Source organism: Pholcus phalangioides, unplaced genomic scaffold (genome assembly GCF_987345545.1).
Source record: "Pholcus phalangioides strain wild (caught in Gottingen) unplaced genomic scaffold, Ppha-v1.0 ptg000011l_1, whole genome shotgun sequence".
Lineage (NCBI taxonomy): Eukaryota > Metazoa > Arthropoda > Arachnida > Araneae > Pholcidae > Pholcus > Pholcus phalangioides.
Genome location: NW_028301604.1, coordinates 55515177 through 55659355, shown reverse-complemented (window position 1 = coordinate 55659355; position 144179 = coordinate 55515177). Strand labels below are relative to the sequence as shown.

General features: G+C 34.3%; 2 long non-coding RNA genes across 2 annotated transcripts; one reads left to right on the top strand and one right to left on the bottom strand.

Moving 5' to 3' along the window:
- The first annotated feature begins 32160 nt into the window (after positions 1 to 32160).
- Positions 32161 to 61897, top strand: LOC149080594 (uncharacterized). The gene is made up of 3 exons (XR_016193606.1): positions 32161 to 32327; positions 37147 to 37205; positions 61410 to 61897. It is a non-coding gene; the product is annotated as an uncharacterized LOC149080594 (long non-coding RNA).
- LOC149080593 (uncharacterized) lies at positions 58897 to 115910 on the bottom strand. Its single transcript, XR_016193605.1, has 4 exons — positions 115843 to 115910; positions 79318 to 79453; positions 66736 to 66854; positions 58897 to 60229 (listed from the first exon to the last, which is right to left on the bottom strand). It is a non-coding gene; the product is annotated as an uncharacterized LOC149080593 (long non-coding RNA).
- Between the last annotated feature and the right edge of the window lie 28269 nt (positions 115911 to 144179).

Genomic DNA, 144179 nt, shown 5'->3' with positions numbered 1-144179 from the left:
TGTGATTCTGTTATGTTTTTGTGTTTTCTATCTCCCCTAGACGTTTGTACGTTGAGTTTTGAATCACCCTGTATATGTGCGTGTACACTACAATCGTGTAAATCCGGTAAGAAAGAATGAGAACTTAAAAAAAAAAAAGGATCGACAAATTCTCAGTGGGGAAATGGAGTATTAGGCTTTGTTGAGATTTCACGTTTTGTTGAAAATCCCTACTTGCTCCCGGTTTGGCGTATGCAATTAAATCTCGTTCTACGCTTTCTGAGATTAGGTGAACCCCATAATAGGGTCTTGAGGATCAGTGCCACGGAATCCACTGCAAATTGAAGTCAACGGCATCGATTCTTTCCCCTTGGTTTGCCCTCTCACTCAACCTAGGAGGAAAGAAAACCGGCACATATATGGCTTGTTTGTCAACTCCCTTCAATGCTATCTTGGTCTTCTTTTATGTCTGCAATGCGAACGGGATGAGATCAGGATGAAGGGGATTTCTAAAACCTAGGTTTCGAAGGTATTCTCCTCTATCTTCCGCTTCGGAAACCTCGGTTACAATATGGAATAGACGATTTCTAAGCCATTGGGAGAAGCCACAACTTGGCTTGGTTCTGAATTTGTTTCTTCTATCGTCTGCTATTTATAAATTGTCACTATTTGAAACTTTTTTAGCAAATCATATATATTATGAAAATATTTTCGTGAGATTTTTTTCCCTCTATCATTTAACGTGTTATGTGATATACATATATATTTTATAAAATTGAAATTTGAATATTCCGCATCTTATGAAGTTAATGAAATGTTTAGTTTAATTTTATTTTTGTTATTATTTAATTTGACTCCTCAATACTTGTGTTTGTTAGTTTAGAATTATCTAAAAGTAAAATACTGTGATGCTTCGGCTAACGAAGATAATCTGTTCTTGAATTACATTCGTTAGCCGAAACGCGATTTCTCATAGGTTTCTATGGGAAATCGTTTAATTTGTTCAAGAAATTACAAGAAATTTTAATGCAACTTTCCTAAAATAGTAAGAGGCACTATAAAAAAATAGAAATTGACCGAAGGCTCAGATAAACAACTTCACAATTGGATGAAGGAGGATTTTAAGGAAGATGAAAAACTTAAGATCGTTTTATTTTACACCAATGTTCCCAACCCAGTCGGTTTTGTAGGTGTTCTCTTATATGATGTGGTCAGCTCATTTGTCTCATACATGTAGATGAAAAAATATAAGCTCCTAGAATGTCTGGGCTGTTTAGTTTGATATTAAAAGTCTTACTGTATGCACTGAAACCCTTCAAGTTTGAAAGTCTGAGGATTTTTTAAAACTGCATTTGCTCTAAGCTTAATCATTCATTTCATATGAAATTGCTCAAAATCTCTTTCTGAAAGACAGATAGTTGTTCAAGACAAACAGAGGATCACTGAGATATTCGAATTTAAAAAATGGAGGAAAGTCGAGGAAAAAAGCGTTAAATATGTGGAAAAAAACGGGTTTTCGCATTTAAAACGGTTTTTCCCCCCAAATTTTTGAATTACTCTGCATGCTATAATAAAAAATGGGGATAATCATCTAACTAAAACATTCACGAAGTTGATGTGAGATAGAGAAACGAAAAATATGCCTTTCATGGTTGGATAGCCACCTTTCGTTTCTTATGCACTGAATTTAGAATGAATGTTGTGTGAAATCGATTCCTTCTCTCACCAATTGTGTTACTCCGTTCAGTTCCCCCACTTCTTCCATCTTCTGGCACAACTTTTAGCCAGGAGACTGTTGCCGTCGCTTTGAAGAGATAACTGAACTGCTCATTCAAATCAGAAAGTTGTCCTGCCGCCAACAACTAATTGATTTTTCGCTAACCTAGGTAATCCTTTCCTGATAAGATTCACATAGGAGAAATTTCTTTGTTAAAAGAAACCGTAGGTGGGTTCGGATCCGAAGAAAAAAAAGTGAAGTTAAAAAAAGGCCAATCATTCTTTAATTAAGCTCTTTTCTTCAAGTTTTTCTTTCATAAAGTTGCTTCAGGTAGGAGTAACATTTTCATTCACAGATCCGTAGCCAATTATTCCGTTTGCCTGCGCAATTTCCAGACCACCCATCCGTTCTGACGACTTGTATACGCTCCAGAGATGAAGAGAACCGAGAAAGCGAGCTTGTGCTTGTTACTAGTTCCGTTTTAGGAAGAAAAGTCTGAATTTCATGTGTGCATTTAGGGGGTTGAGGAGAAAGATAAAGTCTTAGTTAACAAAAGAAGCTAATTACTGTAAACCCTGGAAATGTGTTTATTCGCATTTTAAAAACACTGCTATTGTTTATATAGTAAAATAAAGGGAAAACCATTCTCTTTGGTTGTGTGGTAGACGAAATCCTCTCCTTTTATTCTGCACCAGTAATTCGATTTCTTCATTCACCTTGAGCACGAAAACAGTAGGTAGGGTTCACTTGTTCAATTGTAATGACTAGAGCCCAGATTATATACATTAAAAAGTGCCGAAATGTGCTCTTAAAAATGTCGAAATATGCCCTTAAAAATGTCAAAATATGCATAAACATCCCAAAATATGAATAATAAACCCAAAATATGAATAATAAACCCAAAATGTGCATAATAAACCCAAAATGTGCATAATAAACCCAAAATGTGCATAATAAACCCAAAATATGCATAATAAACCCAAAATATACACTAAAAAATCCCGTAAAGTTAAAAATTTCGAAATATATTCCAAAAATGAGAAAATATATGCTTTAAAAATATTACATGCAAAAAAAAAGCAGGTATGTTTTTAAAAAGCATATTTTCTATTTCTCAGCGCTTATTCATTTTAAAAAAATGTCTCCACATATGTATATAGGCTACTTATACATTAACTATATGCCCGGTTGATATTTTGAAAATATATTATTAAAACATCTCGAGTAATTAACTAAATTCCACCTGCGGGGGAAAAAAGCGATGTTGAGAAAATATTATAAGGAATATTTGAAAAATTATAAAAAAAAAGTGATTAAAGCTTCAAAAATATGTACTTATTCTGAAAATCCTTTGATTTTATGCATTAATGCTAATAAAGGCCAAAGTATGCAAATGCATTTGCAAATAATCCTTGCTCTAGTAATGACTCTTTGTCGTTTGGATGTGCAGTCCATATTCGAAGTATACAATATATGGTGTGTTTTAGAAAAATATGTCACAACCAAATATTCCTTTCCATCTTATTTTGCTATATATAGTGAAACCTCTATATAAAGACACTCTATGGACCGAAAAAAAGAGTGTCGTTGTGGTGAGGTTATCGTTATATGGAGAGGTAGATATATCATTATATATCATCAATCATCACTAAATGCTGCTATTGGCATCCTTTCTGAATTAACGTTGTTAGTACGATTATAAAATGCATTCATAATTTTTTATTCGCATCAAAAAAGTTTTACTCATCAGTTGATTAATAAAATTAAGATAATTGCTCCAGGCTGTAAAGTGGTTTAATGCACAGCACTTTTATGTACTACATACAAAGTAGCTTCATGGCAGTTTCATAAACACTTTCCGAGGGTAGATGGAGAAAAAATACTAATGCTATTAAACACCATCGAAAGAACATAAACTGGTTAAGAATTTAAAAATACGTTCAAGGTGATTTTGTGAGAAATATATATAAAAAAAAATATCGTTGTAGCGGTTTCAAAATCTTTAAATACTGTCGTTAAAGAGCGATTTATCGAAGTAAAGGATAGCGTAGTATATATCGAGAAGAGTTTAACATTAGACTACAGGCAATTCCAAACAAGATTTGAAAAATATTATATTGTAGAGGGATTTATCGTTATATCAAGTACAGTTGTAGCGACGTTTCACTTATTTATCATGAAATTTTTACTTACTGTCGTAATTCGTAATTTGGAATTTATGATTTGCACTTATATATTGTATACATTTTATTTAATTGTTGTCATTATAAAATTATTTAACTTTCAGTTTAAAGAGTTTTTGTCATTAATTATAACAATCCTATCATTGAATTTTAAGCTGCTATCAAACGATAACAAGTGAAATATTGAAAATTGATTTTTGGTTTAAAAAATACACGAATGAGCTCTGGGGTATTTAATGTTATTTCTATATGAAGAATTTTTTTTGTGAGATGACGTGCTTTTGAACGGAAAATTTCACAGACTGACTGAGAAATACAAAGGTCTGCAGTATGTAGGCAACCGAAGCATGCTCGATGATATTGGTAAAACTCGGATTCACACACAGTGGGCTTCCGATCCGATGGGAATGCAAAGTCTCTTTAGAGTCTAATTAAATCCAAAACTAGCGGTGACATTTCAACGGCGAGGACCTGCTTAAGCGAACTATTCAATGAAGGCTCTAGAACACAGCGAGACATCACTAAATTCACTCTCTTCGAGCATGTCGAACATCATCTGGCAAACGATGCATCCTCTGACTATACAAGCATTGCTGCGAAATGTTCGCAATGAAATGCTTTGTTTGCGCTTTAATTGATAATAAGTGATGAGAGCAGGGTATATGCAATCGGCTCATGAGTACGTTAGTACGTGAAAATGAAAAGCTGGACCGGAATGCTATTTCAAATACTGAAGGACGGGAATAAACAAAACTATGTATAAAACACGCAAATTGTTGATCCTCAAGGAATTAATATTTGATTAAATTATTATTTATATTACTTAGTATTGTATACAGGATGTCCTGTAAGTGCTAGCACGACCTTTATCTCATCAACCGTCAGTCGTGAATTATGATTGCAATTTAAAAATGCTCAAAAGGCGTTCAAAAATTACCCTGTATCAGTTTTGAGATTGAAAATACAGCGTGTAACAAAATAAAAAAATCTAAATTTTTATACGATCCGCCTGTGCTCTAAATTTCAATTAAACAACAGCATTAAATTCGGAAAAACCGTTTTACCAACATTTAACGCTGCTCTTTCCCAAATTTCCTCCGTTTTTTGAATTCAAAAATATCTCTGTGAATATTACACTTAAAAACATGGAATTTTTTTGTTGGCATCAGGAAAGACAGGAAAACAACAACTTTCTAATTAAAAGTTAGAGCACGGGGGGACCGTATAAAAATTTAGAATTTTTTATTTTGTTACTCACTGTATTTTCACTTTCAAAACTGGCACAGGGTACATTTTTGAAACAAAAACAATTCAAATGAACAATTGTTTATCATCGAGTTTTGCTTTTCAAATTAAGAAATCAAACTATTCAATTTAAGCTTTAAAATTATATACATCAGCTATAAATGTAATAGTGGTCGATAACACGAACAAATTATTACCTTTGTTTCATAATAAACTCCCTTATAATAATAAAAAACTTATCATAAAAATAAAAATCACTGAAAGTAAATAAGTGTTCCGCTATTCATATCACTCTAGGAACAATATTATGTAAGAAAGGTTTTTAACAGCTGGGGGATGCGAAGATATATTTAGAAAAGAGAGAAAATTCATCTGCCCTGCAGGGAATCGAACCCACGTCCTTTCACTTTCCGGGTGAGTGCCCTAGATTACAAAGGCAACAAACATCTCGATCTCTTTCCTTGGAGCTCGTGCGCACTGAACAGAATCGTACATGGACGGTCGGACCTAATTCAGACCAAAGTGAGAGGACGTGGGTTCTATTCCCCGCAAGGCAGATGAATTTTCTCTCTTTCCAAAATATATCTTCACATAAGCCAGCTGTTAAAAACCTTTGTATGGATAGTGGAGAATGACATCATCCTCGGGCAATATTATGTTTTTACGTTGTGAATTATCAGAACTATGAGAGAACCGAGTGAATATCACATATGCATGTTTCAAAGAAGAGTCCATACTCGATTTTTCTATCGTTTTATGTAGTAGCGGTCGGATCTGTCTATTCTATTGTAAAAAAAGGCATGCTCATTTAAAACAATTGAAGCAGAATAGTGAAATGAAGAAATTAGGGAAACAAGACAGAAAAGACTGTTTCACAAAATTGTGAAACATAGAATTTCAAAAAATCGACACCAAGACAAAAGTAGTGTCGCTTGTTTTAGAGAAGCCCTATATTCTGGACTTAATTCTATGAAGACATTTTGAGTATAGCAGAATCTGGGATCTTTTATTCGAGGTGTAATTGCCATATCACCTTAAACGAAAGTTTAATCTTATATGCTTCTATTAACCGAAATATGATTATTATCTATCATCCAAAATCATCCGACGGGACATAAACATTCACTTTGTATTAGGTGAAAATTTATAGCAAGCGAGTTCGTGCAAAAAAAAAGGTTCGACCACACTTTGTGTTTCCAAAATGTCTGCAATTAGTTTTTCCAGTCCGAAGAGATTAAGAGTATTTCTTCGTTGCTATAATCCTATAATCATATAATCGTATAGCAGATCTTGAAGATGAGAGATATTATTCACGAATGATGCTTTCCGTATCTACGAGAGAAATTGACTGCAAACGAAATAAGGTATAGCTTCTGTTTCTATTTTTGGTCATTTGAGGTAAAAGCGGAAGGTTTGTTTAACGGTTATAAAGGATTCCTGTATTTATATGTTAAATCGTTTGTTGTTCTTCGTCGGATTCCTTCGTCCTTTGAGGGATGACAAGTCGTTTCGAAGGCTTTGTGAAATCGATGTCCGGATCATTGGAACAAAGCCTCGTAATAGGAAGTATGTGTGTGCAACACGATATCAAAGGAATAGTCAGCAGAATCAGCGTGCCGGCTCGAAACGAGGTTCAGTATTTGTACTGTACTAAAACTGAGTTATGGTTATATTTCTTTAGAGATATTTCCAAACAAAATAAATGGTGCAGAAATGAAAACTTATACGTTACTACCAAACAGAGAAAGCGCGATATGAAAGATATTCTATTTAGATTCAGATTTCCAACTATGAATATATAGTATAATAGTAATAATATAAATTTTTAAAGTAATAAAATTCAGAGCATGCGCACATGCATTTATGGATGTACTGTATTAATAATTTATCTTATTATTTATGAGTTGCAACATTTTTACTAAGCAATTTTGCAGGCATAAATATATGCGTTCTTCAACGTCAATACAGTTTCAAGCTTTTGTTTATCTTCGGTCTTAGTTTACTTTGTACAACTTTTTCACGACAAAAAAAAAAAAATAAACATATTTTTTTTTATTTTTCAGTAAGGAAAACATCAGTCGTGGTATTTGTGAAATTTTCTGCGACAATTTTGTTTGTTCAATGGTTTTCTTTTTCTTTGAGAAGTTTATTCAACCATGATGAAATGTTACATGGGAAGACAAATTCGTCAAGAGATCACCGTGAATATGTACTGATGAATATGAAACACGATAAAATGAACGTTTATTTTTATAGTTTCAATCAGTTTGATTCAATATTTTCGTGTTCAGAGACACGCAAAAGATTTCTTTTTAAATGTTTCTTTTTGCTAACTATTATCGCGCAATCTGGCCTGCAGAACTTCAGGAAGTAAATAAAATTATTTCCGGTGCTTACGGTTTTCTATCACAATTTGAATTTAATTTAAAAGTTTCTGGCTCTGAATATTTTTTTCTCAGTGGTGGAACAATAAAAATTCACCTCTATTAGAGGTTATAATTCATATAAACGTGGTTAATTTAATTTGTCCAACATGATGCGAGATACATTCGAGTTAACCGTTGGGTGATTGGATCTGGTATTCAGTTTAGTTTTCGAAGAAAATACAAATTCATAGGCATGTATGAACATCATACGTTTCCAAACATAACTGTTTTTTTAATGGCTGTTTTTATTTAAAGTTTTTTTTTTAAATCGATAAAAATTATTATTAACCTACGATTTCATGACTGTGCATTTTTACGATCATTAATCTACGGACCGTTTATCACGGTTTTTAATTCTACTTTGGGAACGATAAAGAAATCCCCCTTTCCACTAAAGACCTAGTATAAAGGAATTAAATTTAATGCCCCAACAGTCTTCTCTGTATTATAGTCTAAAGTGACTGAGGAATGATTAGCAAAATGACTTCTCGTGTTCTTTCTATTCAAAAATTTCTGTTTAGCAATGATTCGCACGTCTGCAAGAGATTTCCCATCAGTAATTTCCCCTCATCTTCTCACCGTGTGATATCAGGAAAGATGGCCAAGATTTTTCTTGTTGTTCAGTTGAATCAGTTATCCTTTTCAGATAAAAGATAGTCACCGCTTCACTTTCGAGCCCTAACAAATTAAATGCGGGCTAAGAACAGCAATTCAGAAAATTTTAATTTCTTTTTGATTACGGGTCGTAGGAAGTAATACGAAGCACTTAATCAGGAAAACGGCTTGTTGAGAGGCGTTAATAAGACAGAACAAAGGCGTATTGAACAATCATGGCAGAAAGGGGTTTCGACTGCCCTATGTATGCATTGAACACAGCTCTAAACTGCAATTAAAGTATTATGCAGCTTCAACAAAAGAAGAAACCCATCGCCATTATTTTAATGGTCTTGTAAAACTCATATAAGAACATCACTTAAGGAAACAAATAGGTTTTCGCTCAGGAACCAAAAAGTTAAATAATCTTCTAGAATAAATAAATGATAAATTTTGGTCCTCGGTCACTACAAATAATAAACGTTTGATGAAAAGAATTTGATTAAGAAGTGGATTTAGAAGAATATAAATTGCTCAAAACGCTGAAAGTGCTTTTATTGAAAGATTTGTATTGCTATAGAAACAAGCTCCATCATCATATTCTTATTAATTCTGATATAAGGAAATTAAAATAATGTATGTTAATGTGTTTTAGAAAAAGCTATAAAATTAGGTCCAGAAAACTCCGCATTCGAAGCAGCTAGATTATATTGCGAAAGACTAGAGCTTAAAGGCATGTCACAATCAGCTTTAACATAAAATGACTTTTAAAAATGAATAACAATTAATTTGCTATATGAAAAAAACAATTAATTCGAATGAAAAAAAAAATGTTTTTTTATCAGCCACTTGAGAATTTTTTTGCTATAAAATTTGCGCATATAACATTAGAGAGATTTTTCGAACTGCACATAAATTTAATTTCTAATTTTTTCATGGTATTCCTTTGTTTTGGACGTCACAAAGCCCTTTCTTTACAATACTTCTCGTCACATCTTTTTTATATAGTCAAATATAGCCTTATATTATTCTAATGATTTCATTATAACGATTCGTATCTATTAATGCTGCATCTGGGTTCACTAGTTCCTTTTGAATACGTGCAAATAATGGAAAAAAATATTTTAAGTGGTTTTATGTACTTCAATCTACTTATGTGTGTGCAAAAAAACTTTTCATTTACATTCATTTTTCAAAGATTCTCACTAAATTTTGTTGGCGTTTATAATTAGCCATTAAAAGTTATTTCTCACATTTTTGGTTCTCCATCTGAAAAGAAACAGCTCAGCATTAATAATGCAAATGGTCCTATTTTCATGTTTTTTTCTTGCCATTTTTCGCCCGAAAATTACAAAAGCTATTTAACTCGGCAATAAGAATTCCACTTTGGAAAATTGGTGCGCAGGGACCTTCAGAGTGAGAAGGAAGAAGTCTGGTGCTTTCCTTCTCATTTAGAATACAGATATTTTCTACAGTAAGACAAGTCCGATGATCAACCGATTTGTTTCCCTTCAACAAAAGTTTCATCGAACAGCAATTATAACTTGGGAACCGTATCGTCATAAGCAAAGGCATTAACTGAAGAACGCGCACCTTGATCCAAGTGAATATGTAAAATTAAGTAGTGGAAATGATTGCAACTTGTTCCGAGGTTAATGACCAAATCCTTTGGGGAATATGTATTTCACTAAATTTCTCCTGGATAGGAAATCGTGTGTTAGAAAAGATTCAAAACAGAAAGTTTCTGAAAAGACAACTTTAATTAAATAATTCACCTGACTATGATTATAGTTAGATAGAATGATCAAAATAAATATCACATTCTATTTCTAGTCAAGGCTTTTCCTTGATGCCTGGCGTTCTAGTGGAAGCGGCCCACCCATAAGTTCAACAGGCCTAAATTTGAATCGAAGCTGGGGTATGAGGGTCATGAGGCAGATGTTTTTATCCAGTGAGTTTTTGAAATCGACTTCAAATTGCAGATCACCGGCAGAAAAATGTAACTGTGCTGTATCAATCACAAGCAATGACATAAGTCTAAAGACTTACTAGGAAAGAAATGTTTTCCTAAACGGATATATATAGCTCTCGAAATCAAATACCCATTAAACCGAAATTTAAAAAAATCGCTGAATTAAATTATGGCTTTTCAATGTTCCCATTGAAGAAGCGTAAATAACGAGAAAACTTTTTTGAAATAGTGTTTTATATCTGCAAAAAGAGAGAGGAAGTTTTTCTCATCCAAATAGAGTTTGTACAAAAATACAGTAAAATTCTCTGGAACCATAAGACATGTATAGGAACTCAAGTATGTTTTTTCAATCGTAACTAATTTTTTATCGCAATATTTTTCTGTCACACGATAACTATTATTGTTTTTTTTTCAAGTACGTATGAGCTGAGCTGTGGATTATTGTAGAGCTACGACAGGTCTTTTTTTTTTTCGTATACGATAAGTGTGGACGAATTTTTCTTTATTACTTCTTTCGAAAAAGGGTTGTCAGTTGTTGGGATTAGTTGACGTTTTCTCAGAAGTAATCAAGACCCCAATAAACAAAGAAGAGGGAACTCGAAGTTTTTCCATCGATATAAGTTGGTGAAACGTCTAAATGTGATGCACGAGATGAGATAGAATCCGAAGCTGCACCGGTGAAATTTTGTGGAACTAAATAACCATAAAACGGGGGGGGGGGGTCAACAATTATTTACGGTATTGCGATTCTTTCTTAGTGTGGTGAAATTTAATCAAAACAGAGAGTTTGCATTACCCTTTCCGAATATTTTTTTTCAAGTAATAAATAAAGTTAGACAAGTTTGTCAACTCATTACTTATCGAAAGTGATTTTAAGTACTACCGTTTATTACGACAAACAATTTCTCATGATGTTGAGGAGTATATGTAAAAGTAAAATGCTTGCAAATAAGAAAAATTAAAGATTTAGTGGTTTGGAGAGACATAGATGGCTTTTTCTCAGCCCCAGATATCAGGGAAACAGATATTTTCTGGATATTACGCTGAGGTGAACTCAGAAAGAAAAGTCACCTTGTCGGGACTCGAACCTAGGCCCTTTTGCATATCGAGCAAGCTTGCATATCGAGCAACCTTCTACCATGATACCTTCTACACCACTGCGCTGTGGCGGACTGGGGGCCATTTCCTGAAGTTGAGAGAGGCTACTACTTCAGCGCCTGACGCCACAGCACGTGAAATAAGAAAGGCGGGGTAGTGTCTCCAGTGGTGTTGATGGTAGCATGCTTACTCGGTATGCAAGAGGGAATGAGTCCCGATGGAGACATGATGACTTTTTTTTCCGAGTTCACCTCAGTATAATATCCAGAAAATATGTTTCCTTGATTTAATGGTTTATTCGAAACGTTTATAAAAACAATTGGTTTTTACCTTTTATTTCGGTTTTCTATTACTAAATCAGAATCAAATAGTTAACCTTTATGGGCTCAGAAGAACCCAACTATTTCGGTTTTCAGTGAATTATCACACGATAAAATATATAAGCTGGTTCTTTTTTAATGATTCATACCCTAATATCATACCCTTCATATGCTAATCGATTTTAAAAACGGTATGCAACTACAATTATCTTATTTTAAATAAAAGGAATGGTGCAAACTCGGGAGTAAAGCTTGTTATTGTATAACAAAACTGAAGTCTTTTATTATGTTCATTAAATTTTTAATATTTTGAAAGTTGCAAGAACGTATACTAATTAGAATGACACGTTTTAATAATACAGTATCGTGATTTGTAGACCATTCATTGTTGGAAGTTACAGGATGGAATTAATTCGACCAAATCTTTAGTATCCAATTATGATATTCTTATCAACTCACTACGGGTATACGAAAATAATCATATACCTGAAGTGCCGGTAGCTTTATAACAAATTCACAATTAGAGAAAGAAACCAATTATACCTACGATCGATACCAGAAAAGTGCCTTTCTTCAAGTTTTTCTTCGTGTAATTATACAAAATTTTTTTGAGCAAATCATCCAAAGTTTCATTTTCTTGGGAATTGATGTATCGGTTAAAGTAGAACGTAAATGCAAATGAAGTCAAATAATTGCTCTTTTGTTCTCTTTTCAAAGCTGCTGTGCAATTTAACACAAGATTTAGAAATTTCGTGAGGGAGTAAGTGAATAAAAATGGTTCTGAAAATTTAACGGAAGAAAAAGAAAATTAAACGAGGAGGTGACGTTTTGTTCATTGGAAGATGCTGGCCGAACGGTCTAGCGTTTTTCTTTTTTTTTAGTTTCTTGTCTCTAGAGAATGTCTTTTTCGAAGAGATCATCTCCGAAACGTCCTAATTATTAACTTTATACTCTCTTTTAGGCATTTGAAGTAGCGGTTCTTTTATTTGTGTTGCAGGCACCCTTTGTGTCAATAAGATGGAGGCCATAGACCCCATTTTCTGAATATTATTCAGTGTATTGTAGAAAGGCAATGAATGACTTCTTTTCATCCAAACTCCCGAATTGCTAAATATTATGAAGAAGCGATATAGAAAAAAAATTCCATAATGTGTCGAATGAGATATTTATCGAGATATTGAAGTTGTAAATTTATGATGTTTTGGTGACTTATTGTTTTGTTGGCAAGTTCATTTGCTTGAAAATATCTATTTTTCAAGACTGTGTACAAATGAATCCGATGATATAATTCAATCATTGCTTTTATTTTATTGTAGTAGAGATAGGGGAAAGTGGGAGCTAATGGGACAAGGCCTAATAGCATTTGAAAATAAAAATTTTCAAATAATTTTTCAAATATTTTTTTCACACCCGAATCACAACAACTAAGCTGCTGTCATTAGTCACAAAAAGTAAACCATTCCTGATTATTAGGGAAAAAAAGAAAGACGAAAATATATCAGTTTTTTTCAAACTAAAAAGTAAGTTTGATTTTTTTTGTTTGAATGATTTTGAAATATTAAATTTAAACTAGTGAAGATACTGCTAATTTGTATAATTTAAATATTGCACTTTTCGTAAATTTCAGTTAAATTTTCTTGCGATAAACATGTGTTTTCTGGATTACAAAAATATTACTTTTAGCCATTGTGGTCTAATGGAACAAGTATAGAAATTAGTGCAAAGTGTTTTTTCTGAAAAAAGAATTTAAATATTTGGTTTATGTAAAGCTGTGATGTAAAGCTACACCATGGCTTGAAAAAAATTGAAACTAAGAAACTTCTATTTCAATATAATGTACTTCATATTTAGGCAAAAACTCCTGAAAAATTATGTTAAAACGATATGTGTGAATGAATGGTCCATAATGAGACAAAACAGTTCATGTATAAAATTGATCATAGCCGCAAAAGCAACTGAAGTTATTTTTTTTGAATAATTTTATCATATTAAACAAATGTATATAAATAGATGTCTTTTTCTCAGCTCAAGATATCAAGGATACAAATACACACCATTTTACGATTATTTAAAATTGCATTGCTATCGTTTGTTTTTCCTGAATTATAATTTAACGCAGTGCTTCAACATACAAATACTTATTCATATCCCCCAAAACTACCTTACGTTTGCCCGGAAATAAGAAATAGTTTCAGAAAATAACAAGTTTTACAGATCATCAAGATGAAGAAATAAAAAACTAATGTTTATACACACAAGACATATATAAAAAATACACTTGACCATACAAGCTACATAAATATAATTGCATAATTACATTCATAAAATTTATGAATATTTATTTCTATATTCAGTCAATATATGTATATATATATACACACACACACACACACACACACACACACACACACACACACACATATATGATATGTTGGCTCATCTTTAGCAATAATAATGGCAGTCATACTTTGATCTGAGAATTCAATCAGGGTGGTGTTATCGCCATTCACAAATACAGAGGTGTCTGTCGCCAAGCGTGGTGGTGAGTTTTGAGTTCGAAGTGAGCGTTTTATTTGATACCATGAGTTCAATTCGAATCATACGATTTGGGAAGCCAATCGAATATTGTACTGTGAGCTCACTGAAAAGGTGTCATAACTTGGGAAAAGGATATAATGCTGGGATTACACTATGAAAGTTAAATGAAAGTTTTTTTTATAAAACTTGAAAAATGCAACCAATAAGCACATCGAGCGAATGAAACAGGCACGCTTATTGTTTGCATTTTCAAGTTTTGTTAAAAACTTTTGTAGTGTAATCCCGGCTTTAGTAAATGATCAACTAAGATGTGTGTGTTGATATACCTTGGGCTATTTACTTCGGAGATATGGGGATTTCAAGCACCACATGTCCACCATCGAATTTACTTATGTCGCTGCTATGATGGAATTTTGATTCATCAATTCCGATATACACATGGGTGATTCCATAATTCCCGTTGTCGCATTTCATTGGCGAACCGTTGATCCTAGAGGCAGACTTTCAATCACAAAAAATATCCCAATAACGTGTAGAACTAAGATAAGTCATTCATATTGCAAGGTATTTATAGTTATTAAATTAAAAAAAGTTAACATTTTATAGGACACCTCGTACTCAAAAACATAATTACAAAGTTGTTGCCCTGTCTCTCCTGAGGCCAACAAAAATCTCACGTTTTTAAGTGCAATATTCGCTGAGATATTTGAATTCAAAAATCGGAGGAAAGTTTGGAAGGAACAGTATAAATAAAAGAAAGAAGCGTTACACTTTTTGCTATCCTTTCCCAACTATTCTCTGATTTTTTGAAATCGAATATCTCAATGAATATTGCATTTAAAAATGTGGAACTTTTTTTGGTTGCCTCAGGCGAGACAAGGCAACAACTTTCTAATCAGGTTTTTGAGGACACGGTGCCAGTATAAAAAGATTTTTTTATTTTAATAACTATACAACCCCTTGCAACATGGGAATGACGCATATATATATATATGTTACTTGAATAATTTTTCTAATTGGACGTATGCCTCTGGGATCAATGGTTCGCCAGAAAGGGAATTATAGAATCACCCCCTTGTATATTCTAGCTATTGCCCATGTCAGCTTGAAGTTGTTATTACAATGGAAGTATCTATTTTGATTTTTATATTTATACCAAGGTATGTAATAATTTGTTTTTCGAGTGTATTTTCAAAAACAAATATTAATAAAAAAAACGGTTTAAGGCACATTTAGTTATCATGAAAACAACACGTCTCGATAAAGGAAATTAGGGAAAACACTGCAAAAACTTTATGTGTATATATAGTCCATTTTTTTCCTTCTCATGATGAACTGAAAATTATTCGGCCAAAAACGTATGTAAAATATTCAGGCATTACAAGATGCTTCCGTAGTGTTTATTAGGAACATTGGTGAAAATAATTTGGTTCGTGAGTACGTGGTCGAACCATGGGGGACCATCAGTAGAAAACGTACGCTGGTAACCTTTACCTGGACTCCATAGCAGTTGGGATCTGTTGACGTAAAGATTTTTATTGTTGACATTGGCCAGACCACCCTCCGTTAATGCAGTACTGTCATCGAGACACAATGTATGATTATCAATAACAGGGTAAACATATCGTAAAATAGGAAAAGTATACTAGGAAACATAAATGACAGGTGTTGGAATCCAAGTATATCCAATGAAAATGGGTTCTGATTCAATGATTCGGATGAGTGACATATTGCAGTTCAGTGCTGCTGAAAGTTGTGATTGAGAGATGTCCGGACGATTTTCGTTCAGTTCATGATCATTACTGTCCGACGCAGGGACATGTACCACAAGCAACACGTTGAATGTTGAACCTTGAAAAAAGATAAGTTGAAAATTTTGATTTTAATTTTACAATATTTTTTCTAATGTAATCAAAATCTACCTATAATCAATAGGAATGACTCAAGTTTACGGTTTCTCAGCGTATTTTTATCTACAAGGAATGCGTCAAAAGTCCGTTAAAATTTTAAAAACTAATTGAGAAGGAACAAATGATGATAAAAAAATTACCGTCATAGTCTCCCAAACTTTTTTGTTCCATCGCCCCCTTCTTCAGAAATATATTTATCTCATCGCCCCCCAAACTCAAGTAAACCCATAGGATCCTATGTTAAATCAGTACGCTCTATCGTCCCCTTCAGACCATTCCATCAGCATACCCACCAGGGGGGGATATTGCCCATTTTGGGAAACACTAGTTTACACGAAGATCGAGAGATGACACAAAATAAAGTGTTCCGGACTCTGCCACGGAACTAGGCTGGAAGAGATCTCGGCAACGGGACAAGTCCAGTGGCAAAGTTCTGGCGTTCATTCATGCTTAATGAAATCGTTAGTAGAATTCGCTATGTGTCATTCTTTTCGTCTCAAACTTGAGGAACTTTGAAGAAATCGCCTTCTCCAACAATGATTTCAAAGATATTCAGAGCTGTTTTTTCTCAAGTTTCCTCCGTTTTTTGAATTCGAATATCTCAGTGAATATTATACTTGGAAACATGGAATTTTTGTCGGCATCAGTAGAAACAGGGCAACACCTTTCTGAGTTTTGGGACACATGGGGCTGTATAAAAAGTTATTTTTTTATTTTATTAAATATACCCCGAATTGCGAATGAATTGAGGGATCCGCGGAATATTTGAGTACTAAACATTATTTAGAAACTTATTTGAACTTATTAGAAACATTATTTGAATCTAGGATCAACGGTTCGCCAGTGAAATGCCATATCCCTGTTTGCTGTTGCACCGTGTATATAAAATTGATTTTCTGTGTGTCTGTGTGTGTATGTTCTCCGTAGAAATCTACAATTTTCAACCGATCTCCGCCGAATTTTGCATATATACCAAACGAAATCTGACGTGTAAACGATAGACTACATTAAAATTTCGTTAGATCTGGCCAAATGCCCAAAATGGGCCAAAAAAATGTCGAGAAAAAAAGGTTCGTGAGCTTTAACAATGACTTTTGGAATGCTTACTTTGGTTACCGTGATTCCTAAACAATTTGTTTCAGACATGTTTACTACTTTACAATGTTTCGTCACTTCTTCGAAGCTCCTAGTATATAGAGAAAACCAGGGCAGCAGCAGATATTATAGCTAGTTTCTGTATATTATGTGATCTTTCTTTATATAGGGAGACCAAATTAATTGTCCCAATTCTTTTAGCTCACTGTCTCCATATTGTTGCAACGATTCGTGTGAGTGATGAAACATGACGGTATCTCATCGTTTAAGCATTAGGAACACATGTCAACTTTCAGGGGGGCCATCTTTCGAAAAAAAAAATCTCTTCTCTATTTTTATTTTTCAATTCCAAATGGCATAAACCATAAAATGATTCCTTCTCATTTGATCTCTTTCTTTTCTAGTTCACGGTGGAAAATTTGGTGGTGACTAGAGCAAAAAAAAAAACTGTCTCCACTCTGAAATGTCTGGTAGCCACGTGGCAAGTGGTGACCGTTAATTTTCACCTTTACGGGCAAACGGTAATTTTTTACCCCCCTTCGTTCATTTTAATTAGTTTTTGAAGTTTAACGAGCTTTTTACGCACCCTATATTTTGATAACAAAAACACATAAATAAACATACTCGTTTTGTCTTAACCAATACAAAAAATACGAGTGTCCTTTATCGTGTCCTTATTGACACACAGGGCTTGAGTTATGAAGAGAGACTTCATTTTTTGAATATGTTTACATTGGATGAACGCAGGTGTCGAGGAGATATGATCGAAGTGTTCAAAATTTTCAATGGGATGGATAGGATGCACCATGAACTTTTAGTACACCGCCAATCGACTGCTTTTACAAGGGGACACCAGTATCGATTGGTGAGGGACAATGCAAGGTTATGGTGTCGCAGGGAATTTTTCTCTAATAGGGTTGTTAATAAATGGAATAGTTTACCCCCGGAGGTAGTAAATTGTAACACAATTGACACGTTTAAAAAGAAATACGATAAACATGTTGGGGTAAATCGAGAAGCTCTATCCATACTTAGAATAAGACAACCATAAGTATTCTTTATGGGCATTGTATAATATTTTATCATGTGTATATATTGCTTTTAATTTTTGTTAATTGCATTTTTAATTTGGTTGCTGTATTTTTGAAATATATGACATCCATATTTTTATGGGCATCTTTTTCTCAGCCACCTCGTTGGGCATTTTGCCTGTTGTGGCGTTGTATTTGTATTTGTATAATCCTTTTTTACACATGAACATCATGCGCGGTTTCTGTATATCGGAAATTAGTTGTGTAATTAAGTATGGTAAGTAATGCAAATTACAATAGGGGCCATGAAACTGAAATTCAATTTTACACTAAACAATTAATGATGAATAATAGTCATAGTATAATTTAATAAAACAGAAAAATCGTATTTAGGAAATATATTTCTGACTAATGGGACCTTGGGAATAAGAAAAACAAAAAAAACTCGCTTCTTTTATTTTCAAGTTTTAAGCTATCTTTCTTTGTGTTCTAATACTCTGGGGATCAAATCTTTTGTACTGCATCTCGAACTAAATTTCAACTTCTGAAAATGACTGAGGAAATATACTGTCATTATGCAAAATATTTGCAAAGCAATGACAATTCTTCGACTGAAAATTTCATCAGCAATATGTCTATTTTGACTAATTAAATTTATTAGCTACACGCGATTTCACAACAGAGTTCCCGCAAATTGAATATATTTTCCCAGAACACGAATTAGATAACAAATATTCATTCTAATTCCCGTTCTACAGAATGGATATTTCTGTATAAAAATAAATCGCGTTCTAAAATTAATCATTAAAAGTAAGAATCTGCAGAATGTGAAAGGTACCATTTTGATTTTAAAATTTCAGTTTTTCCACCATCCATTTTCTAATAGTCAGAGAAGTAACATCAATAATCCAAAAATTGGTCAGAATGTGTTTAGGGCAAAATGCATTGATAATTAGTACGAATAATTTTACATACAAATATAATTCCTTGTCAGTGGTTAAAATTGTATCACTGATTTCGGTTTAAAACAGTATTAACCATTTACCTGGCATAGCAGAAATCACCCTCCAAATCTGCAAAAACGCCGTATCATTTTTTGTATGAAGTATATTGTGTTGCTTTCGATCTTCAGTAGGTGCAAATTAAGGGGATAGGAAAATGTATTCTACTGAGGAATCAGCTTTACAAACTATTTGGATTTGTCCTTGATAAAATAAAAAAAAATTCAGAATGCGAAATATGTCGTCAATGCCGGTAGAAGGGTTGAAGTTATCGCATCCAAAAAACTGCGATATTTTCAAACGTAAACGAGAGTAGCATCCAGGTTAAAAATGCTAATTCTACTACACTGGTAAAATATAATACAATCTCAGATAATTTAAATAGTCGAGATGATAGACGCCTCTGGGGTGGAAACTCGCGAAAAGAATAGTTTATTTAAGTCAATGGTTTCCAAACTTTTTTAGTTCATGGCACCCTGCGTGCATCAGTTTTTAAACGGCTATCCAAATCAAAACATAGGCTTACGGTTGCAGATTATTAATAGAATATGTTTTCGCGGTATCCTCAACAACCAATCAAGGCGATTCATTGCACCACAGCACCACAATCTCTGAATTGAGGAGCCTCTCTCCCTCTTCGGGAACCTCTGACTTAAGTGAATAACGTAAATAAATACCCCGTGCATTCAATCGATGCCCCATCTTAATATTTTTTAATGAAAACGCATGGTGACTTATCATCCAACTTAAAGAAGCAAATTCACAATACGGAACAATGACCATTCAAAAAATTCAAACTTGAGACATACCTTGTTCTTCTATTTCTCAGAGACTGTTTCCTGGAGATTCTCGTTCGATACTGCAATAACTTTTTCTCTCCCACTTTTCGAAATGCCAGCTCGTCGGCTCTATATGGTTGCATTGTTTCCCCCAAGGGAAGAAAACTCTTTGAAAAAAAAAAAGCAAGTGTGTATACTTTGTCTGTCTACACGTTCTGGATCGAAAACGTTGCGGATCTCTCTTTTATCGTACGGAATCTTACAGTATCACATGACGGAAGAAACGATTCCTTCGACAAGCAAATGCAGATGGCTTCATAAATCCCGATGGTATTTTGACATCACCACAGGATTTTATGCTGTTCTAGAAGGCGTTGAATCGTGATTCATTGATATAAAACGGATGAATGTGATGGTTGAGGAACAAGTGTACACAAACAAATATTTCGTCCAATGTGAACTTGAAAGCGGGAAGTTGTAACTTTTGTGTGGTTGTAATGACTATTTATGAGGTTTCCAAGTGCGTTACAGTTTTTCTACGATTCATTTCTTTTCAACAACGTTATAAAAATCCCCAAGTGTCAAATATGCAAGGTGATTCAGAAAAGATGGGAAAAACTTTAAGAGATGATAGTACACACCAATACAAACAATTTTCATCAAACAATGCATGGTCTAACATGAAACGCAAACGCGCCTGTGCGTATCGAAACGGCGGCTCCGCAAACGTTAAAACGGCATTTCTGTTGAAATTTATCGGGAGAAAAAGAACACCATGCATGCAAATGTAACCTGGGGAAGAAGAAGAAATCGTATGCAAATCTGCGTCACAGTGAATAAAAGGCGCGGACGCCTGCCCTGTGAATTTATTCCAGTGTGCAACCATTATAACAGTTGTAACGCAAAGGTACACCAAAAAACGGCGACTCGACCGCAGGAAAAAATTGCTACCGCAGGGAGTCCCCCCATCGAGGGGTTAGCGCACCAACCTCTCGATGAGTATAAAAAACAAGCCTGCCGTACGGAATCGGCAATAAATTGTAGTTCCCAGTCTAATTAGCCCTCGTGTGCAGAAAATGACCGTGGTGCGGGAAAAATGATCAATGATAAACTAAAATTCGTTTATAATGAGAAGTCTGCTATATCAATTTTCCTTTAACGGACTTCTACTGTAGTAAGTTTAGCGCACTAGATCTAAGAATAAGTGTACTTCTCTCTCTAATCCGTTAATCAGTTTATTTAGGAAACCACAACTACAACAAATTGACTTAAAAAATTAAGGAAACCAATGAGTGAAATTGCTTGATCGTGTGAAAACAAATCACATAAATTCCTGCCCGGGGCTCGCAATCTGACTATAGTTGGTTCATATTTTTCAATTACAAAATTGAAGCATTAAATGTTGCTCTCCCCTCAAAAAATTGAATAAAAAATAATTCCTCTTTATAATTGAACCTAATAAGCTCAAGGAATTTGAGGCTCTTTTTAAAATAACGAAACAGAAAAAAATCTTTAATTAAGCATCCCGCGTCGTAAGATTAACTTTGTATTAACTTCCGCGCTTTAATTTCTGAGGTTTTTTCGTCATTTTTTTTTACAACCGAAGATGTTGCAAAAACCGTAGTATTCACGGAGTTTAAAATAAATAAATTGAGAACCTAATTACTTTTTCCTGGCCTAATGAAGTTTTTTTTTGCCTCAAACAAGCTTTAGAAATGCAGAAAAAGAATAAAAGAAAAAGTATAAGGAGATCCGTTGAAGTTGAATCAAAAATTGCTCGTTTGTGTTTAAGAAATTACGGAAACAAAATGAAATCAACATTGAAAAATGTTGATCGATATCGCGAACACTTCGACAAAGTTCTGAGCTACTTTTGCACAAAACTCTGAAGGCGTTTGTAATTTAGAATATAATAGCTATGGGTGTAATCACTCTTCTCTCTCTATTACAACTTTTTTTGAATATTTTAGTAGACAGCCATTTTCACGGTAGCATTGCGTATCAACAGATGGCAGCAGGTGTGACATAAATTTTTTTTGGGAGGGGGAGGAGTGTTCATACACTGTGCATACAGGCATATGTGGAGATAGACTTGGAAGTCTGGGGGCACGATGATGATGATGATGCCAATTCATATATACATTAGATCAGTTTACTCCACCTTTGACACGGGGGGGGGGAGTGTCGGGGAAGTCGACAAACGTCGGAAAACTACTTTTTTTGGGAGTGACGACCGATGATTTCCATGTTTACTTAGGGCACCATGATTCCCATGATTCACACTTGGACAGGCAGGGCTCGGGTTGTGTGAATGTAATCTTTTTTTATTTTTTACATTATACCTTACCTACAAAGGGGGGAGTGTCTTTTTAGCATGTCTAAATATACTATAGTGCCACCGTATCCGCGTTTCGGAAAATGATGTGCTTGAGACAGATCGAAGCATGTGTACATGTTGATCATGCTGCATTGTTTATTGCTCACATGCCTGTATTGCGTATTGCAGTACATCGCGTTTTTTGAGGTATTTGTTTTACATTACGTTTTCGTGGGTATTGCGCTGTATTAGTGATAATGCATATTGCATTGTGCGGCATTGGACATTCCGTTTCGTTGCATGTTGCGCTGTATTGCGTATTGTGGTGCATTGTATATTATTGTGTATAACGTATTGTGCTATCTTGAGTATTATGATGCATTGCATATTATTGTGCATAACGTATTGTCCTATCTTGGGTATTATGATGCATTGCTTATTGTGCTGTATTGTTTATTGCGGTGCTTTGATGATTGTGGTGCATTTTGCTGTATTGCTGATTGTGGTGCATTTTGCTGTATTGCCGATCGTGGTGCATTCGGGATTGTTGTGCATCATGTATTGTGTTCTCTTGCATATTGTGGCGCATTGAGAATTGTGCTGTATTGCTTATTGTGGTGTTTGCTTTTTGCGATGCATTGCGTATTGCTTATTATGGTAGATAGCGTATTGTGCTGTGTTGTTTATCGCGATGCATCGTGTATCGCGCTGTATTGCTTGTTGTGATACACTGCATATTGTGGTGCATTGGGTATTGTGCAAAATTGCTTATTGTGGTGCAGTGCTTATTACATATTGTTGTGCTATATTGCTTATTGTGGTGCAGGGCTTATTACATATTGTTGTGCTATATTGCTTATTGTGATGCAGTGCTTATTACATATTGTTGTGCATCACGTATAATGGTGCTTTGCTTATTGTGCGATGCATCGCGTATTGTACTACATTGCGTATTGCGGTATATCACGTATTGTGCTGTATTACGAATTGTGGCGCATTACGTATTGTGGTGCATTGTGCATTATTGTGCATAACGTATTGTGCTCTCTAATGTAATTTGGTGAATTGCGTATTGTGCTGTATTGCATATTGTGGTGCAATTGGGTATTGTGCTGTATTGCATATTGTGGTGCAGTTGTGTATTGCGCTGTATTGCTTATTGTGGTGCACTGGAGATTGCGGTACATTGTGTATTGCGCTGTATTGCCTATTGTAATGCACTGTAGATTGCGGTACATTGTGTATTGCCTATTGTAATGCACTGTAGATTGCGGTACATTGTGTATTGCGCTGTATTGCCTATTGTAATGCACTGTAGATTGCGGTACATTGTGTATTGCGCTGTATTGCCTATTGTAATGCACTGTAGATTGCGGTACATTGTGTATTGCGCTTTATTGCTTATAGTGGTAGGTACACTGCATATCGAAATTGAAGTGGGAAACTAGCAATTGAGTGACTATTTTGCAGGCATCCGTAGTGCCTGAGGAACGTTTTTTGCGAAATCTTTTACTTGACGATATAAAGAAGATATGACGAGTAGTTAGGTTCACTAGAGGAAGTGGGTGGGTGGTTGACAGCCAAATGCGTCGGGTGGGGGGGGGGGAGATAAGCCCCCTCTACTTCATGCCATAAAAATGTACTAATGCAACTCTTGGAACTTCGTTAATTGCCTTATTTAAAATAACTGCTTGTGTGATTCATGTTTTAACAGTCGCTTTTCCTATTTTTTCATTATTATTACTACTGCCTCTCCATAAAAGCTGCAGTAGTTTATGAATGTATATAAATTCAGCAAATTTAATGGCTTTTGTTAGAATGATGTGAATACCTCATTATTACGGGGAATAGAAGAATTGAAACTTTTATACTGCCCCCGATCAAAAAACTGTCAATAAGTAAAATTTGCTCTTCTCTTTGCACCTTGAGAAATATATGTAACAATTCCAATGAAATTCGTTAAGCGTAAATTCGCTAAGATATCTATGATTAAAATTGTTGATTTTTTTCACTTTCGAAGTTTTGAAATATTGTGAAACAATTTTAAAAGTAAAATAAGACAAATGATCATGAAGAAGAAGGGAATGCAGCTTTGGCATACTTATGGTATCTCGTTACCATGGAAATTGTTCTCCTGAATACAGTAAAAGAATGCACAGTATTTTAGTTGTGAATTGTTATTAAAGTGAAACAAACATGATGAAATTAATTTCATAAATTTTATTATTAATTTTTATCTAGTAAATAGTTTCTGTGCACTTCTTCTTTGAGGAGTTTTTACTGAAGAATGTTTTCTTACATGGATTTCAGCATTTCTTTCATTTTTAAGAAATTGCTCATTTATAAAAATCTTTCGCATTGTAGACGCTTCAGTGATTTACTCCTTTAACAGCATTGTGTCTGAATGCACGATGAATCAAATAGACGGTGTCGGAAGAGAAAACACGAAGTGCTTTACAACCAGGAAAATAGGATTTGAAATTGCTTCAAACGCAAACTACAGTTTCGTCTAGTTAGTTGGCGCCACTGATGGTCCCTCATTAAAGCAATCGGTTCCGAACTGGACGTTGTTTACTCTAACCAAACTCATCGAACTTCCACATTCACTTTGTCTAGTTTGCATCCATCGAGGCTTCCAACGTGAAATACTAATCGGAATTCCAAATGCAATGAAACGCTCTAACGAAGTGCCAAGTCTATTTTGTGAATACTTTTGTGTGAAACACATACACTCGACTGTACAAATGCTATCAAGACATTTACGAGTGCCAGGTATATATCTCAGAATTGAAGTATTACTTATTTTTGAAGATTTCACGATTTGTTATCTAAACTGAGGTTCCAATTAAAGTGTTAGAACACAGTCAACACACTCGTTACTGTATCCTGAGACGTTAAAGTTTTACAAACTTATCAGAATACTCTTCTTGGCTATAATTGGTATATTGTCATAATTGGTAACATGGCTAAAGCAACAGATCGTGTTTTGGAAAAGCAAATATTGTTATTCACTGAAGTATTAAATTTTTTCTATCTTCTTTTTAGATAGCCTATTGTCGGCCTTGTATGCAGACTGAAAAGAAAGTTTTGAATTAAAAATACATGCGTTGAAAAAGTTACGATTGGATATGAGCACCAAATTTCATAAAAGAAGCAACTTGCGGATAACCCATCATTTTTATTAAATGGCGATGATCAGTTCTGGAAGAGAGAGAGTGAGAGCGAAAGAATAATATATATACCTTTTAATAAAAATATTAGTTCCAATGTATGTTCAATGAAGAAAAAGAGATTAGTCATGGTTACATTTGAAGTCACAATGTTTGAATTTTAAATCGTTGGTTAAATAGAATTTAGGACTAAAATATTCCGTAATATTTACTTCGCTCTTATTTAACTTCTTTGCCGAGTGAACAAACAGTATCATGCACTTTTACCATTCGCGAAAGTACTATGCAATGCAATTAAAATTGTTTCATACACTATAACAGTTGACCGCAACCTTTATATGTGTATGGAAGCATGTGTAACTTTTTGTGAAGGGCGTGAGCTCAAATGTTTAAATTTTTGAGTCAAAAACGATTAATTTTTTACTCGTTTCCAGGCGTTGAAGAACAGTCTGGTGGATGTCGGGTTGGGGACAAATAATGCATGGAATTTATAAAACAAACAGAACAAAATGCCCAATATTTACCGAAACAATTCAAAAACAGTTTTTGTTCCAGTGAGAAAAGCAGAAAAAAAAACTGTTGCATATGAACCGTATAATTGAAAGTTCTTAGCACGTCTTAATATTCTTTGTATTTGTTTTTCCACTATTTATATATATATATACATATTAATCTTAAACAATAATCTGGTAATCGGCTGATTAGCTTCCGACTCATAAGGAAAAAATAGTGAAAAAATATTATTAGAAAAGTGATACAAATACGAGGTGCGTATGTATGGCCAAAACATCCCACGGCCATTTGTCTACCTTCTTAGATGCATTTAACACTTCTTATTATTCACTGGTGAAAAAAAATATTATTTCTGTGAATCTTTTTTCTACGTACCTCCAAGCAATTGATGGTGGAAAAAAAATTAAAGAAGAAAAAAAATCGAACATACTGAAACATATTTTTTTACCACCCTATTACGCTTCAGGTACGCGAGATACTAATTACAAATATTAATTATTTTCTCTCACAAATCCAAAAAGATGAGAGAAATTTGTGTCTCCTATCTGAGGAAGCTTTAGTGTAACATTTTTTTTCCTCTAATTTGGTTTTGTTTTCTTTTGTACCTTAGAAAAATTTGTACTTCGTTCACGTCGCCATCATTTTTTCATTTTCTCACAAAAGTCGAGCACTTCTTGCGAACGACTACGTATTATTTAATCTCCTCTCCCCCACTTTCTTGAATTCTTCTGAGAATTACTTTTTCTTACGAGAAGAAATTGTAATTCCTTTGCACGCGTCGTTACACTTCGCTAAATGTTTCTTTATCTTTTTTATATTATTATTATTATTCCGTCTTACGATTTTTTTAAACTTTTTTCCCAATTTTTTTTTTTAGGTTTATCGGAAAATCTTTGCCGCTGCTGCTGTTGAAGTGACGATGAGCAGCTATTTTTGAAATTCTACACGACTCCCATCATTATTTGCTTGGTTTTGTTTCATTTCATTTTTTTTCGAACCTGGTATTTTCTACTTATTTATGTGCAACTTATAACAACTCTACTCAAAGCCCGCTCGTTAACTGTAGCTGCTACCACACATTTAATGCTAAGATGTAGTTTCCTCGCATGTTATCCGAAATCGAGTTGGTATAAATATTATATACGATAATCACATTGGATAAAGCACCAATTCGAGAGAAAAAAATACGAGCTGATGCATTCAATGACGTTGATAAAAAATATTTGATTTAAATCCGTTCTCCGATAAATGCAATCTATCGAAAGGCTACCTCCATTTAATACAGACTTTTTCTCGTCTTAAATTTTTACTATAATTAATGTTAATTTTCCTTTTAATAGAGGGCAATGTGTTCCGCTTCTCTTTCTTAAGAAGCGAATTTTTTATCAGAGGAAAATCATTCCATTTTCTTTTTGACTTGACCTCACTACTATGTAGTAAGTAGGAAGAGTTTATTTTTGCTAACGGCTAGAATTGCCTTTTGGAAGTTTTTAAATTATTTTTACGGAAGAGACTTTCTGGATACTAATCAACTTTAGAAAGAAAATGTTGTTGTTTCCACCGGGAATCAAACTCTGGTCTGCATTCCAGGCCAGTGCACTAACCAATATACCACAAAGAGACAACTATTTATTTTCTTATTATAGCACGCACAGTAAAGTGATGCGCTGAGTAGAAGCACAGTAGTCCTGAACTTGGCGATAGGCGTCCAGGTGGACACAGAGAGAAAGATATGTTATTTTTTCAGCAACCAGTATTACAGCACTACAAAGAGACTTTCTGGATATTAATGCCGAGATGAACTCGGAAAAGAAAAACTTTGTTGTCTCTGCCGTGAAATTGAAATAGAATTTTTATCGGAAAAATTTATGATGGAAAATTATAATAAAAAAATATAAAGCGACAAACACCTGTGTAATAAAATCCCGTTTATTTTCCATCTACTGCATTTGTTATGTAGTATATCTCTATACTACATAATTTTCTACTCTTATCATTTTCTACAATAGCTTATTAGTCTTATAGGAAATTTCCAATTAACGAACGAAATAGATCGAGTTATAGCTGAAATATAGTTGAAACACTCTTTGGTGAGATATGGAGGATCATACACTAAATTATTTCCAAGACAAATTATTTTGATAATTTAATATATTCATAATATACGTATTTCCCCCAACAACACCTTATGTTATGTAATTGAACGAAATCTCAAGTAAATCACATTGGTTATTTTATGTACCGTAATTCCCCATAATGGAGCCGCGGCTTATATAGCTTTGAAACTAATTTTTTAGCTTTTGCGGCTAATTCAAAGCCACGGCTATCCAATAACTTCTAATCAATTCTTATGGCATTTTTTGCCTATTTTTTTAATCCAGTTAAAAAATTTTTATTCTTCAGAATAAAATCTAATCTCTTGTAATACTATTATTTTAATTGTAATAGACAGTTTGAATGGTAAGTTTAACGCACATTTAATTTTATTTCGATATTAGTATTTTTTTAAATTCCGGAAATAAAAATTACTTTCGGCTTATACGAAGCTGCGGTACGGAAAAAACGTATCGCTTCTAAAAAAGGTTTTTTGTTGGTCACATTCCCGTTGGTGCGGTTTATTTACTGGAAATTACGGTAAACTTTCTCATGACTTTCCGAAGTTTGGGTGAAATAATGTATTTATTTAATGACAAGAAATATATGCCTATAATTAATAATATTGAATGCTTGATAACGCGGCCAGTTCTGGCTGTAGAACTATGGTGTATTTTTATCAACACACATGCAAGTGCATGCAGATTTTTACTATTAAATATGACTAGGAAACCATATAAAAATATTAAAAAAATTGCAAGAAACAACTCTCAAATGCTGGTATGGCTTCCTAGATGATGGTGACAACATTTGGAATACTTTTTGTTACTCTTGGGAAGTTTCGTCTGTGACCAACGGCTAAGTAAACAGCTATCGGACAACGATAAGAGCAGACGCCCTGTATAAATTGGCTATTTTATTATTTTTTTAACCCTCCCATTGGGAAGCATCCAGAGGAGAAAAAAATTGAGGGTAGAGAGTTAGAATTAAAAAATTAAAGACAAAAATTAAAGAGACATCATGACTGGTCCGATAAACCACAACTGTTGATTTTGTGCTGTGGCTTTATCGAAAAACGAGTGTGGAGGAGGTTTAAAGAAGAATTCCTTTTTAAATTACGAGACGTACATTTTCAGAAAACATTCTGCCAAAGATATTCTCTTCTCAGCAGATATATACCATGAGCGAAGATACGGGGAAGGGGGGGGGGCCAGCTTCAAAGGTGAAGTTGACTGATGTAATGCATATATGCATATATCAATTGACATCATCATCATCGTGCCCCCTCAGACTTCCAAGTCTATCTCCGCCGATGATATATACTAAATGTTTTGCTAAGATTCAAACGGCAACATTAATTAAGAAAGAATTAAAACAAAATATCTTCATAAATGCACGTCTTTATTTCTATTTTTCAGCATAAATTCAGTAAAAAATAAGACATTTCCAGGTGTCAGGGCTGCCAAGATAGACAAAAACAGAACTCTGAAATGTGCTGTCTATGCGCCCTCAGGAATAAGGGGGGCATAAGGAACCACCCACACATGGACATAAAATTAACATATCAACATTAACATGAGATTAAGATTAACATGGTTATAGTATATCTACGCACCCACATTTTTGTTAGACGGAAAAGATAAAAAATTAATTAGATAGATCCTAAAGGATTGAGAATAAGCAGATATTTACAACTGAAAGTGATATTTTAGTACAAAGCTATTTTTTGGACAAAACTCCAATAAAATTTCAATTTAATTTATGAGAGTATAAGAGATTAGGATGGCATGCAAATGCCGGAAAAATATTGATTCATCAAATGGATGCAAAACGATTGAGGTACCAGATGGTACATATATATATACACATATATACTGTATGTATACATGCATCATATCAAAATTAGTTACGCTTATAAATTTTTGAATTTTGGCAAAGAACGCAGTTTTCTAAATATTTTTCACAGCAAATAAACGGTTATCATTCGACATTTAAACGACTGAAACATCATAAAACGACTGAGGATCGGTGATTCTCTCATAGGAGATTCTTTTGCGATCGATGTACCACGGGCGTGGGGGGGGGGGATTTTCAGCTACTGGTCCCGCGGACCACAACAATTTTTTTTCTCGGTGGTCTGATCGTTTAATCAGTGGTCTCAGACCAGCAAACCACCAATGATTCCGAACGCTGGAGGAGTTATATCAAGCAGATCAGGTACCCTGAATGCGGTTATACCACAGAAAAAAATTATTTTCAGTATTTAAAAAATGTAGGATGTTGCACATCACGAAACAGGGAACACACTGCATTTATATAATTTGCATATATTTAGTTTAAAATGTCATTTATTGTTTGCTAGCTTCACGAATGCACAGCAACACGCCTCCTCCTCTGTACATGGTATTCCTACTAAAATGTAAGGGTTAAAAAAATCCTTATTGCTTGGCTTGTCAAGAAATAGGAAACGTAATTTTTATCCAATCTTAATCTTCTGCTCACAACTAAAAATAAAATGGTTAGGAGTTGCTTAGAAGCATGAACGCCGAAACGAGCTCAAAATATACAATGCCTTTATTTTAAAAATACGGGGTGATTATAAAAAACTATATCCCGACATATGGGCCCCGACATATGAAACTGAATGAAATTTTGGCATAAGGTATTTTGAGGTATGTGCTCAAGAATGATATGGAAAACAACAGTGTCACTCTAACAGTTACGGTTACAGTGAGAAAATTTCGAAAATATCAAATGGCAACACCAAGTTTTTTGTATTGGAATGCGATCTCCATACTGAAAAACACTAAATAGCGTTGGAATGGAACCTGTAGCACGAAAATCCCCGGAGCTAGGCAAGGAAAAAGTAAAAAGGACTTTGCCGTGCACCAGAGCATTAATGTTCGTTTCATTCGTCACACCGTTTCTTCGGCTGAGATCCCAGCCTGATTAGTCCTCCACAAGGTCATGTGGAAAATTTGTGAAACACAATAAAATGCTTTATTTTATGCTGCTTCTCTGTCCCTATTGGTTGTCCTCACTTTCAGCCTATCTACCGCCGGTGATTTTCATGCTACAGTTGCCGTTCGAACGCTATTTAGGGTTTTTCACAATGGAGATCACATTCCAATACAAAAAACTTAGTGTTGCCATTTGATATTTTCGAAATTTTCTCACTGTAACCGTAACTGTTAGAGTGACACTGTTGTTTTCCATATCATTCTTGAGCGCATACATCAAAATACCTTATGCCAAAATTTCATTCAGTTTCTGTGAATGGTATGCTAGTTAGGGGCCCATATGTCGGGATAGTTTTTTTATAATCACCCTGTATAAGAAACTCGTGTTGCTCTCAAGCAACATGGTCGAATATAGGATTAAAGCAAGTCAAAAGAAAACAAAGTCAAAAAGTAGTTTTGCTTTTTTGGTAGAATAAAGCAAAATAAAAACATCTTGGAATATTTGGATTGTCACAACGATCACCGAGCGATCGTAAAAAGGCCCATCATCACCGTTCTCAAAGGTTAAATTTCTTTTAGCACACGATTTTCTGAGCGGATAGCTATTTTTCTATAAAACTCGGTTTTCCAAGTTCCAAAATATCCAAACGCAAAAGATATGGTAACATGTCTCATGGGGATCTCACCAAATGGAGTCAGCTGACGGTTTATGTGGATGCCATCGGTTTCCGTATCCGGACATAAATCCATAGCCATCGTGGTGGTTTATTAATATTACCGCATGAAACAGGTTACACGCAATTTAACACATATATCACTAACATTGACGGGAAGGAAGCTTGCAGCAACTATTAAAGAGAAGATCCTAACCTTTTTTTTTTGTCTGTAGAAATGGAATGCCGCCGCCCCCCTTTACGTTATTGCCTATTTATTAACTTGGTCCTCTTTCTATACTTATATTTTTTAATACCATGGCCATTAGCTTCCTTAATTTGTTTCAACCTGAAGTGTATTGCTTTTATTTTTAGTCGTCTCAATCCCCCTTCCTCCTCCTTTCTTTCTATGGATCGTCGTGGGTCGTTGCAATTAATAATAAGCTCTTTTGCGAAGTAAGAGAGACTGGGGAAAGAAGCAATGGTACCACCGTGTGTGTGTCTTTAATAACGAACAGCGAGCGAATGAACGCTCTCATGGAAATCTTGGGCCAAGAACCGAGGGTGGATAGCAATAAATTTGAACACACGCGGGTTGAATACAAGTGGGCGAGTTATTCGTAGCGAGATTGAAACCTCGGCATATACAGTAATTCGGAGTACGTTACGTCTTTTTTCCAACCTCGCCCAACTTCATCTACTTTTGAGCAAGCAGAAAGATGGAAACACTAGGTATGTTATACATACGTTTTTTTTTGTTCTTATTTGGAATCATTTTACGGCTAGGTAGTAGTATCATTCAAATGAAATGGCCGAGGGCGTCCCTTCCTATATAGATATATATACATTGATGATGTAAAGCCTTTTTGGCTTTTTTTCGTGACCTGCATGTGCTGCTTAATGAACATCAACGTGAAAGAATTATGGCCAGCAAAAAAACACAACGTGTGTAAGTTCTTGACTGTTGTTTCGTGTCTTTTTCTACACGTTCGACCAAGATATGTATGATAAAGCTATAATAAAAATGAATGAAATAGGGAGATAACAGAGAACAATATGAAATTTCGGTATTTATGGTCACCCACGAAAAAATTGTTTTTGATTCATCTATTTTTTTTCCTATTCAAAAAATAATATTAAAAACTAATAAACATTGATTATCAATTCATTTTTATTTATTTTTATGTACATCACACTATCCAGCCTCATAAATTATATATATATCGAGTAAAAATGAGGTATACGACGTTGGTAAAACCGAAGGCCACTTGGACAAACAGATGAGTAAGGCTGTACAGTAAGTTAAAATTAAAATATACCCGTGAAACAACAAAAAAAGTAGGAAAAAATGAGGTCTATTGATTTTTTTATGCAACACTATTAACTTAAAGGGTCGAATTTATTTATTTTTTAATTATTAAACGTTCTTTCAACAGATATGTGTGATATATACTCGGGAAAATTTGTAGAGTTGGCTACTAAAATATATTTATGTCTGAACATATGTATACTTGAAGCCTGAGATATTGTACTGTTAAAGCCTAGCAGAGACAGACAGATAGGCGATTTTTTTCCCAGCCAACATATCAAGGAAACAGATATTTTCTGGATATAATGCCGAGGTGAACTCGGAAAGAAAAGTCATCTGGTCTCCGCCGGGACTCGAACCCAGGCTCTCTTTTAAACCAAACTAGTGTATGCTACCATCTAGACCACTGGAGACACGATCCTGCCTTCCTTATTTCACGCACTGAGGTGCTGAAGTAGAGGCATTAGTAGCCTCTCTCTTAACTCCGGCAAATAATCCCCAGGTAGGACGATAGAAAGATCTCTGGGACGGGTAGAGAAAACAATTTCTCTACATCACACTTGTTGGGCCGTTTGCTGAAGTTAAGACAGGCTACTAGTCTCCATATTAGCGCCTCATACCACAGTGCGTAAAATAAGGTTGGCAGGGTCGTATCTCCAGTTGTGTAGATGGTAGCATGCTTGCCCGGTTGCAAGAGGGCCTGGGTTCGTGTCTCGGCAGAGACCAGGTTACTTTTTTTCTGAGTTCACCTCGGTATAACATCCAGAAAATATCTGTCTCCGTGAAAGACTAGCATATTTACCATTAGGATGCCAGGAAGTCCGTTTTTGAATTATTCGAGATTATGAGACGACACAAGACCACGGTTAATACAGTATACGACGATTTAAGTGCACCATGACCATTTCATGGATTGTAATTACATTGCATAATCTGACCGGAGGAGTTTGTGTGTACGGCTTGAGAAAGACAATATTATCAGAAACTGGACGCAAACAATACTGAACCGAAAATCAATGAACTAACCATTCAGCTACCATACGATGGTTTCAATACAGAATAATAACAAGAACAAGCAGCCATTAAAGCTAGAGTAGGAAGAGTGTACCAAAAAAATGTTAGAATACATTACATATACAAATAGGTTTGCAAGTATAAAGATCTGTGATGGAATACTAACTGTTATTCTCATATGTGTACATTATATACATAAGTTATGTATTTTTCTTTTTTACCGTACGTTGCATATGAAAATATACTCGCATATACGAATAACAAAAATGTGAATAAATGTTATAGGAAAAGCACGCAATACGGGAATTCTTGCGTTCTCATTATATTGTAGTTTTATATATCTCGAAAAACACGTTTCTTTGGCAATACGTTTCTACAGCAAAAGTGACTCTTAAAAAAATCGCAACGTCTGTAAATAACAACTATCTTATCCGTGCATTGCTTTTAGTTCTCAGATAGAATACAGATTCGCGAATGCGCTTGCTTGCTCCGAATTTGTCGGATATTTCACAGAGATAAATACATTTTATTCCATCAAGTAAACATTTTTCGATACAATGTACCCTTTCGAAGATTGAAGTTGAAAGTTTGGAATAAGAGCAAGCTTCCAGCCATCTCCTCTCTGAATGCATTTCTCGCTTCTCCTTCTTCTTCCAACCGCCATCAAATGTAAACCTTATATAGTGATCATGAAATCCGTTTTCCCGGTGCCATTAAAAACATTTCAAAACATCGTCCATACCTAAAAAAACACAAGACGAGAAGTAGTTGAGTATTTCTAATGGAAGGAAATGACAGCTATAAATGCAGTAGAGCATAAAATATACTATAAATTCGGTAGTATCGCAAAAGTGTGTGCGTAAAGAAAAAAAAGTGCTACTGTACCTCCCGAGAAGATGGTTCATACACACTCTTCTTTCGTTCTGTGTGCGTGTTTTTTTCCTGAAGATTGTTCCATAGTATTTTGTCGAAGCGAAATCATGATACCTCGGTGATCGCATTCTAACCTGGCGATAGAGACCCTAGGCTCAGTCGATCCATTACTGAACTTACAGCAAACAGGCAGTGAAGCCATAAAAGAAAAGATAGAAAATTTATCGGCCCTCCCTCCTTTTCTGTACCTTTGTCAGCCGTAAAATCGGCAGGAAAAAGGAATGCTCGTAGCAGGATAAAAAAGGGTGGCCCATCGACGGTGTTTTTTGAGAGCCCGGATACCCGCAGGGGATTTTTAAAACGAACAAAATCACATTTTCCGATTTTCTTTCTCGTTTCTGTGTCCCTTTGCCTTTTTTTTTTCTAGTCGACTCGTATTCGAGAACACTTTGCAGGTTTTTACCAGAACCGATAAGATTGCGATTTTCCGCGTAGCAAAGGAAACTGCACAAGAACACATAGCAGGCAATCGCCACAAATTATTTATGGCCACTCATTCAACTTTGAAAGAGAAGAACTCTATTTTTTTTTTTTTTTCAAGTTTCATCTTATTTCTTTGTAGTATAAGCATATATTTTCTTGTTTTTTCCTATATAAGTGGATTTTCAGATAAAGAGAAATATCTACGTTACGCGTGATTTGAAATAGAAGTAGACGAATATGCAATTTCAATACAAACGAAAAAAGTATGACATAATTTAAATACAAATACAAAGGCCACAATAAGCAAAATGTCCATCGAGGTGGCTGAAAAAAGATGCATAAGAAATATGGTTGTCAAATATAGCTAAAATACAGAAACCCAAAATAAGAACAATTATCACGAGAAAATAAATACACACTAAAAATAAAATTAATACAAACTAATGATTATAATAAAATGAAATGCATTGCCCCATAAAAAATTATGGTTGTACGCTAAGTATGGATAGTTTCTCGATTCATCCCATTATAAATATCGTATTTATTTTTAAACGTGTCAATCGTGGTAGAATTCACGACTCCCAGAAATGTTTTCTTTCAAGATTTAACATTATAGTATATATATGGATTCTGTATTCATTCTCCATTTCTGTTTATCGTATTTATTTACGCACACATAAAATATGCAAAAGAACAAATATTGCCTTAGAACTCGTACGTTAATCATAGAGTTGTAGGCAAAAGTACGTTAATTACTGCTATTAACTGTTAACTGTACTGTTATTAATTATTATTAAATGCAAAAAATAATTTTTTATCAACTTTTTATGAGCTCTACCACCATATATTGTATTCTTATTTGAATAAAATAATGCTCTATATTTTCTTTCAATGAAGTTTTTCGATAAAAATAAGGTTCAACTGAAGAATTAATTTTAATCATTATATAGAGACGCAAATAAAAAAGCAAATAGAAAAAAAATGCACGTGATAGAGTGATATGGCGTAGATGTATAAAGATATTTGACTTAGTTTTGCTTATAAAATTTAGATCACCGGTTTATGCAAAAATGTTACGCTATGTACGTGATGATACGAAATTATGAGCACATGTTAGCACCATATCGAGTAATAAACAAAAACTTAAAGTTTAAAAATGTAAAAAAATTAAATACAGGAAAAATGTTTTTCGTTTTCCCCCCTTTGTCTGAACATTGTTGTTAGGAAAATTCAGACTGAACAGAATAAGTTTCGAGACGATTATAAAAATATTTATATAGTGTACTACCCACACACATTTATAGAAACATAAAGTCTTCATTCTCTTCATTATGTTCATATTATAAAATGACTGCTGTATGGATATCAAGACGAAGATTAAGAACTGAAAGTGTAAGGCATTCCTGAAGTATCAGAAGCATATCCTAAAGTCATCTAACAAAACAAACTTCTATGTATGCAGTTATTTCGAAACTAAGTGAAAGTTGTGTAAAATAGTCTATAAAATGAACCAAATAAAGATCTCAGATGCAGTAACTTCCTTACTTGACCTTAAGCTTATTGACCCTCCACTCAGTCCATGTATCACACTTAAAATAGTATATAGAATAATCATGTGTGGTGCGACAAAATGAACAAATAGAACACAAGGGAGTAAATTAGGTTTAGAAATTATAATAAAAAACTATTTTTATTCAATTTATAAATTTCAAAGGATTTGTGGTATTAATCGCATTATTTTCTCAAATACACGAGAGTTAGATTTTCTTGTCATGGAAAATGTGCATCGAATTTTATTTTCGAAGGCTTTTGTTGTTGAACTCGATGTTCCCAACGGCACAATTTTGCTCATCCCTTTCCTTACATTTGCAGATGTGTCAGCACTTAATTGGTTTTTACTTCTACACATTTTCCTACAGTTCTGTGGTTTTGTAAGTATCCTTTATACATATACTTCTATTGGATGTTTTTGTTGTCTGTCCTTGCAGCCAGTTAATTCGAACATTTATTTCGCTTTATGTTAGCTAGAAAATTATTTTTACAGAGGTTTTTATTTTTACCTAATTACCTAGTTAAAATGAATATAACACGTAAATAATTCAATGCTGACTTGGTCGTCCCTGGTAGAAGAATAGCGGTGGTGTTTATTCAAAATATTGTACGAGTATTCTCAAATATTAATGAAAAAATGTATGTATTTTTGACTCTTATTGACTCAGCATAAAAGAATGTCAACGTGTAAGCAAAAATAGGAAGAAACATAGCAGCAAGTAGAAATGTTTTTTTTCTGGCAGTATTGACCTGCAAATATCTTGAAAGGAAAAGAAACCATGAAAAAAAAAAAAGCGCGAGACCAAGCTGAACAGACGCAAAAATTCCTCACAAGTCGCGGATGAAGAAAGAAAATTCAGAGAAGTTTCAAGCTTTCACTACATTTGGTTTCACAGCCTGTCTGTCCATCTTTTGGGGGCACAATACTATAAATTTTGGCAAATTGCTTCCTTCCCAAAAGAGGCAAAGTAAGGTTATAAGGGCGAAGAAGGAGGTGGTTTGAAACTGATTTATGAATTTGCGCGTCGGAAATTTTCACCGAGGGGGGAAATGACCCTGAATAGAAGTTCGGGTCGGAACTCGGCCATTCCCTAAATTTTCTGTTGAAAATTCTTTCGGTCGCCGTGTTTTAAATATGTCTGCAGACATTTATTCTGTTTATGGTGAAGAAGTTTACTGCAGCTTCTAAAGTGGCAAATGTATCGAGACAATTTATTAGTTCTTGCAGAATCTAAAAAAAGAAGAAAACTGTTGCGTGTGAATGCATCGCTATTTCTTTCTTCTTTGATTCGATTATTTTACGGCGCTTTGAATATTTTTCATAAAAGTTGATATGTTATTCCGAAAATATAAAATTCTGTTATATATGGTTTGTTTGGGAAAGCAAATGACTCTATTTCATGCAGCGGCTGTTTGATATAGCTTCTAAATCCCACTCAGGTGACTTACGAACGCTCATTTTCTTCTTGATTTTGTTATTTTTTGCGATGGAAACAAATATGCTTTGTGTCCTAATCTATCGTTATACGATATTTCATCAGTTTACTTGAGAAACATTAGACTTATCACTCTTAAACGACGCAGTAAATCTTTCACACACCCTCCATATTTTTTAAATAATTAGCTGAAATGAAAAATTTTCCTCCGTAAAAGTTTTCTTTCCTTCAGCGAATCAAAAGGAAACATTCGACTGATGAAACGGTGTTTCGCTAAATTAGTTCCCTCATACATACAAGAACACATATTTTGTTATGAATCATTAGTATAGTAGTTATTCAGGCGGATTGCGTCAAATAGTTCCACAATCCGAATGTAATTTTTCACGTTTTTTTAAATAGAAATATAGTATTTCGCAGCACAATTGATTGCGCTAGCGTTAAAAATGTTTCGAGTGTTAATAGACTTTATTATCTGAAATAATTTTTAACTATTATTGTAGAAGGTCAACGTTATCGAACAATGTGACTGAAAATTACCTACACTCACCTGAATGCGTGTGAAATACAATAGATATCGGACCATGCATTCAAAATATACATCGATAAATTGCGCCCAAGTCTACTCTTTGTTTTTTCTATTTCTCTTCGTTTGTGTTGTTGTTTTGTATTGAGGATTCCCAAAAAGTTTTCCCTTGTCTTCCTTTTTCACCATCATTTTTTTGGGCTTAGCTGTCTGCTTTTTATTCTCTCTTATGTCTCTTATCGATTTATCATGCTTCGTTTTCATTGTTATTTTCTTTTGTTTCGATTCATTTCCTTCTTTCTCCTCTATCTAAAAGCTTTTCCTTTCTCTTGTTGTTTTCACTTTCATGTTGCTTTAATACTTATTTTGGTGCTTATATAGGCAAGTTTGAAACTACAGTTTTGCCTCAGTTTCTTTTACAGTGACTTTAGGATCACCTTGATTATATACTTCAAATTTCCCAAATGAAGTTTTAATTCATTCAATTTGCTCTACGTTTGTTTTTTTTTATTCATTTATTTTGTCATAACATATTGGATTTTATATTTTGTCCACTTTTTTTTCAAGTTTGTAATGTAAAATCTCAACTATCACAGAAATACAGACATTCAGCCTTATATCGAAAAGCCTTATAAGAGAAAAATGTTGCAAATAAGCACTGCGGAGAAAACAGTTGCTAACCCTCTACCTAACAAATTATATCCATTCCTGTAGAAGATAATAGATCCCAGAGGTCATGGTGACGTCAGTAGCCTTCAAGTTTTCAATCTATTTGAGGACGGCAGGGATCAGATGTTCCTGAATCAAACAAGAGGTAACTGGAGAGGGAACGCAAGAAAAAGACGGGCCATCACTGGGCCAATCAAACAACCATTATAGCCTTAAGAGTGTCGCATTCCCTCTCAAGAGATTGGGTCGTTTATTCCACTTTCTGGTTTCGTTCGCTATTTCCTACATCCAACCATCCACAATCTGTTGATCCTAAGAATGGTTGGATTTTTAAAAAGATACAGAAGATGCCTCCCGATCTTGTTTGACTGTAAGATGGAAGAGGAAGGAATATTCCCGTTTCTTTTTCAAAGCAAATCCATTAGGTTTAAATTCCTCAGCGTGACGCATTGAAACCAGAGGCTTTTCAGAATTTTTTTTTCTATTTCACCACCACTCTTTGATCTTAAAAAGTCTTCTCAAACTTTTTAGTTTGATTCTTTTTCTAGATGCTATTTCAGAAATACTTGGCATCACACGCACATAAAGAAGTTTTCCAATATTTTTATGGCTTTTCCCCCATTCATAGATAGATACATGGAGAGACACCACACTGAGGCATCTATTCATACGTTTATTTCATTTCTCAATACACAAATATACAACCGTAAACTCACATTATTATAATTTTTTCGATTCTAAGAACTACATGCGTCTGAAGGGGAGACCAAGTCATTGGTTTGTAATGAAAATTGAAATAGAGGACATTGACATAGATCTTATGCCACTTTCTATCTCAAGATCAGATAGTGAATCAAGTATTCGGTCATTATAGTGGGGTCAGAAATGAATTACTTTCATGTATAATTTTTGTCTTCTGCAAACTTTCATCAGAATGTTTCTACCCATTTTCGAAATCCGCTTTGAATGAAGAAGACCTCTCATTTTACAAATTTTAATCAGAGCTCATTCCCATCCGCCCAATGCCATAAATATGTCATTAGGAAATTTATTTCCATCTCGTGTCACGTATGCAAGACTTTGGCGTACATTCACCACATACAGTCAAATATAAACTGAAACTAGATTTATTTTATAACGTCTTTCTCTCCGAATCACATTCTTCATATCTTATTATAGCGCGACCTACTATCACTGCAATCATATTAAGTATCCCTAACATCGATCTATTCAAAGATTTTCATAATTAGAATCTTACAAAAACCAGAACCACTACCAATATTCATAATATCTTTAAAATACCGCTGTGATAGTCAAGTTCTGACACATTAAGGTTTTGAAATAAATAATATAGTAAATATTATATTAAATAAGTATAACTTGCGTGTATAAGTAAGCTCGGAACTTAAACTGTATAGGTGATAACTTACGTACCTACGATGGATTTTTTATACATAAATATCATCCGTGATAATATTATGAATTAGACATTTTTACTGGTATCACTTTATCTATTTAATTTTCTCACGATGGTCTAATACTTGTCGTATCAATACGACAACTAATTTTGTGCAAGAGGCTTGAAATTGTGACCATTTTGACTCAGCTTTTATGATCAGAGTCATTTTGAATGGATTTTTGTGAAATCAAGAAAGGAAAAAAATCGTAAAACCGCAATCGATTCATGGGTGGTGAAAACAATCTTGCACTCAAAAAAATTATATGAAAGGCACTAATATTTTTCTGATATAAAATTAAAAGAATTAATACGTATTTATCTAAAGTCATCAGTCATTTTTTAGCATAAAACTAGAACGATCATCATCACCAAATGATCACTAATCCGTCTACAGTATTTAGGACAAATTAATTATTGGATAGTAGTATAATTTTATAAATTTACTTACTTAAAATACTAAGTATAATATTATAAATTCTTTATGAATGATCAACAAGTGAAAATTAAATAGTTCGTTTTGATTGAGTTTTTTTAAACGAGATACTATATAGCTTATTATGAAATCTGAGTTTGAGATGCGAGTGACGAGAAAACTGCTTGTATTTTTCTCATATGATTCAAATCATTCTGCTCGATAAAATCGTGTACCTAAGGCATGATTCGCCCTTCTGAATGAGTGTGTGTGATAGCTCAATCTATTACTTTTACTTTTTCCTAAGGAGTGGGTTCGTTGCAAAATAAGGAGGACTTTCCTGGAGATCTGTTACTTTTCTGACGTTATCGAGTCTTCTGCAGCGTATAATAAAGCTAGCAGACCTTAGTGACACAGTGAAATCTTTGTGCAAGAGAAATGAGTACGGTCTTATTGGATCTTTGTTCTATCTCCTGTTCTGAAATGTTGCACTTGTACTTTGGATGACTGTCCTTAATTTCGTACAAAGCTAACCGGGAAAATAAATGACCTTTCTGATATATCCTGCTGTACTTTAGTCTCTCGGCTTCTCGTATTCTTCTTATATATCTTCTATTTCACGCAACCAGCGCGAAGTTTGGTGTTTCGTCAGCTAAGAAGTAAATCACAGAATAATACTTGAACCAGAGTTTGATAAAAAAAAAAGAAGGAAGAATGAGTTATATCAATGGATTATAGCGTATAATATATTCATGTGTTCTCGCTGTTTTTATTCGGCTATGTATACCAATTGTGGAGTTCGAGAAAAATGGAACAAAACATAAGTTTTTATTTTCACGATGAGCATGATCCACAATACTGTAATTTTGACATGGTTTCATTTATGTGATATTTATTATATCGCGAGTGAGAAAAATAAAACCTCGCGTCTTTTTAAATCATGAAACATTTAATTTCACTAATATTGAGAATTTTTTTAATACCGTATTTACAATTACAGTAGACTCTCGGTAATCTAGTTCGGTCAGTCGAGAAATCCAGCGTTTGTGAGCGAGTTTTCTTCGTCTTCCCATAGAGGAGGAAATTGTGTCATTGCACACACACGTCTATGTACAGAAGTTTATATATAAATATATATTTTTTTTTTCAAACCGAGCACAACTCAGGTCTATCGCCATAGACAATTTACTACCTAGTGAGTTGTGTCGGAATTGTAAGTTTGTGTACCTAACAGTCTAAGTGCGTATCTAGTGTTGTGTATGATTTTTCAGTGCTACCATCTATATCTCAGAAGTGAAGTGAGTGATTCGTAGTGACTGAATATTTGTACTGTTTTTAGGCCTGTTGCTCTCTGTGGCAAGACTTAACGCTAAGCTCACATTTGCGCCTCGAAGTTGGGAACCACAGAAAACCAATTTCAGCCGACCGCCACTGTGGTGAGGCTGGAACCCGGGTCCCCGCGATGCGAGTCCGTCACTATGACCACTCGACCACCACAGCGGCAGAAGTTTATATTATTTGAATGGACTTTTTAAACTGACTTTCAGCCATCCGGTGATTTAAAAAATATTATGTAGGCCCTACTACAGACGAGGTGTATATAGATGTAGTTTCACTTCCATTAAAAATCAATAAAAAGAATTGAATTTTTTTTTATGAGCAAATAGATTCGAACCTTTACAAATAAACCCGACTTTCTTTTAAATTATCTGGGAAAAGAATCGTTTGTGTTTCCAAATATGCTCCTGATTTTTTCACGATTCACCAAGGACATCATTTCAAGTCTGTGACTGGGGGAAGAACGAGAAATGGCATTTTTACAGCAACTTAAAAGAGTATGTATGTGGGTGAAGCATTGCAGCTATGGAAATAAAAGTTATTTCGAAGTTGTAGAACATAATGCGTGACACTCACCAAAGATCGAGCATGACACAAGCAGCTGTTCTGAGTAGCTGTTGCCTTCGGCGGTTTTCTACATGTTCGTTCATCTCTAGCACTAACCTAACCGAAAGATCGACGTCGAAATGTTTGAACGGTGAAGTTTTTCGGGCTAGTATAAGCTTTTTTCATTCATAAAGTAAATAGCATTTTTGAAAATGTAATGTCTTTCTCGTCTTTCTCCTCTCCAGGAAATGAAAAAAAAAAGTGCAAATTCCAACAATGACACGAATTTTTCTTCAATTCGAAAAAAAAGGAATCTCCGTCTTCTTTTTTTCATGGCCCATTTCCTACACAAATGAGCAATTTCCACGAACATCTTTGTAATACGAGGTTTTATATTTTTATATTCATACCATCTTAACCGCACATACACATCGTAAAGAACTAGTATTTCATATTTATTAAATGCTAATGTAGATCAACGAAGGCATTGGCACAAAGCCAACTAGCATCCCACTGAATGATAACGAATTCAACTTTGAATGAATTGTATTTTTGTTACAAATACTGTTTTAGGTACAAAATACTAGACCAGCGTTTCTCAACCTTTCTGAATCCAGGGGACCAGTAAAATACACCAGTAGACAATTTCACGGAACTCTAACTTACAGCATGGTCATGGTGTAAGTTAGAGTTAACGCACTAACCTTACCATGCGTTCCGTATTTTACGGGACATTTCTGTGCTTTTGCCGGTCCGATTTCATGCAAATGTCCCGTTTTTTCTCAGCGAAGCTTATTCGAATTTATAATCCTCACTTAAAAAGTTAGTTTAAAATCATGAATGAAGATAACTTTCATAACATAAGTTATACTATGATAGCTATGACTAAAAATATAAATACTCACCTTTTTTTCGTGAACTACGTTTTAATTCACTGCGAGTCCCAGTAGTCCTTCACTTTTCCACTGATTCATAATTTTCAAGCGATTTCAACAACAATTGGTGATTTTGTCGACCTATGGTAACGTTTTTGGTGATAATTAGCATTGTCCAGTCTTTTGTCGTACTTCAGACCACAGTTTCCCGAAATGAAAGTGGTCCCCATAATGATGAATGTTTTTTTTCATGAAATACATTTTAGTTTACTGTGATTTGCTGCAGTCCTTTATCTCCCGACTCTTCAGCAATTTTAGCAAATTTTTCATAAATTGCATTTTTTGGTTGTAATTTAACTTCATATTTAATATTGCGATTTCGAATATTTTCTTCGATATGCTTACCGTAAGTATGAAGGTCTAATTTTTGTTTGAACCCATAAGGATATTACTTAATATCAACAAAACATTTTTCATTTAGTTAGAATTAAAATTTAATTCATTCCCATTTAGTTAGAATCAAGTCTGCCTGTGTACCACCTGTACCATCGTCACGGACCATTGGTTGAAAAACGCTATACTAGACGATACTAAAGTCTTTTTGAGATGAAATAAAACAAATCATTCACGATGTAAATTCGTAAACTACAGGGCGTTTCAAAAAAAATCACCCGATTTGGAATGCGTATATTACGAAAAATATTGAACATAGACACTTAAGATTAATTTTATATTACATGGCTAATTAATCATAAAGCTTTTTTACAAACCAAATTAAAGGTGCTTAATATGTCCACCTTGGGATGCACGGTATATGTCTGTATACGGTAGTCAAATTCGTCCCAAACTTTTGCGAGCACGTTTGCATTCACTGCTTCCACGGCTGCTGTTATGCGTATCTTCAGTTCGGTTAATGTAGCTGGAAGGGGAGGCACATAAACGTAGTCTTTTATGAAACCCCACAAGAAGAAATCGCACACTGTGAGTTCCGGCGATCTTGGAGGCCAGTGATGTTTAATTGAATCGTCAGGTCCCGTACTGCTGATCCATCGTTTAGGAATGCGATTGTTCAAAAATTCTCGAACGTCCAAGCTCCAGTGTGGTTGTGCCTCGTCCTGCTGGAAAATGAAGTCAGACGAATCGGTTTCTAATTGTGGGAAAGCCAATATTGACAAGCACTGAAGTGGCGGTCGAAGGAATAGCGTTAGCGCTACCTGTCAGAAACTGCGTGAAACTCGAGATTTCCCTCTTTGTACCTATACATTATTCGATCAAAACGGATTAAAAGCTGAATAGTTATGATTTTTTAAAATGAGATTATTCTTTTTGAAACACCCTGTATTATTTCATTATGATGTATAACAGACATACATATCAAAGCATTAAAATTTCACTTATTATTGAGTAACATTTCCAAGATCTAAAAGAAATGGAAGAAGGAAAACTAACTAAAACTCACACTCACTTACTCACTAACTCGTGAAATAGTTTCAGAAATAATAAAATTCTTCATGAATGTTTACATAATCTCAATCTGAGATAATAATAATAATCACTCCACCGTAATCATAAAATGTCATTTTATGGATGATTGGAGTTCCATAACTTCGTTTTATTTATAATATTCTCGTTTTTTTTTCAAAATATTGATTCCAACGCCAAGTTCTAACATTCTCCGTATTGAGATTGTGAGTCAAAATAGTTTGGGTCTAATTGAATGTAATCATTATATATCAATCCAAACTCATTAAAGTATTCAAAATTTGCAATTGTGTGTAAACAAAACTTGTAAATTTGCGTTTAAGCTTCTGTGTAAGTATCAAACAAACAAGACAAATCGAAAATTACATTTTAACTTTAACATTTTAAGGAAGAATGCTTATATATAAATATTTTGTACTATATATCGTAGCATCAAGAATAATTGTCAACTCAGGAGGAGAATTCGGAAACGTCACTCGTATACGTTTGAAAGTTTGTCTTGGGTCATTTAAGAGACAGAAAATTTGTTTTAGTGAACAAGATACCTTTTCGAATTAAGAATGCTGCATTTGACTAACTTGGTTGCGACAATTGAATTATGGAAAGTAGTTTGTGGTAGTCTTGGTACTGCAGAGTTTCCAGGGATCTTCCCAATTAAGCAAATGATTGGCTATGTCTTAAATCCTGGGATTCAGGTTAGAATAATCGAGTAAGACGTGCAGCAGAAGCATACCAACATAATGCCACCACGCGTTCGAAGTAATATAATTAAAAATAAGGCAATGTGTTTTCGTGAAAACTTTTCACCGTTACCACGTATTTTGAGGGGGCTGATCCCACAGGAATAGATAATTTGACGTTTGTTAACTGCAGAAAAAAAATCATCAGCTAACGTAGAAAATTCTTAAATTTTTTTCCGGAAATTAGATAAACGAAAAGATAAATTTGTTTCGTAGTCACTCGAGTGATTTATTGGTAAATGTAAGATGCTCCACCTGTAGACATTATGTTTAGTAATGTAATATAGTCTAGAGAGGGCAAATCTTTATAAGACAAATTTGAATATCTAAATGAAACTTTTTGCTGTTGAGAATTGAACAATTCTATAGAAACCCGTTTTTCTACATCTAAATACTGTACATAATATAATTTTTTTATGTCTGTTGCGATTTCAATTATTGTATTCTAAAGTATGAAACACTGAACCTTCTTGGCAAATATTTACAAACATGAACACGTGGGAAGGGTTTTGTAAATATTGTAGCTCGATGTGAAGGAAGTTCGTTACACAAGTGCGTGTTTTAAACCTATCATTTGCCCTTGATAATCGTGTTAGCTGGGACAAAAAGAATAGAATGTATCCTAAGTTTAATAGCCCTGTGAAAACTTTGTTTGAATATTAATATTTTGGCTGTACTGAATAATATAGCAAATATTTTTTGCTATCATCCATTTTGTAACGAACAAGCTGTTCAGCTGGAGCAGTAATATTGGTGTCCTCTTTATAATGACGAATAAGTGGTCAAATGAAGGTAAAGGGTGGAGTGTCAAAACACCATCCGGCTATTTACCTGGACATCTTTGATTCTTGAGCTGGTTGCTATTAATACCAGTTTGTCATCTATTTTACCCTTTCCAAACAATGCTCTAATACTTCAACACTATCCCTTTCGTGGGTCGTGGGATCTATACTTCACGCACCAATCTTCTCTTATTAAATACCTACTCTTTCGGGAAGCTCATTTCCTACTATAATAGATTTTTCTAGCAATTGTATGACTGGGATCACTTGTTGCCACCTCAAAATTGTGCATTTTTAGGGGAAAGAATATTTCCCACCACAAAAAAATTATTGAGGACAAATATATACAATAAAATGAAAATTGTTTTTTTTTATGATATATAATATATATTGTCTAAATTATAATAAATCATAACAAAAATTGATAAATTCCAAAGAGCAATGAAAGACCCATGAAAGAGTTAATCGAATTCGTATAATTGTTCATTTGCTCATCTAATGGGACAAATTATTTATTTAAAAAGGAATGGTCAAAGGCCAGTGTAATTAGGTTTCCGAAAAAAAAACATACGATTTTCATCGAGATTTAATTGCTTTGTCATACCACGAAATATGTAACACGACAAAGCAGCTGGTTTTATTTATTTATTTAAAAAAAAGACTAGAAAAACGAGGGTATCGGGAACGAAGAGCATTTGCACCCACACAGAGCAACGCACCCACTGAACAAAAATAGCAGGATTAATTATTTCCCTCCTAAATAGACAGGTTTTCTGTTTAAGTTCTTTGCCGCTCCAAGTAGCGAGTTGAAGACATTATAGTACAACATACAAGCGCAAGTTAGGGCACTTACTTACTTTTTTGAACATCTGGCAGTTCCGAAAGAAAATTTGGAAGTAAAAATTGAAAATGAAACGAACTAGATGAATAAAAGAAAAGCATACAAAAGGAAAAAAATAATCACTATAAAAAAAAGGGTTTTTTTTGCCTACGTAGTGGTGAGTTCAGGGAGAGGGTTGTGTGACTAAAGAAGTGTTTGTGTGGGCTCGGATGTCACAAGAAGGTACTCCTAATAGAACAGATCTACACATGTCCTGGGCGTTACTCGTTCATCTTGATTAAAGCTCAGATGGTTGTCGGAATTCCGCGTAACTGGAGGTTTGTTTTCCATGGCAGAGAGAAGCGTGGTGATGATGGTGATGCCTTATCCTCCAGATTCCGGCCCCTTCGTTTGCCAGCTTGCTCTACGAGAATTCGTTTTCCCCACCGGTGTAAAACGCAAAATTAGCCATAAAGATAAAAGTGTCCCAGTAGAATACTGATAAGCAAAAGAATCCTTTTCACTCGTTAAGTTCCGTACTCGTTAAGCTAAAAAGGATTCCCGAGTAAATCATTTCGACTCAAATGAGTTGCGAGCCATCGGCTTACAAAGATATTATGGGCTTTTGCTAGATTGCAAATTACTGAATTTGTTTCTTTTTAAAACTTTCTAGTTTTTTCTAAATAGACTTTTATTTTTGCCGATGACACTCTTCCTACTCGCTTCTTGGAGCTCGTATTCCTTTGAAAGTGACAACTCCTGCAAAAAAGACAACCGCCTTCAGTTAAGTACGAATGAATCAGTGGGTGCCATTTTAAGCGAGCTCTCTAAAAACCTTCCCCGCTATAAAACTCTTCGTACAATAATAAAATTTCGACTTGATGAACAACTCTTTAATAAACTGCAAAGCATTTCTAAGAAGGTGGAGCGAGAGGTTTAAGAAATTTCACTCGGGGACTCATTTGTTTTAATTAAAATTGTATTACCACGATTAATAGCTTAATTCAGGTGGATGCGTCTTCTGGGAATATGTGGCTTGGATGGGACTTCAGACATATAAAGTTTTTGTATCTATATACTGTTTCGAAACTTTTTTGTAGCAATCACAGATTTTTCGGTTTTTTGAAAAAAAAGTAGTCTGAAACATATTTTTTGCTAATGAGTTGGAGGTGGAGTTTGTGCTATTGCCCCGTTGTTAATTAATCAACCTCACAGGACCAAGTATATTCTTCTTTTTCTTTTCTACTACGGATTAAAGTAGGGTTTCGAACTTTTTTATGGTTTTAAGTTCGATGGGTTAGTCAGAATCAGTCTTTAAGATGCGAGATTTCAGTTGTGAATTAACCCTTTATACGTACTGAGAAATCTGAAAGTCTGAAGTGAAAAAAGGAGGTGAGACAATTGCTCTAACGCTAGTATCACGCTTTAGAAAAAATAAAATTAATGCTGTATGCGTCCTTTGACACATTATGGAACAATCTATTTATCTACCACTCAATGTATTACTTTTTTGTTCTTAATATAATTTGTATATAATATTTCTTTTATAATATAAAACATATTAGCTTCAAATCACACACAACACGTTGATTGAGCATTCAGCTCTGGTCTGGAGAGTCAAGTCATCGTCTCGCGCAGTCTTTGCACTTGGCGAGTGTTGGCCACAGTCTTTGGTGAGCCGCTGCATTAATAAATAATTAATAATATTGACTAATTTTATATTAAATTTATGGTAAAGAAGATATAGACGCATCACAAGTAATATGTCCCCTGGAGGCGATCCTTAGGGGCCATTCAAGTATTACTGAAGTACGTAGATTTTCGTCCATTTTTGACTCCCTTCCTCCCTGCCAGCAAAATTTCGTCGGCTCTGCCCCGTTCCCACCTCCTAACGCATATTACGTTCAGAGACGTACGCGGGAAGGGGGGAACCCCCCTATGTTCCCCAGTTTGATGGAAAAAATATTTTTAAAAACTTAAAATATATATAACCAAAGAAAATACCTTTATACGTTATTACAAGCAATTTCTGTTAATTTCAATGATATTTGACGGCTAAGAACTCAAAACTTCTCTTTAAGAAGGCCATTGTTACCCACCATCTAAGCCTTTCGTACCCCCTCCAAAGGTCGATCCTGCTTAAGCCTCTGATTGGATTGCCCTTCGAGAATATACATAGGGAGCCTGACCACCACCGTCTGACACTGCTGTAGTGAACTTTGCTATGTGTGCATGGGGATTATTTTCCAGATGATTATAGACTGAGCACACTATATTTTTTAATTAAATTAAACATTAATTAAAGGAGTGGCATAGATTGCTGTTGCTAGTTGGTGCGAAGTATCGAGCATTGAGCTCTCGTCTTCTTCACGGTTTCTCTTAATTCCAGAGATGTTGATCAGTCAATAGCAAGATGGTTGCTTAAAAACAAACATTTGAATAATTTGAAGTAATTCCGTTCTATTTAGCTATCGATGCGATTAATGAAATTATTGCGGATGTGTCTGGTCGTGGCTAGCCAATGATTACTAGTTCCTTTTTTCCGAGTGTAAAGTGGGCCCACACCACGTGTGATTAAGTATTTCAGGGGAAATAGTGAATAAAATGCACCAAACGTTTGTTTCTTTTTTAATATTCCACCTACGCACAAACCAATCGCGGTCACAGCTTTAACTCATACAAGAAAATTGTTTTCAGGAGTGGTAGTTTCTTTGCTTGCCCCGTAAATCATCACAGCTTGTCTTCTCGTTCACATCATACAGGAGTATACACGGTACAGAGGTGGGAAAGAGAGGGTGGCGATCCTCCATCTACGAAAAATTGTAGCGGTAGGGCAGAAGTAGGCAATTCGCCCCGATCACCATGCAAACCCTCGGTGAATCACAATCCCCCGTTCGAAGAGCATGAATTCGCTTTTGTACGGGAGTCCAGCAAATCACTAAGGACAATGCATGTGACACGCTGAGTGGGCAAAAACTTTTTAGCCAACCCACCCCCCTCTGTAAGTGAGACAGAACGTGGGGGGTCTGTTGAGGTCTACCAGAGAGGGAAGTCTATAGAGGACTTATGAATAGGGGGGGGAGGGGAATGTTAGTTCAGGTTTCCAAAAACTAGGGGAAGGTTTTTTTTTCGTTTTTGGCATTCCTAGTGAGGATGCCATTAAATATATTTCATATTTTTATAAAGGGTGATTGATTACACACGCATCATTAAAATCCCTACCCCTTTGTCATTAAAAGTCAGCAAATCCAAACTGTCCCCCCCCCCCCATCGATGCTGACGTAATACTTGAATAGCCCCTGACATTGTGGACCAATTTTTAAAAAAAAATTTCTCTTGTCTGCTATTGTGTCTTTTTAGGAATTTCGTTTCATTTATATGTACGCGGTAATATGTTACGCGGTAAATGTGATAAATTGGTTATTATGCATACTTACCAATCGTATTGGTAAGTTTGTTAAATTTATCACTTTTACCGGCGAATATGTATAATACCCGAGCGTCGTTAGTAAATTTGATCAATATTGAAAAAATTATCACTTTTACTGGAGATTATGCATAATAACCAAGAGTCGTTGGTAAATTTGATACATACTTCAAATTAATCGCCTTTATCGGTGATTATGCATAATATAGTGCAATTGGGGAATTTGATAAATATGAAAAAAAATCCAAATGAGTGTAGTATGTGTGATGGATATAGTCGGACCCCGATAACAAATTTTACGATCGTACACCGATGTAATGATAAAAAATTTTGCTATCGTACCCCGATGTAGCGATGAAAAGTTTTACGATCGTACCCCGATATAATGATACAATACATGTATGAGTTATCATGTATAGTATATCGTATAGTACGATTTATCATGTTTACCAACGACGCGAATTGGGTATTGTGCATAACCACAGGAAAAATTGATAATTTTTTAGTACTTATTAAATTTACGAACGACGCTTGGGTACTATGCATAATCTCCGGTAAAAATGATAAATTTAGGAAAATTTATCAAACTTAATAAAATACTCGACGATTATGAATAATAACAGTTTATTATGTATAATAACCGTATTTACAGCCTTTACCGTTACATATATAAACGGGGGCTGAACTAGTATGTCAAGATACCACTGTATATGCAAACCAATCCTGTAGAAACCCTTGGTAATTTTTTATTAGCTCGAAGGAGCGAATCGAACACGACACATGATCAAATATTTTGATACTCGATCAAACGTTAATAATCATTCAAAATTATAAATCTTGATTTTTTTCCTCTTTTATTGTCGTTTCTATCTATAATTTTGACTCATTTTTTGTATCATTTTATATACTTCTTATTTAGAAAGTTTTGCAAAACTTGTCACAAAAAATTAACATTTGTAATTATCCAAACGGATGATCGCAAAATAGGACATCGCACCAAAAAGTCGTTTGATCATTTTTCGCATCCATATATTGGTGATAGGTCGAACTAAATGTGGGAAAGAAACATATGACGTCATACATCTCATCATATACTTGTCAGTAAAACAACTCCAAATAATTCGACTTATAGTCCAAGACAAATATTATCGATCCCAATTGGATCTCGGCCATTAGTACAGCCAGCTGTTGGATTTTCCCGAGGAAAAATAAACGTAAAAGAGGGATAAACTTTCGGGTGTGTTCATACAGAAAATCACTGTGATCAACTCAGAACTCTCGCTCCTACCACCGTCACCTTATATTCCGGTCGGAAAAATGGGCATCGCACTTATATATGTCTTTTTCTTGCTCTCTCTACTGAAATGACTTCAAACGCTCCGCTTGGTACGAATGCAGCAGCTGTTCTATTCTTGTTCAACATCAGTTCTTTAGAGCTTGTGTTCGGGGAATGACATTAAATCAGGCTTGATTTTTGCTGCCTTCCAGACGTAACGTAAAAGGACAATGTCTACATCAATGTACACAACACCACTATGAACAACGTCTCGTCATTATTGCCTCCCTTCTGGCTAGTGCCTTTTTCTTGGAAAAGTTGCTGTTTGCAAAAAGACCTATGTACAGTATAGATCAAAAAAGTTATGTAATTTTGTTCGGAATATGATTTAGAAAGACACGGATATATTTCGTCCTTTCAATTATGCTACATGGAAAAGCGATTTTAGGCCTACATAAAAATTGTGAATTATAGCTAATCGGCTACTAGAAGGAGGATATAATCGTACGTTTTGTTCGTGATTCCGAAGCGACGCCGATTTGGGTGGAAGAAATTCAAGATTGAAATTCGTATAAAATATTCAACAAATTCAACGTCAATTATGAATCTTGAGGGATAGTTCGGTAATGATCAAATAACACGGAATGAAGTGTAGGTACGCACACCAATATACGTACTTGATTTCGAAAGAAAGTAAAAACTCATCAAAAAATGGATATACAGTTTAATAAAAATATTTTAAGAAAGGATGTTTATTATAATAAATTTTAATTTTTATATATAAATAAAATATATGATGAGTCTATTGTTCTATACGTAATATACGCAATCAACCAATTTTTTGAAAGCAAATAAAAAGTTATTCCTAATTAAAGAAAAAGTGGACGGCTTTTATATAAAAGGAACCAAGCGCCATTAATTTTTTTAAAACTGAGAAAAAGCTATTTGAAGTTATCTTCGTTTCAGTTATCTCTTCAGTTGGTAGTTGGTTCAAGTGCATACAGACGGAATCACAGCCTATAGGTCACTTAATTCTATTTAGATAAAAAATCCCATCTCTTTCAATAGTTCAGATGACGGTATATCTCAAAAATGTTAAAAATGACGCTTGGTTCCTTTTATATAAAAATCGTACAATTTTACGTTATTTTACGTTTTACGTTAAAAGTGATCATTTTATCATTATTACGATGACTATTTTCAATTATTCGATAACTATATACATAATATATTTAGTTGATCGTGGTTATGAGGATTCTGTATATCAAAAGCTTAATGTATACAGATACAGCGTGGCCATAAATATGAATTTACACCATCGAATTTCACAAACTTTTCATACACACACGTTCACCCTTATAATCCATATGCTTTTATTTACTTGTGAGCATTGTAAAGCACAATTTTGGTTTTTCGCCACTGCACAGTCTAAACATACCTCTTAAACATTTTTGATAATATAAATCTTTCATGCCTTTCGTCTGTCTTCATGTCAAGTATAGAATTGATGCAATTGTAACCGATGACATATGTGTTTAGAGGCCGCTTGCAGAAAGTAAATATATATTCCAGGAAACATAATATATCTTGGTGCGAGTCTGATCTGAATCATCGGGTTACTTGTCCATTTTAGCCTATCTCCCCAATCCACGTTTTTTTTTCCATAGACTTCAACCATCAGGGATTTCGATTTGGAATTCAAATGCTCAAAGGCAATCGGCTCACCGAACTATCTTCAAATGACTCGAGGAAAATGTAAATTCAGTACTACCAACCCACCCTCCATACGCACAACGAATAAGTATTAATGTATTCGAGGCGATTTCTGGATAGATGGGGGTTGCTTTTGGCTTAATGGCCAACCTCCTTTCCCGTCTACGAGGAAGACTCCTAAGCTCTCGTATAATTATTGACACCGCGATTTTATTCATTATTTTCGATTTGGGTTCCAAAAACGGCTTCTCACGGATCGCTGTTTGATGGGCGCAATCGCGCAATCGCCTTCTCTTTCGTACGCGAGGAAGTCGAATTCTCACACATTTCCATCTTTCCGACTTTATTTCTCCGCATTGTAAGAAAAGCCTTCTCTTGCATTTGGTAACTCCTGATTCTACCACCGAACCTACCCTCTATTTCGGTAGATTTTTGAAATGGAAAGTGGGTTTGTGATGTGTAACTGTCCTTTGGCTCAAATGTCCCATTTTTCAGGAGATTTGCGAAATCGAAGAACTTCGAATCCAGAAGGGAAAGGTTCTGTGACAAATGTGTTTGTAGGAAAACTCGCCCTGCTAAAACTTCATCACTCTGCACGACGAGTGAAATTTCCATTCTCATTTCGCTATCTTATCTCGCGAATACGAGAATTCACAAATACGGGAAGTCGTATATATATATATATATATATGAGAACTGCTGGGCAGTTTAATGGAAAATGACACTGCTGTTTTCTTTGAGACGGCTGCTCACAATTACAAAGGCAGGTGGTGATTTGTCATCGACGACACAAATTAGAAAATGAGCTTTGGTATTCAATATCTAAATCAAGGATGAAATAGAGAAAACTTGGTTCTGTTTCTACCAGATGTTTGTTATAGCTCTTTTGGCTCATTTTTTATCATCACACTTACACTTGCGATTTATTTTTGTTTATCATTCCCAGCACGTAAGTGAAAACGGCGTTGCATTTAGTTTTACACATAAAGATGATAATAAATATGGTCTAAATTGATTTAAAACGAATGATAAAGAACTATAATGAGAGGGAAACCATTTAAGCGATATTAAAAAAATAAATCACGCACACACGGAAAATTCGAAAAAAAAATTGTGTCCGGTCTTTGGAATAACTTGTTGATCACCCATATTCATATTTATTGTTAAAAATATCAAAATATTTTTTACGTTGATAACTTATGTAAAAGTTTGCTTCGCGTTTTTTGCAAAAAAAAAAAAAATTGTGTTTACATTGAGCTCTGAAAATTTCCATCAAGCTCTTACTGAGATTTATATTTTATTGATTTATTTTATTTTCATTCACGTGCCAAATCATAAGATGAGCGCAATGGTGGAAGTTTTTATATGCTTTCAGTTGATTTTATGTTAACGTTGTTCGTACAGTTTATCCATGGCGTAGGAGTGCTTTTCACACGGGCGCCTTGCATGTCATAAGCACATTTACTGCCACGTAAAGAAAGAAGCTTCCAATCCAGCGCTTGCCTTCTAGTAAGTTAGGTTTTTTTTGCACCTTGGTTACTACTATGTCTTCCTTGGAAACAGTCTTCTCATCGCCGAGTGAGATCTCAATGTATTTTACTTTCGTTTTCTTTATTTAAACCATCCCTCGGTCACTGTCTCAGTAACATACTCTACTGCCACTCGTGTAAAAGTTGTTTTTTCTCTCTAGGAGAATCTACGATGACAAAGTGCTTTCCTGCACTCAGATATCGTGCTTGGTTCTCGTAAAATGCTGGTAGTCTCTTACGAATAACTTCGAATGACATATTCATGAGGTAACACAATCTGAAGAGAATGTGAAAGAGACACGACATGTGTGTGTGTATGTGTATTATTATTATGTGTGTGTGGGTGTGTGTGAGTATACATGTAATTACTATCCTTGTCTCGAAGAAGAAAAAATATTTTAATTAAGATACTTAATTGTCACGGCGAAAATTTATGTTATCATTAAAAATGGAATGGAAATTTTCTTCTATGAATTTTTTTTTTCATTATACAATTTTCACAGTCCCACATGATTGTCTCATCCTCCCGCGATTTCACTTCAAATCTCGTTTTGAAAATCGATGGGATAACTGATGAAGTATCTTCTCATCTTCTATATCAAATGCAAAAACTTTCTTTACAAAATGACAAAGATCTAGTTTGATCTAGTCACAGTTCATATAGACTAAAAAAATTCGCGAGTTACTTAAGAAAGTACAACTCTTTACTTAGTCAAACAAGGCACGTTTGTGTAGATAATGTCTCAGATCTACTCAGAGTATATATTTAGAAAGAAGCAAATCTGAAGATTAAACACGGTAAAATAGAAAAAGACATGTATTTTGTTAGTTTTTTCTTAGAATACTTGGTAAGAGGTACCTCGCCTGTTGTTTGTATGTGAATTCTTCTAACCTCGAGCATTCAATTTGAGAGAGCCCGAGCCAGATCATTTTTAAAACTCAATTGAAAAAAATAAGTAATCAGTTCCATTAAAAATTCTCTCAAAAGTGTAATTCTCCGTTTATTTCATTAATTCAACGGGGTTTTGTCTCCGGTTTAATTCTATAAATATAAGCTGGAAAAAAACATTTCGGCTTATGTATCATTTGCACGAAATGTTGAATCATTTTCATAAAAGTTCTTTTAAAATACGAAGTATCAAATTTTACGATATTCAAGAAAAATAGTACACTCACCTCTTGGCTAAAAAAAATGCAATATTTTACCTTTAGCACTTTGAATGGGTTTAAAGATAATTAGTCATTCTCAAATGTATAAAAATCTCGATCATTTAATTGAAACTGTGAGACAAAGTATTTTTTTATAATTACTTTCAGCAATCTTTGTAACTGCTGGAGATAGGAAACATCTAATGAATACAAAAAATGTTGACATTAATACACTCATGTCCATAAATTAAGGATAATGTCAGCTCCGGCAAATAAAGGTTCAGAAACAAAACAAACGTTACTTATTCATAAAGCCGATTTATTAAACAAAAGATAAAGAACAAAAACGATGGTGTATGTACGATATCATTCATAAAAACTACGATTTTTGCTCCCTGGAGCAATTGTAAAAAATATATCCTTTACAAAAACTTACTATTACATGGTTGATATGATGGTTAATACATTGTATGTCTCCCATGCGATGGAATACAGTCCGTACAACGCCTAGGCATGCTGAGTATCAAATTATCGATCTGATCTTGGGGAAGATCACTCAGCAAGCAATGCTCTCCGAAGTTCCGGTACACATGTAGGAGGTGGTTGACGGGCTACAACTCGTCGGCCAAGCATGTCCCACACATGCTCTATCGGATTCAAGTCAGGTGAGAATGCTGGCCATTCCATACGGGTTATATCTTCACATTCAAGGCATTCGTTTACGATGTTTGCTCGGTGAGGACGGGTGTTGTCATCCATAAACACAAATTCTGCGCCCATGGCACCCCTAAACAAACGTACATGTTGTTCCAGAATGATGTCCCGATAAATTTGGGCTTTCATGGTTCCGGTTTGAACATGAAGATCTGTTCTGGAACCCAGTATAATTCCACCCGAAACGCGAGCAATGCTGCACCACCGTAACGGTGTCGTTCAATGATGTTGTCTTGGTGGTAACGGGTACCTGGCGTTCTCCATATGAAAGTCCGACGTGAATCAGACTGCAAGCTAAACCTGGACTCGTCGGAAAACATCACACAAGCCCACTGTGACGATGTCCACATTGCATGTTCTCTACTCCAGGCTAATCGCTGCCGACAGTGAGTTGCCGTGAGCGGAACACATCTGAGAGGCCTGCGAGCATATAGACCAATATCTCCCAAACGTCTGTACGCGGTTTGCTTTGAAACTGTGGTACCCGTGGCTGCAGATAGCTGACGAGACAGGTCGGATGCTGTGCTCCGTCTGCTTCTTTTGGCAGTTACTGCCAAATACCGGTCTTCATTCGGCGTTGTAACTCGGGGGCGACCTGTACTGTAACGTCTACTGACATTTCCGTTATCTTGGAATCGTTGCCAAAGCCTATAGATGACACTTTGGGCAATTCCAAGTTCCTCGGATACTTCCATCTGAGTACGCCCACATTCCAGGCGGCCGGTAATTCTACCACATAAAAAATCATCCACATGCGTCCTCTGTGTCATAACTATTCGCTTATGGCACTGAGCGCCTTACAGAACTCTTGTGAACAATTTTACTTCTTTGCCACCATTCCTTATATACCCCCCTCTTACACTCTCGTCATTGTGACGTACCATCGGCATCATCTGGTGGCTTCCTGAAATTTGCATATCATTCTTGCAGATGTGTATGATAATTCTACAGGTGAAATTTTTACTTTAGATTTCGATTTCCGTGTGATTCTGAATTATCCTTAATTTATGGACATGAGTGTATTTTCGATTTCAACTAGATATACTGTATTTTATCGCAGGATAGTACTAATATCCAAAAATGTTCAATGCAAATGTTAATTCAAAATCATAATGTGTTACATAAGGCGGAGTTTTTTGATTTTGAATTCATAAAACAAAATGATGAAAACCGTGAAATAAATCTTGAAAATTATTTTATTTGCAAACAATAACTTTTACACGATGTGAAATATTCCAGGTACGATTCCATAACTCTCCTCGCTGTATTTTAATGGTGAACCGTTGATTCTAGAGGCATAACTTCCAATTAAAAATTATGCGAATAACGTGTAAAACTCATACGTCGTTCATGTTGCAAAAGGTTGAATATAAAAATTCACTTTTTATATAGACATCCTGCCATTAAAAACCCAATTAGAAAGTTGTTACACTGCCTTTCCTGAGGCACTTTTCCAAATGCAATGTACAGTAAGATATTTGAATTAAAATACCTAAGCTTTTTTGGAATTCAAATATCTCAACGAATATTGTACTTAGAAACGTGGAGTTTTTTAATTGGCCTCAGGAGAGACAGGGCAACAACTTTTAAATTGGCGTATTGAGTTCAGAATGTGCCCGTATAAAAAGTTAATTTTTACATTTTGATTACTATACAACCCTTTGCAACAGAAATGACGTATTTGAGTTCTTTACGTTATTTGGCTACTTTTTCTAATTGGAATATGCTTCTAGGATCAACGGTTCGCCAGTAAATTGCAGCATGGGGGAATTATGGAATCACCCTGTATAAAAGCCCATTGGGGTGAAAATGTGCCCGAAACTATATGTAATTTTAGAATATAGTGATAACATCAATCTTCAAAGGCTTATCCGAAATTTCTCTTTGCTCACGCCTCAAAGCATCAACAATGGAGAAGACGAGCTTTTACGCTGAGGCTTTCATCATAGTTGAATTGTTGAAGGTGGCTTAGATAAAATGCTATATCAAGTTATTCGTATATATATAGGTAAACACATTACGACAGTGATCAGAAGATAACGATGTTTGGAAGACACACTACCAATAACTTTTGATACACCTCTTAGTGACGGCACGCGTGAAAAGACGCTGCATTCTTATTTGAAGTTGGAATATGAAGCAGGCTGGCGTTGCATAATTTGCGACCGAAACCGAAGTTTGTTTCCGTGGTTCGTTTGATGAGTAAAAGAAGGGAGTGGTGGCAGAAGATGCGGTTAGTGGGTCTGCTTCCCATCAGACGTGCGAACCGAGGCCATTGCTCTCACCTGCGTACTCAGTTGAGTTACTTAACCAAAGAGAGCTCCGGAGATGTTCTACACGAGCGTGCGGCTGGGCCATAACCGTACATCATGTTGGATGCTACTTCGACTCCTTCAATCGAACTCGTTCTCTTCATGGCGGAGGAGCACAATTTCTCTCTGATCTCGGGCATCATTCCGGTGAAAAAGAAAAAGGAAGAGAGAGAGAGCAACTTCATCAAACCTCCGGTACCTGGAATCAAAGACAAATTTATTTAGAATACGTTAAGAGAAGATGGGATGTCAAAGAATTTTCGTGACCCTATTGTCTTATGGATCGATGCCTAAATTTTAGATAAACGTTTCATGCTATTAATGCGGTACGGAAATGCAAGCCTAAAAAAAAAAAAAACAAGTTCCTTAAAAAGTGCTCGGTATAATATTATTTGATGTGTTTTCGTGATGCGATGTGTAATAATGTTCGATTGTTCCATTCAATATTTATTCATTTTGTAAAAAGAATGCGTTTACAGAATAGCCGTATTTTGGCATTATAGAAAATTACTTCAGTCGACTATACTTAAAAGTATTCTGATTCGGTGTTATTCGAAATATTATGTATGGAATAATAAGTATTTGAAGTAATATGTATTAATTCAAAAGTATTCAGAATATACGGCGTAGTTCGAAAGAACTCTCTTTCTCACAGAACTATACTGATGGTTTTTGATAAAAATTTAAATAAATTTCTTCAAGTTTTAGATTTTTTTCTGTGAATATATATACAGAGTGATTCAAAACTCAACGTACAAACTTTTAGGGGAAGGTAGAAAACACAAAAGTAAAATACAATCACATAGGAATATATGACTGGAAACACAAACCTGATCAGCTGGAGGATAAACGAAGATGCAGAAATAACAAGCCAATAATGGGTGAAAAAACGTTTTATTTAGCGATACCTTACATGAGGACAGTACGTGTACACGTTAAGTTTTACACGTGCTCAAAGTTCTTACCATCCACAGTTATGCACGCTTCACAACGGCGACGCATTGATTGTCGAACCATTTCATAAATACCCGGCATCTCGCAGACGTTTGCAGCTGCGACGTGGATAATAAGAACTTTGAGCACTTGTTGTAAAACTTGTGTACACGTACTGTCCTCGTGCAAAGTGTCACTAAACAAAGAGTTTTTCTACCCATTATTGGCTTGTTATTTCTGCATATTCGTTTATCCTCCAGCTGATCAGGTTGGGGTTTCCAGTCATATTTACCTATATGATTATGTTTTCTACCGCCCCTAAAAGTTTGTATATCATATATATATATATATATATATTTATTTATTTATTTATTTATATATATAACACGTTCGGGTATTATAGAATAGTCGGGCAATATGACATACTGGATTCTCTCCGCTTTCAGGTATGACTGTCGAATGGAACAGTGATAAAGTACTTCAAAATGACCCCATGATGCTTTATAGAGTCAGTGTCGCTCTGTTGTCACCATCACCACGGCAGCTATAGGAGAACCTTTGTTTTTCTACTTCCTGATATTTACAAATGTGCCCATTAATTGGAAACTAAGCACAATGTACATCACAAGTGCTTTATTTCATTGTGCTGTGATAATTTTTAGCTTGCGATTCTCTCCGGTTAACGTTAGATGGAACATTTTTTTTTCACAGTTGGCGTGCCGGATAATATGGAATACCATAAGTATTATCTGAGTTATGCTTCAAAATGGAAAGTTTAGTAAAGTGAGAGGGGTCTAGAAATAATGTGTGTCCTGTTCTCTATGGGTCCACCTTGACGGTTTTAGGGCAGATTAGGAATATTGAATTTGTGACTTGTAAATAGACTATGGCACCACCGCATCATCAACAAAAGAAACAGACGATGAAATTTTTATTTTCCATTGTCATAGGCTCATTAAATCTTATTTGATCGATTCGAATTAGTTTTCTTCATTTTGAACCCTCTATTCCTTATTACCCCACAAAAATGATTTTTTTTAAATGCCTTTTTCATACTTAAAATATCCATTTTTAAATACGATACACTTGTCAATGCAAAAACAAAAAACCAAATTTTATAGAAATATAAGTTTCAGGTTTCTTTTCTACCATGTTTCAAATCCAAATAATCGAAAAAATAAAAGTGGTATTCTATATATTTTACCCGAATGTATTCTACATATTTTTTTTCTTTGGCAATCATCTACAACAAAGTTGAAATTCGATAAACCATTACTAAAGGATGGTGTGAATTGTCGTTATATTAGTTTTTTTTTATAGTTCGAAATTGCGCCAAGCAGGTTTCAAAAAAGATAGCGACAGCACATTGTTGCATTTGGAATGAAATTGCACAAACCACCTTTGACTTCTCTTTCTACTTGTATACTCAGCGTGGATATTAATTGATAACTCCATTGTTTCGAATATAAAAATGTATGTCTTTCATTCCTTAATTCATTTAAATACATAAAATGACACTGTTACCAAAAAAAGAATAACTGTGAACTGAAACTAAAAACTTCTGCTGGTCGGTTTTTGTATTTAAAATGCATATGCCAAAAAAAACGCATAGTATAAATTTTACACTATATCTAAACATGAAACCTCAAGTTATTGTAAAATTTTCTGATATTCCTCTCTTTTCAAAGAAGAGAACAAATTTTGTAACTACGTCACTTTTATTTAAATAATAATAATAATAAAGTGATATAAACACACATCGAACAAAGCACTTTGGAACAACGTGATCACTTGGAGCTTCAAGCAGTTTAATTTCTTGACTAAGTGCTTTACTTTATTTCACTCTATCGCTCAATATTTTCTCACCCTCTGTTGTCGTGAGAAAGTTTCTCGGTTTTTAATGGATCGCAGGCGAGTAAACGCATCTACCATAAGAGTTATTCTATCCTTCTTGCTGTTAGTGAAAGCTTTAATTGATGAAGCATTCTTAGCTGAAATTTTATGGTCGAAACGTGGTGCTAATGATTAATAATATACTGTAAGATATCAATCGGCTTTAAATCCACACACGGTTGGTTTTCGCCGTCTTAGTGAGACGAGAAACGTGCTTTTCCTATCGAAGCAACTCATCTTTCGCTCCGTTTGAATGACCTAAGCTGTTCGTGTGTGATGAAACAGAAACCATCTGTGATGGGACAGAACAAAAAGTAAAAAGAAAATGTGAAAGATGAAACCAAATAAAAATTCAAGACATTTCGGCTCAATAAACAGATGCTCTGATTTCTTTATCTCGACGACAACTGCATCTTTAATGAGATAAACGTTTTTTATACATGGGACGTTCATTTCATTTGAACAGAAAATCTGCGAATGCTCGATTCACCTTCGTTGAACGAATGAAAAAAAAAATGTTCGGAACACGGCAAAAAATTGGAAAGGGGCAAGCCGCTTTAAGTATGCAGCATTAAATTGTTTGCGTTTGTATAATAAAAATAGCTAACACCAATCCCCGTTCTTTGTTCCCCTCCTTCCCAGAAGACTTTCAACTTTATCTATCAATCGATGAAGCTCTATTTATGACTTCGAGAACATGCTTCTTCGTTTGGTGCAATTAATAGTGGTCTACTGATAGAAATTTTTTAAGTATCGGCTGTGGCTTTTCAGGAAGTTTCCGTTCGTTCACGCTCCGGCCATAAAATTTTCAGGGAAGGCAAATCGATTTTTACTAAAGTTCTCTTTCATTTTCTATCTGAACGGAACGACCAAGACACACGCCACGATTTTTTGAACCGCAGTGCATTTGTGTACGAACATTCTGCCGAAGCCGTGACTTGATGCCATTTTTGTATATTTTTTCGGTTTTTATCCCCCCGTATAAATATTGGACCATACAATATTGACATTGGTTTCTCGTATTCAGCATGTAAGCGTGACGAGTTTTTTTTTTTTGAACTTCAGTCATGTAACAAAATACTAATACTCACAAGAATTCATCGTATAAATATAATCGCATTGCCTATAAAATACCGCCCACATTACACATCAATGGAGGATTGTACATACTCAAAATGTCCATACAATACTTATATACCTCTAGGACAAATTTACACACAATACCCTTCCTCGATAATTGATCTTAAATTCAAAGTATTAGACACTTTATATGTAAAGAATCATACATACAATATTTTAATTTATATTTTGCGCAAAGGGGTTCCGAAATTTTTCTTTCCCAGTTTAACAAAAATTCCTAACTCTTGTGTTGTGTTATGCTTTGTTTCGTTTCACCTACTATCGATGTGCGTGTGTTTTGTTTGAAACCATAAGTACAATTATAAAATTAGCCCTTTTATTTGTTTCCAAAATATTCTCACGCGAGTATTCTCATGCAAGTACCACATGTGTAACATTAATAGACAAATGCAAAATTGTCGTTAAGCTGGAGGTCCTACCCTGATTTGCCATTTTGTGAGCATAAAAAGACTGTGGTGTAGCAAAATGATCGAAATGAAACACCAACAAAGAAGACTAATACATAGCATTGCACTGTGTTAGCGATAGAGAAAAAGTTACCCGATTTTTTGAACCAAGTTATTTTTAATGCAATAGTGAAACAGAAAAAATAATTGAAAAACAGTCTGCAGATGCTATTAATACATTTAGGCTTCATTCCGAGTTAATAATATACATAATATTTTTTCGAGTTAATTCATCTGGAGCAATGTTTTCAAATGCAGCAAACGATTTTCAAACGTGTTTTTTGAAGATTCGTATTTTTCGTTATACTTTGTTGCATGCAAAACTAAATTTCTCGAAAAGTACGCAAGACATTCTAATGAATTTTTTCAATGTTGTTTCACTTAATACTAGTTGTGCAATGAACTAAGAACTTGAATATATGTTCAGAATTCAACTTTATTCAACTTTGTTCATTTTTGTCGCACCACGGTCATTTTCTGCACACGAGGGATGATTAGACTTTGACCCTACGACCGAACAGCAGCATTCTACATTCTGCCTTTTTTTATACTCACCGAGAGATTGGTGCGCTAACCCCTGGGTGTGGGACTCCGTGTGATAGAAATCGTTTTCTGCAGTCATATTGTCGCCATTTCTGTTGTACCTGCGCGTCAGGAAATTTTCTGACAAGGACGAGTCGGGTATCAAACTCGTGACACTTTTACGCATCCTTTGGTACTTTAAGCGAGTATCTTACGACCTGGGGGGCTACCGCGCCCCAGAGTTTAACATTTTACAACTGTTTGAATAAAATATTGGATTTTTTTGTTAAAATTCACGTATTGTTTCACGAAAATTCCCATATTTCAAAGAATATTTAGTGTACCATAGAACTTTTAGTTCATTGCGCGAAAAACTGTTATGGTAACGTACTGTATCAAAATTAATTGAATATAAGTGATAGTTTTGGTGCATAATATTTGGCAACAAAAATAAATTAATTTCGAGCACAAAAAGTTAGCTCAAAAAGTTTTAATTGCTCAAAAGTTATCAAAATATCTCAGAAATTTTACTGGATTTCTTTATATTATACTGAGTTATGATTAAAACCACACTTTTTTGTGTGTAGAAACCTTGCTATTTAGAAAAGTGTAGAAAAATAATAGTCAGTTGGCTTAGAAAAATCGGATGATTTTACACTATTGGGATTTTGTTTTTTTCTTCCAATAGTTTAAATCAGTATTTTGTAATTGTACGCGCGAATTAAAAAATTCTTTACATTGAGAACAGAAACCGTTGCAAATATCAAAAAGGTTTTCAGTTTATACGTAACCGTAGTTTATTTATGTTGCTATATTTTATCGAGGAAACATCGTACTTTTTTGAAATATTGAACCTCTTTCGATGACCATATAGTTCAAAACAAATATTTAATAAAAATTTCGTTCATGCATAAACAATTTTTAGTAGGCAATTCAAATTTCCCTCGTTGCGTGTTTCCAGCGTTGATGAATTTCAGTTACCTGGATTGCGGCATGTACGTGCGCATATGTGCATGCTAACTTAAAAAAAAATGAAAATGGATGTTTTTCCTATAGCATCATTGTGAAGTTTCAGACCGTTATGATTTGATTCAACATAAAAAAAAAAACTCTATTTATTTATCACTGCCATTTGGAGCCATACATTCCTGAACAGAAAAAACGATTTGGATTGAGAAGGAGTGATTTCTGTGACTGTGTAAAGCTTTCTTGAGGAGCCGAGAGAAATGGAAAATAACGCTTCTTTCTTGTGGTGTTTCGTCTTTGCGAAGATTTTTACTTTTATAAACTGCCGTTTCTAGCCAGCCATTACCGTTGTGTTCAGTTGTAGATTTGTGCTAAAAAATGGCATAGTATAAAACACTACGTTGATCCACAGAACTTCGAAAAGAACATATATATATATATATATATATATAAGCCCTGACAATAGAAAATATAGCGTTAGTTCGTAAAAGTCTTGCAGACAATGTGTATAAATATTTTGTATGTGAAAACAATTACTAGTAATATTGAGCATCGTTCCTTGAACAATAAATGGCTCTGTATATCATTCAATCTACGTGAAACCAATTTCTTTGGAAGTTATGAAGGGACACATAATGAAGATTGCTGTTAGCCGACTTTGAGTTATAGCTGTCATGGCTTCTAATATCCATGTTTTCAGCCACATCAATAAATATTTAAAAATATATGTTTATATTAGAACGGAGAATCTTTGTGTTCAGAATTAAAAAAAAAATATTGAAGTTTTAAATGCATAGATACATACACTCTCCGGACAGAAACTTAGACCCTCTCAGTAACATCCGCGTAGAGGTTGAAAACATTACAAATCAGTTGATGAAGTGCTTATCTCCTAGCCAAGATACATTGAGAAAGTTCCTCATTCTATAAGTAATAAATAAAATCAGTTAATGAAGATTGATGGATCCCATAAAAGAGTATTTACATGTCTTAAGGTAGTTAGTGGTCTAGAGTATTTAAAACTGAAAGTTAATTCACATAATCATAACCGTATATCTTCGTTTTTCCACTCCACCACTGACGAGAACTAAATGCTACTTCGTCACGTTAAAAAGATGTAAATCTGATCGATTCCATTCAGAGTAAGCGGGGTTTAATAGGAAGATAAATTTCTGAAAATATATTTTGGTTTTTTTTCAGACAGTATCTAATAAACATGAAAGGATCATAATGCATAATCTCTCATTTCTCTCTATTACATGCGTGTGTACTGGAGAGAAATAGACCTCTCGATATGACCATTTTTTTTTGGCCCAATATATCAAGGAAACAGATATTTTCTGGATATTATACCGAGATGAACTCAGAGTCGCAGTCGATTCGTCCGTATCAGATGACTTTTCTTTCCGAGTTTACCTTAGCATAATATCCAGAAAATATCTGTTTTCTTGTGTGTACTAGATTTCAAAAATTTAGACCAATTGTTTAGAAAAGAGTATGTGTGGGAAACGTGTATCTCTTCTCTAAAAACATTTTCTGCAATTATCATTATCAAACATCCCAATGTGCCGATCCTGCGCCGAAGTTCTCAGAATATAACGCGAACATATTTCAGTGCACTAGCAGAGATTACTAAGCTATCCGGGAGATATACATAGGTATTCACTCAAAAATACTCTTCCGTAAGAAAAATTAAGAGATGAAAATTATTTCAATAAACACTGCTTTCATTACCACATGTTTTTTATGCTATCAACAAAACTATCCGCGTATTTTCCCTTGCTTAGCAGCAAAGTTTGATGCCTGAAGATGTAGATTATCTGTACATCGAAGGGAAAAAAACACACACAAATAATCAACACACATTTTTTTGCATCCTCATCTTCTTCATATTATCTAAACTTTTCATGTGTTCCCCCGCCAGCTGTTTCCATCACGGAGAAACACAACTGCTACACTCTAACACAAATTCATTATTATTTTCAACTGAGAAGTAGAGGAAGAGAAAAAAAAATGGAAGGTGATCGTAAATTCATAACAAAGGGCGAAGAAAAAGGTATAAGAGAATAGACGGATAATTAATTTTTATGACACGATATTGAAAAGTGATTGTTTTTTATTTATCGTTCATGTCTATTAATTTTACACGTGAACATTTACTTACATTATTTATTATCGAAATTATTTTAATATATTTAAGGGCTGAAATTAAATCAATCTATGTGAGTTAGTCCAAACCACAATACGAATATGTACAGCCGAAATTGAAGTTGATTTCTATACACGACCACCATTTATAATATTCTATGAATAAATCGATCCGAACACATTTGAGTTTTAAAAAACAAAAGACGCGAGCTGCCTACATATGGTGTCCTGTAAATCCCAATTCAGCCTTTATCTCATCATCCGCTCGTTGTAGAGGTATGGTTTCAATCTTAAAAATGCTCAAAGTGTGTTCAGAAATGACCCATTACCAGTTTTGAGAATGAAAAAACACAGTGTGAAACAAAATAAAAAACTTATCTAAATTATTTTTATACGGACCTCTAACCTTTAATTAGAAAGTTGTTTTCTCGTTTCTTCTGAGGCTAACAAACATATTCCTCGTTTCTAAGCGGAATATTGGCTGAGATATTTGAATTCGAAATCTGAGAAACCTTTAGAAATGAGGGAAAGGAGTTAGTTTATGCTGTTCTTTTTCTAAACGTTTCTGCGATATTTTAATTAAAATATCTCAGCCTATATTGCACTTGAAAACGTGGATTTTTTTTAGGCTCAGAAAAAGACAGGAAAACAACCATCCTGAGGTATCTGATTTCTACACGTTATTGTAGAACTCAAAACGATCCATTAGAAAAAAGATACCTTTTCTAATTGGATGCATGCCTCTAAGATCAACGGTTCACCAGTAAAATGATCTGCGTGCTGTTACCTATGCACCCTGTATACATGTATGAAGTCAGAAACAGATTTTTTTGCTACTGTAAAAATATATTGAGTAACGAAACGCGCGGTGTTATGTTCGTACAAAATGACCATAATGCATGCTACACGTGGAATAAGAAAATTTCTTGCATCTCTCATGATTTCATAGACAGCATGATTAGCGTAGCCAATTTTCTGTAGCTTTACGATTTTATTGAAAGAAATAATAGGTCGTTCACATAAGCTATAGTGGTTTTCTACTGTTGTAATTGTTGTTTGTTCAAAATAAAACTTATTCATAGTTTGTAACTTATTTCTTTCGTCCGTTAAAAATAGCCAATTTCCATTCGAATCAGTTGTTTTTTTGAAACCAAATGAAGAAGAAAAAAAAAGTAAGGTTTTTTTTTGTAAGGGATTCAAGTGAATGTATAATGATATAAATAATAATAGACTGTAAAACGTTGCGTGACATAGAAATATAGTGATAGGGTTTTCGAGTTCAGGGATTTCATTTCTTGTTATAGAGAGTTTTTTATTTATATGTTGAAGTTTTTGAAATTAAGTTCCTAAAGGAGAAATAGGAAGGGAAAAAAATTGTAATCTCGAGAATTTGCAATAAAAATAATGAAAAGGAAAAACAATTGGCCCCGAAGCCACAAAAGAGAAAAAATGAGGACAAATAAATGCCATTTCTTTAAATTGAAAAAAAAATCAGGTTAGTAAATTTCACCCGTCAACCTAAAGAGAAAAACACGAAAATGAAAAAAGTGAATATTAAAGTTATAGGGAAGAAGATAGTTTAAATTTTTTTTTGTTCCATTTTCCACCTGCTCCTTCATCTGATTGATAGTCAAAATCTGATATCGATTTTTGTTTCCATTCGAAAACTTTTCGTTTTGCTCTGCCTTGCTGTTTTTAATACAGATATCGTTAAAAAAATAGTTTGTTAATTTGAAGCATAAACAAATGAAGAAAAAAAGCACATTGTATATGTATTAATATTTTGCTATAAGTGCAATTTACGTGATTTTAATCAGTGGGTGAGATTTGCAAATGGGTGAGAATCAACTTGCGGGAGAGAATCAGCAATGATAGCTAGTTATTTTGACTAGTGTATCTGGAAGTCACAGACTAGAATTAAAATTTTCTCTGTTGGTTACGGGCGCGGTAACCTCAGTTCGGTTATTCTTCTACTGCAGGATGTTCAGAAGTTTACTGAATTCGAAACCCGCTACTGCTTGTCGTGAATCTTTCCCGACAAAGAGATAGTTTCTTCACTTATGGAAGAGAGATGGTAATAAGGCATAGGTTTTTAATTGGCGGGGTTCCGTGACAGCATTTTTGATGTTCCGCATGATCAAATGCCACGGAACCCTTAAAAATGCCAGAATCCGGAGAACTTTTAAAGAAGAAAACAGTCTTGTTCCCAATACTTGCAAAGCTCTTCTTTATTTTGAATTTTAACGGGATGATTTTTTTCAAAAAAAATCAGAGCACTTGGATGACTGAACATCACATTTTTTTCACATCGAATTTTAACCAAAAGCTTAAGAAGTTCATAAATGTCATTTTCGGTTTCATCAGGAAATTATAAGTTGCAAGAGCGATGTTTATTTGGAAATTTTGTATCCATTAGAAGTAAGAATTCTCGAATTGCAGAATTTATATGTACTTTAGGGGGTGGGGGGGGGCACCTACTGAAATTCCATCTAAACACACGAGTTCCACCCTGGTACGGCAGGGGGACCCATGGCCCCCACATCCTGCAGTAGGGCCTGTAGGCTGGGATCTTTGGTGGGGCCCCAAGGCCAGACTGTTCACGGGATCTTCTATTATGAATTTATATGGTGAAAAAAAATGATGAGAATAATCTATTGGGCCCCCAGGCTGGAGCCCTGTCAGTTCCACCTCTTATAGGGACCATGATGGAACCGTATTTGCTTAGGGGCTTCAACAATACGATCTGGTACAATGATTTATGACAATGAATATGTATAGGTGGTGCCTATGTTCTCTTAGGCCCAGGAGCTGTGATGCTGTTGAGACAGCAGCAACGAAACACTTTTTTGGGATAAATATTAAAAAAAAAAAAAATTGAGTTCCGTAGAAAAATCTCATCATCATCAAGGGTTCCGCAAATTCCGCGAGAATTTTTACGTTCTAAACCCCTTTACTAAGGTTACCGCACGGGCAGCATAAGAGATATCCATGCTGGATGGGTTGTGTAATACCCTCTCGGTGAGAGACAGGATAAAGCTGCCCGATATTAGCTTTAAAGTGTTGGTACCGGTTTAATTAGCTATCGTATTCGTAAAACGACCTTGGTGGTACAAAAACTATCTCTACTTTAAAATAATAATTATTTCGTTTGAATATATTTTCAGCGCATTTGAAGAAATTGACAATGAAGTCTTGCCTGTAGAATACCCGATATTCTAACAATATTAATCAATAAGTATCTCAGTCTATAATTTCCTTTTACCGTCGTTCCCTTCGCATAATCCACGGTTATACATAAAAAACGTCGGAATTTCTTAGTCCGGAAATATAAACCACAACGCTTTATCTGCAGTCTTTTTATTTTCTGAGAAGTTAAAATAAAAATACTTATTATATAGAAAAATATTTTTAAAATAAATTGGTTTTTTTTGAAGATTTATAGATGGCCGCGTATATATACACTCATGTCCATAAATTAAGGATAATGCCAGCTCCGGCAAATAAAGGTTCAGAAACAAAACAAACGTTACTTATTCATAAAGCCCATTTATTAAACAAAAGATAAAGAACAAAAACGATGGTGTATGTATGATACCATTCAAAAAACTACGATTTTTGCTCCCTGGAGCAATTGTAAAAAATAGCTCCTTTACAAAAACTTACTATTACATGGGTGGTATGATGGTTAATACATTGTATGTCTCCCATGCGATGAAATACAGTCCGTACAACGCCTAGACATGCTGAGTATCAAATTATCGATCTGATCTTGGGGAAGATCACTCAGCCAGCAATGCTCTCCGAAGTTCCGGTACACATGTAGGAGGTGGTTGACGGGCTGCAACTTGTCGGCCAAGCATGTCCCACACATGCTCTATCGGATTCAAGTCAGGTGAGAATGCTGGCCATTCCATACGGGTTATATCTTCACATTCAAAGCATTCGTTTACTATGTTTGCTCGGTGAGGACGGGCGTTGTCATCCATAAACACAAATTCTGCGCCCATGGCACCCCTAAACAAACGTACATGTTATTCCAGAATGATGTCCCGATAAATTTGGGCGTTCATGGTTCCGGTTTGAACATGCAGATCTGTTCTGGAACCCAGTATAATTCCACCCGAAACGCGAGCAATGCTGCACCACCGTAACGGTGTCGTTCAATGATGTTGTCTTGGTGGTAACGGGTACCTGGCGTTCTCCATATGAAAGTCCGACGTGAATCAGACTGCAAGCTAAACCTGGACTCGTCGGAACACATCACACAAGCCCACTGTGACGATGTCCACATTGCATGTTCTCTACTCCAGGCTAATCGCTGCCGACAGTGAGTTGCCGTGAGCGGAACACATCTGAGAGGCCTGCGAGCATATAGACCAATATCTCCCAAACGTCTGTACGCGGTTTGCCTTGAAACTGTGGTACCCGTGGCTGCAGATAGCTGACGAGATAGGTCGGATGCTGTGCTCCGTCTGCTTCTTTTGGCAGTTACTGCCAAATACCGGTCTTCATTCGGCGTTGTAACTCGGTGGCGACCTGTACTGTAACGTCTACTGACATTTCCGTTATCTTGGAATCGTTGCCAAAGCCTAGAGATGACACTTTGGGCAATTCCAAGTTCCTCGGATACTTCCATCTGAGTACGCCCACATTCCAGGCGGCCGGTAATTCTACCACGTAAAAAATCATCCACATGCGTCCTCTGTGTCATAACTATTCGCTTATGGCACTGAGCGCCTTACAGAACTCTTGTGAACAATTTTACTTCTTTGCCACCATTCCTTATATACCCCCCTCTTACACTCTCGTCATTGTGACGTACCATCGGCATCATCTGGTGGCTTCCTGAAATTTGCATATCATTCTTGCAGATGTGTATGATAATTCTACAGGTGAAATTTTTACTTTAGATTTCGATTTCCGTGTGATTCTGAATTATCCTTAATTTATGGACATGAGTGTATATAAATATAAAAATCAACATTTTTTCCTACACAACCATTACAAACAAACTCTTCCGTTCCATTTCGTCATCGATGGATGAAATTTTCACATGAGGATTATATTATATGCCACTGTGGATTATAAGATATATGTTATAAATTAACTGGATTTAAATTTAGAAAAAGTTACAATTCTTATATCTACCGTAATTTTTTTTACTAATTTCTGTAGTTTCGATAAATATGCCACCCAGAATGACCGTTACTGTTAGTGGTGGACGCCTGTATAGTTCTCAAGTTCTCATTTCATGTACGTGCTAATCAGGTTTTGGTTTATCTATACAAGCAATTTTATTCACAATCCTTGTCGATTACGTTTTTGTTTCATCAAATATCCATCCTTACGAATATATAAACACCATCGCTAGAAGAAAAAAAACCACGTATAAATTTAAGAATGGAACTTTTCTGAGCCAGTGTTTGCTGAAATCCAGAACATAAAGTCTTCGAAGTTCTTGGACGCATCCATGTGAAATTTATGAGTACCATTTCGAGGTTTGGTTTTCTTCTCTTTTTCTAGAAGTAGTTTCTGTGTAGCTTTGGTAGCTTTTGTGCTCTTCTGAAGAGAATGTCTTTTTGATTTGCATAAAAATTGCATTTTACGGACAAGCTACAGAATCTGATGATAAATCTTTCACTACCACATCCATGGATGAAATTCAGTTTTCCGAGCGAGACTCTCAGGAGAAAAGCCCTAAAATTCCGGTAATACACGCGCATCATGCTGTATATTGCCTAATATATAACGTACGACGTTCGACGGAAAAAGCAGTATATCTTCCAGAAGCATCTTTGGTCTATCGCAGTATTTCGGAATTCAGACACAGCATTTATATTTGATATTTTAATAGCTTTCGTAGTTCCTGATACATATCTTATATGCAGAATCTTAATTAACATTCCCATGACAAAGATACCATATTTATCATAACATATTTCATATTAGATTATTTTATATAGGAACGTCTTGTGAAAGAATACTGAGTAATCTCTTTTAATTTACTTTAATGCAGGTAATTGTGAATAATTTAATGGCCAACGTAAAGAGATGTTATTTATTTCTGATACGCATCGATCGTACCTGACAAATGCTTCCATTTCAATCAGTGGAATCAAAGGTATCAAATGTTGCAGCAGGTTAAAAATTTTAGGGGGAAGCACAGTTCATAAGATTCCATCAATAAAATGTAACAAAATAGATTTTAAAAAAATTTAAAGTGCGGTACATATTGCCAATAAAAAATATCGTTCGCGCTTTTATTTGCACACGAGCATTATACATGAAACTGAGTGTCATACGCTTCTCAAATAAATAAAGTCTAGGGGTAAATTGTATTTAAAGCACCTAACAAAACACCTTAAAAACTTACCCTAGGAATTCCTCACATAGTTTCAAAAACACGAACTACTAAACAACCACCAAGCGAAATATTTTCCGTTTAAACCCTGATACTGAGCAGTGATAATATGATAATTTTTCAGGTGTAACATTTTTCAAGTTCATTCGATTGGCATTCGATAATTATTGGGGATTAGTTCGTTATTTGTTCAAATTTACGTAAATATGTGAATGGAAAAAATATTAATGCGGAAATTAGGGCATACAATCCTCAATATGCTATCACAAGATGGATATTTTGAAAAATACGCTCAAAATCCCATAAATTAACCCCCCCCCCCATTCCTGAGTTCAAAAACTTTTCATATATTGACACAATGTAGGGTCAAAATGACCCCAGTATATTTGAAAGAATTGTAAGCTATAAAACTGGTAATAATAACACAAAATGATAGAATAAAATGATTAACCGTTATTAAAAATAGCAATTGATTTTATTCAATATGTGCGATTAAACAAAATAACAATTCAATTTAACAAAAAAATTTAAAAATAAATGTTCGCTCATTTTGCGAAGATTTTAGTGAAACAATATTGGCTTTTGTATTCATTTCAAAACGATGAAAGAGTAACATAGGCTGCACCAATCAACAAAATATTGCCGATAAACGATCAAAAATGACGCAATAATATCATTTTCATCACTTTCACATGATTGCCAAATCCATTGTTTTCGTTAATTAAAAAAAAGAAAAGTAGTAGAATTTCAACGAAAGTTGCATAAGAAGATCAAGAAGAAAGTACACTTAGAATATTATTGTTCAAAAAATAAATAAATATAAAAAAAAAGTGCATAAATTCCCCTTTGGGATCAATTTGACCACAAAATGAGCTAGTAGGATCAAAGTATGTGAAACATTCTCAAAATGACACGCGTATACACGATTAAAAGTTTTTTATATTCGCATAAGGAAAACAAAAGGTAAGTTTTCTATTTACTTATTATTATTATTTTTTTTTTTGTGATACTGTATTCTTCTTCAGTATATGAGAAAGAGAGAATAAAAGAGAAACCATTTCAAAATGCGAACGAAGGCATACGTATCTTTCACACATTGAGCTGACAAAGCTTCTCACAAAATCATTGTTCCGCAGCGAGAGCCGATACGACAGATGGATGCAGAAACTAAAGTGGTCATTCTGCGAAAAGTTCTAAAATTTTGAAAGTTTTTGCCGAGGTCTTTGGCCATTTGTTATCCTACGTCAAGTAGGCTGAAGCCTGTGATCTATCAGCCATCAGGATTCCAGTCCCAAAAGAGACGCTGACTGAGAAATTCTGAGCTCTTATAAGTTAGTGTGGCGCATGTGAGTGTGGAGCTTTATGACTCTGCTTTGATCGACTCTTTCGTTTTTAGTCTGCTTTTAGGCTCTACATTTCAAGAAACAACGACCAAACGAAAAAGAGGTGATAGTTACCCATTTGTTTTTTTAATTAAAGAAATGGGACTCTCCGTCTTATCAAGACCTTCTCCACGATCTAATTATGAAAAGGAGAAGAATGACTTGAGCAAAGAAAAAATTAGCCTAATAAAGCACACATTTTATTTTCTTCTCCATTTTTTCCGTCCCAAAGAATTTTTTTATTCTTTGAAGTAGTTATTTTAGCTCAGTATAAAAGCTAGGTGAGCCGAAAAATTGAAACCCCTTTTTGAAGTACCCTCGGAAAATTACTTCATTATTAGATTGGTTAATGACTGTGTTATTGTTTTTCATAGTCACTAAAATAAAAAAATACTAACGTTTAATTTCTTTCAGAAGAGGGGAAATTTTCGTAAATAAAAACAGGAAAAAAATCATAATTTTTAAAAAAATATATATGTTTATGCTCCAAAGATTTACATATCTTTTTATTATGTCTTGTTCACTCTGTGATGGTGATCATAATCAGCCTAAAACAATTCAGATTCTATCTATGTGAAAAGAGTGCGTTCGGTTTTTTTTTAAAAAAAACTCCCTATATATTTAAAAAAAACCCATGCTACATTTTTTCTTCATTTTTCATATCGTTGAACCGATCCCTGCACATCCAGGAAATATCCATTTTACATTGTGTATTTATCACAGATGAAGGACCCTTTCATATTGATAAATATTTCAGTAGCCAAATTATCGAACATCGAGCGGTAAAAACCCCCCCTCTCTTTTTTGTGAAGTGGCTTTTACAACCTACGAAATGAGAGCGCTTGATGTACCATGCCAAGACAACGAAAAATTGGTCCTTGGTTTTTCGATTCAATTTTAGATGTAGTCATACCAAGATATTTTTATACCTTTCATGTGCATGTTCATAGTCTCACTCACAGAGGGTGAACGTGACTGCTGGATCCAGCAAGACAGTGCGATCTGTCATACCACGAATTTCCACATGGCAATGATGAAAGAATTTATTTGGTGTCAAAATCATCTCAAAAGAACTGCTGTGGCCCTCTAGATCTTCAGATCTACTCAGTAACGAAAAGTTTTTTTGTGAAAGTATTTAAAACAGACCCCGTACAAAGAAACAATTTCATACACTTTGGAAAAGTTGAAGGTGATTATTTCCGTTGCCATCCAGAGTAAGATATAAACACGAAATACTTCATCAGAGAGAGAGAGAGCTCACAAGAGTTACAGTGAAAAACATGGAAAAATAAATGAAAAGACAGAGGCTATAATTTCTAAGACTTATAGCAGTTGAGGTATGTATTTTTCTATATAGAGTAAGGAAAGTCCCTTGGCCGCATTTGACTGGTGAACCGTTGATTGCAGAGACATGGTTCTAATTAGAAAAGTATCCGAATAACGGGTAGACCTCAGATAAGTAATTACTATTGCAGGGGGTTGCGTAATTATTAAAATAAAAAAATAACTTTTTATCCTGACGTGCAGTCCTCAAAAACCTTATTAAACAGTTGTTGCCCTGTCTCTCTTGAGCCCAACAAAAAAATTCCCACGTTTCTAAGTGCAATATTCGTTGCGATATTTGAGTCCGAAAATGGGAGAAAAATTGGTTTCGATTTTGAGTTCAAATATATCAACAAATATTGTATTAAGAAACGTGGAACTCTCTTTTTTTGTTGACCTCAAGGAAAACAGGGCAACAACTTTTTTAATTGGGTTTTTTAGCACTGGGTGTCCCTATAAAAATATATTTTTTATTTTATTTTAATAACTATGCAATCGGTTACAATATGAATGACGTATCTGAGATCTCTGCACGTTATTTGGACACTTTTTTCCAATTCAACGTATGCATTCAGAATCAACGGTTGGCCAGTAAAATGCAACCAACATACTTTACTTAACACCCTGTATATGCATATCAGTTCATTACTCTCATGGTGCAATTTTTCCCGAGGGGTGCAATTGAAATTGAGTGTATCTGTATTTTGAAGCGTGTGGATAAACTAGTTTGATAGTCAATTGTTGTTTCCATCATACGCCGGACGCAAGGGAAAAAAACCTGACCTGTTATAGAAGTTTGTTGAATGGTATGATACCAAAAAATTCTTGTCCACTTTATTGAGAATGATAAAGTATATTACATGAATTTTATCGATACAATCAATTCAAAATATTCTTTATGAGCTCATTTATGCAGGTGATAACAAATTATACGCACTGTACGTTAATACAAAATTGCCTAATGTTTCCATCGATGACTCTTGAGAGCCTTTTATTTCATTTTCTTTCAATGAGTTCAGAAAATGTTGGGAGGTAATAATCGATAGTGCGTGGGTCACAACAATTTTTTAACACTGCAGCCAGAATATCTAAAAAAATGAATTTTTCCCTAAATTTTTGTTAAACATCTCAGAAGAATCTCTAATGAAAGTATTGATTTAGACTAGAGGTCTTTAACGCATGGCCCACAGATCAAATTTGGCCCTCGGAGCCTTTTTGTCGTGTCCCGCCGGTGGTTTTCAGGAAACGGTTGAAAAAATTGAAAGATGATTAATTCTAAAATTAATGAAAGAAATCATTTAGGAATGAATGAAAACATTTTAGAACTAATGAATGAAATAATTTTTAGAATTAAAGTATTTAAAAAAAAATTTAATTTCGGAATAAATGGAATAAATGAAATAAATAATTTCGGAAATAAATGGAATAAATGAAATAAATAATTTCGGAATAAATGGAATAAATGAAATAAATAATTTCGGAATAAATGGAATAAATGAAATAAATAATTTCGGAATAAATGGAATAAATGAAATAAATAATTTCGGAATAAATGGAATAAATGAAATAAATAATTTCGGAATAAATGGAATAAATGAAATAAATAATTTCGGAATAGACCTTGATTTAGACCAGTGATTCCGAACAGTGGGGGCGATGGAATGTTCCAGAGGGGAGGTAGAAGCTACGGGTTTAACATAGGATCCTATGGGTTAGATTGCGTTGGGGCGACGGGAAAAAAGTTTCTGAAGAAGGGGGCGATGGGACAAAAAAAGCTGGGAAACTATGATTTATAGACAAATACAATTTAATATATTTATAATAATTATTTATAGACAAGTTCTTTTGGGAAAATTCACCATTATTATCGGTTGTTACAGAGTTCTATTGCATTGAATAGAAGATTTCTGATGAGCGAGATATTTACAATTCGACTTGAAATAACACATTGAAACCGAGAGATGAAAAACAAAAGATAAAAGAATCGAATCAACAAATCCGTATATTTGTCATTTATTTAGTTAATTTCCCATCACACAGTTGTTACACATGTACTTAATTTATGATAAATGTGCGTTCTCTCGTATTACGTATCACACACACATCTTTAATACAACTAAATAAAATTAATGATCGAAGTTATGATAAAGTTAAAAAAAGTGTGTATACTTGCCCAAACCCTTGGTGTTACTACTGCTACATAAATAAAATTGTGAGCCACTAATCAACGGAAAGTCTCTGGTGGATTTTCGTCTTGAGGTATTCGTCCACAAACTCGATCCGAATGCTCGCCTCACTTCAACGTAATCCTACCAAAGCAAAAAAAAAAGGTAATAAAAAACTCGGTCAATTTTTTTTATCATTCTCTATTTCCCTTTCCCCCCCCCCTTTTCATTGATCTTATTTTTTTTTTGTTTTGTTTTTTTTCAACTTCGTGTTCCGGGTCTCATGAGCTTTGCCACCATGACTTGGTTCGGAAGTGTCCTCAAGGAGAGCGTCTCTTAGACACTATAGCAATAAAATAAAGAAAAACACGGTACTTAGTGATTCGTCTAAGAAGCTAGTGGTCCTTGACCTTATTTGTTAGTCCCTCAACGTCCAAAAAAAAGAGTCATTTTAGGTCTCTGAGTTATCAAGATCGTGTTTTCCCAAGAATCTAATGAAATAAAATGTTTTTCCAGGAATGAAGTAGTTTTTTTTATCGGATATATATACAGTAAATACGTCTATATGTGTGTTTTCGTGCAATATGTGTTAGAGAGAAGGTGTGGCATATGGCGACATTTAGAAAACATAGAGATGGCATATTCACAGTTTCTGACCAAATACGAATGAAGTTGGAATGAAGTGCTGCTTTATTTGCTCGTGCTGAGAAGTGAAATATTTAATGCGAAATGATTGTAACACAAAAAAAAAATTTGGGAGGAAAAATATAGTACTGTATTACCAATAAAAATATGAAGATCTGATGGGAGATACTTAAGGTTATCCGACTACGTTCGAGAGCACTTTTCTATAAAATGGTATTGGAGTGAACTTTAATAGCATTTTTTGATAGAAAGTGTCCCGAAATGGGGAAAACAGTATCAAATTTTAATCTAAATATATCATTTTGTATGAAAAAGTCATTTTTTATGTAAAAATTTAGGCGAAATTCTAGTAATATTCAAAACATGACTGCAAAATTTTTTTAAATGAAATATTTTGTGATGTTCATAGTACCTTTAACTAGTGATGTGTTTGTGTGTTGCAGTATGAACGAAATATACGTTTTATGTTGCAGTGTATGAACCAAATTTTAAAGGATTGCAAGATATGCTCATAAGTTACACGTTACCACCAAATACGTTAATGTTACAGTACGTGTGAAGTTTTTGAAATTTCATCCTACAAAATCCTTACATTCAAACACTAACTCAAAAAATATATGTGATAGACTTTAGATTTCAGTTCATAACCGCAACAATATATAGCAAAATATTATATTAAAATTTCGCAATGATACACTATGAACAGATTTTTAAAAATCATATCACAAACTCAAGTAAAATGTCAAAAAAACATCATTCTTCGTAAAACACGTTTAAAGTTTTATTCACGGATTACTTGTATGTACAAACGCAACACTAAAGGAGACAACTTCGGTTGCAAGCGTCATATAAACAAAACAGGGCCTGTTTTGGAATCACAAAGAATAGGGCCTTCATAAAAATAAAATTAAAATTAAAATCGATATATTCTTCGAAAATGACATTTTCAACGTAGTCGGATACTTCAAGGTACATATGTATATAGTATACAGCACAGTTTTTCTCAAATTTCACTGTCTATATTCTTTTACAAAAACTAAAATTCACACTGTTTCTGTTGATTGGGGTTTTTCCTTACAAATTCTTAAACCTTATAAATCTGTTACTTTTTACCCATGTGTAGTTTTCATACTTTATTCTGTATTCTAATTTTTATCTTTTTTCATCAGGAAAAGATAATCATATATTGAAGTCTCAAAATAAATTTTTAAAAATAAGCATTATTTGCTTAAGGAAAAACTGCGTGATATTTTTTGCAAAATCTACTCTATAATATAAAATCACAAACTCGAAAAGGGCCCGTTTCTATGTAACGGAAATTAGTGACGATTTTATGTTACAGAAGTTGGTTACGTTTTTGTGTCAAGTTTTCATTCAACTCCTGAATATATCGTAAACCATTTGACACATCGGGAGCAAGTTTTGTGTATGTACCGAGAGGTATGTATATGTATATATCACCAGTGATCCCAACACACAGGGCCTGGGTACCCAGGGCAGGGCAATGGACATATGCCTTCATGGGAAGTTGAAAGGTTTCATTTAGAGAAAGAATCTCATTGGTTTCTTGATTTTCGTTGCGCCTTGTGCTGTAATGCTTATTGTGGTGCATTGCAAAATAGTGGTGCACTGCAAATAGTGGTGCATTGCTGATTGTAGTGCACTGCATATTGATATGCATTACGTATTGTAGTGCATGACATGCTGTATTGCTTATTGTAATGCAGTGCGTACGGTATATTTTGGTGAATTGCATATTATGGTACTTTGCATATTGCGATGCATCACGTATAGTGCTGTATTGCGTATTGTGGTGCATTCCTTCCTTGCCAATGGTGGTGCATTGTATATAGTGGTACATTGCTTATTGTGCTGTGTTGGTGAATTGCGTTTTCTGCTTTATCTCTCATTGTGGTGCACTGCATATTGTGATGCATTGATTATTGCGCTTTATTGCCGATGATGGGTGCTTTGCGTGTTTTGATGTACCACATATAGTGATGCATTGCTCATTGTGCCTTATTGCCGATGGTGGTGCATTGCGCATTTTCTGTATTGCTTGTTGTGGTGCATCGCGCATTTTCTGTATTGCTTACTGTGGTGCATTGCGCATGTTCTGAATTGCTTGTTGTGGTGCATTGCGCATTTTCTATATTGCTTGTAGTGGTGCATTGCTTATCTGTATACTGCATATAGTGGTACATTGCTTATCTGTATACCGCATATAGTGGTACATTGCTTATCTGTATACTGCATATAGTGGTACATTGCTTATCTATATACTGCATATAGTGGTACATTGCTTATTGTATATTGTACATTGCTTATTGTATATTGTACATTGCTTATCTGTATATTGTACATTGCTTATTGTATATTGTACATTGCTTATCTGTATACTGCATATAGTGGTGCATTGCTTATAGTGATATGTTGCAGATAGTGGTGCGATGCATTGCGTATTATGCTGTATTGCTTATTGTGTTGCACCGCATATAGAGGTCATTATTTTTACGCTGTATTGCCTATCATAGTGCATCACGTATATATTGTGGGGCATTGCATTATTGTGGTGCACCGTATATTGTGCTGTATATGATGGCGGGACATTGCTTATGGAAATCAAAGTGAGAAACTGGCAATTGAATGACTATTTTGCAGGCATTCGCAGTGCCTGAGGAATATTTTGCTTGACGAATTAAAGAAGATGTGACGAGTAGTAAGGTTCATTGGAGGAGGTGGAAGGAAGGGGATTGGACGCCGAAGGCATCACAGGGGAAAAGCCCCTCCCCCTCTGCAAACTGTAAAATTTAAAACTATTATGAATCAGAGTATTGACAACTCGAACCCAATCATACCGAAATTCACGACCCAATCATTTAACATTCACAAACTGTTTATTCTGAGATCACGAATGATTGCTGAAACTGCCGTTTTGGATTATCATAAAATTCCCATGGCAGTCATAAAAATTGTAAACGTCAGCCTCGTGATGAAGTTATTAAAGTTAATGAATTTCGGTTGGTGTGTGGATTTTGAAAAGGACTGAGATAAAATTTGAACGAAGGATAACTTTCGTTTTCAATATGAATCAATTTTATATACATATAAAACTATGCACACCTTAAATATTGGGAGGCATCATCATTATAGTCGATAGCATGTTTCAGGAAGCCAGTTCAGAATTCAAAAATATGCGCACATAAGATAATTTTCGTCAAGCTTTATAAAATTTATTTTTTTTCATAAGTTTTCATTTATTTTAATTATTTATTATTTTATTTTTCGCGCACTTCACGACGATCACTTCATGCATTAATGATTTATTTGAATCGGCAAAAAGAGATTAGAACCGTTTTAACATTACTAGATGAAATTGGCAGCTCGACAATAAATCTAATCAGTAGGAGTTGTGTAGAAAACCACTTATGTGATAGTAATGAAATAAATATCGACCTTAATTTTCAAAGTTTTAAAGAATAATTCTATTTTTAGGCTCAACTCATATATTCTTTTTTCGAAAGGTAGGATTTTGTTTATTAATTCAAATTTTTACGGAAAACGATATACATACTCAAGTAAAAATACTTCATTCGAATACATTAGTTTGAATTTCTGTTTCGTTTGATAACGTCTTCATCGATATAACGCCTTTTGATGCCTGACTTGTATTACGTCACTGAATAAATAACAAAAAATACTAAAAATCAAAATGACATTCTTCGCTTGTATCAAGTACTTTTTTATACTTATCAAACTAAGAGAAGATTCGAAAAACTGATCTTACTTGCAGTCAAAATTTGAAAGCCGAAGATTTTTGAAACTAAGAATTTCTTCTATTAAAAAGATTAACCATAGGGCAAATATTTAGAAAAGCCGTAGCGGCTTCCGGATTTGTTTTCCAGTGCTCTTTAAAGCATCTTTTCAGTAGCGCTTCGCTCCTCGCTTTAATTTTATGACGAGCCGGCACTTGCATCTCTTTCGTCTTCCTCTTCTTCATCCTCTTTTAGGTCTATTTTTTCCCAATTTGCTAAAACCGAGTTTATTGGGCACTTAAGAGCTGCCTCCTGTCGTCCCCACGACTACCGGTTCATAAAGATAAGAGGAAATGATTGAGAAAATTATTTTCACGTGATTCTTCTTTCTCTTACTTTTCCACCTAAAGCAGTTTTATGAGCTGAAAACGATGAAGATGCTAAAAAAGAAGAGCAAAAGGAAGATAGACTATCGGGAAAAAAAAATGGGGAAAAAAAACTCTCCGTTCATCTTTTTTGTTCTTGCGCTTCAAGCTCTTATAATAATTCTGTTCTCTTTTCTCTTGTGCATAACCCAACTTTATAGTTCACTTTTTCTCAATGGACCGGTTCCATTTTTATTTATTTTCTCTTGTACGTCGCTATCTCATTTCCTTTTCCCGAAATAATAACGGCTTCGTTCTCACCCTCCATCTACCGTCTTCTATTTTACTTTGCCATGGCTGCATACCTATACATTTCTTCAAAATTGTGACGTTCCATTCACCAAAGGACTATGGAATATTAAAAATCGTGTGTGCGGTTTCGCGCACGGATGCGATTCCATGTTACTATTTTTCAAAGATCATTTTCAGCATTCATGAATTCCCGTTCATCTAATTACAGTCCCGCCAAAAAGTTTCAGCTCATGAAAGTTTTTATAGCTATAGAGATCGAGTTATGTAACAAAATTCGAGTTCACGTTATGAATAAAAAGTTTTATTACCAAAAAAATTTGTGATGCTTCACACTTGCCTCAAAATTAAATTCACATTGTTTTTCATCATTGTTTTAGTATGTGTAATTATCTTGAGACTGTTTTGAAGAGACGAACGCAGATGATTTCTATAGAGCAGATATTTCACAGTGGAGTGAAAAATTTGTGAATCAATGAAAAGTGGGACAGTAATTTGTGTGTCAGTATCAAAAACTTGATTTCCCCTTTCAGTGTGATTGTATCTGAAATCTCGTTTCTTAAAGAACAAACAAAACAGGAGTTTTGGGAAAATTCCTTAGATAAGTTTTTAATTAAAATATATTTTGGTGAGAACCAAAATATAAGTCAGGTAATGAAATTGATAAATAGATTATTTTGTTGAAAAACATTGTCTAAATCATTATTTCTGTATTTTTCTGACGTTCAGATATAGATAAAAAATACACAATGACGATCTTGATATTTTTTGCCATGTTATAGTATGATATTATAACCTTGTTATTACGTGTAGCTTATACGTGTAATTACGTATTACTTCGTTAACTATATTGGCGTGTGTTAGGTAAATGAAATCTATTTGAAAATTTTTTTAATCAAATAAATACTTTTTTGTTAAAATGCAGTAATTTTCTCTCCTTCACTGTTCAGTGAAAACTTTGGAAGAGAGATGCATACACTGCGTAGTGTTTAATGCGCGATCGTTTCTTTCTTCCCTGTCTTTCGAATTAGATCACATGTTGGTCATAAAACAGGGCAAGATTTTTTTTTAAGTTATTTCAAAATTTCATGGAAACTCTTACGCATAAAAAGCTTCAATGAATGATGTAAAATTGGTAGCTTGACGAAGGTGACTGGTGGGAACAGTAAAGTGTTAACAACGATTCAGTCAGAGCCTTGTAATAAAAGTAGTTATTTTATTAATTGGCATATTAAATATAATTAGTGATTTTTCGGATTATTTTTTTTTATTTTTTCTATTGATTATTCATCGAGAGAGAGAGATACAGAGAGTCACATTTTCATACCAAATTCTTTTTGTTACAATGAAGACTTTTAATTTTCTTGTGACTGCAATCGATCTTTATCGCACTGAAATGTGAATAAATTTATTTTACCTTTTTACAAGAAAAAGACTTTGATACCATTTTGGAATTTATTATAGCCTGCATGATTCGCGCAGGACTTGGTCATATTTTCAGATGAAGTTATATTCTGGGCATCTTATTAATAAGGGGGTGATTGCGCGGGCCTCCGTTAAGAAAGATCTACTTCAGGCTGTCGGCACCCTAGGCACTACTAATTTTGCCACCCCTTCGAGATGCTCTTATATTTGTTTCTTACTTTTTTAAATAAAAATCATGCCCCCCCTCCCCACCTCTCAATTTTCAAAACGAAAGCCATCTCAACTGTTTCTTCTTATAAATATGGTTTTTTTTTTGTAGGGCCTACTGTTTCACACGCACATTCGTAACATAAATTAGATGCCGTAAAAATTTTAAACTGTAATTGCGAGACTACATCGTGAGACTACATTTGTAACTGTGATCAATTTCATTTAACATGCTTATTTCTTATTGCGTTAATGACGTTCATAGTGTTGCAGAATTACAATCTAAAGCTGTGTAAATTTTCCAAAACTTCTGAATTAGAACTGGAAAATAAAAAAAAAATAAACCATTCTCATCTCAAAATTGTTAGCGATACTTCATTCATTCAAGGAGTGTCACGGAAGCTGAAGTCGATTTTTCAAAAACATGACTTTAAAAAATATCTCATTCAATTGTGCAAATCGAATGCAAAAAATTTCCTGTCAATGGGGATAATTTGTTTTTTCAAAAAATATTATGAATATAATGTAAAAACATGAACACACAAGAAAATAAACTTTGGACGCGATTTTCTCAATTGCAGTTTTTGAGCTCATACGTAATATTAAAAAAAAACCTGCTGCACCGAAAATTCTGAAATTTTGTAGGAGTATTTATACGAAATGCGTTAGTAATATGAAATTCGAACTTTTTTTGATATCTGATCATTTGTTAGAATTTTATGAATTTTAAAGCCTGAAAAAATATATAAATTTCAAAAATATGAATTCAACATTTTTTTAACAAAAAATACTTTACATCGGTTAATTTCTAAAAATGTGAGGTTCGTTTTACTAACACACGGCGAGTAAACATTTCTGCAAAATTTCAGAATTTCGGAGGTAGCAGTAGTTTTTTTTTTAATCTCACGAATTCAAACACTGCGCGCGCAATCTTAGAAAATCGCTAATTAACAACCGCGTAAACATTTAAAAAGTGCACATACACACAACAAGAGGGGAAAAAACTTCCTCGCGATTTTTTAGAGTTATATATATATATATATATATAATATCATTGATCTCTCAATTTAAAAAACGCCAAGTTATACGTTTGGTGTACGTTCGGTCAATTTGGCAGGATTTTGAAGTGACGTCATCAATTTTTAAAGCGTTATAACTCATTAAGTTATAGGTCAAACTAAAAAACTGAAAACACTTTTCCATATTAGTTTTCCACAAGGAGTAATTATTGGGCGGTCGATAGTTACCACACTGTAAATATTTAACAGGTAGTGACACTGCACATTAGAAATGCATATTAAAAAATTGCGCTATCACGTAAAAATAATTTCTGTTAATAAAAATGTAAGCATTAAAAAACTCGACACGCAAATTCTTAATATATTGAGCCTGAAAGTGAAAGTGTATATGAATTAAGATTGACCCAAAAAATGCAGTTTCTCTTGGATTGTTTGCTCGAATAATTTATATTATTTTCGCTTTTGGGAATTAGTTACGCAAATATGAACCTGTATTTCTTTAATCACATTCTAGATCTCATATTTTTTTAATCTGACATACCATCCTGGCATACATATAAGCAAGAAAAAAGACACAAAAAGTCATATTAAATAACTTTTATTGTAACTTCTATTTACTCTCAGTAACTATCAAAAATCGGATATGAAAAAAAAATTTAATCAATGATAAAGTTATTGAAGAAAAAAAGGAAACCAATCCTTATTATTCTATGTTTAATAAGTTTTTATAGAACATAATGAATAGCGCAAACTTCCAACTTATTCCGCTTTACCTGGTACCCTTAGATGAATACTAATATGAAAAGCAGTTTTTGTTCTTCCTTCATGTACGTTTGAAAGGTTAACACAAAATGATTAAAGTCAACTAGATTTTGTAGTTATTAGCACAAAAACTCTTCTTCTAATAAGAGATATGTCTAAAATTCACCTTTTTTCAACAGAATTTTAATAAATTGTGCTCACCCGCAAGTTTAAAAGAATTCGAGCTCAACTCATTTCGTGCCTATTTTTCGTAGAAATGAAACGTGTATCATCAAAATGAAATGAAATATGTATCATCAAATCTACTATACATGTATTCATGAAAATATTCAATTTAGTTTGTTGCAAGAAAAGAATTATTCGTCTTACCTTTCTACATTTATACGCATCTGTAAACATTTATTTTATCCAACGCAGTGCGCATCGACTCAACAATACTAGTGAAATATCAGGATTTAATCACGTACACATCAAAATAATATCCGAGAAATACGATTAAATTAATATTTCAAAAATTAAAATTTGGCCAGATTTACTGATTACATCATAACACAATGATATATTCAATTTATTTCATAAAATTTGCAAATTATTTTTCGTCAATAAAACAAAATGAGAAGAACACATCATGTTCCACGAACAGGAGAAAAATGTTAAAATACGCATTCGTACGAGACGGAAAAGAAGTTATAAGAAAAATTTATCGTAATAGAAGCATTGCCTGAATTCGAAGAAAGAAAAAGGGGATCACTTTTGGAAAACATATCTGAGCTGCAATAGATGGAAAAAATGAAATCCTTTTTGTCAAATCTTCGAAACGAAAAAGAGTTATGACTGGAAACTCGGGAGAGTTAGAATTTTCAAATCTGGCAGGTGAAAGGCAAAAAAAGTACATACAAGGCGAAAAAAAATACTGAATGAGACAGAGATCGTTTAAGAGTCATTATTCAACTAGTCACTGAATTTTCTTTGCAGATTTTTATAGCTAAATTCATCAGAATGAAAGTGAAAGTTCTCATGAAGCTAGATCAGATTTTTTAACGGATGGTAGAATTTCCGAAACTTCGATGCTGAGCAGTTAATGCCAAGAAAAATAAATAAGTTTCTGTTTTTTAACAGGTTGTTCCTGTGTAACGAGCATTAAAAACTTGCCAATTTGGTTATTCCCTATCAAACAGATGATCGTTTACAATAGCACAGAAGATATGATTTATAGATTAAGATAGAAAACCCTTGTCTTTTAGATCTAAGGTCTACGATAATCACATTCAGAGTGTTAATTTGCATATGTTTTTGAAAAAAGATATTACTTATTCATTACGATACACTCCAATAATTATGCTCGTAAATAATTTACCTTTAATTATATGGAACAAATATTTACGTCAGTTATGACATCAATTAAACAAAATTTCAATGTTATATTAACGTGGAACTTCTCGCTTATGGGAAAAGTATTATAAATACTGTAATACAGAATAAGCAAAATACTGTGTATCAAAGGAGAAATATTCGGTTTTTATTATTTTGATGTATCACTCGTCAAGCCTTTCAGACCCTGATTTTATTCAAATATTATATGTTTTCATTTCATCAACGGAAGGAGATTACTTTTTTGATGAAGGAATAAATTTGAGAGGGCGCGGTAGCCCAGGTCGATAAGATATTCGCGTAAAGTACCAAAGGATGTTTAGAGGTGTCACGAGTTCGATACCCGATTCGTCCTTGTCAGACACTTTCCTGACGCGGAGGTATAACAAAAACGGTGATAACATGACCACAGAAAAAGATTGCTACCGCAGGGAATCTAACACAGAGGGGTTAGTGCACCAACGCCTCTGGGAGTATAACTAAAAGGCAAAATGTCAAACGCTGCCGTTTGGTTCGGAATCGGCAACAAAATGTACGTCCCAGTCTAATTAGTTCTCGTGGGCAGAAAATGACCGTGATTCGACAAAAATGATCAAATGTTTGAGGAAAAACGACGTAGATATATCAAAAATTTGCGAATATTTTCCACATTTTAGATATATCTAAGTTATGTTTATTTTATTTATACGATAACTACATTTGAGTTCGTAGATTTCAGCAGTGATTCACATATTAATAATTTATTTGGCTGATATTATTCATTCATATTATAGACGTCACCCGAAGAAACCCAGTGATGCTCCAAGTTACTAATTCGATTTATTTGATTTATGAAAATTTTAAAAGTTGAAACTCATCACAAAAATAATACAGTGTAGCATAATTTTTTTCTTATTCCTTGAAAATAGGAAATGGTTTTTCCTTCAGTTATATTAAAAAAAAGGAAAATTTCAGTAAAATTCGTTCCATCTTTAATTTTGAAGTAGCGTCTTTTATGACGGCACCATCTGTCCCTTTAACAGCCCCTGCCCTCTCGAAGCTCCTGAATTATGGATGATACCTTATTGAACCAAAAATAAAAAGAATGCTTGGTATGGAGACCAGAGAGCGTCAGAGCAAAAAGGGTAAGAAAAACCAAGTTCAAGCAAAGCCTAGGGCCTCATTCTGTCACATCCAAGTTGAAACTGAAAAAAAAGTAAATAAATAAAAATTGTTATCGAATTTTTTTCCCCTTTCTGGAAAGCGAAACTCGAAAAGTCACGAATCTTGAGAAACCAGATGAGATCTTACCTAAGGGCTGCAGCGTGCTTGCCATCTGTTCCTTCACTTTCCGAAACATGATATCCGACTCCGCCAAATATAGTATGCCAAAACAAATTTCAAATTTTCTTTTCTATGAAATTCCAGAAAGTGAAGGCAGTCTAAGTAAATGGTATTACGAAAACCGACAAATGTGGATACCTTTTTTAAATGAGAAAATCACAATATTATAACAGGTGGACATTTTTTTCACTTTTAAATTCCAATATCTTATTATAATCAAACTCTTACTGCATTCAAGAGGAATATTTTTTGAACAATAAAATTTTTCGTTTACTTGATTTCTATTACACTCATAACACTATGTAACACGATTTTTTGTCCTTGGTTAGCAGACCACATTTCCCAATGGTTTACGACCACAAAAGACTGACTACAGCGATTTCATGCTTTACAGTTTACACTATCGTTTTTTTGTAGTGAGGGGATCGATATTTGTGAATTTGCCATTTACCATTGGCTGTTTCGGTGACTGGAGTATTGAAAATGACCAAAAAAAAAAAGAGCTTTTCACACTGATAATAATTTTAAAACTAAATAACTTCTAGAATATAAGTCACGTATCTAGACGTTTAACAGAAAATAAAATTTGAGTTAAAACAGAAGTTTTAAGTATTTAAAAAATAATGGGACTTTTATTACCATGGGACTTTTTTTTATATAATGGGACTTTTACTCCATCTTTATTACCATGTACACCAGATCTTCCCTTGTAGTTATGATCCCGTTTTTAACCCCCGAAAGTGATTGCCATGATATATTCGATGTTGTCCCATATATAGATGCTGTAATGTGAGAATTCTTTGGTAAAATTGCTCTTTTGGGTAAACGCCCATTTTTTCTTTGAACTTTTCGAGATGAGCGTAAAAGATGCGATGTGTCATATGGACTGTAATTATAGTAAAGAATGTGGAATACAAAGAACTTCCCAAAAATTTCAAAGGCCGATAAAGAAACTTGGGATATACCGTATATGTTCGTATGCTTAACAGGTTCTTAGGTAGAAATGAATTATCTTTTGGGTTAGATAATACAATTGAACGAGTGACGTTAGTAGACCCAAAATTGCAATTGGGTTCTTAGGTAACCACTAGACCAAAAACCACTTCGAGCTTGTGGAAAACATAAAAATCTATTTAAAAAATATATATATTCAGTGTTTCACCTAATGGCACATCATATCCTCCACGCTCATCTCGAAAAATTCAAAGAAAGCATGTGGGTGGTTACCCGAAAGATCACTTTCAACAAAGAATTCTCGACCTAGGGCATCTATATAAAGTAGAAAACATCAACAATATCGTGGCAATTACTTTTGGGAGCTAAAAACGTTAATACGAAGTATATGTAGGAATAAAGATGGGAATATTTAAACTTTTGTTTTAACTCAAATTTTATTTTTTGTTAAGCGTTAAGATACGTGACTTATATTCTAAAAGTTATTTGCGGTTTTAAAATCATTATCAGCACGAAAAGTTTTTATTTGTCATTTTCAATATTCTTGTCCCCCAGTCATTTAATAGTAAATGACCAATTCACAAATATAAATTCCCTCGCCCCACAACCAACATGCTTATTCATGCCAAGCAAATACACAAATAACAATATTTACCAAAGGGCAAAGAAAAAGTTTTTTTGTTACATTAGTGGAAAGAATAAAGACAAAAAATAAAGTGGAATTAAACAATCAAAAGAATGAAGTGTTTGTTCAAGGTTCACATAGAAAAGAATATTGGATTCCAAACTGAGCAAAAAATATGTAGTTTGTATAGTGAATGTATAGTTTATGATCCTCAGTGAAAGCATAGAATTTTGAAGGAGACTTTGTGAACTCATGCATTTGGACTGACTAAAATTCTGTGGGTAAAAATGATTTTTAAAAAAATTGAAATTAAAATTTATGTAGAATATCATATATATCTAATCCACTCTCCAATTGCCTTTTTCTGTCTCATTTTACAGCCCTGACTCACATTTGATTTTTCTTAACTCTCTTGAGAATGGTAAGCTAGAGAGTAAAAAACAGAAAGCAGACAGTAGTCATATAAACGAATAGACATGCATTGATTTTATTCAAATACACGTTCAAGCGAACGCGTAATCCCTGTAACTTGGTAAAGCCAACATAGGAAACGGCACTTTAATCAAGAAAATATTTCTCAAAGAAGTACGTATAAAAAGAATACTGCATATATTGATATGCTATATGAATAAATTCATCTCATCAAATGTACTTTTGCAGCAAGTCTCTTATAGTGGCTTATAGACGTATAGTAAATATAGTGTTCTTATAAAACTGAATGGGTAAGTTTTTGCTAAATCAATTCACATGCACACAATATAGCGATGAAAAAATCGAAATTATGAAAGAGGAAAATGCCAAAAATATATAAATATATACTTTGGTGAATTATCGGAAATAAATTCTCTTTATAAGCAGTTGCGATTTTTTGCAAAAACAGTACTTTTTACTCCTTGAAAAATCAATAAAATTCTGCTTGGCCATGCATTTGGACTGAGTAAAATTCTTGTCTTCCATAGAACCTTCCACTAGATAGCCTACCCCTTTCAGTATTCCATTGACTCATTTTTGGATTTTCTTGCATTGGACATTTTAAATTTTGTTTCATATATAACATACATTAATTTCCTATAAAAAAACTTTCTTACCCCGTGATGCAAGGGAAATTGTACCAAACAGCCTATACTGAATGTTTGACGAAGTGTTTTTAAAATTAAGTTTATTAAATTCTATGGTTGATTCAAAAATCAAAGTAGAAAGTTAACAATGACCAGAGAAAACATAGGGGAAGAATCCATCTATAAAAATATTACTTCTGTAAAAGACAATATTGGGAAAAATATTTAATTAAAAATTTCATACGGTTTTTTTTCGATTAATAAAAATGTCAATTTTTTCACTTTTTTCTTAAGAAATTAATTCTGTGTACCGTAATTTCACACAACTATGGTCCGAAATAACAAAATTTTCCAGATTAATCATCATCATAACTTCTGTATTTAAGCTATTCAAAAAAAAATTTTTTTTTGCTGATATTGCCTGTAGAAAGATCAAGCATTAATATTAAACACTTTTTTTATTCCTTATGCAGCTCAAATATGGATTTTTAAAAAATTAAATTTTGGACCACAGTTGTGTCCAAACTAGTCCATCAAATATTTTGTGTTATAAATTGCTTACGAGCCAAAGCTGAGAGAATGTACTATAACTATATCATATATTCATCTTTATCCTCTTTGCTAGAAGAAAATGAAGAAAGGGTTTCTCTAAATTCGACCCCCTATGGGGGGTCAAAAAGGGTGGTTCATAGAGAACTCACACAGAGCCAAAACCATTGAAGCCATCATCATGAAATTTGGTCAAAAGTTTCGTTTCATGATGTAAAGACTAACTATGAAGGGGTTTTCCGAAATTCAACCGCTAATGAGGGTCATGGGGGGGGGGGGGTTCAATAGTGGGAGAGGGAGTCGTATGGAGAAATCAGCCGAGCCGAAACAGTTGAAGCCAAAATTCAACCCCCTAAGAGAGGGTTCAAGGGTTCTGAGCCGAAATCGCTGAAGCCATAAATATGAATTTTTTTATTTAAAAATACCCACTATACGTAATACCACCATTTCATAATGTAAATACCCACTAAGACGGGATTTCTGAAAAATCATCCCCCAAGGGGGTTATGAGGAGTTCAAATGTGTTACATGGGAAGAATCATCGACTAGTAATTTTCAGATTACTAAATCCAGCGAGTGAAGCTGCGTGTAACAGCATGTGGTACATAAAAATGGTTGGACCGTAGTTAAGAGCAAAGTACAATTTTCCATTATTTTTCCAATAAATATTTTATACTTACGCAACAGTAAAAATGTTTATTAGACATATGTAAGTACTAAATTACCTGTAATACAGAACATCAATAGCGCAGAACAGCTTGTAGTAATTTGTAGCCGAGAATTATTTGCGTAGCAAATAACTACGTAACAAATACTATAATATGGAGGTAGTCGTACAAAGTGACAAAAATGAAAAATTTCAATAATCGATAGCGCAACGAATTTTGTTTATTAAAATTTAACGTGACGAATTTCTGTCGGAAAAATGGAAGCGCAAATTTTATCTTTTTTTTCATTGAGGGGAAAGTAAAAAAAATTAATTTTTACATTTATGAGGGTGATTTATTAATGAGACTCAATTTTGCTCTTTTTGCTTATACTTTTTTCATATTTTATTTTAATTTACGAATCAACCGTATAATTTTTACTCCTTCCGAGAACTCACCAAAACATCACAAACACACGTATATACATTATTCATATCACAAAAAGAATAAAAAATATATTCTTCGGGATTTATTCTATTCGATTAAGGCATATCTACATCTTTGTCTCAAAACTCAAACATCTCCACTGACAACAGCTAGCCCGTCTAGAACCATTTCGTTTTCTTAGTCGTCACTGTTAACAACAAAAAGAAAAAGTTGCACTTTAAAACTAAAAACATTCGACAAGAATTTACAGAACAGAATGTGCTATATTTGTGAATGTTTTCTACTCAAAAAGCAATGCTCCTGACGATACCAACCCGAAGTAGTAAAGGAATGCTCTGGTTCAACGCATTGGCCTCTTGAGGCAAGCAGAAGTCTCTGTGTTGAGGCTCATGTATAATTTATACGGCAGTCATTGTTCGTTGTCCCGGCCAGATACGTACGTGGGTGTAAGAAGGACAACATAGAGGAAAAACGTCGTCCGTGTCCGTTTCTCCAGGGCAAGCCATAAAGGTTGAGCAGCTAGCTATCTGAAGACCGTCGCAGCTGAGGAGAAATCGCAGCTAGTGCACTTTCCTGCCTCTCTCGCTATTCTTTGTATAAGAGCGGTTATTTTCCATGATTCATAAATAAGTCATAAAGTCATATAGAATATACTACGCCTTCGTCATAAATCTAGATGTATGGCAAGAGACTGTGCGAGGAAGCACCACAAAAATCTTTTTATGTCTTTACGATAAAGTTAGCTTCAATAGGCTCTTTTTCCTTCATCTTTGAAGAAACTTTTTCATAGGTCAGGAATGCATCGTTCGACCTCAGTCGAACACTCACACTGTCGAATTTACTCATGTTCGACCACAGTCGAATTTATTCACCCTAATAGTTTAAATACTAAAGCAAATTGAATGTTCGTACTCTTTGTTCATCCACTCACTACAATCAACCACACTATACATGTACAGTGCACCGCAAAAGTATAGACGTTTATGAAATTCACTCTTAAATTTAAAAAGTCAAATAATTGAATAACAAGGATTAATAGATACTTCTCTTTTTCTCTGGAAAGATTTTTCGAATATTTGAATATCAAAAAAGTGCTGTGATTCGTAATGAAAATAATTTTTGTGGAAAAAGTGAATTTCGTGATCGCAAAGTTTAGACACAATAAAGAATTTTCACGTTTGGTCGTCGAAATATGCAAATTTGCCTCAAATAACGTCACACTGTTCAGTATTTATGTTATCCACGCGATAATATGAGTCATTTGAAACGCTGCAAGCAACAAAGAAGAAGTAAATAGAATATGGAATTTTTGAAACCTGAAGCTAAGACTTTTTTGGAAATTGCAGCTCTCTTACAACGTTCCAAAATGTCTATCTGTATTAAGTATTAATTGTTGATGGTATATATATATAGAAACACCGATCGGAAAGGCCATGCATTACAGATATAAAAGAGATGACAGAAGAATCTAAACACTGGCATCTACACAAAGGATGACTTCTCCGCAAATTAGAAACTCGCGTCTGAACTATCAGTGTCAATGGATGCGATTCATATACGTATACGAGAAACAGGTACAACAGCATTTCAATTTTTTTTTGTTGAAAAATCAGCTTCGAAACCCGAGCACCAAACACAAAGATAACAGTGAGCTTGCAAGTGTATGTCATATGGACCGAAATTGTATTCAATAATTTTCAACGATGAGAAGAAGTAGAGTTTGGACTTCAAGATCAATCATCCAGATGGATGAGGGCATTATTTGCACAATTTGAGTAAAGAATCACGGATTAATTTTAGTCACAGACAAAGTGGTGGTTCACTGATGGTTTCGGCTGCACTCTGCTGCAATGGGCACGTATCAATACTCTTTCTTAAAGGTCGCCAAAATGCTCAGCATTATATACAGACATAAGAGGATGATCTATTACTGTCTGGCGAACTTCTAGACGGTCTCCAGTGGGAGGCAATATAATGCAGACAGGTCGTAGTAGTAAGCAGGTCGTGCAAAAACCTAATTTAATGTGCAAAGTAGTGAAGTTTTCACTGAGCTAGTATGTAGCCTCGATCTCAAACCTATTGAGAATCTTTGTGGTATTTTGTCGAGAGGATTAGAGAAATAATCGATAGTATTCGCATGTAAGAGATCTTAGGGCTTTCATTGGTATATGACCGGAGTTGGTGTGTGGTAAAGTAAGTAGTAACCTAGGGGTTTTGCTCTAATTATGTGGGGATCATGCAGATATCTTAATGTCACCGTAAGCCTCTCGTGAGATAAAATAACCATTTGCAAGACAATATCTTGTTTTTAATGACTACTTTACCGCACACCAACTCCAGTCACAAATCGCCATATGGCAATTTCCAACTAGTGGAGTTGGGTGGGAAATCAAAGCACCATCTATCGGTGGTCGCCTCAGGCTCGATAGGTAAAAAACTTTTTCTGATGTCCTGCTGGCTGGATTCGAACCCACGGACCTTGACGATACCCTTCATAGTGGAAGACGAGCACCTTACCATTGCCCCTCTCGGGCTTGTTTTTAATGGCTGGTGCAAGCCGTGCTAGCAGGTTTAAATTAGTTGCTTCGCAAGTAATTGTGCCAGTCGCCATGCACAGCCTTCAATTCTGAAAGCAAATTTATGTGGAGAAGAATGCTCCTTTTTCTGCAGCTACTTTTTGAACCATATTTTTCTGACACCATGTTTCTTACGATTTCTATTAGGAATGCACTGTCTTCCCAATACAGAGCCGACAAGAGCCAAACTATCGCTCGTCACGCGCATCACCCACCAGTGAAATGGAAGATATTGCGGATAGGGCTATATAGTAAGGGCTGTCTCATCCCTTTGAAGTTGCTCTTGTTATCTTGGCTCAATGGGTCTCGAATCTGGTGCGTGACGTCACTGCTCCGATATTTTCAACTTAAGCATGACCTAGAAATACTAGGGCAGCCAATCGCCGGTTCTGTCAGGGCGATGATGTTAGCTGATACCGACTCCGGCGCGTCATGGGACAGCTCTTATTGGCCCTGTATGGGCCTCATACACGTTCCGGAAGTCTTCTTAGGAAAAACTGATCAGGCTGGTCTGTAGGGTTTTCCGGATTTTCGGCTTGTGTGAATACCCCTTCCACCACACACGCTCCGGAATATCTTTCAGTTCGCGGTTGAGTGATGCACGTGACGGATGATAGCTTGTCACTTATCGGTTTTGTATTTTCAGACAGTACATTTCTTAATAGAAATCGCGAGAAAAAGCATGTCAGAAGAATATGGTTCAAAGAGTGGCTAAAAAGAAAAGGGGATATTTCCCCACATAAACTTGCTTTCAGAATTGAAGGTTGTGCCTAGGGGTTGACACAGTTACTTGCGGATTGACAGAGCAACTAATTTAAAACTGCTAGCAATTGCGAATGAATGAGTTTATTATTATTATAGGCCGGAGCCCTTATATTACAATCAAGTAGCAAAAAGAACGGCAAATAGGTATCGTACAAAACCATGAAATTAGATCACTAGGAGTTACACAGAAATGTCACAATGCAATACAAAAAAAACGGAGCAAAAAACACAACAGCAGCTTAGAAGCAAATCGAATTTTCCTTGCAATAATATTTTAAAAGATATAAAAAATCATTCACTAAAACAGTATCTGTCATCAAGAATTTAACCAGATCAAACAATGAGAAGAATTGTAACTGTGATAGTGAATATCTGATTCGCTCTAGCTCTACACATGAAAAAAATCAGGGCACATTCTTGGTTGCAGAATGGGCAGGTAAGGCGGAATCCATCGATTCCCTTTATGGAGTTACAACGTGCATGCAGCATATTTTTGATGCAAAATGAAACTGTTGTTACCATTCAGAAATTCTTCCGAGAGGAAATATAAATCAAGATTTTTATAAAAAAGGGTGGAAATCCGACTCATATTCATAAAATGGCGAATGCTTATTTTACCTCACGAGAATCTTACTGTGACTAAGATTTCTGCATGACTCCTACACACCAGAAAAAACAGGGCCCCTATGCTACTACTACTTTACCACACACCAATTTTGGTCACATAGTCATACAACAATTTACTACCGATCGAGTTGAGTCGGAAATTAAGGCGTCATCTATCGGTGGTCGCTTTAGGTGTTGGTAGCCAAAAGAAATTGTTATTTGTTAAGTTGTTCTTCCCCAAGATCGAACCCACGAACCCTTCATAGTGTTAGACGAAAATCTTACCACTGCGGCAGTCGGACACAGGGCCCTAGGCTTTATCAGGTCCCGAAGCCAAACTTTTCACTGACCCTTCTATAGTGAAGGTATAGCATGAAAAAAAAATGATAATTGTCCCAGGCCCTAGCCTCCCCCCACCCCAATAATTGGGAGGGGGGGCATGAATTTCTGATAACTTGCAAAAGCTACGAAGTTTACAACTAAAAACATACTTTTCTCAAGTTTACATTTAAAAACTTACTCTTATCTCAAGTTTACAACTATAAACTCTTCCAGAAAAAAAAATCCCCTGTTCATATATTGACCGAACCATGGCTTCAACCAAACTGAACTGACACTGTGCCACACACACTCCGTTCAACATGTACAGTTCCACACTGTGCAGTTATTCAGAAGCGTTTTTTCATCAGGCCATTTTCTCATTAGGCCGCCGACTCAAGTCAGCGAAATCTGCACAGTTTTCTACCACACACGTTCCGGAAATACCAAAGGCCAGGGCTGCCCACTTTTCCTCAGAAGATTTCCGGAACGTGTATGGGACCCTTAAGCGAGGTGAATTGTAATTTCTTTACCGACGGCAGCAGCGCTGAAAATTGTAATTAGTGATTTGACTGATTTTTTAATTGAATTGGTGACCGCATTCCTTTTGAATATTTCATATTCATTTCAAAATTTCAATTTAATAAATTTTTATCACTTTCGATATTTTTTATGCAAATAAATCCATTTGTTCTTTAAATTTTTTTATTTAAAGTAAGTGAATCTAGTGATAATATTTTCGGACATGTAAAATATTGATTTGGCTTCTATTACTTTAGGTTATATGCTCAATCGGGGATGTAAATTTTTGAAGATTTGTCCAGCCCTGGTAGATACCATTCTGATATGCCCTAGCAGTTAAAGATATCAGTAATATATCAAAATAGAAAGTGACAAAAGAGTCGATGATAAAGTATAATTTACCGGATTAATAACTTTTGCTGTAACATATACGCCATATAACAACACTAAAAGAAACCACTAGAAGAAAAAATGAATTTCGATGTTTATTTGAATGTAATTTCTTTAACTCAACGAGTTACTTTATTAAAACATGAAAGGGTTGAAAATTTCAGAACAGTTATTCGTTTCATATGCAATGATTCGATAGCTATTTATTGATAGCTTTTTTCTTCAGCTATAAATCTGTGGTTCAAGTGCAAAAATTTATTCAAAACTGATGTATCCAAAGATTTTCATGGAACGTACTTAGATTCAAAATGGTAATAAGACATGCGTTTAGTCTCTGAAATGTCTGAAAATTGTTGAAAGAGTTAGTATTTTCTGGTACCCAAATACTCATTTGAACCTAATTGAGCATAATTGGAACAAACTCCATCGTCTTATTCTCATTTTAGATTTTCCATCACACACTTTCAATAGCTATTAATTTGACCGAAGTCTACTTAGGGGCCAAGTATTACGTAAGCATATTTCCAGTCATTTTTGACTCCCTCCCCCTCCCTTTTGTCAGCAAAAGTCAGCAAAACACTTACCCCCCCCCCCCTCCCGTCAGAAAATTTCGTCATCAGCTTAGAATATTTCATATCTTCAAAAAGGGGTGGTTGATGACGTAAGCAACCTTCAAACCCCCCCCCCTTGTCATCAAAAGTCAGCAAATCCGAAACCCCCTTCCCCCCGTCGATGCTGACGTAATACTTGAATGACCCCTTATCTCCAAATACTAGTAAAAATACCCTTCCATCATCTTCTTATGTTACTCACAGACAATCTAGAGAGAGAGAGCTACTGCACTAACTTCTATTATCTTTAAGGTGCTGGAAAAAGTTTAAAGACAACCGAAAAGTTATCATATCTCGAAAACCTGTTGATGTAAATACATTAAAATTTTAAAGTGATAATGACAAGTAGAACTAAACATTTTCCAGTGAAAAAGAAATTTATGAGTGCTACACTGTCTCAGAAAAAATTGCTGAATTTATAATAAAAGTCGAAACCTGGAAAAAAGTATAAGGACACGGGAAAATTATGCACAAAATCATTTAAATAACTAAGAAAATCGGTTTTTTTTTAATCTATAACCTTTGTCATTCTGGATGTCATCAATTGAGAAAAGTCATAAATATAACTTGCTGCGGAACCTTTTCTTCGAAGCCTTTGATTGCTACCACGAGGTCATGTTTATTTTCGTAATGCGTACCATTTCTATACATTTCTCATGCACCTACGTTTTACCATAATTCTTATGCACCATAAGTTTTCATGCACCTACAAGAACAAGTTTTAAGATATAGCGGTTTTTCGCGCGGTTGTCCTTAAACTTTTTTTCAGAACCTTATGTGTGTATTCCTCCTTTTCACACTGTTCACCGTGTTAGCCGCCGGCTCAAATGATTTGCATATGCATGCTCACACACACAGTGTCAATTTTATTTTTTCATATTATTTCCATAATCTCTACATGATACAACAATTTTCAAGGCTACTCAATGCTTCGTCCTTGGTAGGATTTTCTATTACAAGCCGTGTAAAAGGCGAGAATCGAAAACTAAAACTTGGCGTTTATAAACTTTTAGACTTTTAAATGATTCGGATATTCTGTTGAACCGAAACGGGGAATTTTAGTGCTACTTGACTGCATTAGTCCCCTATTTAACAGGTTAGATGATAAATTTGCTCATAAAAAATGGAAAATAATTGTTACTTCCTTTATATTGTAGAGGAAAGCACAAATAATTTTTAATTTTTCGGTAGAGATACGTTTGGTAATTTCTTTGTTGACGTTGAAAGACCAAGAGCACAACACGCATTTTAATTCTTCTATGAAAAACTTTTTTTTTCAATACGTCATCTTGAAGTTACGCCAGTGTATTTTTCTAACGAAAAATTTTATTTGCATGTTATGTTTTTTACTTTATTTTACGCAATTATCTTAATTAGTTATTCCGACATCTTTGCATTACATTCTGCTGTTGCAATACGTAAGGTTATTCATTTTTTTTCTCGTATCAATGTTTAATGAATAACTGCGAGCTAATAAATTTGAAAAGCGGTTTAGGGAATTATTCAAATAGGTTTAAACCTACTCCTAAACAAATGATTTTAAATACAGGAACATATTTCAGAATTAGTTTTCTTCAAAAGTTATACAGAAGTATTTTTTTTTATTTTACTTATAATTGTCATCTCACATTCAAATAAATGCATCTTCTCGAATTTTTATCTTAGTAAAGAGAAAGATTCGAAATTCAGAATTAAATTTTTCATTTAGCTTTCACCAAGTTTGAACATAGACCCTTCTTTCATCCGTATTCAATGTAGGTGGTATTTATTCAATACAAAAAGACAACCTTCTCCTTTTCATTGTAATCGCATTAGCGCGAGCTTGTTTCCCATGAAGACGCTATTGTGAGAAAATCTAGTTATCTTTTTATTTCGTAGCCTTGGAAGCAGAGACATTCGAATAGAATCACAATATTGAGCGCCACAGTCGACGGTATGAGCCTTTTTTTCGCTTCCTGGTGGTTCACCAGTAAACGTGAGGTGGTTGCTGGCAGTAGTGCGGAGTTTCCAACGCTCTGCATAATTCATGACAATGCTCCCCCTTGTAAAGGCATGAGAGAGGGTGCAATATGTGTACACGCAGGTAAAATAAAGACTCGCCAGTAGATCCAAAAAAGTTGCAAAACCGAAAATATCGTGAAAGAGAGGGAGAGAGAGAATGATATATATATATATATATATATATACAAAAAGAGAGTATCACGCAGTCGTTCATCGCATTTTTGTACGCGGGTATTTCCATATCTAAATGCGTTCGACACAGTAAATCTCACATTGTTGGCTTGTAGTATTCAATAGTCGCCGCCTGTCTTTGCATTCAATAAAGAGATCGAATTCTTTTTACTGGTTTTTTTCTCCATATTATTTTAATTGCTTCGATATTTAACGGCTGTATTTTTCGGATCGCGTCATGCTCGTCAAGCACGTATCCGGATTTGACGAAGCGTGCTTCGACATTAATATTGCAGATTTTACGCTATTTTTTGCGGTTGTTTTTTTTTTCAAGGTATAAATAGGCTGTGCGATCACAAGAAGCATATATGCCATTTTCAAATAATACCGTTCGTAATTCGGTTCTAGTTCATGAAAATCACGACATAACAATAACTGTATCCGGTACGTATTATGGAATTTATTTGCTATTAAGAAATAAACACATATGAGTCACTCACTTATATCTTCAGATGTTTACTTTTAACGCGATCAACAGTCAAATGCGACAAAGGTAACTATGGAATCACCCTATATATATGTTTTTTTTGTTTTGTTCACTTCTACATAACGTTTTTCCTTTACTGTCACTATCGCGACATTCTTTTAAATATTATTCTCTGCATCTATAAGACTCATTCACTATCAGTCTTTATACATCATGTTTCTGTTTTACAATTTCAAATCTATATATATTACAACCTTTTGAATGTAATTTCATCAAAAAGTTTCAAACGACTTAATTCAAATTATTTTTGTTGAACATGTTTTGGATTTTCCAAAAAATCCTCATGGAAAATATTCCTCAATTTATAATAATTGAGGAATATTAATTCCTCGATATAATAATCCTCAATTTCAAAATATGTAAATTTTTAAATCATAAAGTCTGAAATGATCGGCGAATAACATACTGTTTTGGTCCAATTTTGTTCTTTTTTTGTCTGTAACAAAAGTGTAACCGATGAATACGCATATGTTAATATTCTCAATATACTTTTGTATATTTTACAATTGAAGTTTATTTATTGGAATGTATTGAAAAATATTGTGTGGCAAACAAATAAACCTTCCACAATACAAATTTTATGTAAAATTTTGATATACAAATAGAAAATGATACCCTATTTATTTTGACCAGTTGGGAAAATTGCCTAGAAAAATGCTGAAGAGAGAAAATTCATTTATACATATAATTCGTAAGGCAAAAAATTGCATTCTTTGAGTTGTTTTCTTATATTTATTTTTTTCCGCAAAAAAGAAAGAACTGCATTTTGAGCTCGCTGCAAAATGTGAAAGTGAAAAAAAAGTGTAAAAATTTTCTCTTTTTTTCGTAACAAGTGAAGAAGAGAAATGATAAATTTTTTCGTTCAATCTTTTTTCTCACTTCTCCAGAGATTTGGCCGCCGCTGTTCTCCTTTCGCCCATCATTCCTCGCCTCAGCTCAATGTTTTGATGTGTAACTGGGAGGGATTAAACCCATCCCGGAGAATGGGAACGAAAAATAACGCGAATTCGGAAGCACCAGGCGGCAATTCAACGCTCACGCAAAATCCATAAGAAGACAGATTTCGGATGCGTTCTAATGTGCTTCACTGCTTTCCGTAATTCTTTCAAGGATTCCTCGAAAAATTGCCGATTCTTTCCTTTTTTAAACATATATGTATCTATTCTGTGTCACCTTTCACTCCACAACGGTGTCATTTTCTTGATCATATTTTAAAAAATTTAAGAGCCCCCAACTATTTATTTTAAAAAAATATATTCATCAAGGATGATCATAGTAATTTAATTATTAATAAACTAAGAACATATATATGAGTTTGATGTTTTAACTAAAATGTATTATTTCGTATAACTGTTTGAGAGTATTATGTGCATGGATGTGTCCGTATATACATATCTGTATATAGATTGACTGTCTAGATTGGAACGTACAAAAATTCTGTTTTATCTACAAATCATTTATATGATAATTTTCGACGGGTTATTCTGCAGATTAACAGTAATATCTCACAAGGCACTAATTTATTCCAGTGTGCGTCAACTTTACATATCCTCTTCGTTCCAGGGATACACATATGTGTGTACCTTCATTTTTAACGGTTTTGAATGGATTCTTTATTCAAGTCAAGACCATATGTATACTTAACTCAAAAATGGTCTTAGTAAAGATATTTTGTCACAAATTAGTATATTAGTTTATCAATTAATTTTTTTTCTTTTTAAAGGGCATTTTGACGTACGATGAACACAAATCAGACAAAAAAAAATTTTTTAATAGCCAATTTTGGCCCAAGTTTGAAGAGGCTATACAAAGTATTGTTATTCATATATAGAAATCCTCATTGGTATCCCAGCAGAACAATTACACAAAGAAGTGCTATACAAACATAGAATTTATATCACACATATGCCATTACTCAAGAAAAACGATTGAAAACAATCTTTATGCTTTCTTGCTCCGAGGTTAGGCAATTGATTTAATGGGAACAGCTTATTAATAGGCAATAGCTTTTATTTAATATGTTTAAAAAGCTGTAAAAAATTGTGTATTTCACATAACAGATTCAGTTCGTTTTATTTGATAATTGATAACACTGTAATGCCGCCACGAATCTTTTGACTACATACTATTTTACAATTTTTTTTGTAATTGTCTTTCTGTCTTGTTTGTTTTTTGTGTTGTCTTGTCTAAATATAACAATAGTAAAACTCTCTCTATCCTTGCTACGTTACATACACTATTTATGATTTTCTGTTTTGTATCTAATGCTTGTTTATTTAGCAGAATCTGGATCAGAACTAAAATTATTGCATTTTAGAGAAGTAAAATAACTTTTTCTAATATCCTAAAAAGAACCAATAAACTATTTTAATGAACAAAGTTACTCATGTCTTCATTCAGTTTCATTTGAATATTTTTAAATGTTTTGGATTTTTTTTCACCAGATTCATCAAACAACCACACGTATACACATTCTAACTGATTGCATGCTTGAAACAATACGAGAGCGTGCACAAGACGATATTCTGTAAAATGAAATTCATCAAACCACTTCTTATGTCTAGTTTTTAAGAAGCATCAAAAATTTAAATAATTCTGAAGAACAGAAGTTTTTTGTACTTTCTACTGCGTGTAGTTTGAACCTCATATAAAATAATGGCTATATAGTTCTCTTCATTGACAAACATGAATAACTCTGAACTGTTTATGTAAAATCAAATGTTGAGAAAATATACCGTGCATGAAATGTGCTCATTTTCGAGATCGGAATTCATCAAATATATGCTGTATCATAATAGCTATGAAAGCCGAGTAACGTGAAAGTTATAATGAATGGAAAGAATAGATTTTGTCTTTTCATTCTATGCATAGTTTATTATGAAATATAGCCATATGAAACAAAAAGGAAAATACCGAAGCTGGGAGAGGAGAAAAATTCTGTATCATAAATGCTTTTATATCCAAAAGAAAAGAAACATCATAGTTTAAGACAAGAATAATTTTTTTTTATGGGCAGTGTATTATATATTATTAATTTTTTTTTGTGATATATGCATTTATATCGGATATTTTAGTTATATTTGACATCCATATTTTTTATGGGCTAATCTTTTCAGCAGCCTCGTTGGGCAGTTTGCCTGTCGTGGCTTTTGTATTTGTATTTGTAAATGTTAGTCGAAAATTCTAAAATAAAACTGTCCATGGTGCTCTTATAAACTGAGTACCTATAAGAAGAAACAAGCATTCAGGACGAAAAAAAAATTGACTCCCAGTTATGTATAAATGATTTTCATATTAGGGACGGAGAAAAATTTTTTAAATCGTATAAAATACAGTGTAAAAAAATTTATGAAAATGTTTCACATGCGACTGTTCTGAAAAGTTTTTGAAGAAAAATTTGCTAATGCTAAGTTACGAGAAATGACAAAAACCACCGCTGCTAAAATCAAAGATTGCAGTGAGAAAAAAATGTGAGGCATTGGGATGTGGGATGAAAAAATACAGCAAATAATTTTTTTTTAATCCGAAAAGAAATTCAATCAGACAAACATTGGGCATCTCCGTAATTATTTGGGGGGGGGGGGGAATTTTTTTCACTCTCGGAGCTGGTACAGTGTGATTTCTAAACACATTTTGAGTATTTCTTAAAGTAAAACAACACCTCTACGACGAACGGTTGATGAGATAAAGGCTGCATTAAGACTTACAGGACACCCTGTATAGTATATTATACATAGTGCAATATCTGTTCCCTTAATTTATGGTAAAATACTGAGAAATAAGTTTTTGAATGGCATGCCGAAACGAATCTTTTGGAAAGAAAAGTTATTTGACTCTTCCGGGAATAGAACCCCGGTCCACTTGCATACCGGCCGATTGCACTAAGAGAGATTGCGCACCAGAGACGCACTTTTCGTTGCCTGATAGCACACATTATTGGCATGAATCGCTGAGTGGAGACATAGCAACCTCACTTAACTGCAACAATTTCTAGCGCTTCACGCGAATAATGCGTGTTATAAGGAAATGAGAAAGTGTGTCTCTGTTGTATTAGTTAGTGCACTTGCCCGGTATGAAAGGGGACCCAAGTTCGAATCCCAGAGGAGACAAATCACTTTTCTTTCCAAAAGATTCATTTCGGCATAATATCAAGAAAAAACTGTTTCACAATATATAGTTTGGGCCAAAAAAAAATCTCTTTATATGATAAAATAGTTCTAAAGTATAGTGTGCTCTCATATAATTATTTCCCACAATGCATAATATTTGTGCTTACAATATTTTGACTTCTGTACAACAATGGAGTTTTGATATTGCTTAAAGGTGGGGGAGGAAGATATATGGAATTCTTGAGGAGATTGCATAAATTTTTTTATTTACATAACGCAAAATCCAAAGTAAAAAACCTCAGACCAACAAAAAAGAGCACTTGTCGCAGACGAAGAAAAAAGAAATTGAAATTATTTTAGCAGGTATGAGTTTGGAATATTGGATTAAAATTGCAATTGTGAGATATGCGGTTGTCAAAATAAAATGGGAAAAAAATCTCCTCAGTATTACGCATGAAGTGAAGTATGGCCGATAACAAAAGAACTGAAATTCATTTAATCTTCCTTTTTAATGTGCTTTCTTTTCCGACTAGAATCGATTGCTCTCGGAGGAGCTGTTATCAGCATTTCTTGAAGAAATTAGCCTCCTATCAGTTAACTGCAGATTCCGGGAATGCTTTTTTGTGAGTGTTGACGCAAGTAGTAAGGAAAAAAATGGCGTAAAGGAAATGAAAATCAGAAATTATGAGATATGAATAACCATTTTTTTCTCTACAGCTTTCTTAAAGCATCACGAATAGAAATACATTGGCTCTAATATCGCGCATTAATGACGTGATGAAATTCATTTACCGATTTCGCTCATGCATTCTATGATTTCATAATCTGCATAAGATTGCTGTCTGAGTTATTTAAACGAGTGATATTTTGCAATTGATTTTCCGATAGTAAAATCGCAATTGAGTAGATACATACTAGGTAATAGGAAAATGAAGGAGTCGATAAAAAAATGAACAGATCGTGTGAGTAATAATTTACTTTATAAGGGTAAAGGGGGAAAAATGTCATTGCATCTTGAAATAAATCAGAAGAAAAAAGTAGAAAAGTGAAATATTCGAGATTCGTTTGGGGGGGGGGGGGTGTTGAAAAATTGCTGAGGATGCGTACTGGCGAATAACCCTAACTACTTCGAAACAAATGAAAAGTTTTATTAGTAAGAGAATATTAAAAGTTGGAATGCACTTTAATCGGAACAAAAAAAGGATAAGATTTTATTTTAATTTTCCGATTTTGATGAATCAATCAATCAATTTTTATTCATTGAGTAAAGTTTGAGATTTGACAGTGGCTCAAGTGGTTTAACCTCAATACTGTTTTGTGGTTATCACGAAAACTTTAGTTTAACCACAAAAAGTGATAATAAATAAAAATAGACAATCTCACAATAAATAATATCAAAGTCGCAAAAAAGTGACACCTATACGATGTTGGAAATGAGTTTTTATACTCTTGATACAGATATGATTACTATATTGGCTTTAAAAAGCGAAAAGTCACGCTATTTATCTTCTTATACAGGGTGATTATAAAAAAACTATCCCGACATATGGGCCCCTAACTATCATACCATTCACAGAAACTGAATGAAATTTTGGCATAAGGTATTTTGATGTATGCGCTCAAGAATGATATGGAAAACAACAGTGTCACTCTAACAGTTACGGTTACAGTCAGAAAATTTCGAAAATATCAAATGGCAACACCAAGTTTTTTGTATTTGAATGTGATCTCCATTGTGAAAAACCCTAAATAGCGTCCGAACGGCAACTGTAGCATGAAAATCACCGGCGGTAGATAGGCTAAAAGTGAGGACAACCAATAAGGACAGAGAAGCAGCATAAAATAAAGCATTTTATTGTGTTTCACAAATTTTCCACATGACCTTGTGGAGGACTAATCAGGCTGGGATCTCAGCCGAAGAAACGGTGTGACGAATGAAACGAACATTAATGCTCTGGTGCACGGCAAAGTCCTTTTTACTTTTTCCTTGCCTAGCTCCGGGGATTTTCGTGCTACAGGTTCCATTCCAACGCTATTTAGTGTTTTTCAGTATGGAGATCGCATTCCAATACAAAAAACTTGGTGTTGCCATTTGATATTTTCGAAATTGTCTCACTGTAACCGTAACTTTTAGAGTGACACTGTTGTTTTCCATATCATTCTTGAGCGCATACATCAAAATACCTTATGCCAAAATTTCATTCAGTTTCTGTGAATGGTATGATAGTTAGGGGCCCATATGTCGGGATAGTTTTTTTATAATCACCCCGTATATTCCTTACAATTCTTAAATATATTCCTTTGCAATATTTTTTGATCTACTAAAAGAAAAAAGAATTAAAAAATGCACCAAAATATCTCTTTTAAAGTCATAGAAACAATTCAATACAAAATTTTGACTAATTATGAGATTAAGCGATGCAATTTTCCAACATCAAAGCTGTTGTAGTAACAGACTAATCACATTTCAATGGAACATGTTTTTCAGTTTCACCATGTGCTTCTAATGAAAACAGATTTATTAATGTAATGAAATCATTTTTGCACCCTCCTTCTAAATTCTTTACCCTTCACGTTTTATCGTACCATCGATAACGAAAATTGTTTTTTACATAGTGCATAAACGGCTGATTCTGTTCTCATTATTAGAAGACTACATTCGCAGATTATTAAACGGATGTAAATGGGTTACAAATGTAAATTAGATATAAAATGGTTAATTTGGTTAGTTATCAAAAATCGACTTTGATTCTTAACCAACTTTTTCCATTTTGTGATAGGGATTTACGTTTGCACTATTTTATTGTGGCCTTTTTTTTTTCACAAAAAAAGATTCTATACTTAATAAACATTCCTTTAGTAAATATCATATCATGGAAAAGGACTGCTTTAGTATTTGTTTCTTTTCAGTTTTAAAACAAAGTTTTAGAAAATCACGTCGGAAAATCCGAGTTTGAATTTCGCACGTGCCATGACAACGCATTTCGAATCATGTAGCAAAAACATTTGTTTTTGAAATGTAATTTCGAAAAGAGACCATTTTCTCCCTCGTGTACACCCTAAGTTTAATGTTTCGGTAAGTGCGAAAAGGACTTCCTTTTGTAGCAATCATAACTCTCTATTGTTGGCATGATGTATGATAATGGAAAAAGAATCGATACCATAAGCTTTCTACAAATAGTAAAATGCGATGCAATTTACTAGAAGTAACCGATACTCACAATTGATTTGTCATAGATATCATACGTATCATATAAATTCTGATTTGTTCCCCTTGACAAAAGAATGAGAAAATACATTGAATAAGGCTTTGTCTGCTTTCCCCTTTCGAACATATATTTATGCAAACTTATTACTCCCATATAAATTAACTTTCTCCATGAACAAACTCTCAACGCATACACATATCATGAGAATCAATCATATTTATTTATCATTCGTGAGGCGACATGCAATACTTTCATCCAAACACGCATGAGTTCATCTACATCACTATAGAAATGTCAGAACAGAATATAATCTTTCTTCATAATAGGAAAGTCACGGATTAGTGAAATGATATAAATTTTCTGCTGTATTATGGGTCTGTTTCAATTATACAGGTTTTTTCTACACTTATTGAAAAAATTTTCAACTAGAACATATAACTTTTTGTGTTCACCAAATTTTTCTGCTGAAAACCAATTTGGTTCTATAAAAGGATGAGATGCTGAAAATGCGCTTTTTACTGTTGCAATATTTTTAGATATTTCGAAAGCTTTTGACAATGTAAACTATCATATTCTCCTTTAAAAACTCAAGTCAGCTGGCATTCGATGCCATATATTAAATTGGTTCACTTCACGTTTATCAAATAGAGAACAGAGAGCCATAATACAGGTTAATTTGAGTAATTATGTCCAAATAAATAGAGTCCCACAAGGATCTATATTGGGTCCTTTGCTTTTTCAGAATTGATGATTATTATGATGATATTCATTAATGATCTACGTAATTTGGAATTTTACGGTTTCACGATCACTTATGCTTATGATTCTGTATTAATGTATTCATGTGTGATCTTGACAGTCTTAAGAATCATATTAACCACGATTTGATATCAATTCAAAATGGTTCTATGCTTTCTATGCTTTCTATGCGATTTAAAAAATTAAATTTAAAAAAATAAAATACGTTAATTTTAATCTTCATGCAAATGAATTTACATCTTAATCTTAAATTTACACCCATGCTTATAATTTGCAACCTTATTCGATTCAATGTTGAATCACGATTCAATTCAACAAGTAAATAGTATTAAATACTTGGGTTTAGGTGTAGGCAGAAATTTAAAATGCAAATACCATGTTCATGAATTACTTAAAAAACTTCGTTTTGTTATATATATATAATTTTTATTATAAAAGTAAGAAAGTTTCCGCTAATTTTTTAAAAAACCGGTACTATGAATGTTTTTATTCACTTATAAATTACGGTGCAATTATATGGGGTGGTGATAATAAAACTGATTTAGTGCCTTTATTTTCAATAAAAGAGTTTTCAAAATTTTGAGTCGAGAACAGTCTCATTCTTTTACAATTTTTAGAAATCTTAATCTACTACCTTTGCACCACATAATAATGCTCTTTTCTATATTATTATTTTCATAAACCGTAATCAAGGCTTATGCCATTTAAAAGCTAATGCATACGAGCAAAGACCTCATATAATTTATCGTATTCCTACGTTTAGGAAAGACATTTTTAGTCAACATTTTTTTATTATTTAACTCCCAAATTTATAACTCATTACCACTGGAAATACAGCATATACCCACACGCGCTGCATTTAAAAATCATTATTCAAATTATTAATTTTAATAGATGATCTAGACTCTTATTTTGACCTTTAGGAGGAGCAATAATATTTATCCACTATAGCTTTGCCCCTTTAATTATGTATACTTTTTAATTAAAAAAATTTTCTCTTGCTTGTGTTGTCTGTGTGTGTGTGTTTCCTTTTCCCCCTATATATTTTTTTATCTATTGTTTGTTTATTTTACATTTCTCGTCATACATTAAAAATTTTGTCTTTTTTGTGTTGTGCATGTTTATTGGTTGTTCATTTTTACCATTACTTTTTTTCCATTTGTTCATAATACATTCATAATTTTGTCCTGTTTATGTTGTACATGTGTCTTTTTTTAATGTTTCTATATATTCACGTATTATTTTTTTGTTTTATTTCTTAATTAATTATCATGCAAGTTTTCAATCATCCGTACAAGCATCATAACCTATGGCTGGTCAATATTTTTCAGAAAAAGGAATTTTAAATCTTTCTGTATGTGTGAAAAATGAATAAATTCGATATGATTTGATTTGAATTGTCGGACAACGCTCTTTTCCCTTATTTATGCTGTTCTTACCCCTTTTTCTCCGATTTTTGAATTCGATTGTCTCAGCGAATATTGCACTTAGTAACATGGAATTTATTTTTTGTCCTCAAGAGAGACAAGGCAACAACTTTCTTATTAGAAATGAGAAAACGGGGGACCGTATAAAAATTTAGATTTTTTTATTGAAATTCGGTGCGTATGCTGTTGCCAGATGTACTTTGGAAAGATGGAGGAGTGCTGTAGAGTGAATTCCTGCTTAATTACATATGTGGCCGAATCTACACATTTGTGAAATGAGAGTGTTTCTGAACATTTTAATACTGATATTTTTTTTGAGTGCCAGTGGCTTAAACAGTTAACAAAAAGTTAGTCTTTTCTTTTGTCACTGGCATTCAAATATCAGCATTAAAATATTCAGAAACACTCTCATTTCACAAATATCTAGATTCGGCCACATATGTAATAATAAGCAGGAATTCACTACAGCACTCCTCAATCTTTCCAAAGCTGGCCACAGCATACCTACCGCCTTCTTCAACTACATCTCCACTACATTCAAAACAACACAAATATATCCCTCTTCTTGAAGTATGTCCGGTGATTTTTGACTAATTGTTGCCTACATTTTGGATTGTTTAAATTATTCTTTGTAATTTTTGTAAAAATTTCCTGTAATATATTTCTGTGTATTTTGTAATTTTGTAGATATTTTTCCTCATCCTTCATTTTGCTTACAACCTGAAGCTCTGTATATTTTCAAATAATGTACTTCAATATATTTTTCTCATTTTTTATTCCATTTTTTCATCCACGTGTTTTTGAGAAGGCAGGCATCGGGGAACAAGGGTTGGCATTTTCAGTTCAATTAGGCATGGCCATCCATCAGAAATGCCTGCCCTTTTCGAACCATGCATGGGGTTACCCCTGATGACGACATAGGTTCTATTTCACTCTTGCATAAATTCTATGTTGTATTTTTTTTCCCTCAAATAATTTTCCTTTTGTGTATATATATAACCTATAACAAAAATCTGTCAATACAGTAAAGCTACATTTTCAAAAAGTCATTTTTCCCCCACGTTTATCTTTAAATTATATATGATGAGATTTGAGAGCTCCTTATCCTCTTTTAATAGGCAACTCCAAACTCCAAAAGGGTTTGATTTTATTTGAGGGTTACACACTTTTCCACTATTGTGTGAGTATTTGAAGAATAAGCTGAAAAACGATCAAGGCAACGAACATTCATCCATCAACTCCTTACATCAAAGCTCGAATTGATCTTTTTTTTCTGCCGCTGCCTCGAAAGAGAAGCGGCAAATCACTTGGAAATAGATCGATGTCATCGTGTGGTTTAATAGAAAATAATACGAAAAATGCACTCAACAAGTGCACCCGGCGGCAGCTTATACCCTCTCTGAAAGTTTCATGTCTGTTTAACTAACTCTATTGCGTACTTCTAAAGGTTGTATATATATTTTAGTTGACTGTTTCCTTTTATAAAGGAATTGTTTTATTTATATTAGATCCTGTTTTAATCCTAAAGAGAAAAGAATAGAGTGTTTTCCCCTTTAATTGAGTCTGGAAATGAAGTTTTCTTTATTTTCATTCAATTCAATTAAAAATGCCTTTTATTCGCCTTTTCTTGATAAATAAAACATCCGTTTCATCTCGAACAAACAAACAAAAAAAACTATTATTCTTTGAAATCTGTAAAATCACTCGAATTGATAATTAAGTGCTTTTTTTTCAATTATTTACTTAACAAATTTATTCTGTTGAATTGCAATACCTTATACGACAACTTAAAATAATATAACAAAATTCGCCAATTAATTATTAAGTTATAAATAACATTTTATGAAAAAAAAAGATCAATTCAGATCGATTTTAGAGAATTGCTTCAAGAAACATTTTTATACAAGTTTAATTTGAAACTTAAATTAACATTACTCTCACAGTGGATTAGTATTTCTTCTTAAAACAAAAGTTATTCTGTAATTAAAAAAAATAATGAATATAGCTATTGCATTGTAGCATTATTTATGCGCAACCAACACTTATTGAAAAAGTTTCATTACTTTTTGACTTCAAAATGCATTCATTTAATGCTTCAGAAATACAAAAAGTCATAACATTTTATAATGGTGAGCTAGTTTTATTTGACTTTGCATAGGTTTTTTTCCGTCGTTGAAAAAAAGTGGAACTTTTTCAACAAAAATACATTATAAGCGATGACGAAGTATTCAAGAGGTATCGCTTCATATGAGATTCTTTAACATAAAAAATGAACTCGTTCATTTTTTATGTTAAATGCTCATATGAGAAAAATATGGTTTCTCATTCTGAATATATAAAATAACTGACACATATTTGAAGGTGCTCAGCTAAAAAAAAACAACAAAAAAACACACCTATATCTTATATAACCCATTAACGAAGAATAATCGATTGTTTAGTAATCTGAACCATGTTTCGAATTCGAACATTTTTTTTAAAAATAATTTTAGTTATTTTGCTTTGGATAATATTGTTTTCCAGATCAGTTAGTCTTTTTTTCACGGTCGACTGACTGTTAACACTGATTATCAGTGCTTTATAATCAGATAAAATCGCACGCACTTAGTTATTGTCCATTCCAAAACATCTGGTTGCATCATTATTTTCTATGCTATAACTTCTTCATTTTCCTTTTTGAAAAAGTTTTTATAAATATTTTCAGTCATCTAGTCAGAAACAGAGACAGATGATTTTGATGACAACCGATTTACGGAACATCATCCTTTCCCATCTCCTTACGTGGAATAGTTAGCTTATGAATACGTATTATTCGAATTATCGTAACATTTTTCGTCCCCATGCATAAAAGTTTCAAGATTTCAAAAAAAAGACCTGCAATATTTTTACCATCAAGTACCGAGAAAGATATGAGTCAGTTAAAAAAGTGAAGAGAAAGAAGTGATTTTAATCCCTTTTTATATAACGTTTTACTTTCTTTTTCACTCCAGTTCGATTTTTTTTACTGTTGCTAAAACTTATTTATGTAAGGCATGAAAATGTTTCGAATATGCTTTCTTACTTTCATGGCAATGGATAACTTGAAGTGCATTAGAAAATCACCGTTGTTCCTTTGAGAAGAGATATTTTGACAAAGAACGATGCTTCCAGTCAAAGCCATTTTACATATTAATTTATTGCTTTATCTTGTTGGTTTGTCATTAGTTACTTATTTACTTTCGTGAGTTCTCTTTATTAAAGTTGCCCATCTGATAATAAAAACTCTGTCTACCAACGTATAAAATTTACCATCAAATGAAAAGCAAATCAGAGCGATATTTAATGTTTGAACAGATGGTCTAAACAACGTATTACTGGTTGGTTATTTATTCCCCCTTCCCCGCAATCTCCAGATGCTACATAAAGCTAGACATCAAGTGTACTGTTTCCTATTTTGGAACCATGCATGAACCGGTTAAATTCAAAAATAACTCTCATGTTTTTCTAAATTAGGGAATTAGTCAATCCATAGGACATAAGATTAGAAAAAAAATTAACTGATTACGCTTTTTGTTAAGTAATGTTCATGAATTTTGTATTTTCCATTTTCCCCGGGATGAAAATTTGCTATTTATTCTTGAACAGTTAGAGAACAAAAAATATTGACCGCTGTGATTTGCCTAAATATCTTTTAATTATATTATTTTTTATACTGGAAATATATTGTTATTATAGACATTATTTCATGGCGGTATTTCTCGAAATAAGTCCCGCATAGGCGTGTGCACTAAAGAGACTAATATAAGTGCTGCATCAACACACCCTTCTAATTTGATCGGTTCCACATAAAATGTGTCACCGTTTTTAGCCGGATCACCAACGGACTGTCATGAAACTCGAGGTTTAAACTAAGCATACACGATCAAACCACATCTGAACCATTGCCAACAAGAAATTGCAATTTCGAGTTTAAATCTTCAACAAACAGACGGTGGCTAACAAAATTTACTGCTTCGCTCGGATCCACCGAATCCGTAGTTTAAATAACTACAAGGCGGAATACATTTGGTTGCTTTTCCAGAAAATTTCGTATGATACCAACACGTACGTTTATTACAATTCTCTGAACGAAATTCGGTCACGCCACTTCACCTAAGTGTGTGAGAATTATCAAATTTTCGCGAGTTTTCAAACAAGGATTCGACTTGTCTCTTCAAATCATTAAGCTCGTCAACAAACTTTGAAATCTTTTCATTGAGGGAATCTCTACCAACCACTTCTGCACAAGCCGCAGACTGAAAATTCGTGACATCAAAAATTTTATCAGCCAAAATGGAAAGATCTGTCACCCTCTCACTCGAAACAGATAAAATCGACTGAATAGAGGTTGGCAAATGAGAGAGCCAAATTGATCTTAATACCTCATCAGAAAAATCATCTCCAGCCAGATCTTTCATACGGCGAAGCAACGTAGGCGGCTTAGAATTGCCAAGAGATAAATCACTAAGAAAGATCCTTATTCTTTTCGATTCAGACACCCGAAATTCATTAATCAGTCTTTCATTACAGTGTATGACAAATTTTTCATTACATTGCGATTAGGGTTTTCAACTAAATCGGAAACAAATGTTAAAACATGCTGATCTAACGCTGCGGTTAAACTGCAATATTTAGTACTTTCAGTGACAATTCCCGACAAATTAAAATTTGCCTCATTCTAGACAAAATGCAATTCTGGGATTTCTCGCCGAATCGATGGCAAACGTAATATAATCACAAAATTCAAGTGCAGCCAAAATATATATACATACATACGCAATTGGTAATTATTTGAAGAAAGAAAGAGAATACAAGATGGAGTTCATGCAAGGTGAAATAGAACTTATGCAAAGTGAGTCGCCATATATATATATATATATATGTATATAAAAGTATAACGACATTATTTATATTTCACTCGAAATCACCTTCGATGTAATTACATTTTTAAATTCCTCATCAGAGTTTGTTCTTTTGAGGATGTTAGTGACATCTGTATTTTGCACTATCTACCATTGGAAAATGTAAATAAAGTTGCCGTGAAGCTATTTTTTTCTGTGTAGTACACAAAAGTGTGCGCGGTAACCCATGTTACAGTATGGAACAACCAAATTTATTTTGGTAATAAATTAATCGATTTTTACTTTTTGTTGTGAATATATATAAATGCTTATAATATTATTTTTATTAATCTTAAACATTTTATGGTCGTACCAACATCGCCAATTCAGAAGAGATGCAAACAACCGCATAAATTTGGTTGCGACTGATGATAATGCATGCTCGCTCTCGATAGAACGATAAATTCTCTACAACGATATTTTCTTTTTGGTCCACAGATTATCGTTATATCGAGGTTTCACTGTATATACACAGCGTACAGTATATGGCGTCAGACGATCATAATTCAAATTTGTGTGAGATCGATTTTGTTAAAACATTCAAAATTATGGTGAACAGTGTATAAAATTTTTACTGGGCTATACAGCGTGTGTGAGAGCAGCATCTGTTTCAAGAGTGGCAGCACCACTGCCTTTTATAGCGCAAACATTTCACTAATCTCTTTGCGTTGCTGACAATTATGTCAGCAAAATATGTGTTTCTAGTGTATAGAGATGTTGAAGGCTTCCCGAATTCCCTTGGTTCCCTCACAGCCCATATCTTGCTTTCCTTACCTCGTCTGTCGTGTTGAACACTTTCGCGACTAACTTATGAGGCTGCAGCTGTCTCATTCTTGAGGTATGATGGTAAAATTACAGTTATGCTCATGCTTTCCCTTCCGGCAAATTATCTTAACAATCACTTTTTCGGTATATTTCTATTACAGCACTATATAATTAATACCCTTATCTCTATTCTCTGATGGCATTAAGTCGTCATATGCTGTACATAAAATTATTTTCGCGTTGTTTATATTAAAAAAATGAATAAACGATAGAATCATTCAATATCAAACTCTAAGTAACCACTACTACTTTACCGCACACCAACTCCGGTCATATTACCATACAGCATTTTACTACCAATCGAGCTGGCTTGAAATAAAGGTGCCATCTATCGGTTGTCTCAGGTTTGGAAATTGAAGAACTTCTCATCTTTGTTCTTTCCCCCGGTTAGAACTCGTGGTGGTAGACGAGCATCTTACCCTGTACCACTCTGGCGCAACTGTAATTAACCGGATAATTGCGTATCATATCGACAGCCCAGTTCAAAAAGACAACAACTCAAAAAGTTGCATTTTTGAGTTATGTGCACCATGAGAACGGTTGAAAATACTTCTACATATTACAAAGCAGCAACAACTCCCAGCTCTGCTTATACGCCCCCTACTGTAATTAAATCTGAGTTGATTCCCATTCAGTTCCATGCAAAGTGAATTTCTAAAATGCAGATATCTCACAACATAGAATTTTGAGTTGTCATTTTGAACTAGGCCGTCGATATCGTATGTAGAGATGAAATTGGATTGGTTGTTACTTTATATTAAAAATTAGTGTATGAATAATACCAGATTCAAGAGAATAACCGACAGTTACAATTTCAATCCCAACGCATACAAAAAAAAGATCCAATGAAAAAAAAGTCTCATAAGTAAAAAATCGGATATTACACGGCAAACTATTCCAATTTGAAACAGCGAGTCTCATCGTTGTTTCGAACGAAAATGATCATTATGTAACACAGATCCAAAAAACCTCAAACCCTTTTGAGATTTGAGTGTGATTTACTTAACGGTTCCCATTTCGTGCATCTGTCACCTTCATCCAGATCTCATTGGTTTTAGAATGTGTCGCATGCACCGATACTACATAATTACAGCTTGAACTTGTTTTCTTTTCCCGTTTTTTTAATATATTTTCTTGTTGTTTTTTGTATTTGTGATAGAGTAATTTTGAAAACCGAATACAAGAGTCACAGTTATATACGAATTTTTGAATAAAAAGTAAAGCCATCATCTTCCGTTTATATACACATGGGATGGAAAACACACTCACATATAGATACATACATATATAACTGAAAAAGAAGTAAAAAAACGGAGGATGGCGTTTGGTGTAGTTGCTAGCTTTCGGACTACGTGTGTGTGTGTCGATATCGTTTTATACTTACTTCTTTTTATCATTTGATTTTTCTATTTTGGTTTTACTATTTATTTTTTCGTGGTTGCTAGTAGCATTTCTAAGGCAGAAGAAGCCGGGAATGAGAAGCGGGATTCTAGTATTTCTTGCACGTATTCACTTTTGTAGACTTTTCAAATACGAGAGTGCGCTGTTGATCTGCTTAAAGTGTTTACAATGGTATAAAATATATACGTAGCATTGATGGTGTTCAACGTTATTTTCTTGGTGCTTTCTTTCTTGAATCTTTGTTCAATAATATCACTCAAAGAGATTAACGTAATATTTATTACACGTGTTTCACTTGTTTGTCAAATGTGAATATATTATGTTTCCTACCCTATTCACTCTATTGAAAATGCTTGGTTACATGTTTTTCTGAGCGCATCAGTACTGTTTAGAAATTGAAGGAAGTTAATTAATTTTTACTAGGTCTGTGGAAAATGAGATGAGGATATTTGATTGCATACACGAAAGGTAAATACCAACTACAGTAAAGCTTCCATTTAGAAGAATTCGTCCATATAATTAAATTTTATGTAAGAGATTTTTCTATAAAATGAAATTTCGATCGGAATGCTCACATTTTCATTGATTAAATATAACCACAAATTATCTAAATTTTTTCTGTGATGAATATTTTTATTGAATGGAGCAAATTCGCTATTTGTATAGATTCGACATTGATTTCATACAGATACTGTAGTACAGACAATTTTTTGTGGGACGCAAAATTATTTTTCTCTAATGTTCAGCTTGAACAATGACTTTCGAAATTCACAATTTTTTAGATATTGTCAAGAGACTGTTTGTCTGTGTTGTACAGATAATTCTTTGGCTCCTGCCTGTAGGAATAAATTACTAATGCAACTTTCAATGGGGAAATTAATTTCTTGGTAATAGCCATACATGGTCAATACCTTTTATCATAGAATCATATGTATCTATGATATCATATTAATGAAATTATGTTGAATCATCATCTCTACAAAAAATCCAATTTCCTGTGTGTGTGTGTGTGTGTGTGTGTGTGTGTGTGTGTGTAATGAAATTATGTTGCATAGTCAAAACCAGCATGAAGTAATTGATAAGTGTACTCAAGCAAACTAGAAATTTATTGCACATGCTGACGTGTGCGCGTGGACATCTTCACCTTCTGAGTTTCCCAAATAGACTCTTCAGCAACGATCAATTTTAGAACAATAACAATGATGTATGACAACTTTTCACGACAGTCAATAAATAATATGGAGTATCAGCGGACGCCAACTCACATATGATCGCCTGAAGAGCTTCCAACTAGTTACTCTTTTGAGATTTATTGCGTTCTGCCAAGATCTTGAGCGCTTTAAACGGCAGAGTTGCTGTGCTATCATAAATGAAGTTCTGAAACTCGCATTATTGAGCAGCTTTCACTGTTACATTTGCATATTTGCCCCACGGCAACAACCGACGTGCGTGACGAGTGGCAGTATAACAAACATCACAGAACTCTTACAACCGCAGAAGTTAACCGTAAATTATTGGCCTCCCACGAATAATACGTTTTCGTGCTCCTTGCTTTTGCTTCGTATACGCAAACTGCATAATCTGCACACACACTGAATAAGCTCGTATTCTATATCATAACGACCGAAATGAAAGAGCATGAATAAAATTTCAATTACAACCACTTGATAAAAAGGAAATTTGGTGGCAACTCAACTGATTTTAGTGATTTTATTTAATTAGTAAAATAAGAGGGATAGTGTTTTTGGTAAAATTTCTGTCTTTGGAAATTTCTTTTTGTCCGTGTGTCAATGGCGTTTTATACTTCGGAAATGCCATCAAAAAACTAGAGCTTACAAAAAAGTTTATTACTGTGATCAGAAGTAATATTTTAAGAGATAGGTTTTTCTGAAATATACCAATATACAATAAAATTATTTCATATTTTTAATGAAGAATTGAATTCATTCACCTGATATAAAACTATCCTCATGAATAAATGCCCGAAATAAAAACAAACCACACTTCAGATTATGTATCATATCGACAAATGTGGCATAATTATTGTGAAATTGATTCTGATCACTCATAAAGACTGAAGTTCCTCTCTTCGAGTTTTGGGGGACAAAGCGGATAGATATGTGTACAATAAATTGTGTTTCAAGTGAATATGAATTCTTATATATGTAACATTATCAAGTTTTTTACAATCATATTAATCGGACAAAGTTTCAATGAATTTCAGTCACAATTGCATTATTTCGTAGAGGAGGATAAATACCGATGCAACATGAGAGGCAACGTAGTTGATTATCTTATTTCTGTATCAGCCGTCAAAATGTATTTCGATCCATGTGATAGTTACTGCCTTGATGCCATAGGCGGGGATAGACTTGGAAGTCTGGGGGGTGGGGCACGGTCATTATTTCTGGGGGCACGATGATGATGATGATGTCAATTCATATATGCATATATACATTAGATCAGTCAACTTCACCTTTGACGCTGGGGGGGGGGGGCAATGCCCCCACGCCCTCCCCCTCCCCCCCGCATCCTCGCCCATGCTTGATGCATTATTCAAATCGTAGGATTTATTTGTACGTTGTATATTTTTCTTATGCGTGAAAGTCATCACATGCTCACACACACATTCAGCATAAATATAATACATACACTATATTTCCAAACGTCCGTGTCCTTTATGAAGTTTAGGCATTTTCTCGAATTTCTAGAAAAAAAAAATACTGGGCAAATCATTCTGATATTTCTGTCACGTGAATCCTATGCTTGAACTCACAATTTCCAGTGAAAATTTTGTCACAAGTGAACTTAGGCGACCGACAAAAAATGAAATAAGAAGAAAAAAGTTTGATCAACCTTGGATAATAAAGAACTGCAAATGAGTTGTAACTCATAAAAATATTGTACTTTGTGCAATACCTATGTGCATTTTCGTGAGAATAGCGCGTATATTCATGAAGATATAAATGTTTTCCATAAAAATCCAATTTTCATCACGTGTTTTTTCCATACAACATGCGGGATTTTCAACCAACTTTTATGAAATTTACAGAAAAATCGACACTACACATGAAACATCCTGTGTAGGAATTTAGAATGTGACAATTTATTATTTAATGAGAAATGAGCATTTTTAGCAAATGATTTTTAATCGCACATGCGCTGAAAATATCTATTTTATTTTTTCATAATTTGATTGCCAGATTATAATGCAATATAAAAATTTTAGTTTAATGTCGTAAAAATTCGATTTTGAAAGATATATGTGATATCGTGAGCTGTAATGTAAATCACTGGCTGAGTGTACCTGGATGATAAGGGATTTTCCATAAATTGGTATTTCGATTATTTATGTTATTTTATTATTTCGTTCATTTTCTTCATTCTGACATCATACAGGTGCGTCATGTTCAAGCGTTTCTCCGATATGGCATCAGATACGTGTCTTCGCTCATTCGCATAAAGCTGTGGGCTTATTTTTGAAATAATAAGCATAAGAATGAAAATAAATGCACGAATGCATAAAAAATATTATATTACAGATCAGACGCGATTGGCATTCAACAACTCATTTTTTGAGAGAGAAAAACATTTTTATACTAAAATAAAGAAAAACAAATACAAATGAAGGCTGTCCCAAACGTTTATAGAATAATCAAATTTGTTATAAAAAAATTTCTGACAAATACGTTTTAAAATTAATAACTGATAACTTTTTCATTATTTTGAACGGCAACAAACAAGTGATCTTCTATTAAAACAACTAAACTTTATAAGAGCTGTGGGTCCAAACTGTACCATTCAGTTTCTATGGCCTGCTTCAAGGCATTGACCGGGTTGAACTTTGGTGTAGATTTTATGAGTCATTATGCTTCACACACTTTATACCTGGCTCAGATCTCAGGACTCATTGGTGACCAGTCTCATTTTTCATTTTGAAATAGGTTTTCGTAACGTTTGGCATATACATGGGATCATTATAATGTTGAAAAAACCACTTCTGTCCCCCTAAAATTTTACCCAAAAGAATGAAACAATTTTTCTAGTATCACTATGTATTTCTGTGCGTCTTTTCTCCTATGTAGAATTTCTAAAGATGCGTGTCCATTGAATGTTGAGGCCGCCCATAACATCACAAATCATCACCCTGATGTCTTGAAGTATGAACGTAGCTTTTCCCTTAAATGGTGGCACTACCATGTATATGGCATTGGGTACCATCTAAGTTTTACATTTCTTTTCTTCACTGAAAATAACACTGATCCATTTGTCTACATAAGCTACGTGGTTTTGAATCCACACTAACCTCTCGAAATATCATGTGTTGTGTGTTTGAATGTGGTGCTTTGAAAGGGGTAGTTGACGGGCAATTTCCATATGAACCATAAAACCGGTTTCTTTAATTCTTCTTAAAACTGTATCTGGCGATATATTCAAACCAGAGGTCCGAACAATTTCATAAATAAACATCACTTGAGTAGAAACTATTCTTTTTATCAACCTAAATCATCGTGCGAAGTCATATATCGAGGTTTTTCCAAGCGAGATTTTGGATTGCAAGGCACCTTACTGAATAAAACGCGATAAATTATGCTTTTCCTACGATTTAAAGCCTTTGAAAAATATTAAATAAGCTTACTTTGCAACTTCAATCTAAGTCGTCTTGTAAAAAAAGAATCTCTCTAACCTTATTCCGCTTTGCTGCTTTTATAGGTTTCAAATCTTGCACCACGATTACGAGTTTCAAATCTTGCACCACGATTACGAGTTTCAAATTTGCATACATTTAATAATTTTCATAAACTTTTGAGACACTTAATTTCAACCAATTGACGATTATAAATACAATTTTTATTATTTTGTGAAAAATGCTATTTATTATTATAGAAAAAACGTTTTTTCTTTTCTGTGAAAAAATTGCATTTCATTACACCGCATGCTACAAAAGTCATACAGAAGAAAAAAAAAACAAGATTCTATATATCTATTTCTATATAGATTCTATCGATATCTATTTTTGGGACATAGTGTAAATGGATTCACAAAAAAAAAAACTTTGAGCTATAAGGAAATAATCTTTAAAATAATCTTTTTTTTTTTATGCTTGAATTGATGACTAAAATAAATACTATAATATTATCCCATTATGATGGAGGTAATGAGCTCATTGGAAAGGAAATATTAAAGTACTACAAGGAACATTAAAATCAGCAGAAATATATGCAGTTTTGTCCGTACATTTTACAAAAGTTTATCAGAGATAATTTTTAAATGTCCGGTAGAGAGTGAAATGAATACTGTTTCTAATTCAAAGCATCATTGCGATAAAAATTCCATATCGCTATTTGGACTCTTATCATTTGGTGTTTTACACCTTGTGTGAAATCGAAATATAAAGTTCAGAATGCGTAAAACAACCTCATTATTTTTATTATAAGGTGAATTAGGGAAACGCGCAGTAGTTCAAGACATTAATTTTAATATCTGCTCTTTTTTATATATATTTCTCGCGCTTACGTCTTCCTTCCTTTTTCTAATCACTGAAACGTGATGAATACGACAGAGGGAGTGAACCTAGAAAAAACGTTTCGGTTTATCTGCTCTAACTAAACACTACTAATGAGAAGGTAATTTTCTTTCTGGTAATCACCGTAACTAACTAAATCTGGAACATTTTCTCTGCTGATTACCAATCAGTTGGCCTCAGCCCAGGAAGTAGAAGAATATCGGCAGGTCAAATTAAAATAACGAGCGGCAAAAACTTAATTTGGGTTTCAGTTCGATTGGATTAGAGAGATCGGGAGCTTAATTTGCATAGGATGGGTGGATGCTAGGACGGACGTTTGGGCAGTTAGGTCATACTATAAGAAGGTATGGGTATGGGAGAGACGCAACTCAAAAGCAACCAATACCACAGCGAGCCCCAAAATGCTTTTAATTAAGCGATCTCGTTTAATTGCCTCAACCACGACGATTAAGCTGTACGGAAATTCTCTCACCGGGAAAGAATAGAAAACTGAAATCGGCACGTGGGAGAGGGAATGTATTTCTACCATCTAGGTTTCCAGGAGAAACGTCTAAATCGCCACTTGGTGATACTTCAGTCAAAGGACGCTGTGTATTCCAGTGTTGTTACAAGCACTTAATTCCATGTGAGCTTACAGTTCTAATTATGAAAGGATTAGTAATAGGCTATAGCTGTTTCAACCACACAATAAAATTGGGGAACGGAAAAAATGAAGAATGAATAAACGAGACAGAGAGAAAAAATACTTGAATTGTATCTCGTGATATTAACTATATAAATTGACACAGTTACGAGAACTCCCAAGGTAATACATGATTTTTGAATATTTTGACGTTTAATTAGGCAAACCAAACATCTTCTTTTCGATGTTCTCAATGTTAATTCAGCTATGGACTAAAAAGTTTGTTTAAAAGTTCAACTGTCTAAATACTTAATGAGTTTGAAAAAATTTAGCTCGACTTTCTGTTTCTTTTTCCAAGATAACACAGTTCATGTGTTATTTCCTCAGTTGTGATAGACGTTTTACCGAACGTACGGGGTTTATTTATTTTTTTTTTTCCTCTCAATCTGAATAAAATTCAATTCAGTGAATAAAATTATAATTTTTTTGCATAACATATACAGCACCTCATAAAGTTTTTCTTATTTCTCAGATACTCTCAAATTCAATATTTAGATAAGAAACATGTTTCATTGGTAGCGATGAATGAAGCTCTTTTTCTAAATGAAATCGTAATCATCAGATGTTAAATTCGAATTATTTGTGAACTAAAAACCGTAAAGTAAAATTCAACAAAATCAAATTAATCCATCCATTCGAGTAAAACTGCAACACGAGAAGACCACACAATAATTGTGCGTATAGTGAATAATTAGTATAATTGAAACCTCATCAAGATATGCGCACAAAAGGATTCATAATTAGGTTTTGAAATTAAAATGCTTTCGAATGTATATTCATTTGATTCGGATTAGTATGATTTCAACGTAATTGTTAATTTCAATCGCAGTCTCCGGTGAAAATCCATTAGCGAAAAGAAAAGGATCTTTTAGAATATTCAGCTCGAACTACAAAACGGACTGGTTATTAATAGCGAAATGATTAGAGGGAATAATCGAAAACCTGCACTCCTTTACCTTCGCTGCTGATCTTATTCTAGCATGGGCTCAGCTGGTCTCTGAGCAAGAGATAAAGCTATTTAAATATATTTCAATACCATTAAGCTTATGCATTAATTTTTGCTGCTTGAAAACGTTTCTGCCATTCTATAACCAGGCTTTACCAATTTAATCCTTATAATCACCATCCTATTATAATCTAAAGTATCCAATTAATAACGGGTATTTTTCCAGGGCTCTGGGTACAAGACTCGGTCGGAAAAGTACGTCGTTATCTGGGGAGCTCAATGACTCCTCGTTAGGTCGCTGATCCTCCCATGAACCATTCAAGCACAGTATTACTCATGGCCCGTTCAACACCGCTCGAAGAAATGATCATAACTGAGTACGGAAAAGTTACATTCCAATGTTAAAATAGAAAAAAAAGAAATAGCAAAAAATGACAGTTATGAAATTTTTCTCTTTAGATGTTACGAAAAAACAAATAACCGGTAAGATAATGACAATTCTTCTTCTTTGTACTCGCTTCAGGCAGATAAGATCTTTAAGACAAGCGTTCATTGCTTGATCCGTTAAGCGATTTAAACTTTAAAAAAAATTGAAATCATAAAATAAATCGTCTTCATATCTCTATCGGAGGTGACGATAAAGAGATTTTTAGAGTAATTTTCAAGAGATGTAATAGAAAGCAACAGAATTTTGCGATCTTTTCATGAAACAATAACAAAAAAAGAACGATTCATACTCTAATGGATGATACTAATGGAATGGGCTTTAGTGAATGGTTTCGCTAAAACGTCTACTTTGTGGATCATAGTTTGAAGAAGAATCGTGAACATTGGTTTCCCAAGAAGGCCATATAAGGGATTACTTCAATGAAATGTCGTGTTTGTTTGTTAGAAAATCGATGAGACCTTAAAAATGATTGCTACTTTTAGTTTGGTATTGTAAAAATATATCTTTTATTTTGAATAGTATTTTGAATGGAACATTTTTAGATATGTATTTCACTATTTCTGTGTTATAAGTTAAATAACCGCATTTTCACGTAGATTCGGTTTTGAGTCATCATTTTTGATATTAATGATTACTCATCAGTGCTAATTGATCGTTAGTAACTATGGAATAAATAAAGAATTTCCGCTTTTTCTACGAGTACTTAATGTATTTTTTAACAGGACATTAATGGTACATTATATCTGAATATCTGGAACATTATATCTGAATATCTGGAACATTATATCTGAATATCTGGAACATTATATCTGAATATCTGGAGCATTATGGTACATTAACTTCATAAGACATGAGACATTGCTCATTGGGCTACATGATAAATATTGAATATTATGTTTACGACATCAGGCCAACATATCAACATTTATTACAGATAACCAGGGCCGTAACTAGGCAGGTGCAACAAGTGCAACCGCACAGGGCCACTTGGAAGGGGGGTCCAGAACGAGCATAAATGGGCCCTAAATTCAAATTCTTGCACAGGGCACAGAAATGGCTAGCTACGGCCCTGCAGATAACTATGAAGAAAAGATAAAAAAAATTGTCTGCTTATGAACCAATAAATTTGACTGAAATTTTAAGATATTTATTGTAATAAAAGATATGCGTGGAAATAGGTTCATAGAACTCTAATAGCATCAACCATAAAATAATGGGTGCTAACTTGCTTTAATATAGCTTTTAAAACACAATATCACGATCTTCCAATTGAACGAACATGTTTGAAGTACGACAATAATTCCAACGAATTTCCTTCACTTCCCTGGCAAACGTCAAGAATAATATTCTTTGCTATAACGTGAGTTAGTTTAAAACTAAAAGCTTTCAAGACAAAAACGGGTCTTCGTTTTTATAGATTTCGTCCGGAGCGTATAGGCATATTATTTTGTATTCAGTCTTCTTTTTTTCATCTAGACGTATTTCCTTCGATGAAATAAATATTTCTGAATCTATCTTGTGCATATCCCGTAGGATCACATGCAAGCCAGTTCTCGCTATACTTGCTGGATCTTGCCTCCCTTGCTGAATTATTCAAAAGCTTATTGAGAGTAGGCTTCTGAAAGGCAAGATCAGGAGAGTCCTGAAAGCTCGACATTGCTCATGGGATGCTTCTTGACAGAAGCGGCTCTTTCGAAAGGCGCATCATCATCATCATCATGATCATCCTTTCCCGCCGACAACAACCGATAGTAGCTGCTCGATAGCATTTGGAGACCTTGATGGCACTCGAAAATATCCCATGCCTACCACTGCTCAAATGCTGGCATCCTAAATAATTCACAGTTCCACTGCTTTACACAGATGACCGAGCACGGCATCTGCCTTAGTGAACGTTTCGATCATGGTACAAAAAACGCAGTCCTGCAACCTTACGAATTCTCAAACAACAAAATAATTTCTCAGACCTTCAAATGACCTTTTCGCCATAAATATACGACATGAATTCCATTTAACGCTATAAATCCAATTCTAGTGTAAAGTGTAGCAATAAGAAAAAGAGAGAGGAGTACTTCTAGTATCATAGAAATATTTTATATAGTTTGCTTCATTCGTTTTGATTACACCAACGCTATTTTTATAAAACGTGGATGTTTCCATGTATGAACTTGAGCAAGTTTTATTGCATCAATGAGTTTTAATTCCCGAGTTATTTCTTCGCATATATAATTCAGATACATAAGTATTCACAAGTAGTAGGCTTCATCGCTCGTTTGATGCTCATCAACGAGCATCAGGACAATCATAAATTCAATTGTTTTAGCATTCACAGAGCGTGGTATGACTGATAATATTTTTTAAATTATTAATACGATTGAAAATTATGGTGCTCTTAGTTAATTGTTGCCTATTTTCTGAGATTGATTGTGTTGATTTTATTATTACAGGAAAATAATTTTAAACTTTATTATTTTAATCCTTGGAATATTAAAATAACTTCCGTTGAATTTTCAATGCCATGTTTAAATCGTTGGGTGGTTTTAGGCTTTCTCAAACATTTGAGATTGAATTTTGTATTTCTAAAAAATTAAAATAAAAGTGATGATGACAAAAATAACAATGATAATGAAAAAGTAATAGAAAAAATTAATGATCAAAAATTATAGTAAAAAGTGAATGCGTCAAAGGATTTTGAGTGAACCAAAAATTCATTATCTCTGTTTTGGTGTGCGTCAAGCTCTCCTTCATAGACTGCCTCCAGCATCTACATATCCTACTTATCACCATTAAGTACTGTTGCCATATGAAAGTGATTGATAAAAGCATTAAAAAGCAATTTTATCGTGTTTGCTGAGAAACACCATCTTGCATTTCATTGAATTTGAGTTCTTAACATGCATTGTAGTGTGTTTGTACTCGTCTTTGTATGTTTTATCAACCCTAACTTTTATAAGATGAATTTTGAAACACCCTGTATAAGAACCAACTATATTCCGTCTCAGAAAACTTTATCATTGCAGACCTGTGTTGTTATTCTGACTCCCATTATTACAGTTAGCTTGGAACAATTTAAACTAGTTCGTTTATCGGGATGTTCATTATTAGGTCTATTAATAATCTTTGAATTTTCACAACGTTATTCAATTAACAATAAAAAGGGTGAAAATTTCTTTCTTTCTGTGATTCCTATTTTGGAATCGCACTATTTATATTTACTTTAATGAAGTTCTAGCAACAAACACATGCCTTTTTCCCCTCTAGAAAATTTTCGAGTAAGTGATGCCATTACTTAAGATGTCGGATTCACGTTGACTTTATTACTTTAAAATCACGGATTTATATATATATATATTTGCAAAGCTCCTTTGCAAAACTATGCTACAACAGGTAACAACAATCTCCTAAAGTTTCTCCCTTCACTAAGAAAAATCCTATTTCTTCTTAGAATTCGAGAGTAGGGTATTTACAGCTCAGAGGCATTTCTTGTTTCTTTGTGTCTTACTCTAGATGACGCTGCAGAGTCGAATATTTGCCGCATTCTTGTTTTCCTCTTTTATGGACTTATTAAGTTTCCGAACAATGGTTCGAAGATGCAAATTTATTATAATTTATTCCGTTTTCTCTCCTTTGTACCCTTTTATATATATAATTTAGCCATTCTTACCCTCTCACAACAAATATTAGAACTTTCCAGAGGCCTGAGAAAAAGGTACGTACGCCTGAGGCTCTTTTCGATAGAAACGTGCATACGATAATCTAAGCGTAAACTCTGAGTCTGACGCAAGGTGCGATACATACAAAAGAGAATGTGAATTAGAAAAAAGTCAAATCATATAGCTATGCTTGACATATTTTACGATGACTTTAAATGCTAATTAGATAACAGAACGTCCCTCATTACGTTTGAAGCATACCGATGAACGTCTTTACTCTCCGTCTTTGAATATAATGAAATTCTAGAGACTATATTCAACGTAATATTTCAGAAAATTAATATTTTATTCTAATTAAAAGATGACGGGTATATTTTCATTTCTAAATCATGATTTGAAGACTAATTGAACTCGTGATAGAATTAAAACAACGAAGAAGACTTGTTCCCGGTTAATTCGTTCGTCGAAAATTTCTGAGTTGAAATGACTGAGGAAAAGTTTTGATTTGAATGTAATAATTTCTACGGATTCGTAAAAATCACATGTTCCATACCCCCAGTTTGAGATACATTATGTTTTTATAGTCAATCTAATAATTGTTATCAACATTTCATTTTCAGGAGATATCGTAAGAATAATGACTACTCGACTACTACCAATATGAATTCATTTTATGAGTGTTTAATTTTAATTTTTTACTGTGTCTTTAACTCATCTCACATATTTTATTTTATGTCAATACGTTGTTGATATGAGCGATATCTACTAAATACCCACGTATTACATCCCTATTTTGTGATTATAATGTTTGTCACTCTGACAAAGTGTGTGTGTGTGTGTGTGTGTGAATGCATGTTATTTTATTTTCTGTTTTGAAATCTGTGTGAAATGTTCATGCGCTGACTATTTGTTACGGCCTCTGAAGTATCTGAAAGGCGGGAGAAATTATTTGTGATCTGGTTGGTTGTAAAGTTTTCACCACGGCCATTATGTCTACTCCGAGATTCCTTCGTTGAGCTAGTGACATTCCTCGGGGGCACATTACAGGTTTTCCTCACTTCTAGTGAGGCTGCTGAGTTGTTAAGAAGAGAACTCATCAATTTGAGAGCGAAAATTTTTGTTTGATGTCTGAGGCTATCAGGGCTGAGAAAGACAACAACTGTCTAAACTAATGAAGATATCTGACAAGGGAGTTGAGATAGCACAACTCGGCGATGGGTTATAAAATAGCGATAAAAAGTCCAAACTTGTAAACTTCACCCATTTCTCGAAAGACTTCAGTTTTATGGGTTTTACAGTGTTTGGTTTTACATCTGTTGGTTTACAACTTTTATTCCCCCCCCCCGTGTTGTTTTTTAAACTTTATATCTCCCTAAATTATTCACCACTTATACCATTTTCGAATTAATTTATTTTAAAGACAATTCATTAATTTTATCATAAATGATTGACATGATCAGTGTTTTATTTATTGTAACATTATTTTTGTAACTCAAATGACGATTTTCTAATAAATTTACAAACAAAAAATCCAATTTCTCATTTATTGCATTGAAACAATTTCAGTTGCGTTTTGGAACTGCTTAATCTTCTTTGTTCATTCTTCCTTTTACGGAAAATTCCACGGTGCGGCGTGACGGTCTATGTGGTGTGTACGACGCTTTGGACATGGAAATCATGTTCCTTCAGTTACAAAACATTACTACGATTACATGCATAACCGGTTGTACAACCATTCCCGCTAGAAGTTAAAACCGAACTCCTCGAGAGTGAGTTTTCTTCTACCTACAAAAATCTTAATCTTCACGAGGCTTCGGAAAAAGAGTACTACACTACTATACCTCATTATAAACTGCTCACTTGTTACAATGAATTAAAATAGAAGGTTATTTTTCGAATTAAAATTTCTAAGTTTCACTCTTACTTGTAACAAAAAATAAAAATAGTCACAAGTTCCGCTTTGATGAACGAATTCTAAACTCCAAAGTTAATTAAAAGTTATTTGTAAGACTTTTTACACATTCAAGGACGGTTCAAAATCTTTCTTCAATTTTTTTAATGTTGTACGTGTTTTAGTATACTTGTACCATTTATTTGATTTTAATGCATGATATTCTTTGCAATGCATATATGAAAATTTGATTCAAAAAAGCATACGTTGTTTTGAATCTCATTATTTTCTATTACATTTTTTACTACTTTTGATTTTTTCCTTGTCTACGTGATAACATATAATTTATAGAAAAATTAGTTTCTCAAAAAGAATAAATTTATAAGTTTAAAATTTCGATCTTACAATTTGTATTTCCTATCGAGTCACACTTTTAGGATTTTAAGAGACAGAACGAAGCGTTTATTTTTGAGTTGAAAAAAATCGATGTCGAAAAATGCATAAAAATATTTTTATGTAACAGGGCAAATGTAGCTAGTTTATAAACTGTTTTATTTTTATTGTGTATTTACCACACTTTTTTGCGTCAAATATGTTCATGTGGAAACAAATACAGTGCATAAAACTGTTATAAAGAACCACTTTCCTTTCAATTCGAAATTACTTAGTCTCAAAAATGTGACTGAATTTATATCATCTAAATTGACGGTATCAGTTGGTAAAGTCATACGTCGCGGTCACTGACAAAATGTTTTATTAAATACCGACATAGAATGAACGATATAGCCCAAACTGGCGATATATTTATTAAAGGAATTCTAAAATATTAAAATACGATATTGCGCTACACTTCTTATGTTGAAAATAATATAATTGAAATCGTATGTTGCGTCTGTGGCACAGCAGTCGTTAAAGTCGCTCAGCAGTCGCTTGATAGAAAAAAAAAACCATCAAACAAGGTGCTAGCTGAACACTTTTTTCTGATATGACATTTTGAAAAACACTTACAGTGTTTATACTTCCGAGCATGTCTACATTGTGAGTTGATACATTTTTTACGTAAAAAATAATAAATGAATATAAATATAAATGAAAAACATTTCCAAACTCTTTAAAAAAACTCTTGAATAAATTTATTGTTATCATAAATATTTTCTGGCTGAACACTTTATACCTTGGAAAACAAAAACTTTTTTTCTCGTCTCTTCTTTTCGCTGCCTGTCCAAGAAAACTAATGTTTTCTCAGTCAGAAGATCGCTCAATTTGTTTCTCTTGAAAAGGATTTAATGAGCCAACGCCCGCAAATGTGCGATTAAAAAAAGCCTTAATTACTTTACAAGACGATATTGTCTCCTTCACTTTACTGAAGAAGCGCAGCCGTTCTTAAGAAGAAAAGCAAAAAAAATAAAATATAAATAAATAAATAAATAAAAATATTCGGCCGAGTCGCCGCTTCAAGAGTTAATTAATTCTTACATGACACCACCATCTTTTCTATGGAGATGAAGGCGAGGGAAAGTGAATTTATGATTTATGATGATCCTCCAGTCTTTGACGAATCAGAGTTCCTAACCTGGCAATATTTGACTATGATGGTGGAAGAAAAAAAAAATAGTGGTGAAATTTTTTGAGGTAAGTTTTTTTATACAGAGCAATCGATTTATCGATAATCATCGCGATCGTCTGAAAGTGCAATCGATATAGTGAACGTCTTGCCGCAAAGAATGTGCACGTTTACTTTTACCTTTAATTTGGGAGACCCTCTGTGTCCAAACGCGAACGAAAACGAGCTTTGCTAAATCAATTTTTGTCACGCACGATTTTTCTGCTTCTTGGCGCGAATGTTTGGAACGAGTGCAAATCCGTCAACCGAGTTTTGGTCACGATGGTCTGTCTAGCGGACAATTTTTCCGATCCAACGTTTTTGTTGCTCATGAATTCCATCGTGCGTAGAATGGGTGTAACGTAGAAAAAGTAGATATATGGTCTTTATTTATTCAGTGCAAGTTTTTCTCATGTCACACTTTGTATTAGCACGAGGTTGGTAATCCTCGAAATTACTTGAATCGCTCTTTATCTAAAAAAAGGTAATAATAATAACCTATCTACATCTATCGAAACTATCAATAGATTAAATAAAATCAAAAACGAAATATCATACCAATATATAACGCTTTCATTGATAATCGATAGCACTAATTTAAATGAAGAATAATAGAAGGATGGAGGAAACAGAACGGAGCATATAAAGTTTTTTTGTTTTAACTTAATATTATTGTTTCTTATCATGTTGCATTGATAACCCCTAGTGAGTTCTGTAGGAGTAGTTTTGCTGAGCTCTTCTCCATGTAACATTGTAGAAATATTGTTAATTGAACTGATTTTTGTTTACAAATGTTTTTTTATTTTTTCTTGAAAGTGTTGGTTGAATATCATGGTACAAAGGTAATGGAAGGGGTGGCATTTCTGTGGTTTTTTCTAAAAAATTGTTGAATTGATTTTATTGTTACTGTTTATTTCTGTATACTGTAGTTGGATGTTGCCAGGAATCTAGTAAGTTACTCTTTATGACTCCATAGAAGAATCATCCTTTTGGGTCAAATAGTGTTTGTTTTTACAATAGTTTTGTCTTGTCTTGTCTGATAAAATAAAAAATAAAATAAATAAAGAAATTTCAATTTTTTTTGTTCAAATTTTAAATTTTGTCTTCATTCGCTTTATTATGTTAATGGTTTTATGTATGCGTTATACTGCATAAATCAAGAAACATTATATATTGCAGGAAATATACGATTCAACAGAATCGAATGCGAATTCGAAGCATAGGTCCGTTGCGTTTTACACTATCTACCAATAAGTATTTGGACACCTGTGATAGAAAAGAAAAACTAACTTTATTCAAAATCAATAGTTGGTAGAGCCTCCACGAGAGGCAATTACAGCGTGAACCCTCCGGGGCATACTTTCCACAAGTCCTTGTGTGACGGCTAGTGGTATTTTCTTCCACTCGGCTTGGAGAAGACATGTCAGTTCCTTCACCGATTTTGGACGGGTAGGGCACCCCTTAATTCGGCGATCCAACTCGTCCCAGAGGTTCTCGATAGGGTTCAGATCTGGGCTCTGGGCAGGCCAGTCCATTCGATGAACCCCATTGGCACCATACCAAGCCTTGGTTAACCTCGCAGTATGACAGCTGGCATTGTCGTCCTGGAAGTAACAGGGGTCCACCCCGTAAAACTGCCACAACGTAAGAAGCACATTGTCATCCAAAATAGTGCAGTAGGCATCGGCGTTGAGCTTACCATGAATGGGGAGCAAGGGTCCCAGTCCATACCAGGAGAAACACCCCCAGACCATAATTCCACCTCCGCCGAACTTGACTGTTGGCACAATGCATTCTGGCAGGAGACGTTCTCCAGGAAGACGCCAGACCCAGACCCTGCCATCTAAACGGTAGAGGGTGAACCTTGATTCGTCGCTCCAAAGAACCCGTTTCCACTGATCTACGGTCCAATTTCGATGTGCTTTGCACCACATTAACCGAGCAACGCGGTTGGACTTTGTGATCAAAGGCTTATGGGCAGCAGCACGACCATGAAAACCAATCAGATGTGCTTCCTTACGGATGGTATTCATTGAAACAATACTCCCGGATGCCTGTTGAAACTCCTCGCGGATGAGGGCCATCGGTTGGGTGCGGTTCTTCCGAATTTCTCTGGACAGCACCCGTCGGTCTCTATCTCCCAGTTTCGTTGGTCTGCCGACTCGGGGCAAATTCCGACAATCACAGCTCACCTTCCACTTCTTAATCACATAGGCCACTGTCGATTTTGGGTACTTCAGCTCGCTAGATATGTCCCTTAAGGATCGGTCATTTTTGTAATACACGATAATTATACCTTTCTCGAAATCAGAGAGCTCCGAACTGCGCGGCATCTTGCATGCGACTAATGCCGATGTTGTTTCCTACACGATATATACCGGCGGAGGGCGTGACGTATCTCAGGACCGCAGATATCGTCATTTGCATAGGTGTCCAAATACTTATTGGTAGATAGTGTATTCATTCATACTGATCGAGAAAATTTATTACGGTTTTCGTTCTATCTACACCATGGTTCTCAACTGGACCATATAGCCTCTTTACAGTCCTGGGGTATTCTGATGGGGCCGCGGATGAAAATCACATAGAAAGGGGCACAGATAGCTGTGAAATAAAATTTCGATATAATGAAATGACGCGTTTAAGTGAAACACGACGAGAAAAAGGGTGACTACTTTCTGAACTCAGTGGAACTTTCCATAGAAATATGGTCATCTTAACACGTAGGCTCATCCGGGTATCGCCCCTGGGGGAGGGGCGTTATTACAGGACAGCCTACAGAATTATCCTATCTGATACTATGATTTTCGAGAGTAGATAAATAAATGTGTAATCATGTACAGTATTTCTAGTCTGTTCAATAAGTTTAAGGGCCCCTCTCCCCCTTTGGGGGGGGGGCCCTGGATAAGACAGGGGTGCCACAAGAAGAAAATGTGGTCCGAAAGGAGGCATGATCGGTAAAAGATTAAGGAACACTGATCTACATTATCCATATCTGTTTTTACAGCAGAACTTCGGTTAACGAGCAATTCGCATTAAAAGCAAATATTTTGAACAAATTTTGACTTGGTTAATGAGCGATGATCCGCATTAAGAGAAAAAAAATTTACGATTTGGTTATTTATTTTCACGTTATCACAACTGAGCTAATTGGTTTTCTCTTTCTCCGTCCACACACGTACTGTACAATTGTGTGTAGTATTCTCCCCTTACAGTCTCCGGTCACCATACCTAACTCGAAAAACGAACACACGTGCGAACGCGACTATTTACGATACGAACCTAGATGTTGCGTTTTAACCACTCGTATGTGAGCTTGAAGTTTTTAAATTATGCTTGGAGAAAACTGTGGGTTGATTGCATTATTGATCTGCCAAAGTTGATTAGTGACTTTGAGGGGCTAGCTCATGAATAGGAGCCGACATTTGTCTAAGAGATTGTGTTTCTTGGGGAAGACCATGGGACAAGAGGTACGATGAGGATGGCATTCGAGTGCTAGTGGTAGAACATGGTCAGAAGTTTACCGTAGATGAACTGATGGATCTCCTTTGCACGCAATAGAAAGAGCTTATGGAAGGTATCTCGTCTGAAAAAGAGGGAAGTGAGAAGTCTCTCACTTTTCAAATGAGATTAGAGAGATGTATAGAATGTGAGAATGTTGTAATTTTTTTTAAAAAAAGAACCACTCAAATAAAGCTGTAGCAAAGCGAGCAATGAATCTGTCCAGCTACAATGAAATTTCTTATTTCCGAGAAATCCCCTAAAAAGGAAGTAACAGAGTCCGTTTAAACGTCTCAAACGACGTCTCTCACGTCTTTTAAACTTAATTTGCACACATTATCGTATTGAATGCTAATTCATGTGGCGTATTTATATTATATACATTTTATTGTGTTATTCATTGTATAATTATGTTGTAATATTGACTGAAGCCGTTTTTATTAGTACTTTTTCTGTGAATGAATAATTGTAGAACGCATTATCCGAGTTTCCGGTATTTCCTATGGGAAGTTTAATTCGATACACCAGCGATTCGGACAACGAGCACGTTGGCGGAACGAATTAAGCTCGTTAACCGAAATTCCACTGTATTTTGGTTTGTTTTTTTAATTATCATTTGGTCCAGTATTCGCGCAAGTTTAGGCATTCATCGAAAGAGCGCAGATTATTATTTACCAGTTAAAACGTTGTGTCGGTGCCAAATATTCAGCTCACTCATGAACTGAAAGAAAAAGATGTTAAAATATTTCAGGGTGACAAGACATTGTGCTAATGTATGGATGGAAGAAGCAGGGAAAGAAAAGTAGAAAGATGAAAGTATAAAAGTAGAAAAGGATTTATGATTTATACATAAGGCATTTTGATCTCGCGCTCAAAGGACGCTTCGGAATGTTTCGGAAAAAAAGGAGCAAAGTAAAAAACAAAACTGAAAGTACGAATTCTGCCTACGCATTCGTGTTATTTATTTACCTAAGAGAATTGGAAAAATTCAATGTGTGAAAGAAATGTAAATGCCTGAGATATACAGGAATAAAGAGAAAAATTTTAAAAATTCAGATGCCGTTTGTCTTCTTTAAGGAAAAGTACCCGCAGTGCTTTGGGCATCCGTAAAACATATACAGAGGGAGAGAGATGGATATATACGGGTATATTCAGCAAAGAAGATAAAGTCTTGCTCTAGTACAAACATTATTTGTTCCTATATGTACGTATAAATATATTCAAATTAAAAACTTTCGAAAAATCCTCGGGTTTGTACATAGTCGAGTCACATTAATGTAATATCCAGAAAAACCTATTTGTGTGGTTCAAGGCGCAGCAAGATAGTCTGGAAGTGACATATTAAGATGCTTAAAGGTTTTTTTTAATTTATTTACGTAGATTGAAGTCCGTTCAATATCTGCTGAAAAGTGAGAAGCGGAAGATGTATAGAGTTTCCATTATGATCGAGCTGGGTCCAGATGTGATCGAACGTGTTTATGTCTGGAGAATTGGAGAAATTAAAAAAAACCTTGGAAATTTCGGTCACTCTCATTCAACAATTTCCAGCCATCATAATGGTTTAGAGTAGCTTCCAGAAGGAATTTGTGAACCTATGGGAACCTCTTCTTATAAGACAATGCCACAATAACATTTCTCAGACAATAATACTGCGGCTAACAGCTTGTATCCAGAAAATTTTTCATCGGATACTACAGCAGCTATCTATTCCATGTTGTGAGAACGTAACTCATACAACGAAGCAATCCTTTGGCAAACAGAAGAAGTACAATTTTAATGCCAATTACAGTAATTTTTACCGAATCCCCTTCGTCACTATGGTTGCAATGGCACTTTATCTTCTTTGGAGCACCATACACATAAATGACCAAATTTGCATCATTGTATTTGTATTTTCGTTCCGCTGAGCAACCGAGATTGAAGATTTGGTATCAATCCAAGTGGGAAACTCGGTCAGCGTGATACTCTAATCCTCTGAAGACGACACCCATAGCGTGTCGAAATGCATTAGGAACTTTTTAGTATTTCCTGGTATTTGCCTTATTCGTTGACGATTTTTTGAGTAAATAACTTAATTCCGTTTTTCTTTTATATGTGATTTTTGTAGCTATTTGCATATACAATGAACAGCCGGAAATACTGGTCGTGCGATTCCATGTGAATGTGATTGTAATGTGTCTAAACACGTAAGTGGTTGCATCTGCTTGAGTAATGGACATCAACTGACTGTGAGAATACCATATTATTGTGATTATAGACTGACCTTACACATGGTTTAAAAGTTTGAACTCGTAGGATTGATCACAGTACTTTTGAAGTGAGGTGGAGATTGTATTTCCACTTACGGCCGTTTAAAGATTGCATTGTGACCTACAAATTTCCTAAAAATATTCATTTTTCAGCAACAGTGTGGTCGTAAAAATTTCTAATCAACCTGGTATATATAAAGTCAAATAACAATAATCGTTTCAATCAATACAAGAAATTAGAATAAAAATAATCAAATTTCAATCTCGGAGTCAAGAATTGGCGTGGGAACTTCGTAGCTTCTACGACATACTGAACGCACGGTATAAACTTTTGACCTAGAGTGGGCTCAGGAACACCATCACAGATGATGATTCCAAAAGAATAGTATGATCAGACCTGCCCTATTTTCAACTGCATCGGGTATGTAGAACGATAAAGGCTAGAATTGGCCTAGTAATTCGTGTCCGGAAAATTCACCGCCAGCAATTCACCTCTATGAAAATTCACCGGCAACAGTTCCATGCGAGTCAGTTAACGAGGGAGTGAACGGTTGAGTCAATAAGAGAGTAAGTCAGTCCGTGAGCGAGCTACTGAGTCCGTGAGCGAGTGAGGGACCTAGTGAGTATGTGAGTTACTTACTATGTAATTATTTTATTATTGTTATTTCATTATTAGATTATTTTACCGTTCTACTTCATTTTACATAAATCATTAATACAAATTAGAAATAATAATAACCCAAGGACCGATCCTTGTGGGACTTTTTTCATTACATTTTGAAATGTGCTGCTTTTACCATTTATTATGGCAGCTTGTTTCGTGCTGTAGTAATATGTTTTAAACCAATATAGTACATTACCTCGTATGCCTCCTGAGAAGTGTTTTTATTTGATAGAATATTTAAATATTTAAATATAAAAAACGTAATCAAATGTCTGTTTTAATTCTAAGAAAACCTTAGCTGTCAAATTTCAAAATTCACCCCCTAAGGGGGAGGGGGGGGTTGAAATATTATATGGAACAATCATCACTGAGCCGAAATCGCTGGAGCCATAAATATGAAATTTAGTAAGTATTATATTTCATAACCAGTTGTTGTCCACGGATTCGCTTGCGTCGATTTTGCAATCTCAAAATTACTCTCAGTGATGATTCCCACCCCGTAACACTTCAACACCTCATGATTCCTCTGGAATGCTTTATTATTGGGCATACTTCATTATCTTTTAATTCTGTTGTTTTTTATTCCTTTTAACGTTTCTTTAGAAGTTTCTGAGTAAAACATAGAGTTAATGGAATTATTGAATATACTCTCTTGTATTGTGCAACAGCATTTTGAAAGTAAGTTTCTAAATTTCTTCTAATAAAGTCATTATTAAAAACTTTCCGCCATATCTTTAGGATCACTCACTAGGTCACTCACTCACTCACTAGATCTGACGGATCATTTCTAGATTTCACTAGATCACTCACTTACTCACACTCACTCACGGACTCAGTAGCTCGTTCGCTCACGGACTAACTTACTCGCTTATTGACTCAGTAACTCAAGCGCTCACTCCCTCGCTAACTGGCTCGCATCGAACTGTTGTCGGTGAATTTTCCGTCGATGAATTGTTGGTCGGTGAATTTCCCTAGCGGTGCAGTGCATGGCAGTGAATTGTTGTCGGTGAATTTTCCATAAACCTTAGTAATTGTATGATGATTCAGTCATTTGTATATTCAATGACGTTCCGAGTGCATCTGCAAGAACCTGAGACAGGCGAAAGCTACTTCGATACACTGTACTACTTCCTGACAGCAGCAGGTTCCACCCATATCCTGCATTTATTTTGATAGTTTTGGCTTTTCACAACGAGACCATGTAACACCACACTCGTATGAGAAGAACTTAATCGTAGTTTTAGGAACACTCATCAAAGTTTGAAGTTATAGTCGCGAAGCACTTTCGTTTTAAAAACTCAATCTGGAATGATTGCTTGCGGCGCTCACTCCAGTCTGGTGCCGACGTCAATTTTTGTTTCAAAAAACCCTAACTTCAAAGAACTGATTATGAACATTATCGTATAACATTCAGAAAAAATAATTATAAATATGACATTTCAACCGTTCACAAAAGGTTTTGGGCATTTAGCAGCCATTTTTCCACAAATATCTGTCTGTAGAAGACACAAAAAATTGTTATCACGTGAACATTTACTTTCTTCCCGGAAATGCTGTGACCTTGACACGGAGATGAGGTGCATAAGGGCCGTATTCACCGACATGGTTTATAAGCTATAGTCACAATTTTTTGATAAGAGATCGACACGTATTGGTTAAATTCAGAGTTTTAACCTATCTATGTTGATCTCTTATCCAAAAATTGTAACTACAGGTTTAAACCATGTCGGTGAATACCGCCCTTAGTTGAACAATTTTTTTTTACTAATGTTTTTTTATAAACTGTAGTACTTATACACTTATGAGGCGGATAGACAAAGAAATACGGTGATTCAAAATCTTCCTTCCCAATCAAGTATTAAAAAGTTATTGTGTGTAGTAGGTTCCCGGACACTGTGGCATGTGTACAAAAATGTGAATGCTCATTCCGTAGCATGCACTCAGCTGCTGCAACCCCTATGCTCCGGTATGTCGTATCATTTTACAACACTGTACCGAAAAAAACAAATTAGCATAAGTTACCAAGCACAGCTGCGTAACAAAATTAAAAAAGGACGACTGCGTACGTACACTGACAGTATACTAGATAGTCTACGCCGTGACGCAATGGTTCTTATCCGGCTACTAATTGGACACGATTGTTTAGGTGAGTACCTCCCCTGAAAAGATATTTATGAAAGACGTATTGTTCGCTATGTGAACCAAAAGAGTCCATGAATCAAAACCACCTGCTCGCCGTAGTGCACAGGAGGTGATTTGATCAAAGACATTCATTGTTAGAGAACCGGAAAACTTTTGGACCAATGACTTTGGTCGTTATATTTTGCGTTGTCATATTAATTGTTTGTCTTGTTTTCCCATGTATAATGTTCTCCTATTAGATATTAGGGAAAAACGTATGCTATTGTCAAACTGGAATTTATTTTACTTTCACACTTTTTTGAGCGTACTTGAATTAACATAAATATATATATTTTAGGTACTGTAAGAATAGTTGGGAAATTATGACATCAACCTTAATACCATTGTGATGGATAGTATATCTTGAGAGAAAAAAAACTGAAAGACGTTCGTTATTGTTTTGTTTTTGATCAAATATTCAAATAGAGGAATATTTTTAATTGTATCATATTTTAACTGAAAATTAAAAACGTTTTCCCGCTTAGTACGACTTACTTTCATTATTCCACCTTTTACTAATATTCATCGAGATTTCCCGTTTCCTGCTTACATCATTGTTCTTATGACGGTATTTGAAAAACACCACAAGCGGGAAACAGATTCATAGCCAATTCCCCTTGTCGAAAATTACTGGCGAACCGTTGATCCTAGAGGCATGCTTCCAATTGGAAAAAGTATCCCCACAAATAACGTGTAGACCTCAGATACATTATTCATATTGCAAGGTGTCGTATACTTGTTAAATCAAAATAATTAACTTTTTACACATACACTCTGACCTAAAAAACCCAATTAGGAAGTTGTTGTCCTATTTCTTTTGAGCCCCCCCCCCCTCCAAAAAAAAATCCACATTCCCTACTGCGATATTCGCTCAGAGAGTTGAATTCAAATAGCAGAGAGAGAAAATG